This window comes from Anomaloglossus baeobatrachus, chromosome 9 (genome assembly GCF_048569485.1).
Source record: "Anomaloglossus baeobatrachus isolate aAnoBae1 chromosome 9, aAnoBae1.hap1, whole genome shotgun sequence".
NCBI lineage: Eukaryota > Metazoa > Chordata > Amphibia > Anura > Aromobatidae > Anomaloglossus > Anomaloglossus baeobatrachus.
Window position 1 is genome coordinate 205,047,745 of NC_134361.1, and position 144,179 is coordinate 205,191,923.

The 144,179-nt window shown below is 49.4% G+C and overlaps 1 protein-coding gene across 1 annotated transcript; it reads right to left on the bottom strand.

Annotated features, from left to right (window-relative positions):
- Positions 1-25,464: 25,464 nt before the first annotated feature.
- On the bottom strand, positions 25,465-86,289 carry FPGS (folylpolyglutamate synthase). Its single transcript, XM_075322892.1, has 15 exons — positions 86,137-86,289; positions 83,852-83,980; positions 83,621-83,674; positions 75,809-75,873; positions 60,629-60,743; positions 52,334-52,411; positions 52,186-52,247; positions 44,459-44,561; positions 43,763-43,840; positions 43,538-43,685; positions 43,303-43,401; positions 35,547-35,697; positions 34,851-34,926; positions 28,227-28,293; positions 25,465-26,214 (listed from the first exon to the last, which is right to left on the bottom strand). The coding sequence occupies exons 1-15, from the start codon at positions 86,254-86,256 to the stop codon at positions 25,790-25,792; spliced, it is 1,770 nt and encodes a 589-aa protein (XP_075179007.1). The 5' UTR covers positions 86,257-86,289; the 3' UTR covers positions 25,465-25,789.
- Between the last annotated feature and the right edge of the window lie 57,890 nt (positions 86,290-144,179).

Sequence of the window (144,179 nt, forward strand, 5' to 3'; positions counted from 1 at the left end):
GGCACACCTGTTGAGCCGTAGCCTGGTGTCGCAATGCCCAGGACGCACCCACGGCTCTGGTAGAAAGGGCCTTCAGCCCTGATGGAACCGGAAGCCCAGCAGAACGGTAGGCTTCAAGAATTGGTTCTTTGATCCATCGAGCCAGGGTGGCTTTGGAAGCCTGCGACCCTTTGCGCTTACCAGCGACAAGGCCAAAGAGTGCATCGGAGCGGCGCAGGGGCGCCGTGCGGGAAATGTAGATTCTGAGTGCTCTCACCAGATCTAACAAATGTAAATTCTTCTCATACCGATGAACTGCATGAGGACAAAAAGAAGACAAAGAGATATCCTGATTAAGATGAAAAGAGGATACCACCTTCGGGAGAAACTCCTGCACTACCTTGTCCTGGTGGAAGACCAGGAAAGGAGCCTTGGATGACAGCGCTGCTAGCTCAGACACTCTCCGAAGAGATGTGATCGCTACCAGAAAAGCCACTTTCTGTGATAGTCTAGAAAGTGAAACCTCCCTCAGAGGCTCGAAGGGCGGCTTCTGGAGGGCAACTAGTACCCTGTTCAGATCCCATGGATCTAACGGCCGCTTGTACGGGGGTACAATATGACAAACCCCCTGCAGGAACGTGCGCAGCTTAGGAAGTCGTGCTAGACGCTTTTGAAAAAAGACGGATAGCGCCGAGACTTGCCCTTTAAGGGAGCCGAGCGACAAACCTTTTTCTAACCCAGATTGCAGGAAAGAAAGAAAGGTAGGCAATGCAAAAGGCCAGGGAGACACTCCCTGAGCAGAGCACCAGGATAAGAATATCCTCCACGTTCTGTGGTAGATCTTAGCGGACGTGGGCTTCCTAGCCTGTCTCATGGTGGCAACGACCCCTTGGGATAATCCTGAAGACCCTAGGATCCAGGACTCAATGGCCACACAGTCAGGTTCAGGGCCGCAGAATTCCGATGGAAAAACGGCCCTTGGGACAGTAGGTCTGGTCGGTCTGGTAGTGCCGACGGTTGGCCGACCGTGAGATGCCACAGATCCGGATACCACGCCCTCCTTGGCCAGTCTGGGGCGACGAGTATGACGCGGCTGCAGTCGGATCTGATCTTGCGTAGCACTCTGGGCAAGAGTGCCAGAGGTGGAAACACATAAGGGAGCCGGAACTGCGACCAATCTTGCACTAAGGCGTCTGCCGCCAGAGTTCTGTGATCGCGAGACCGTGCTATGAAGGTTGGGACCTTGTTGTTGTGCCTGGGCGCCATTAGGTCGACGTCCGGCCTTCCCCAGCGGCTACAGATTTCCTGAAACACGTCCGGGTGAAGGGACCATTCCCCTGCGTCCATGCCCTGGCGGCTGAGGAAGTCTGCTTCCCAGTTTTCTACGCCGGGGATGTGAACTGCGGATACGGTGGAGGCCGTGGCTTCCACCCACGTCAGAATCCGCCGGACTTCCTGGAAGGCTTGCCGACTGCGTGTCCCTCCTTGGTGATTGATGTATGCCACCGCTGTGGAGTTGTCCGACTGAATTCGGATCTGCTTTCCTTCCAGCCACTGCTGGAAGGCTAGTAGGGCAAGATACACTGCTCTGATTTCCAGAACATGGATCTGAAGGGTGGACTCCTGCTGAGTCCACGTACCCTGAGCCCTGTGGTGGAGAAAAACTGCTCCCCACCCTGACAGACTCGCGTCTGTCGTGACTACCGCCCAAGACGGTGGTAGGAAGGATCTTCCCTGTGATAATGAGGTGGGAAGAAGCCACCATTGCAGAGAGTCCTTCTGTGAAAAGGATACTTTCCTGTTCAGGGATGTTGACTTCCCGTCCCATTGGCGGAGAATGTCCCAATAAGAGGACGCAGATGAAACTGCGCAAACGGAACCGCCTCCATTGCCGCCACCATCTTCCCGAGGAAGTGCATGAGGCGTCTTAAGGAGTGCGACTGACCTTGACGGAGAGTCTGCACCCCAGTCTGTAGTGACCGCTGCTTGTCCAGCGGAAGCTTCACTAGCGCTGAGAGGGTATGAAACTCCATGCCAAGATACGTTAGTGATTGGGTCGGTGACAGGTTTGACTTTGAGAAGTCGATGATCCACCCGAACGTCTGGAGAGTCTCCAGCGCAACATTCAGGCTGAGTTGGCATGCCTCTTGAGAGGGTGCCTTGACAAGTAGATCGTCCAAGTAAGGGATCACAGAGTGTCCCTGTGAGTGCAAGACTGCTACCACTGCCGCCATGACCTTGGTGAACACCCGTGGGGTTGTCGCCAGACCGAATGGCAGAGCTACGAACTGAAGATGGTCGTCTCCCATCACGAAACGTAGAAAACATTGGTGCTCTGTAGCAATCGGCACGTGGAGATAAGCATCTTTGATGTCTATTGATGCTAGGAAATATCCTTGAGACATTGAGGCAATGACGGAGCGGAGGGTTTCATCCGGAACCGCCTGGCCTCCACGTGCTTGTTGAGCAGTTTTAGGTCCAGAACGGAACGGAAAGAGCCATCCTTTTTTGGCACCACAACCAGATTGGAGGAAAACCGTGTCTTGTTCCTGAAGAGGAACAGGGATTACCACTCCTTCTGCCTGCAGAAGAGCATCGGCTCGGTGGGGAGGTGGGGACGTTCTGAAGAATCGAGTCGGAGGACGAGAACAGAACTCTGTCCTGTGCACGTGGGCACAATGTCCCTCACCCACCGGTCTGTGACCTGTGGCAGCTAAATGTCGCCAAAGGCGAGCGAGTCTGCCATCAACCGCGGATGCGGAGAGATGAGAGAGCTGAGAGTCATGAGGAGACCGCCTTGGTAGCGGTTCCTCCGGCTGCCTTCCTTGGGCGTGATTGAGCCCCCGGAAACTGAGCCCCTCTGAGGCTTTTCAGCTCTTTTGGACGAGGACAATTGGGACCTGCCCGAGCTTGGGAAGGACCGAAACCTCGACTGTCCTTCCAGGACAGCATTAATAGGGTAAGTCGCAATGCAGACATTGCGAGGTTACGGACGCCCCTGCGGCACAAATGTACATATGCTCAAGACCAGCTGTGCAAGAACAGCTGAAAAGCTTAGGGTGCCCATACGGCTGTAAATGCCGGAGCAACCGACACGCCGATAGCCTCATAGACAGATTTCAACCAGAGTCCATCTGTCTGGCATCTTTAAGTGAAGTCCCATCTCCACTGCAACTATAGCTCTAGCCGCAAGCCTGGAGATTGGAGAATCCACCTTTTGGACCCTGGGTCCCGCGCTTGACCACGTCAGGGGGAAAAGGATAACGTGTATCCTTAATACGTTTGGAGAAAACGCTTATCTGGTAAGCGTGGTGTTCCTGGACTGCTTCTCTGAAGTCAGCGTGGCCAGAAAAATACTCAATATACGTTTGAGCTACTGAAATGGGACTTCTCCTGCTGTGAAGCTGACTCCTCCGCTGGGGGAGCTGAGGGAGAAAGATCCAACATTCCATTGATGGACGCTATAGGATCATTCCTTATGGCGTCACCATCCGGTGTATCCGGATTGAGAGCGTTGTCAGGATCAAAGTCCTGATGAGCTACGTCTGCCTCATCATACAGAGAGCCTCCTGGGACCCCCCCCCCGGAGCACCGATTTTATTCCCAATGAGGGTGGCCAGGGAGCAATGATCCAGATTGCCCATGGCCTGTCCGGACTGCAAGTCTCTATCCCATTGCAACTCCATCCCTGTCCTTGGACAGGGTTGACAGGTGGTTCCTTTGGCCACGTCTAGTAGAGACCCCGGCTGACCAAGTGCTCCAGGGGAGCATTGCACACAATGGGGTTCAGTGCCGTGGAACAGTATCACATGCAGTAAAAACAGCATCGAAAGCCTGTGTTGCTTATATGCTGCTGCCGACTAGCCATCTAGGACATAGAGCCAAGAATGGCGACCGTACAGTGCAATGTATAGCATACAAGCATAAAGTACAATGAACACTGCAGCACATGCAATACAAGCAGCATAGAAAGCTTGTGCCTTGGCACCCCTGCTTTTCTGCTGCTGTAGACTAGCCATCTAGGGGAATATAGCCCAGAATATCGACCATACAGTGCAATGTATAGCATACAAGCATAAGTACAAATGAACACTGCAGCCCCTGCAATACAAGCAGCATAGAAAAAACCTGTGCCTCAGCACCCCTGCTTTTCTGCTGCTGTAGCCTAGTCATTCTAGGCGAAAATAGCCCAGACTAGCGACCGTACAGTGCAGTGTATAGCATACAAGCATAAATACACATGAACACTTCAGTACATGCAATACAAGCAGCATAGAAAGCCTGTGCCTTAGCACCCCTGCTTTCCTGCTGCTGATGTGTCGCCATCTAAGAGGGCATATAGCCAAAACTAGCGACCTATGCAGTGTAAGCATAAAAATACAAATGGACAACTGCGGTATTTAGTGGGGTCAGCACTTCAGGTGCCGCTTACCGCCCGCCTATAAGCGGGTGTGTGGTCGCCCTAGTCCTGTGCCTGGTTGCCCAGAGTCCGATTCTCAGCTCGGACTGCAGGAATGGCTGCCGGCGTCCTTCTCCAGCTCGTGTGAGTAGGGGCGGGCCGTGGGCGTGCCCCCAAGTCAGAGCGGGAAACCGGCGTCCCACAGTGTCCAGTGAGAGGGCTGGAGCATGTAAATAAGGCTCCAGCCCTCGGCGCTGCTGATTGTACAGCGTCTCTCCCCTACCCTGATTGACAGGGTGGGGGCGGGAACGAAGCGGAGCTAGGCCGCAAAAGCCGGGGACTGGATTTATAAGCGCCGCCGCCGTAAAAGCGCGGTCGGCGCTAAGTCCCCGGCGCACTACAAGTCCCAGCCGCGCCGCCGCTCCCGGAGCGTCCGGCGCGGTAGTTCCCCATACATAAAGTCACTCAGCTAGGCTGCAGTGACTGTAACCCTTTACTGTCCCCGGCGCACTAGCACACCCAGCAAGTCTGGAGTGTGCTGTGCCTGTGTGTACGGGGACACAGAGTACCTGAATGGTGCAGGGCCATGTCCCTGAACGGTACCCAGCTCCGTATCCAGCAGGTTCAATGGGTCTGTGGACGGAGCCCGGCCTCAGGGCTTTGGGGCCGGAAAGATCCCACTTCCTCAGAGCCCCTCAGGGGGATGTGGAAGGAAAACAGCATGTGGGCTCCAGCCGCCGTACCAGCAATAGGTACCTCAACCTTACAAACCACAAGCGGGGTGAGAAGGGAGCATGCTGGGGGCCCTATATGGGCCCTCTTTTCTTCCATCCGATATAGTCAGCAGCTACTGCTGACTAAACAGTGGAGCTATGCGTGGATGTCTGACCTCCTTCGCACAAAGCAGAAAACTGGTGAGCCAGTGATCCCACTGGGGGTGTATAGCCAGAAGGGGAGGGGCCTTACACTTTTTAGTGTAATGCTTTGTGTGGCCTCCGGAGGCAGTAGCTATACACCCAATCGTCTGGGTCTCCCAATGGAGCGACGAAGAAATATAAATTTGCATTTCACAGAGAGAAATAAGTATTTGATCCCTCTGGCAAACAAGACTTAATACTACTTGGTGGTAAAACCCTTGTTGGCAGTCGGACGTTTTTTGTAGTTGATGATGAGGTTTGCGCACATGTCAGGTGGAATTTTGCTCCACTCCTCTTTGCAGATCATTTCTAAATCATTAAGATTTTGAGGCTGTCGTTAGACAACTCGAAGCTTCAGCTCCTCCGTAAATTTTCTATGGGATTAAGGTCTGGAGACTGGCTAGGCCACTCCATGACCTTAAGTGCTTCTTTTTGAGCCACTCCTTTGTTGCTTTGGCTGTATGTTTTGGGTCATGCTGAAAGACCCAACCACGACCCATTTTTAATGTCCTGGCGGAGGGAAGGAGGTTGTCACTTAGGATTTTACGGTACATGGCTCCGTCCCATTGATGCAGTGAATTAGTTCTGTGCTCTTAGCAGAGAAACACCTCGAAAACATGTTTCCCTCTCCATGCTTGACAGTGGGAATGGTATTATTTGGGTCATAGGCAGCATTTCTCTTCCTCCAAACACGACGAGTTGTGTTAATGCCAAAGAGCTCAATTTTTGTCTCATCTGACCACAGCACCTTCTCCCATTCACTCTCAATCATCCATGTGGTCATTGGCAAACGTCAGACGGGCCTGCTGCATGTGGGCCTTCTTCAGTCGGGCCGGCTGCGCTGGGGCCTTCTTCAGTCGGGCCGGCTGAGCGTGGGCCTTCTTCAGTCGGGCCGGCTGAGCGTGGGCCTTCTTGAGACGGGCCGGCTGAGCGTGGGCCTTCTTCAGTCGGGCCGGCTGAGCGTGGGCCTTCTTCAGACGGGCCGGCTGAGCGTGGGCCCTCTTGAGCAGTGGGACTTTGAGGGCACTGCAGGATTTTAAGCCAGTACGGCGTAATGTGTTACCAATTGTTTTCTTGGTGACAGTGGTCCCAGCTGCCCTGAGATCATTAACAAGTTCCCCCCGTAGGTTTACACAGATCTCTCACCTTCCTCATGATCCTGGAGACCTCACGAGGTGAGATTTTCCATGGAGCCCCAGATTGATGTCCATTGACACTCATTTTGTATTTCTTCCATTTTCTTACTATTGCACCAACACTTGTTTCCTTCTCACCCAGCATCTTACTTATGGTTTTGTAACCCATTCCAGCCTTGTGCAGGTCTATGATCTTGTCCCTGACAACCTACCCTTAAAATTATGGACTGTTCATGTCTTTGCCAGTGGGCAAACTTACAAAATCAGCAAGAGATCAAATAATTATTTCTTCCACTGTATAAATATTATAAACTTAAATCTTAAAAAATATATATGTATAATTTAAATTTAAATTATACGTAATATATTCTTTAATTTTTTTTTTTAGGCTATGTGCGCACGTGTGCGTAATTCATGCAGTTACGCTGCGCTTTGTAGCGCAGCGTAACTGCATGCGTCCTGCGTCCCCTGCACAGTCTATGGAGATTGTGCAGTGGCCGTGCGCACGTGGAGTCTTAGAGTGCAGCGCTTCGGCTGCTGCCCGAAGCGCTGCGTTCAAGAAGTGACATGTCACTTCTTCCGTGCGCTTTGCCGGCAGCCCCTGCTCTGTCTATGGCAGGAGCTGCAGGCAGAGCGCATGGAATCGGCTTTTTTTTTTTTCTACGGACATTTTCTGCAGCGATTTGAAGCGCACGTGTGCTGTTCAGATCGCTGCAGAAATTTCTGCAGGGCTAGTACGCAACGTGCGCACATAGCCTTAATATAACTTTAATAAAAAATTATTTTTTTTAATAACAAAAAAATAAAAGTTAGTTATATTTAATTAAAAAACAAACAAACAATAAAATAAAATTATATTATATATTTAAAAAAGAAAACAAAAAAGAGAATTTTGTTTACTTACCGTAAATTCTTTTTCTTATAGTTCCGTCATGGGAGACCCAGACCATGGGTGTATAGCTACTGCCCCCGGAGGACACACAAAGTTACTACACTCAAAAACGTGTAGCTCCTCCCTCCTAGCATATACACCCCCTGCTAGCCAGTCCTAGCCAGTTTAGTGCAAAAGCTGAAGGAGGACATCCACCCACAAGAAGAGAGAGTAAAATCCGGAAGAACCGGAACCTCTGTCTACAACAATAACAGCCGGTGAAGACACACGGAACAAGAAACCTGCCAACAGGCAATAGGGAGGGTGCTGGGTCTCCCATGACGGAACTATAAGAAAAAGAATTTACGGTAAGTAAACAAAATTCTCTTTTTCTTTATCGTTCCTATGGGAGACCCAGACCATGGGACGTTCAAAAGCAGTCCATGGGTGGGAATAAAACAGACAACTGAGAAGCAGGCAAACCTAACTTCACAAATGGGCGACAGACGCCGGAAAGATGCGTCTGCCCAAGCCCGCGTCTGCCAAAGCATGAGCATGCCTTGGGTAGTGCTTCGAAAAAGTATGCAGACTAATTCGAGCTGCAGTCTGACAGACCTACTGAGCCGTAACCTGGTGCCTGAAAGCCCAAAAAGGCGCCGACAGGTCTGATCAAATGTGCTCTGATCCCCGGCGGGGAAGGCACTTGAGTACACTTGTAGGTCTCCGAAATGGCCGACCTAAGCCAACGAACCAGGGTCGGCTTAGATGCCGAGAGACCGCTACGCTGACTAGCAGTCAGCACCAGAGAGAGGTGCACCGCCTAATAACGGCGGTGCGAGACACATAGATCCGGAGCGCCCGCACCAGATCCAGGATATGCAACGCTTCCTCAAGCGATGAACAGGAGCCGGACAAAAGGAAGGCAGGAAAATTGCCCCGGATAAGGTGGAGCAGTAACCACCTTAGGGAAAAAAGTCCGGAGTCGGACGGAGACCACCTTGTCTTGATGCAAAAGACCAAAAAAAGGGGGTGACTCCGAGAGAGTGCAGCCAGAACTCTCTGGCGGGAAAATATAGCCACTAGAAAGACTACTTTCTGTGAAAGATGAAACAAAGAAACCTCCCCAAGAGGCGCAAAGGGGGGTTTCCGGGAACCGGGAGGACCGGATTAAGGTCCCAGGGCTCCATAGGCCGCCGGAAAGGCGGAATGATGTGAGATGCGCCCTTAAAGGAGCGCACCGGAGCCAGCCGGACGATACGCCGCTGGCACATACTGACCGAGCCGAGACCTGTCCCTTAATGAGGGATAGTCCTAGCTGTAGACCGGACTGTGGAAGGGACAGGAGGGTCGGCAAGGCCAAAAAGGTCAAAGGACACTTTGGAGCTCGAGTCATAGCGGAGATGACTTCAGGAAGGATACCAGAAGTCGCCAAGATCCGGGACTCAAGAGCTACGCCGTCAATCTGAGAATCCAGAATTCTGATGGACAAAACGGACTTTTTGAGAAAAGGTCTGGACGGTCCGGAAGATGCCATGGCAACCCAACGGACAGAAGGAGCAGGTCAGAGTACCAAGCCTGCCTGGGTCAGTCTGGAGAATGAGAATGACCCGACGGCCCTCTTTACTGATCTTGCGCAGGACTCTGGACAAGAGGTAGAGGGTAAAATACGTAAAGAGACGAAGCTGGGGTCAAACATGAACCAGTGTGTCTACCGCAAAACCTGAGGATTGTGGACCACGGTTGGACAGCTGAAATAGTCTGCCTCGCAGTTTTCACATCTAGGATGTGGGCTGCGGATACGGTGGACTAGGAGTCCCTTGTCCACTGAAGAATGTTGAGCCGCCAAGATTGCCAGGCGGCTGAGTGTCCCGCCCTGGAAGCTGATGTAGGAAAAACGCTGTCACGTTGTCCGACTGGACTCGAATGTGCCTAGCCGCCAACAGATGGTGAAGGCTTAGAGAGCTAGAAATACAGCTCTGATTTCCAGCACATTGATCCAGAGGGCTGATTCGGACAGAGTCCAAGCGCCCTGCGCTCCACGGTGGAGATATACTGCTCCCAAGGCGGATAGACTAGCATCCTGGTGAGGCTCACCCGGGACGGGGCCAGGAAGGAGCGCTCCTGAGACAGAGTGGTTGAAGCCACCACTGAAAAGTAAAAAATGAAAAATCAAAAAGGGATGCATGTGTGTGTGTGGATCCTCCTGACACAAAGCAAGAAACTGGCTAGGACTGGCTAGCAGGGGGTGTATATGCTAGGAGGGAGGAGCTACACGTTTTTGAGTGTAGTAACTTTGTGTGTCCTCCGGGGGCAGTAGCTATACACCCATGGTCTGGGTCTCCCATAGGAACGATAAAGAAAACAAATTATATAAATTGTACATCCTTTACTCACCCTCTCCAGATCCAGCGCAGAGTCTCCACTGCATGGTTTGCCATTGTCTGTAGATATCATGTCGCCAGTCACTGAGCTCAGCAGTACAGGGCAGTTCGTGCTGTCAGCTCGGCCAGTTTACACTGCAGACAAAAGCAGATACCGGGAGCAGCAGCGGTGGCCGGACCAGGGGAGGGTGAGTAGTACCGCCAGACCAGGTGAGGGTGAGTAGTACATTTTTTTTTTTTTTTTAAAGAAACCTTATGCAACAATCACCAGTAAATGGAACATTCTTGGACGGATCTACAGCATTTAATACTGTCCCTTGCATGTAATTATTGCACAAGTTAAGGTCTATTGGATTAAAGGGGTACGAGTAAACAGATAGAGGCTTACACAACTCAGTCATGAGATAAACCATTTCCTCTCTGAACTGCAGGTGGCAAATTCTTTTCCATGGAACAAATTGCTGATGCCGTTAAACCAATGAAAAACATATTAGAGCCAGAAAGCTCTCCGGCCTTGTAGGTCTGCCTGTTTTCCACAGCCATATACCAACACATATAAGTCACGTGTTTAGATATGCTCACACTATGCCACAGATAATCTATGTGAACATGTAGATTTTAAATTAAGGAACGGAGCCGGTGAGCAGACAAAAAGGTTTCATAAAAGGAGGACAACATTGTGCAAAACGACCCCTACAAAAGGTGGGCTCTGGTCTGCTATATGGAGGAGCGCACGGCTTCTCTGCCTCCTTGTACTCCTGATGATTGACATTTCGGACCAGCAACACGGTTGCACCTCTGACCTGAACTGTGCCCTCTCCGATACTGCTAATAAAGGTTAACTTGTGCAACACAGGAGTACTAAAGCTTCCCAAATCCTGCTAGCTTCAGAGCAGCACTTACAAGCTTCTGCCCTATACCGCCAGCTTCACTGCTGACTTACCCCAGTGTCCTTCTTAGATCAGGACTCCTTTAAAAGGGGAGGAAATTGAGTTTGACCAAGATCTGGAAATGAGTAAACCATCCATTACCTACTACTGAATCCCCTGAGATTACATCACATTGCCATACATGAGACCACTGCAGCCAATCACTGGCATCTGTAGTGATATTGATATATGACACATGACCGCTGAGGTCAGTGATTGGCTGCAGTGGTTACTCGAATGATCGATGCAATCGATAACCTGAAACTTTTACTTACAGAAAAGATGGGTATAAAGTTGTAAAGTGCCCAGGCCAAAAACTAATACTCTAGCAGGATGCAGCTAAACCCCCACTAAGTGGAGGCATCACAGGTGCAGGAGGAGCAAATCACACACACACTTCCAAAAGATGGAGGGGACGATTGCTAGATGATAAAACTGCACACTGGTGGCTTGCATAGAGCGCTGTTCATACATGTAGATGCACAAACACAAGCCCGCAGCCTATTAGGTGACGCCCATACTATTAGATCAGGCGGGCTGCCAAGCCGTACTCAATCTGTGCAACATGCAGGGACAGGAACTCTAATATGCCCCTTTGCTCTTCCTGCACCTGTGATGCTTCCACTTGGTGGGGGTTTAGCTGCATCTTGCTAGAGCAGGGGTCTCAAACACGCGGACCCTCAGGCTGCTTCGTGCGGCCCCCAGACCTGTGCCCCTGTTCACTATCGCGGCAGGTGCAGGGGCCGCAGCCACTGTCTGCGCTTTATGTCAGATGAATGTGTTGCTGGGGCTGCACTCTCGCGCCGGCAATACAATCATCTCACATAAAACACTGACAGTGACACTGCACCAGCCGCGATAGTAACAGGGGCACGGGTCTGGGGGCCGCACGAAGCAGAGATGCGGCAGCGGAGGGGGCGCGGGACAGGTGAGAAGAATGGTGTGTGTGTGTGTGTGTGTGTGTGTTGGACGTTAACCCCTTAGCGACCTATGATGTACTGGGTACGTTATGGCTCCCTGGTACTTAAGGACCCATGACGTACCCAGTACATCATGGCGAAATCGCAGCCCCGGTTGCTGCGATGGCTGCAAATACCTTAGATTCGGGGAGAAGCGGACCTCAGGAGGGGTGTCGTCTCCGCCCCGGACCTACAGAGGCTGTGATTGGCTGAGCGGCGTTCGTCAGCCAATCACAGCAACTAATGTTTCAGCCATTGAAAAATCGCTGAAACATTGAAATCCAGCCAAGATCAGGGCAGCTGTAGCCCTGATCATTGGCTGGAGCTGGGTGACCTGTGTTTCACTCGCCCCCAGCACTGATTGGAGAGACCGGCCTTGTGACTGATCTCTCCAATCACTGTGGATCTGGGGTCGGAGACCGCCCCCTCAGCTTCACTCCGGCATCTGTGGAAGGTGAGTGGAGCTGCTGACCCATTACTACAGGATGGGGACAAAGTGCGCACATTACTATGGGATGGGGATAAGGCTGGGGACATTACTATAGGATTGGGACATTACTATTGGATGGGGACATTATTACTATAGTATGGGGACATTAGGATACGGACTAGGATGGCACATTACTATAGGATAGGGACTAGGATGGGCATATTACTAAAGGATAGGGACTAGGATGGGCACATTACTAAAGGATAGGGACTAGGATGGGCACATTACTAAAGGATAGGGACTAGGATGGGCACATTACTAAAGGATAGGGACTAGGATGGGCACATTACTAAAGGATAGGGACTAGGATGGGCACATGACTATAAGATAGGGATTAGGATGGGCACATGACTATAGGATAGGGACTAGGTTGGGCACATGACTACAGGATAGGGACTAGGATGGGCACATGACTATAGGATAGGGACTAGGTTGGGCACATTACTATAGGATGGGGACAAGGTGGGCACAGTACTGTAGGATAGGGACATTACTACAAGGGGACAAGGATGGGAAACATTACTATAGAATAGGGATAATGCTGGTGACATTACTATAGGGTGGGGACAAGGTTGGCACATTACTAAAGGATGGGCACATTACTATAGAATGGGTACAGTACTATAGGATGGGGACATTGCTACAAGGGGACAAGGATGGGGAACATTACTATAAGATGGGGGACATTACTATAGGATGGGGACAAGGATGAACACATTACTATAACATGGGGACAAGGATGAACACATTACTGCAAAATGGGGACAAGGATGGGGAACATTACGTTAGGATGGGGACAAGGATGAGCACATTACTGTGGGATGGGGACTAGGATGGGGCACATAACTACAAGGGGACAAGGATGAGCACATTACGCTGGGATGGGGCACAATACTACAAGGGGAGAAGGATGGGCACGTTACAACAATATGGGGAACATTACTAAAAGATGTTAGTCTTACAATTAGCACTATATAGAAATTTTGACAGTTACAAGGGATAAAATGTAAAAAAAAAGAAGGGAATTTTGTTACTTACCGTAAATTCCTTTTCTTCAAGCTCCTATTGGGAGACCCAGACGATTGGGTGTATAGCTACTGCCTCCGGAGGCCACACAAAGCATTACACTAAAAAGTGTAAGGCCCCTCCCCTTCTGGCTATACACCCCCCGTGGGATCACGGGCTGCTCAGTTTTAGTGCTAAAGCAAGAAGGAGGAAAGCCAATAACTGGTTTAAACAAATTCACTCCGAAGTAACATCGGAGAACTGAAAACCGTTCAACATGAACAACATGTGTACCCGAAAAAACCAAAAATCCCGAAGGACAACAGGGCGGGTGCTGGGTCTCCCAATAGGAGCTAGAAGAAAAGGAATTTAAGGTAAGTAACAAAATTCCCTTCTTCTTCGGCGCTCCATTGGGAGACCCAGACGATTGGGACGTCCAAAAGCAGTCCCTGGGTGGGTAAAGAAATACCTCATGTTAGAGCTGCAAAGACAGCCCTCCCCTACGGGGAGGCAACTGCCGCCTGCAGGACTCTTCTACCTAGGCTGGCGTCCGCCGAAGCATAGGTATGCACCTGATAATGTTTGGTGAAAGTGTGCAGACTCGACCAGGTAGCTGCCTGGCACACCTGTTGAGCCGTAGCCTGGTGTCGTAATGCCCAGGACGCACCCACGGCTCTGGTTGAGTGGGCCTTTAGCCCTGAAGGAACCGGAAGCCCAGCAGAACGGTAGGCTTCAAGAATAGGTTCTTTGATCCATCGAGCCAGGGTGGCTTTGGAAGCCTGCGACCCTTTGCGCTTACCAGCGACAAGGACAAAGAGTGCATCCGAGCGGCGCAGGGGCGCCGTGCGGGAAATGTAGATTCTGAGTGCTCTCACCAGATCTAACAAATGTAAATCCTTCTCATACCGATGAACTGCATGAGGACAAAAGGAAGGCAAGGAGATATCCTGATTTAGATGAAAAGAGGATACCACCTTAGGGAGAAACTCCTGAATGGGACGCAGCACTACCTTGTCCTGGTGGAAGACCAGGAAAGGAGCCTTGGATGACAGCGCTGCTAGCTCAGACACTCTCCGAAGAGATGTGATCGCTACCAGAAAAGCCACTTTCTGTGATAGTCGAGAAAGTGAAACATCCCTCAGAGGCTCGAAGGGCGGCTTCTGGAGGGCAACTAGTACCCTGTTCAGATCCCATGGATCTAACGGCCGCTTGTACGGGGGTACGATATGACAGACCCCCTGCAGGAACGTGCGCACCTTAGAAAGTCGTGCTAGACGCTTCTGAAAAAAGACGGATAGCGCCGAGACTTGCCCTTTAAGGGAGCCGAGCGACAAACCTTTTTCTAACCCAGATTGCAGGAAAGAAAGAAAAGTAGGCAATGCAAATGGCCAGGGAGACACTCCCTGAGCCGAGCACCAGGATAAGAATATCTTCCACGTTCTGTGGTAGATCTTAGCAGACGTGGGCTTCCTAGCCTGTCTCATGGTGGCAACGACCCCTTGGGATAATCCTGAAGACGCTAGGATCCAGGACTCAATGGCCACACAGTCAGGTTCAGGGCCGCAGAATTCCGATGGAAAAACGGCCCTTGGGACAGTAAGTCTGGTCGGTCTGGTAGTGCCCACGGTTGGCCGACCGTGAGATGCCACAGATCCGGGTACCACGACCTCCTCGGCCAGTCTGGGGCGACGAGTATGACGCGGCTGCAATCGGATCTGATCTTGCGTAGCACTCTGGGCAAGAGTGCCAGAGGTGGAAACACATAAGGGAGCCGGAACTGCGACCAATCTTGCACCAAGGCGTCTACCGCCAGAGCTCTTTGATCGCGAGACCGCGCCATGAAGGTCGGGACCTTGTTGTTGTGCCGAGACGCCATTAAGTCGACGTCCGGCACCCCCCAGCGGCAACAGATTTCCTGAAACACGTCCGGGTGAAGGGACCACTCCCCTGCGTCCATACCCTGGCGACTGAGGAAGTCTGCTTCCCAGTTTTCCACGCCCGGGATGTGAACCGCGGATATGGTGGATGCTCTGTCCTCCACCCACATCAGAATCCGCCGGACTTCCTGGAAGGCTTGCCGACTGCGTGTCCCTCCTTGGTGGTTGATGTATGCCACCGCTGTGGAGTTGTCCGACTGAATTCGGATCTGCTTCCCTTCCAGCCACTGCTGGAAGGCTAGTAGGGCCAGATACACTGCCCTGATTATCAGAACATTGATCTGAAGGGTGGACTCCTGCTGAGTCCGCGTACCCTGAGCCCTGTGGTGGAGAAAAACTGCTCCCCACCCTGACAGACTCGCGTCCGTCGTGACCACTGCCAAGGATGGGGGTAGGAAGGATCTTCCCTGTGATAAAGAGGTGGGAAGAAGCCACCACTGCAAAGAGTCTTTGGTCGTCTGGGAAAGGGAGACTTCCCTGTCCAGGGATGTTGACTTCCCGTCCCATTGGCGGAGAATGTCCCACTGAAGTGGGCGCAGATGAAACTGCGCAAACGGGACTGCCTCCATTGCTGCCACCATCTTCCCTAGGAAGTGCATGAGGCGCCTTAAGGGGTGCGACTGACCTTGAAGGAGAGACTGCACCCCTGTCTGTAGTGACCGCTGCTTGTCCAGCGGAAGCTTCACTATCGCTGAGAGAGTATGAAACTCCATGCCAAGATACGTTAGTGATTGGGTCGGTGACAGATTGGACTTTGAAAAGTTGATGATCCACCCGAAAGTCTGGAGAGTCTCCAGCGCAACATTCAGGCTGAGTTGGCATGCCTCTTGAGAGGGTGCTTTGACAAGCAGATCGTCTAAGTAAGGGATCACCGAGTGTCCCTGAGAGTGCAAGATTGCTACCACTGCTGCCATGACCTTGGTGAAAACCCGTGGGGCTGTCGCAAGACCAAATGGCAGAGCTACGAATTGAAGATGGTCGTCTCCTATCACGAAACGTAGAAAGCGTTGGTGCTCTGTAGCAATCGGCACGTGGAGATAAGCATCTTTGATGTCTATTGATGCAAGGAAATCTCCTTGAGACATTGAGGCAATGACGGAGCGGAGGGATTCCATCCGGAACCGCCTGGCGTTCACATGCTTGTTGAGCAGTTTTAGGTCCAGAACAGGACGGAATGAGCCGTCCTTTTTTGGCACCACAAAGAGATTGGAGTAAAAACCTTGCCCTTGTTCCTGAAGAGGAACAGGGATCACCACTCCTTCTGCTCTTAGAGAGCCCACCGCCTGCAGAAGGGCATCTGCTCGGTCGGGATGTGGGGAAGTTCTGAAGAACCGAGGCGGAGGATGAGAACTGAACTCTATCCTGTACCCGTGAGACAAAATGTCTGTTACCCACCGGTCCTTGACCTGTGGCAGCCAAATGTCGCAAAAGCGGGAGAGCCTGCCACCGACCGAGGATGCGGAGAGAGGAGGCCGAAAGTCAGGAGGCAGCCGGCTTGGAAGCGGTTCCTCCGGTTGCTTTCTTGGGGCGTGAGTGAGCCCGCCAGGCATCTGAGCTCCTTTGCTCCTTCTGAGTCCCTTTGGACGAGGAGAATTGGGGCTTGCCCGAGCCTCGAAAGGACCGAAACCTCGACTGCCACTTCCTCTGTTGAGGTTTGCTTGATCTGGGCTGGGGTAAGGAGGAGTCCTTACCCTTGGACTGTTTAATGATTTCAGCCAATTGCTCACCAAACAGTCTGTCTCCAGATAGTGGCAAGCTGGTTAAACATTTCTTGGAAGCAGAATCTGCTTTCCATTCCTTTAACCACAAGGCACTGCGCAAAACCACAGAGTTGGCGGACGCCATTGAGGTACGGCTCGTAGAGTCCAGTACCGCATTGATAGCGTAGGTCGCAAATGCAGACATTTGCGTAGTTAAGGACGCCACTTGCGGCACTGCTGGACGTATGATAGAGTCCACCTGTGCCAGACCAGCGGAAATAGCTTGGAGCGCCCACACGGCCGCGAATGCTGGAGCAAACGACGCGCCGATAGCTTCATAGACAGATTTCAACCAAAGGTCCATCTGTCTGTCATTGGCATCTTTAAGTGAAGCCCCATCCTCCACTGCAACTATGGATCTAGCCGCAAGCCTGGATATTGGGGGATCCACCTTTGGACACTGGGTCCAGCGTTTGACCACGTCAGGGGGAAAGGGATAACGTGTATCCTTAAGACGTTTGGAGAAACGCTTGTCTGGATAAGCATGATGTTTCTGGACTGATTCTCTGAAGTCAGAGTGGTCCAGAAAAGTACTCAATTTACGCTTGGGATACCGGAAATGGAACTTCTCCTGCTGTGCAGCTGCCTCCTCTGCTGAAGGGGCTGGGGGAGAAATATCCAACAGTCTATTGATGGCCGCTATAAGGTCATTTACCATAGCGTCACCATCAGGGGTATCTAGATTGAGAGCGGTGTCAGGATTAGACTCCTGATCACCCACCTCTGTCTCCTCATACAGAGACTCTTCTCGCTGAGACCCTGACCAGTGTGATGACGTCGAGGGTCTTTCCCAGCGAGCCCGCTTAGGCTGCCTGGGACTGTCATCCGAGTCAGAGTCTTCAGCCTGTGATGCCTGGGACCCCCTGGAAGTACGGATTAGTTCCAACTGAGGGGGACCGGGGAGCATAGACACAGCAGTGTCCATGGTCTGAGTAACTGGCCTGGACTGCAAGGTCTCCAGGATTTTTGTCATAGTCACAGACATCTTATCAGCAAAAATTGCAAATTCTGTCCCCGTCACCGGGGCAGGGTTCACAGGCGTCTCTGCCTGGGCCACTACTACCATAGACTCTGGCTGCCGAAGTGGCACAGGGATTGAACATTGCACACAATGGGGGTCATTGGAACCTGCCGGTAGATTAGCCCCACATGCGGCACAAGCAGTGCATACCGCCTGTGCCTTGGCACCCTTGCGTTTTGCGGATGACATGTTGTTGTCTCCTCAGAGCAATATAGGGTATAAGCCAAGAAGCGACCGTACAGTGCAATATAAATATATATGGTACAGGTAAAAAGTGCACCAAAAAACACTGTGGCACTAGTGGGGCCAGCACTTATGTGCAGCTTACCGCCCGCAGAAACGCGGGTGTGTGGTCGCCAGAGTCCCTTGTCTGGGTCCCCCAGAGCCTGTGTCCGTTCTCCAGCCAGACTGCATGCAGGAATGGCTGCCGGCGTCCTGTGGAGAGGGGCGGGCCCTGGGCGTGTTGAGACCAAGAGCGGGAAACTTGCGTCCCCACTGTGCCCAGTGAGAGGGCTGGAGTATGTAAATAAGACTCCAGCCCTCGGCGCTGACTATTGTACAGCGTCTCTCCCCTTCCCTGACTGACAGGGTGGGGGCGGGAACGAAGCGGAGCTAGGCCGCAAAAGCCGGGGACTAGATTTATGAGCGCTGCCGCCGTAAAAGCGCGGTCAGCGCGAGTCCCCGGCGCACTACAAGTCCCAGCCGCGCCGCCGCTCCCGGAGCGGCCGGCGCGGTAGTTCCCAACACCTAAAATCACTCAGCTAAGCTGCAGTGACTCTAACCCGAGCGCACAGCGCTAATGCCCCCGGCGCACTAGCACACCCAGCAAGTCTGGAGTGTGCGTGGCCGGTCTGTGCGGGGACACAGAGTACCTGAATGTTGCAGGGCCTTGTCCCTGACGGTACTCAGCTCCTCCAGCAGGGTCTCTGGGTCTGTGGATGGAGCCCGGCCTCAGGGTTTGGGGGCCGGTAAGATCCCACTTCCACAGAGCCCCTTAGGGGGATGGGGAAGGAAAGCAGCATGTGGGCTCCAGCCTCCGTACCCGCAATGGGTACCTCAACCTTAACAAACCGCAAGTGGGGTGAGAAGGGAGCATGCTGGGGACCCTATATGGGCCCTCTTTTCTTCCATCCGATAAAGTCAGCAGCTACTGCTGACTAAACAGTGGAGCTATGCGTGGATGTCTGACCTCTTTCGCACAAAGCTTGAAAACTGAGCAGCCCGTGATCCCACGGGGGGTGTATAGCCAGAAGGGGAGGGGCCTTACACTTTTTAGTGTAATGCTTTGTGTGGCCTCCGGAGGCAGTAGCTATACACCCAATCGTCTGGGTCTCCCAATGGAGCGCCGAAGAAAAAAGGTTTATATTTAAACAAAGAATGTGCACGTTTGCTATAATGAACAAGTGAAAATGTTGAAAATCAGTGATCCCAAGGTGTGTAAAAAAAAAAATAAAATATATATTATATATGGTACCAATAAAGAAGGGAATTTTGTTTACTTACCGTAAATTCCTTTTCTTCTAGCTCCAATTGGGAGACCCAGACAATTGGGTGTATAGCTATGCCTCCGGAGGCCACACAAAGTATTACACTAAAAGTGTAAAGCCCCTCCCCTTCAGCCTATACACCCCCCGTACTGCTACGGGCTCATCAGTTTTGGTGCAAAAGCCAGAAGGAGGAAAAAATTATAAACTGGTTTAAAGTAAATTCAATCCGAAGGAATATCGGAGAACTGAAACCATTTAACATGAACAACATGTGTATACAAAAAACAGGGGCGGGTGCTGGGTCTCCTAATTGGAGCTAGAAGAAAAGGAATTTACGGTAAGTAAACAAAATTCCCTTCTTCTTTGTCGCTCCTAATTGGGAGACCCAGACAATTGGGACATCCAAAAGCAGTCCCTGGGTGGGTAAATAATACCTCATAATAGAGCCGTAACGGCTCCGTCCTACAGGTGGGCAACTGCCGCCTGAAGGACTCGCCTACCTAGGCTGGCATCTGCCGAAGCATAGGTATGCATCTGATAGTGTTTCGTGAAAGTGTGCAGGCTCGACCAGGTAGCTGCCTGACACATCTGCTGAGCCGTAGCCTGGTGTCGCAAGGCCCAGGACGCTCCCACGGCCCTGGTAGAATGGGCCTTCAGTCCTGAGGGAACCGGAAGCCCCGAGGAACGGTAAGCTTCGAGAATTGGTTCCTTGATCCACCGAGCCAGGGTTGATTTGGAAGCTTGTGTCCCTTTACGCTGGCCAGCGACAAGGACAAAGAGAGCTTCGGAGCGGCGCAGGGGCGCCGTACGAGAAATGTAGAGTCTGAGTGCTCTCACCAGATCTAACAAGTGCAAATCCTTTTCACATTGGTGAACTGGATGAGGACAAAACGAGGGTAAGGAGATGTCCTGATTGAGATGAAAAGTGGGCAAGGCAAATGGCCAGGGAGAAAACGCCTGAGCAGAGCACCACGACAGGAATTTTTTCCGCGTCCTGTGGTAGATCTTGGCGGACGTTGGTTTCCTAGCCTGTCTGATAGTGGCAATGACCTCTTGAGATAATCCTGAAGACGCTAGGATCCAGGACTCAATGGCCACACAGTCAGGTTGAGGGCCGCAGAATTCAGATGGAAAAACGGCCCTTGAGACAGCAAATCTGGTCGGTCTGGCAGTGCCCACGGTTGGCCGACCGTGAGATGCCACAGATCCGGGTACCACGACCTCCTCGGCCAGTCTGGAGCGACGAGGATGGCGCGGCGGCAGTCGGCCCTTATCTTGCGTAACACTCTGGGCAACAGAGACCTTGTTGTTGTGCCGTGACGCCATTAGGTCGACGTCCGGCATCCCCCAGCGGCAACAGATCTCCTGAAACACGTCCGGGTGAAGGGACCATTCCCCTGCGTCCATGCCCTGGCGACTGAGAAAGTCTGCTTCCCAGTTTTCTACGCCCGGGATGTGAACTGCGGATATGGTGGATGCTGTGGCTTCCACCCACAGCCGAATCCGCCGGACTTCCTGGAAGGCTTGCCGACTGCGTGTCCCACCTTGGTGGTTGATGTAAGCCACCGCTGTGGAGTTGTCCGACTGAATTCGGATCTGCTTGCCTTCCAGCCACTGCTGGAACGCTTTTAGGGCAAGATACACTGCCCTGATCTCCAGAACATTGATCTGAAGTGAGGACTCTTGCTGAGTCCACGAACCCTGAGCCCTGTGGTGGAGAAAAACTGCTCCCCACCCTGACAGGCTCGCGTCCGTCGTGACCACCGCCCAGGATGGGGGTAGGAAGGATTTCCCCTTCGATAATGAGGTGGGAAGAAGCCACCACCGAAGGGAAGCTTTGGTTGCTTGAGAGAGGGAGACGTTCCTGTCTAGGGACGTCGGCCTCCTGTCCCACTTGCGTAGGATGTCCCATTGAAGAGGACGCAGGTGAAACTGCGCGAAAGGGACTGCTTCCATTGCTGCCACCATCTTCCCCAGGAAGTGCATGAGGTGCCTCAAGGGGTGTGACCGACCTTGAAGGAGAGATTGTACCCCTGTGTGTAGTGAACGCTGTTTGTCCAGCGGAAGCTTCACTATCGCTGGAAGAGTATGAAACTCCATGCCAAGATATGTCAGTGATTGGACCGGTGTCAGATTTGACTTTGGAAAATTGATGATCCACCCGAAACTCTGGAGAATCTCCAGAGTAACGTTGAGGCTGTGTTGGCATGCCTCTTGAGAGGGTGCCTTGACCAGCAGATCGTCTAAGTAAGGTATCACTGAGTGACCCTGAGAGTGGAGGACCGCAACTACTGTAGCCATGACCTTGGTGAAAACCCTTGGGGCTGTCGCCAGGCCGAACGGCAGTGCCGCGAACTGAAGGTGTTCGTCTCCTATGGCGAAGCGCAAGAAGCGCTGATGCTCTGGAGCAATTGGTACGTGGAGATAAGCATCCTTGATATCGATCGATGCTAGGAAATCTCCTTGGGACATTGAGGCGATGACGGAGCGGAGGGATTCCATCCGGAACCGCCTGGTCCTTACGTGTTTGTTGAGCAGTTTTAGGTCCAAAACAGGACGGAAGGACCCGTCCTTCTTTGGAACCACAAACAGGTTGGAGTAGAAACCGTGACCCTGTTGCTGAAGAGGAATCGGGACCACCACTCCTTCTGCCTTCAGAATGCCCACCGCCTGCAGAAGAGCCTCGGCTCGCTCGGGAGGCGGAGATGTTCTGAAGAATCGAGTCGGAGGACGAGAGCTGAACTCTATCCTGTAACCGTGAGACAAAATGTCTCTCACCCAACGGTCTTTTACTTGTGGCAGCCAGGTGTCGCAAAAGCGGGAGAGCCTGCCACCGACCGAGGATGCGGTGTGAGGAGGCCGTAAGTCATGAGGAAGCCGCCTTGGTAGCGGCACCTCCGGCGGTCTTTTTAGGGCGTGATTTAGACCGCCATGCGTCGGCGTTCCTCTGATCCTTCTGAGGCCTTTTGGACGAGGAGAATTGTGACCTGCCCGCACCCCGAAAGGACCGAAACCTCGACTGTCCCCTCCTCTGTTGGGGTGTTTTTGGTTTGGCCTGGGGTAAGGATGTTTCCTTTCCCTTGGATTGTTTAATGATTTCATCCAATCTCTCACCAAACAAACGGTCGCCAGAAAATGGCAATCCAGTTAAGCACTTTTTGGAAGCCGAATCTGCCTTCCATTCCCGCAGCCACAAGGCCCTGCGTATTACCACCGAATTGGCGGCTGCAACCGCCGTACGGGTCGCAGAGTCCAGGACAGCATTAATAGCGTAGGACGCAAATGCCGACGTTTGAGAGGTTATGGACGCCACCTGCGGCGCAGACGTACGTGAGTGCGTCAATTTGCGCCTGACCAGCTGAGATAGCTTGGAGTGCCCATACGGCTGCAAATGCTGGAGCAAAAGACGCGCCGATAGCTTCATAGATGGATTTCAACCAGAGCTCCATCTGTCTGTCAGTGGCATCCTTGAGTGAAGCTCCATCTTCCACTGCAACTATGGATCTAGCCGCCAGTCTGGAGATTGGAGGATCCACCTTGGGACACTGAGTCCAGCCCTTGACCACGTCAGGGGGGAAGGGGTAACGTGTATCCTTAAGGCGCTTGGAAAAACGCTTATCTGGATAAGCTCGGTGTTTCTGGACTGCCTCTCTGAAGTCAGAGTGGTCCAGAAACATACTCTTTGTACGCTTGGGAAACCTGAAACGGAATTTCTCCTGCTGAGAAGCTGACTCCTCCACTGGAGGAGCTGAGGGAGAAATATTCAACATTTCATTGATGGACGCAATAAGATCATTCACTATGGCGTCCCCATCAGGAGTATCAAGGTTGAGAGCGGCTTCAGGATCAGAATCCTGATCAGCTACCTCCGCTTCATCATACAGAGAGTTCTCTCACTGAGACCCTGAACATTGTGATGATGTCGAGGGGATATCATAGCGAGCTCGCTTAATCGGTCTGGGGCTGCGGTCCGTGTCAGAGACCTCACCCTGGGATTCATGAGACACCCCGGGAGGACATTGCTGTTCCAACTGAGGGGGACCAGGGGGCAATGATTCCACAGTGCCCATGGCTTGAGATGCCGGCCTGGACTGCAAGGCTTCTAATATCTTAGCCATAGTCTCAGAAAGTCTTTCAGTAAAAACTGCAAACTCTGTCCCCGTCACATGGACAGTGTTAGCTGGTGGTTCTCCCTGGGCCGCCCTTAGCAGAGGCTCCGGCTGAGAAAGTGCCACAGGGGCCGAGCATTGCACACAATGAGGGTCAGTGGAACCTGCCGGCAGTATAGCCGTACATGCTGCACAGGCAGCATAGTATGTTGTCTCCTCTGAGCAATACAGGAGGGTAAATAGCCACAAATCAACAGTGCACCCTACAGTGTAAAGTATAGACTATAATCATATAAACTATAAATACACTTCTGCACTAGTGGGGCCAGCACCACAGGTGCTGCTTACCGCCTGCGCAAAGCGTTTGTGTGGGCACCAGAATTCCTGCCTGGGTCTCTTTGAGCTTGTCTCTCCTCTCCAGCGTTAGCAGAGCTGAGAGGAATGGCTGCCTGTGTCCTGAGGAGAGGAGGGAGCCGTGGGCGTGACCCAGAAAAGTGCGGGAACTGGTGCCCCACTGTGCAGAGTGAGGGGGGTGGAGTATGCAAAGCATGCTCCAGCCCTCAGTGCTGCCGTCCTGTACAGCGTCCCGCCCTTCCCCTGACTGGCAGGGCTGGGGGCGGGAAAAGAATGAGACTAGGCCGCAGAAGCCGGGGACTATAGTTATAAGCGCGGCCGCCGTATAAGCGCGGTCGGCGCGGAAGTCCCCGGCGCACTAACAGTCCCAGCCGCGCCGCAGTGATAACCATGGCAGCGGCGGTCAGCGCGGCAGTCCCCCTACACAAATACACTCAGCGACGCTGAAGTGTATAGTGGCACAAATGCAGCCAGCGCTGCTGTCCCCGGTGCTCTAGCACACCCAGCAATGCTGGAGTGTTGCTGTGCGCGGTCCCCACGGGGACACAGAGTACCTCCAAGTAGCAGGGCCATGTCCCTGAACGATACTCGGCTCCTATCCAGCAGGGTCCTCAGGAGCTGTGGATGGAGCACGGTCTCCTGTGCCTGGAGACCGATGGGATCCCACTTCACCCAGAGCCCTAATTGAGGGATGGGGAAGGAAAGCAGCATGTGGGCTCCAGCCTCCGTACCCGCAATGGATACCTCAACCTTAACAACACCGCCGACAAGAGTGGGGTGAGAAGGGAGCATGCTGGGGGCCCTGTTATGGGCCCTCTTTTCTTCCATCCGACATAGTCAGCAGCTGCTGCTGACTAAGCTGTGGAGCTATGCGTGGATGTCTGACCTCCTTCGCACAAAGCATAAAAACTGATGAGCCCGTAGCAGTACGGGGGGTGTATAGGCTGAAGGGGAGGGGCTTTACACTTTTAGTGTAATACTTTGTGTGGCCTCCGGAGGCATAGCTATACACCCAATTGTCTGGGTCTCCCAATTAGGAGCGACAAAGAAAATGTCACTTTGTCCTGCAAAGAATGTGGCCCCCCAAATTTTTTTTTTTCCTCTGTGCGGCCCATACACCCAGCTGAGTTTGAGACCCCTGTGCTAGAGTATTAGTTTTTGGCCTCGGCACTTTACAACTTCTGCCCATCTTTGCTGTAAGTAAATGCTTAATTTTTGGAGGATATTAATTCCTCTTTATGTTGCTATTTTGTATATATAGTGTAGGGACCTACAAACATGAGGTCCCGTGACGAGGGTTGTAGGCTTCCGTATTGTGGCCATAATACCAACTAAAACCTCATATTTTTTGTACAGGATGCAGCCAGGCCCCCTTCTGTTAGGCCTTGCATATTAGAGTATTCATTTTTGGCCTCGGCAGTTTACAACTTCTGTCCATCTTTGCTGTAAGTAAATGCTTAATTTTTGGAGGATATTTATTCCTCTTTATGTTGCTATTTTGAATAACCTGAAACAAAAAAAAAAAAAAAAAGAAGAAAAGGGGGATTGAATAGGCAATAGTTATATTATTCCGCTAACATTATTTCCAGCTCTTGGAAAGTTTTCACCCTAAAATAAGTGCAACTTCAAAATTCTGTGAAATCTGTGACAATATTTGATGTAACCCATTGCAAGAGCGCCACTTGCTGGAAAAGGGAAGAATGACACAAGACAAACTACAAATAAGCAATGTTAATAAATATATTCTGCAAAAAAAACGTCAATTTTAACCAAATATTTTCCACCTATGTACAGAGAAGGTGACAATATTACTATCGTTTTTAATTACTTGGGACATATGTAAAATAGCAGCCCTTTTGTAAGAGATGGTCCAATGGTAGCTGGTTAATTGAGGCTAATGCTAAGTGCATAATGTTTTTGTTTTTTTGTTTGTTCCAGAAATAACATTTAATATATATATATAAAAAAAAAAATATGGAAATTTCATGTCAGGCAGCATGAGCGTCCACCGTTCAAGTAAACCGTATGTGATACCAGGCTGATACACCGTGTCCGTCATTCAGTAAGGGACTGATCGAGCAGTTTCAGAGCTCCTCCGACCAGATGCAGGCTTCCGGTGATGAGAATCTGAATTTGTGCAGCTTCCTGCAGCAGTACGGAGCCAGAACTGGCGACAGGATGGTGGTGGAGAAGATTAGTGTGCGGGCTAGGAAAATCAGGGTCCCTACCCTGGGTGGCCCACTGGAGCGCATGGGAGATGCAAGGGAACACCAGGGAGTTACAGTTTAAAAAACGCTCTGAAGAAGGGGTGAGGAGCAGGGGCGCACCGCGGGGGCTGTCCTTAATCAGAGTGTCAACCGGCAGGGAGGAGCTCCAGGGGTCGGAACAACTTCTCTCCTCCATGAGAAGGTTCCACTTCTTCTGGTTCTCCAAACATCTGGTGAGGACGTTCTCCAGGGTCACATTGTAATTTTGCTGATCTGAAAATAGAAAAAAAAAGGTATAGAAGATATCATCCCATCATCAACAGATTATACAGATTATCAGATTATACAATGCCTTTCACACATAAGTCCTGCCCAAAATATCAGAAGAGGACAAGACCAGGCATGGAAACGTCAGCAGCACCTCTTACTGCTCGATCCTCTTACCACCTGATGAGGATGGTTCAATTCCACCACCCGACGAGGAAGGTTTGATTCCACTACCCAATCCTCTCAGTGCCCGATGAGGAAGGTTTGATTCTACCACCTGATCCTCTCACCGACCAATGAGGATGGTTTGATTCTACCACCTCATCCTCTCACCGCCCGATGAGGAAGGTTTGATTCCACCACCCGATCCTCTCACCTCCCGATGAGGACGGTTTGATTCCACCAACCAATCCTCTCACCGCCCGATGAGGAAGGTTTGATTCCACCACCTGATCCTCTCACCGCCCGATGAGGAAGGTTTGATTCCACCACCTGATCCTCTCACCTCCCGATGAGGACGGTTTGATTCCACCACCCGATCCTTTATCCCTCCACCCTAGAAGATAGGCCACCAGCAGAGATGTCTGCTGCCCCTCTCCTCATTATAAAAACCATTACGAAGGTGCACACACGCCGCTGTGAAAGCCTGACTACACTCCGCAGCGACGAGATCAGCACGTGCACAGATTTTGGCAGCGGCTCTTCATACATAACACAGGAATGTCCACACTTTCTGCCAAGTGTCTGATTTACTTCCTAATGTTGGATCAGATAATGTTTAGCAGCGCAGGTTACAAAGGGACATGCAGATCGGGGGAAGCACAAGGACCGTCTGGTAAATAATTATGTGCCTGTAAACATGTTGAAGGCACAGAACTATTTAGTGTTTTTTTCAACTCTCCTTTAGTCTTAAAGACACTGGCACATTCTGATTAAGATTCCTGCTCTTTTAATATGGTGGCTTTAGGGAGCTCGTTTGGAGGCAATCAGTCCTCTTTTTGGAGGAATCAATCAGGATGCACAAGTCATTCATTGAACTAGGGTCATGAACCTCTACGAGCAACTCTGGCCAACCATGAGAGATGGACATGATGCTAGAAGAGTCTTTTTGCTTCCCAGCTGATCTGGGGTCTTTACACTCCATAGATGTCATTAGGGCATCATCTCTGACATGAGCAGCTCTCGGGTGTAAGGGGTACTTCTCACATAGCGAGATCGCTACGGAGTCACGTTTTTGTGACGCACCGGTGACCTCATTAGCGATCTCGCTGTGTGTGACACTGAGCAGTGATCTGGCCCCTGCTGTGAGATCGCTGCTCGTTACACACAGTGCTGGTTCATTTTTTGGACGTTGCTCTCCCGCTGTGAAGCACACATCGCTGTGTGTGACAGCGAGAGAGCAATGATCTGAATGTGCAGGGAGCCGGCGTCTGGCAGCCTGCGGTAAGCTGTAACCAAGGTAAACATCGGGTAACCAAGCGAAGCCCTTTGCTTGGTTACCCGATATTTACCTTGCTTACTAGCGTCCGCTGCTCTCACGCTGCCAGTGCCGGCTCCCTGCTCACTGCACAAGTAGCCGGAGTACACATCGGGTAAATAAGCAAAGTGGTTTGCTTATTAACCCGATGTGTACTCTGGCTAGGAGTGCAGGGAGCCAGCGCTAAGCGGTGTGCGCTGGTAACCAAGGTAAATATCGGGTAACCAAGCGCATGGTCACCCGATATTTACCTTAGTTACCAAGCGCAGCATCACTTCCACGTGTCGCTGCTGGCTGGTCACTGGTGAGATCTGCCTGATTGACAGCTCACCAGCGACCATGTAGCAACGCACCAGCGATCCTAACCAGGTCAGATCGCTGGTGGGATCGCTGGAGCGTCGCTAAAGTGTGACGGTACCCTAAAGGATCTGCTAGGCTGGGAGTCCAAATCAAAAACAGATTGGACCTCAATTTTGTAAATCTGGGACAACAGCACCAACGATGTTACTACCATAAGTAAAAATGACCACAAAATCCTTACCTGCGATCCCCACACCGGACACCTCACTGATGTTAGGGCAGAAAACAGCATAGTCAAAATGGCAGGGCTGAAAAAAAGCAAAAAAAAGAAAAATATTAAGCACTGAACAGGTCATGTACCATGGCGTAATTATTCGCTCTTAGGCTTAAAGGGGTTCTCTGGTGACAAAAAAAGTTATCACCCATCCATAAAGTTGGCAATTACTCATCGATTAGTGGGGGGGTGGGAGGGCTGACCAATTGGCAGAAGGTGCACTTTTATCCCAGTAGAAACGAATCGACAGTGCCCATCGTGAGCTTCTATGGGGCTACTGAACGCCGCGGTCAGCTTTTTCCAAATGCCCTATGGAGAATGAATTGAAAGGTGGACGAGCAAGTGCACTGTGGCTCCATGCTAAGGGGATAAGAAGGGAATTTTGTTACTTACCGTAAATTCCTTTTCTTCTAGCTCTTATTGGGAGACCCAGACGATTGGGGTATAGCTACTGCCCTCTGGAGGCCACACAAAGCACTACATTAAAAGTGCAAGGCCCCTCCCCCTCTGGCTATACCCCACCGTGGTATCACGGGTTCTCCAGTTTTAGTGCCAAAGCAAGAAGGAGGAAGCCAATAACTGGTTTAAACAAATTAACTCCGAATAACATCGGAGAACTGAAAAACCGTTCAACATGAACAACATGTGTACCCGCAAACAACAAAAAAACATCCCGAAGGACAACAGGGCGGGTGCTGGGTCTCCCAATAAGAGCTAGAAGAAAAGGAATTTACGGTAAGTAACAAAATTCCCTTCTTCTTCAGCGCTCTATTGGGAGACCCAGACGATTGGGACGTCCAAAAGCTGTCCCTGGGTGGGTAAAGAAATACCTCATGTTAGAGCTGCAAAACAGCCCTCCCCTACGGGGGTGTCACTGCCGCCTGCAGGACTCTTCTACCTAAGCTGGCATCCGCCGAAGCATAGGTATGCACCTGATAATGCTTGGTGAAAGTGTGCAGACTGGACCAGGTAGCTGCCTGGCACACCTGTTGAGCCGAAGCCTGGTGACGTAATGCCCAGGACGCACCCACGGCTCTGGTTGAGTGGGCTTTTAGCCCTGAGGGAACCGGAAGCCCCGCAGAACGGTAGGCCTCTAGAATTGGTTCTTTGATCCATCGAGCCAGGGTGGCTTTAGAAGCCTGCAACCCCTTGCGCGGACCAGCGACAAGGACAAAGAGTGCATCGGCACGGCGTATGGGCGCCGTGCGGGAAATGTAGATTCTGAGTGCTCTCACCAGATCTAGCAAACGTAAGTCCTTTTCATACCGGTGAACCGGATGAGGACAAAAAGAAGGCAAGGAAATATCCTGATTAAGATGAAAAGAGGATACGACCTTAGGGAGAAACTCCGGAATGGGGCGCAGCACAACCTTGTCCTGGTGGAACACCAGGAAGGGAGCCTTGGATGACAGAGCTGCCAGCTCAGACACTCGCCGAAGCGATGTGATCGCAACAAGAAACGCCACTTTCTGCGACAGCCGAGAAAAGGAAACTTCCTTCAGAGGCTCGAAGGGCGGCTTCTGGAGAGCAACTAGTACCCTGTTCAGATCCCATGGATCTAACGGTCGCTTGTACGGGGGCACAATATGACAGACCCCCTGCAGGAACGTGCGCACCTTAGACAGACGTGCTAGACGCTTCTGAAAAAACACGGATAGTGCCGAAACTTGCCCTTTAAGGGAGCTGAGCGACAAGCCCTTTTCTAACCCCGATTGCAGGAAGGAAAGAAACTTGGGTAATGCAAATGGCCAGGGAGACACTCCCTGAGCCGAGCACCAGGATAAGAAAATCTTCCACGTTCTGTGGTAGATCTTAGCAGAATTCGACTTTCTAGCTTGTCTCATTGTGGCAACGACTCCTTGAGATAATCCTGCAGATGCTAGGATCCAGGACTCAATGGCCACACAGTCAGGTTCAGGGCCGCAGAATTCTGATGGAAAAACGGCCCTTGGGACAGTAAGTCTGGTCGGTCTGGCAGTGACCACGGCCGACCGATCGTGAGATGCCACAGATCCGGATACCACGACCTCCTCGGCCAGTTTGGAGCGACGAGTATGATGCGGCTGCACTCGGATCTGATCTTGCGTAGCACTCTGGGCAAGAGCGCCAGAGGCGGAAACACGTAAGGGAGCTGAAACCGCGACCAATCTTGAACCAAGGCGTCTGCCGCCAGAGCTCTTTGATCGCGCGACCTCGCCATGAATGCCGGGACCTTGTTGTTGTGCCGGGACGCCATTAGGTCGACGTCCGGCACTCCCCAGCGGCGACAGATTTCCTGAAACACGTCCGGGTGAAGGGACCATTCCCCTGCGTCCATGCCCTGGCGACTGAGGAAGTCTGCTTCCCAGTTTTCTACGCCTGGGATGTGAACCGCGGATATGGTGGATGCTCTGTCCTCCACCCACATTAGAATGCGCCGGACTTCTTGGAAGGCTTGCCGACTGCGCGTCCCTCCTTGGTGGTTGATGTATGCCACCGCTGTGGAGTTGTCCGATTGGATTCGGATCTGCTTTCCTTCCAGCCACTGCTGGAAGGCTAGTAGGGCAAGATACACTGCTCTGATCTCCAGAACATTGATCTGAAGGGTGGACTCCTGCGGAGTCCACGTCCCCTGAGCCCTGTGGTGGAGAAACACTGCTCCCCACCCTGACAGACTCGCATCTGTCGTGACTACTGCCCAGGATGGGGGCAGGAAAGATCTTCCCTGAGATAATGATGTGGGAAGGAGCCACCATTGTAGAGAGACCTTGGCCGTCTGGGAAAGCGAGACTTTCCTGTCCAGGGACGTTGACTTCCCGTCCCATTGGCGGAGAATGTCCCATTGAAGTGGGCGCAGATGAAACTGCGCAAAGGGAACTGCTTCCATGGCTGCCACCATCTTCCCTAGGAAATGCATGAGGCGCCGCAAGGGATGCAACTGGCCCTGCAGGAGAGATTGCACCCCTGTCTGTAGAGACCGCTGCTTGTTCAGCGGCAGCTTCACTATCGCTGCTAGAGTATGAAACTCCATGCCAAGATACGTTAGTGACTGAGTCGGTGATAGGATCGACTTTGGAAAGTTGATGATCCATCCGAAAGACTGTAGAGTCTCCAGCGTAGCATTCAGGCTGTGCTGACATGCCTCCTGAGAGGGAGCTTTGACCAATAAATCGTCTAGGTAAGGGATCACCGAGTGTCCCTGAGAGTGCAAGACTGCTACCACCGCCGCCATGACCTTGGTGAAGACCCGTGGGGCTGTCGCCAGACCAAATGGAAGAGCTACGAACTGAAAATGGTCGTCTCCTATCACAAAACGTAGAAAACGTTGATGTTCTGTAGCAATTGGCACGTGGAGATAAGCATCTTTGATGTCTATTGAGGCAAGGAAGTCTCCTCTGGACATTGAGGCAATGACAGAGCGGAGGGTTTCCATCCGGAACCTCCTGGCGTGCACATGTTTGTTGAGCCGTTTTAGGTCCAGAACAGGACGGAACGAGCCGTCCTTTTTTGGAACCACAAAGAGGTTGGAGTAAAACCCTTGCCCTTGTTCCTGAGGAGGGACTGGGATCACCACTCCTTCCGCTTTTAGGGAAGCCACCGCCTGCAGCAGAGCATCTGCTCGGTCTGGATGTGGGGGGGTTCTGAAGAACCGAGCTGGAGGACGAGAATTGAACTCGATTCTGTACCCGCGAGACAAAATGTCCGTCACCCACCGGTCTTTGACCTGTGACATCCAAATGCCGGAAAAGCGGGAGAGCCTGCCCCCGACCGGCGATGCGGAGGGAGGGGGCTGGAAGTCATGAGGTAGCCGCTTTGGAAGCGGTACCTCCATTTGCTTTCTTGGGGCGTGTGTGAGTCCGCCACGAATCTGAGTTTCTTTGCGTCCTCTGAGTCCCTTTGGACGAGGTAAATGGTGTCTTGCCCGAACCTCGAAAGGACTGAAACCTCTGCTGCCACTTTTTCTGCTGAGGTTTGGTTGTTCTGGGTTGTGGTAAAGAGGAGTCTTTACCCTTGGACTGCTTAATGATGTCAGCCAATGGCTCGCCAAACAGTCTATCTCTAGACAAAGGCAAACTGGTTAAACATTTTTTGGAACCAGCATCTGCTTTCCAGTCCTTTAACCACAAGGCTCTGCGCAAAACTACCGAATTGGCGGACGCCATTGAGGTGCGACTGGTAGATTCTAGGACCGCATTGATAGCGTAAGACGCAAACGCCGACATCTGCGTGGTAAGGTGCGCCACTTGCGGCACTGCTGGATGCATGATAGCATCCACTTTTGCTAAGCCAGCTGAAATAGCCTGGAGTGCCCATACGGCTGCGAATGCCGGAGCAAACGACGCGCCGATGGCTTCATAGACAGATTTTAACCAAAGGTCCATCTGTCTGTCATTGGCATCTTTAAGTGAAGCGCCATCCTCCACTGCAACTATGGATCTAGCTGCAAGTTTGGAAATCGGGGGGTCTACCTTTGGACACTGTGTCCAGCGCTTGACCACCTCAGGGGGGAAAGGAAAACGCGTATCTTTAGATCGTTTAGAGAAACGCCTGTCTGGGTGAGCGTCGTGCTTCTGGATTGATTCTCTGAAGTCAGAGTGATCTAACAAAGCACTCAATTTACGCTTGGGATAAAGGAAACGAAACTTCTCCTGCTCCGCAGCCGCCTCTTCTGCTGAAGGGGCTGGGGGAGAAATATCCAACAGCCTATTGATGGCTGAGATAAGATCGTTTACCATGGCATCCCCATCAGGGGTATCCAGGTTGAGAGGAGTTCCAGGAGTGGATTCCTGATCACTCTCATCAGACACATCACAGGGAGACTGATTGCGCTGAGACCCTGAGCAGTGTGAAGACGTCGAGGGTCTTTCCCAGCGAGCTCGCTTAGGGTGGCTGGGGCTATCATCTGAGTCATAAACCTCGGCCTGTGAAGCCGGGGACCCCCCTGTGGGCTGGATACATTCCAAGTAAGGGGGACCTGAGGACAGAGGCCTCGCCGTGCCCAAAGACTGAGCCCCATGCATAGATTGCAGGGTTTCAAGGATTTTTGCCATAGACACAGACATATTATCTGCAAACACTGCAAAGTCTGTCCCTGTCACCGGGGCAGAACCTACAAGCGTCTCAGCCTGGGTCGCTACCTCTCCGGACTCCGGCTGGCGAAGCAGCACCGGGTCGGAGCATTGCACACAATGGGGGTCATCGGAGCCTGCTGGTAGATTAGCCCCACATGCAGCACACGCAGTATACACAGCCCTTTTTGCCTTGGCCGCCTTGCGTTTTGAGGATGACATGTTGCTGCTTCCACAGAGCGATCTGGGATATGCAGCCAGAAGCGACCTCACAGTGCAAGAAATACAATCTTTCTATATCTTACACAGTCCATCGATACACCGTGAGGCACTAGAGGGACCAGCACAGAAAAATCGCTTACCGCCCGCTTAAAAAAGCGGGTGTGTGGTCGCCAGATAGCCCCTAGTCCAGGTCTCCCAGAGCCTTGCGTCCTTCCTCCAGCCAGGCATGCATGTAATGGCTGCCGGCATCCCGAGAGAGGAAGGGGGGCGGGCCCTGGGCGTTCCTGGCCAAGAGCGGGAAGCCTGCTTCCCTCTGTGCTTAGTATGAGGGCTGGAGCATGTAAATCAGGCTCCAGCCCTCGTCGCTGCTAGCGAACAGCGTCTCTCCCCTACCCTGATTGACAGGGTGGGGGCGGGAACGAATCGGAGCTGCCGGCGTCCTAGGCCCAAAAAGCCGGGGACTAAATTTATAACCGCCGCCGCCGTAAAAGCGCGGACGGCGGATCCCCGGCGCACCACAAGTCACAGCAGCGCCGCCCGGTCCAGAGGGGGTCGGCGCTGCGTTCCCATACACAAAAAGTCCCCCAGTAATCTGTAGGGACACCAACTCCACGTTGCGGTCCCCGGCGCACTACAACACCCAGCCAGCCCGGAGTGTGTCTGTGCCTGCCGGGGACACAGAGTACCTGTATGATGCAGGGCCTGTCCCTGATCGTACTCCTGCTCCGTCTCCATCAGGTTCTAATGGGTCTGTGGATGGAGCCCGGCGTCAGAGCTGAGAGGCCGGCAGGATCCCACTTCCACAGAGCCCTACCAGGGGATGTGGAAGGAAAACAGCATGTCAGGCTCCAGCCCTGTACCAGCAATAGGTACCTCAACCTTACAACACCATCCAGGGGTGAGAAGGGAGCATGCTGGGAACACTATATGTGTCCTCTTTTCTTCCATCCGAAATAGTCAGCAGCTACTGCTGACTAAAATCTGTGGAGCTATGCATGGAATGTCTGACCTCCTTCGCACACAAAGCTAAAACTGGAGAACCCGTGATACCACGGGGGGGTATAGCCAGAGGGGGAGGGGCCTTGCACTTTTAATGTAGTGCTTTGTGTGGCCTCCAGAGGGCAGTAGCTATACCCCAATCGTCTGGGTCTCCCAATAGAGCGCTGAAGAAAAGTGGCTTATTCTGCCAATCATTGCGGATCCTAGTGGTCAGACACCGGACGATCATCAAGGGATCAATGTGAACGTAGCCCTTGCCCCATTACCAATCATCAGTAGCAGGACTGGTTGTGCGAGTGCATGAATGCATATCCTCACTCACCTGCAGTAGTTTTAACAGGGCGGCAGTATCCCTGTCACCTGTGGCATTAAACACCAGCACCCGCACCACAGCACCTCTGCAAAAAGAGTAAAACCACTGTATGATTCAGAGTGAACGACAGCGTCCTAACATTTTATCAAGTTGCAGAAACCTCTATGTAGCATGAATCCGACTTATACTAATACTAGCTGTAGTACCTGGGTGTTACTCAGGATAGTGTCTGTCTCAGTCTCCCTCCCTGTCTAGTCTCTGCCTCTCTCCCTGCCTGGTCTGCCTCTCTCCCTACCTCTTTCTTTCTCTTTGACTGTCTTTTGACTGTCTGTCTCTCTCTCTTTTTCCGTCTGTCTCTTACCTCTGTCTCTCTCTATCCATCTCCCCACTGACATCTTATTACCTCACACATAAGCTTCTTATACTTACAATTTCTTTTTTCCCATAGCAACCAATCAGAGCTGCTCTTAATAACCTGTAGCTTGCAGCTCCATTGACTTTAATGGAGGCAGGTTTTTGGAGAGTAACTGTAAAGCAGAGGGTTAAATTTTCCCGTCAAAATATAGTCTATGATGTTCCCTGAGTCACATGAGGAGTCTGTGCAAAATTTCGTGATTGTCAATGCGGCGGTGCAGATTCCTTTAGGGACATACACACATATTTACACTCAGCTTTCTATATTAGATTACCAAGAAGCAGACTTACCCTCCAGATTTTTCCTCATTGAGCGCCACCTCCTGGAACCACCGGACACAAGCCTTCACACTGCTGCTGGTATGTGCCCCATCAATGTAATAGGATATGGGCCCACGCTGTAGTACCTGGGTACGACCCAGCCACAATGTGTGCTGTAAACCTACAAAGAAACACGTGCATAAACCATCCATGACTGAATAAAAAGGCATTTCATGTGGATCGGATATGCTGCGGGCCATCTGGTTTGCTGGTGGAAAAATCAGCAGCAAAGTGAATGCAATTGTACCAAATTTCATAACAAAAAAAAAAAAAAAAAAAAAAAAAAAAAAAAAATCGGCAACATTTATTGTTCTGCTGATTTTTAAACCAGTAGCATGTCATATGATGCGGCAGATTTAACCCTTTGGAATGTACAGGGTGAAATCCGAAACAACTAACATATTGCACAAATGCAGATTTTGATGCAGATCCATGACAAAAACCCACCACATTACGGTTTATCTTTAGTAATATATTTGCCAAAGGAAGATTTTGGGTACTCACCGTAAAGAAGGGAATTTTGTTTACTTACCGTAAATTCCTTTTCTTCTAGCTCCAATTGGGAGACCCAGACAATTGGGTGTATAGGCTATGCCTCCGGAGGCCGCACAAAGTATTACACTTAAAAGTGTTAAGCCCCTCCCCTTCTGCCTATACACCCCCCGTGCTCCCACGGGCTCCTCAGTTTTGGTGCAAAAGCAAGAAGGAGGAAAAGAATTAAAAACTGGTTTAAAGTAACTTCAATCCGAAGGAATATCGGAGAACTGAAACCATTCAACATGAACAACATGTGTACACAAAAAAACAGGGGCGGGCGCTGGGTCTCCAAATTGGAGCTAGAAGAAAAGGAATTTACGGTAAGTAAACAAAATTCCCTTCTTCTTTGTCGCTCCATTGGGAGACCCAGACAATTGGGACGTCCAAAAGCAATCCCTGGGTGGGTAAAATAATACCTTGTAAGAGAGCCGTAAAACGGCCTCTTCCTACAGGTGGGCAACCGCCGCCTGAAGGACTCGTCTACCTAGGCTGGCATCCGCCGAAGCATAGGTATGCACCTGATAGTGTTTCGTGAAAGTGTGCAGGCTCGACCAGGTAGCCGCCTGACACACCTGCTGAGCCGTAGCCTGGTGCCTCAAAGCCCAGGACGCGCCCACGGCTCTGGTAGAATGGGCCTTCAGCCCTGAGGGAACCGGAAGCCCAGCCGAACGGTAGGCTTCGAGAATTGGCTCCTTGATCCACCGAGCCAAGGTTGATTTGGAAGCCTGTGACCCTTTACGCTGGCCAGCGACAAGGACAAAGAGTGCATCCGAGCGGCGCAGGGGCGCCGTACGAGAAATGTAGAGTCTGAGTGCTCTCACCAGATCTAACAAGTGCAAATCCTTTTCACATTGGTGAACTGGATGAGGACAAAAAGAAGGTAAGGAGATATCCTGATTGAGATGAAAGGGGGATACCACCTTAGGGAGAAATTCCGGAACCGGACGCAGAACCACCTTGTCCTGGTGAAAAACCAGGAAAGGGGCTTTGCATGACAGCGCTGCTAGCTCAGACACTCTCCGAAGTGAAGTGACTGCTACTAGAAAAACCACTTTCTGCGAAAGGCGTGAGAGAGAAATATCTCTCATTGGCTCGAATGGTGGTTTCTGAAGAACCAGCAGCACCCTGTTCAGATCCCAGGGTTCTAACGGCCGCTTGTAGGGAGGAACGATGTGACAAACCCCCTGCAGGAACGTGCGTACCTGTGGAAGTCTGGCTAGGCGCTTCTGGAAAAACACAGAGAGCGCTGAGACTTGTCCCTTAAGGGAGCCGAGCGACAAACCCTTTTCCAGTCCAGATTGAAGGAAGGACAGAAAAGTGGGCAAGGCAAAAGGCCAGGGAGAAAAACCCTGAGCAGAGCACCACGACAGGAAAATTTTCCACGTCCTGTGGTAGATCTTGGCGGACGTTGGTTTCCTGGCCTGTCTCATAGTGGCAATGACGTCTTGAGATAATCCTGAAGACGCTAGGATCCAGGACTCAATGGCCACACAGTCAGGTTGAGGGCCGCAGAATTCAGATGGAAAAACGGCCCTTGAGATAGCAAGTCTGGTCGGTCTGGTAGTGCCCACGGTTGGCCGACCGTGAGATGCCACAGATCCGGGTACCACGACCGCCTCGGCCAGTCTGGAGCGACGAGGATGACGCGGCGACAGTCGGCCCTGATCTTGCGTAACACTCTGGGCAACAGTGCCAGCTGAGGAAACACATAAGGGAGCTGAAACTGCGACCAATCCTGAACTAAGGCGTCTGCCGCCAGAGCTCTGGGATCTTGAGACCGTGCCATGAACACCGGTACCTTGTTGTTGTGCCGGGACGCCATGAGGTCGACGTCCGGCACCCCCCAGCGGCAACAGATCTCCTGAAACACGTCCGGGTGAAGGGACCATTCCCCTGCGTCCATGCCCTGGCGACTGAGAAAGTCTGCTTCCCAGTTTTCCACGCCTGGAATGTGAACTGCAGAGATGGTGGAGGCCGTGGCTTCCACCCACATCAAAATCCGCCGGACTTCCTGGAAGGCTTGCCGACTGCGTGTGCCGCCTTGGTGATTGATGTATGCCACCGCTGTGGAATTGTCCGACTGAATTCTGATCTGCTTGCCTTCCAGCCACTGCTGGAACGCCTTCAGGGCAAGATACACTGCCCGTATTTCCAGAACATTGATCTGAAGCGAGGACTCTTGCTGGGTCCACGTACCCTGAGCCCTGTGGTGGAGAAAAACCGCTCCCCACCCTGACAGACTCGCGTCCGTCGTGACCACCTCCCAGGATGGGGGTAGGAAGGATTTCCCCTTCGATAATGAAGTGGGAAGAAGCCACCACCGAAGGGAAGCTTTGGTCGCCTGAGAGAGGGAGACGTTCCTGTCGAGGGACGTCGGCTTCCTGTCCCATTTGCGTAGGATGTCCCATTGAAGTGGACGCAGGTGAAACTGCGCGAACGGAACTGCCTCCATTGCTGCCACCATCTTCCCCAGGAAGTGCATGAGGCGCCTCAAGGGGTGTGACTGGCCTTGAAGGAGAGATTGTACCCCTGTCTGTAGTGACCGCTGCTTGATCAGTGGAAGCTTCACTATCGCTGAGAGGGTAGGAAACTCCATGCCAAGATATGTCAGCGATTGGGCCGGTGTCAGATTTGACTTTGGAAAATTGATGATCCACCCGAAACTCTGGAGAGTCTCCAGGGTAGCGTCGAGGCTGTGTTGGCATGCCTCTAGAGAGGGTGCCTTGATCAACAGATCGTCCAAGTACGGGATCACCGAGTGACCCTGAGAGTGGAGGACCGCTACTACAGTAGCCATCACCTTGGTGAAAACCCGTGGGGCTGTTGCCAGGCCGAACGGCAGTGCCACGAACTGCAGGTGTTCGTTTTCTATGGCGAAGCGCAAGAAGCGCTGGTGCTCTGGAGCAATCGGTACGTGGAGATATGCATCCTTGATATCGATCGATGCAAGGAAATCTCCTTGGGACATTGAGGCGATGACGGAGCGGAGGGATTCCATCCGGAACCGCCTGGTCTTTACGTGTTTGTTGAGAAGTTTCAGGTCCAGGACAGGACGGAAAGACCCGTCCTTCTTTGGGACCACAAACAAGTTGGAGTAAAAACCGTGACCCTGTTGCTGAATAGGAACAGGGACCACCACTCCTTCTGCCTTCAGAGTCCCCAGCGCCTGCAGAAGAGCCTCGGCTCGCTCGGGAGGCGGGGATGACCTGAAGAATCGAGTCGGGGGACGAGAGGTGAACTCTATCTTGTAACCGTGAGACAGAATGTCTCTCACCCAACGGTCTTTTACCCGTGGCAGCCAGGTGTCGCAAAAGCGGGAGAGCCTGCCACCGACCGAAGATGCGGAGTGGGGAGGCCGAAAGTCATGAGGAAGCCGCTTTGGTAGCGGCACCTCCGGTGGCCTTTTTAGGACGTGACTTAGACCGCCATGCATCAGAGTTCCTTTGATCTTTCTGAGGCCTTGTGGACGAGGAGAATTGGGACCTGCCCGCGCCCCGAAAGGACCGAAAACTCGACTGCCCCCTCCTCTGTTGGGGTATTTTCGGTTTGGGCTGGGGTAAGGATGTATCCTTTCCCTTGGATTGTTTGATGATTTCATCCAAACGCTCGCCAAACAATCGGTTGGCAGAAATTGGCAAACTGGTTAAGCGCTTTTTGGAAACAGAATCTGCCTTCCATTCCCGTAGCCACAAGGCCCTGCGGAGTACCACCGAATTGGCGGCTGCAACCGCCGTACGGCTCGCAGAGTCCAGAACAGCATTAATAGCGTAAGACGCAAATGCCGAAGTCTGTGTGGTTATGGACGCCACCTGTGGCGCAGACGTGCGTGTGGCTGCGTCGATTTGCGCTTGACCTGCTGAGATAGCTTGCAGCGCCCATACGGCTGCGAATGCTGGGGCAAAAGAAGCGCCGATAGCTTCATAGATGGATTTCAACCAGAGCTCCATCTGCCTGTCAGTGGCATCTTTGAGTGAAGCCCCGTCTTCCACTGCAAGTATGGATCTAGCTGCCAGTCTGGAGATTGGAGGATCCACTTTGGGACACTGAGACCAACTTTTGACCACGTCAGGGGGAAAGGGATAACGTGTATCCTTAAGGCGCTTAGAAAAACGCTTATCTGGACAAGCATGGTGATTCTGGACTGCCTCTCTGAAATCAGAGTGGTCCAGAAACATACTCGGTGTACGCTTGGGAAACCTGAAACGGAATTTCTCCTGCTGTGAAGCCGACTCCTCCGCCGGAGGAGCTGAGGGAGAAATATCCAACATACGATTGATGGACGCAATAAGGTCGTTCACTATGGCGTCCCCGTCCGGAGTATCAAGATTGAGAGCGGCCTCAGGATCAGAATCCTGATCAGCTGTGTCCGCATCATCAACTAGAGATTCCCCCCGCTGAGACCCTGAACAATATGAGGATGTCAAGGGAATTGTCAAGCGAGCTCGCTTAGTCGGTCTGGGGCCGGGGTCTGTGTCAGAACCCTCAGCCTGGGATCCATGAGACACCCCAGGAGGACATTGTTGGTCCAACTGAGGTGGGCCAGGGGACAAAGATTCAACAGAGTCCCTGTGCTGAGATACCGGCCTGGACTGCAAGGCTTCTAGTATCTTAGCCATAGTCTCAGAGAGTTTTGCAAACTCCGTCCCTGTCACCTGAACAGTGTCAGCAGGTGGCTCCCCCTGGGCCCCCCCTTAGCAGAGGCTCTAGCTGAGTAAGTGCCACAGGGGCCGAACAGTGCACACAATGAGGGTCAGTGGAACCTGCCGGTAGCGGGGTCATACATGCGGCGCAGGCAGCATAATAAGCCTGTGTTTTGGCACCCCTGCCTTTCGTGGGCGCCATGCTATTATCTTCCCTGAGTAACACAATAGGGTATATAGCCAGAAACTGTGCACCATACAGTGTAAAATATGTATACCATAAACATATAATGTTACACTACTGCACAATGGGGCTAGCACCACAGGTGCTGCTTACCACCCGCTTAAAGCGGTTGTGAGGCCACCAGAGTCCCTGCCTGAGTCTCCCAGACTTTGTCCCCCTCTGTAGCGTCCAAGGAGCTGACAGGAATGGCTGCCGGCGTCCTGAGGAGAGGTGGGAGCCGTGGGCGTGGCTCAGAAAGTGCGGGAGCTGGTGCCTGCACTGTGCACAGTGAGGGGAGTGGAGTATGCAAAGCATGCTCCAGCCCTCAGTGCTGCTCGTTCTGTGCAGCGTCCCGCCCTTCCCCTGCCTGTCAGGGCTGTGGGCGGGAGGAAAGGAAACTAGGCCGCAAAAAGCCGGGGACTCTAGTAATAAACGCGGCCGCCGTAAAAGCGCGGCCGGCGCGAAAGTCCCCGGCGCACTACAAGTCCCAGCCGCGCCGCAGTGTTTCCCTGGCAGCGGCGGTTAGTGCGGCAGTCCCTATACATAAACACACTCAGCAGCGCTGAGTGTGTAATGGCACATATTAACCCGGTCAGCGCCGCGGTCCCCGGTGCACTAGCACACCCAGCAATGCTGGAGTGTTGCTGTGCGCGGTCCCCAAGGGGACACAGAGTACCTCCAAGTAGCAGGGCCATGTCCCTGAACGATACCCGGCTCCTATCCAGCAGTCTCCCAGGAGTTGTGGATGAAGCACGGTCTCAGTGCCTGGAGACCGATAGGATCCCACTTCACCAGAGCCCTGAGGGGGATGGGGAAGGAAAGCAGCATGTGGGCTCCAGCCTCCGTACCCGCAATGGATACCTCAACCTTAACTACACCGCCGACAAGAGTGGGGTGAGAAGGGAGCATGCTGGGGGCCCTATATGGGCCCACTTTTCTTCCATCCGATATAGTCAGCAGCTGCTGCTGACCAATCTGTGGAGCTGTGCGTGCGTGTCTGACCTCCTTCGCACAAAGCAAAAAACTGAGGAGCCCGTGGGAGCACGGGGGGTGTATAGGCAGAAGGGGAGGGGCTTTACACTTTTAGTGTAATACTTTGTGCGGCCTCCGGAGGCATAGCCTATACACCCAATTGTCTGGGTCTCCCAATGGAGCGACAAAAATCTTTTTCTATGAGCCTTCATTGGGGGACACATGACCATGTGTTGTGTCCCCCAATAAGGCGAGAGAGAAAACAGGTTTACATTTTTTTTCTGTGGGGTAAGATATTAATTGGGCCAAGGCCACATGACATGTCTCATTGCCAGAATGAAGCTCTTGGTTTCCTATGGTGTCACATTGCAATCTACCAAGACCACTATATAGTCACAAATGCTTCGGTCACCGCTTTCAGGTCCCACGTGACTCAATTGCCATAGACTTAAATGCAAGCACAGGCGCTCGGTGCACACTTGGGGTGGCCACACATTGAAGTGCACCTTCCCATCTGCTTGTTTTCCGTTACCCCTCTTCTTCTCTGGCTCTATGAAGCCAGAGTTGTCAATGAAGAAAAGAGCGGAGGATGCAGAGAGATGGGAAACAAGCAGGTGGGAAAGTGCACTTACATTTTTGGCCACACCAAGGGTGCACATAAAAGGGAACCTGTCAGGTGCAATATGCACCCAGAACCACGAGCAGTTCTGCATGCATATTACTTATCCCTGCCCAATCGTTCCTGTATCCAGTAACATAAAGAGATCTTTAGAAAAAGTATTTCTAAAGATCCTTTATAATATGCCAATGAGGCCAGCGACTAGTCACAAGGGCGTTGGTTCCCTTGGCTAGTTGGCCCCCTTAGCATGTAAGCATGCCTCTGTGGGCGTACTAACATGCTAATGAATGCGCAGCATCAGAGGATGGTCGCGCTCACCTCTGCTGCCATTGCACCCGACAGTGGATTTCGGTTCAACGCACATGATCAGAAGTCCCAGACTTCCAGTCATGTGCACTATGAAGCCGGGTGTACGCGTCATGGCTTCGAACTGGTGTAGTGCGCATGACCGGAAGTACAAGGAGGTTCTGATTGTGCGCACTGAGCCGAAAAAAGCAGTGGCAGAAGAGGTGAGAGCGACCATGCCTGTAGCGCTGCGCATTCATTACGCCCACAGGGGCGTGCTTATATGCTAAGAGGGCCGACTAGCCAAGGGAACTAACGCCCTTGTGACTACTGGCTTCTTATATACAGCACGTTAGAATGTTGTAAGTAAGATCCCACTGGTGGTGGCCGCAGCTTATAGGCCAAAAAAGTGGTGACAGGTTCCCTTTAAAAAAAGGTAGCAAATCTTACCTTGTACCATTGGAAGAGAAGGTCGGAAAACCGATGCCAGAGGTAGAGGCCACTTTGCTTTAGGAAGTTGCTGGTTTAGATTTTTGATTTGTCCAAAACCTGTAAAGTGAAAATCAAATACGACAGTATAGTTGTGTAAATATCGATCAGCTATATACGATCACACATTTATTGCCCATAATTAACTAACTGGTAGCATGACAGATGACCTCTAATTACCGCTACAATACTGTACCTTGACAGCCTTGCCGATGGAGCCATGTTTGTGCCAACTGCAGCGCCAGGGAGGCATTGCTTCTTTGATGATCTCCAGCCAAACCAACATGAAGCGAGACGCCATCCTCCTCGTACTCTGCCAAGTCTGGGCACATATACAGGGGGCACTAGAACAAAGCACCCATGAGTTAAAAAACAGAAAAGACAAGGGAGAGAAAGGAGCTAGAGTAAGGTATACACTGACCCCAATTTCCTGGGCTCGGTTTCTGAGCACCTCCAGGGGGCTTGCAGGTTGGGGAACAGTAAATGCTGGAACACCTGGCTGAGAGAGGGAATAAATCAGAAGGATGCAAACTCTGGTACTTTAGGTGTGGAGTAAGGTGGTAATGCCATAACTCATCAATGATTGGTCTGCAGGAGATGAACCCTGAGGACCCCCCCAGTCTCTTAACTGCTATCCATGTAGATAAAGTTATGCCCAAAACTGCAGATAGCCACTACATTTTGAGTGACGGGGGTGACCCCATTGATCACATTTATTGCCAAAAACTGGTAGCATGAGAGATGACTAGTGATGAGCGAATAGTTTGGTATTTGGGTGCTCTCAACGAGCAGTCGGATGGGCACAACTCAGCACCCGAGTATAATGGAAGTCAATGAGGAACTCAAGTATTTTTTCCAGACAGACAATCTTCTCGAAAAATGCTATAGTTTCGAATTGACTTCTATTATTTTCAGTATTTGGATCGCGCCCATCCGAGCGTCCAACAGCTCGTTAAGAGCACCCAAATACTGAACTAGAGATGTTGCCCAATTACCACTGCAATGCCTTAGCATTAGTTTTAGCCATTACAGCCCATATCTGCAATATATACAACCTATTTATGAAAAGTTTCATGTTAGAATAGGAAATGGCGCAAATTAAGTCTATTCTCCAAACCTTGAAGATGCCTCCTTTCTGCCAGGCAATCTTTTCGATGGTATCCCCCAGGATGGCAGTATGGTCGATGCCGAGAGAAGAAATCCCGCAAACAATTGGCTTCCTGCAGGAAGGAGAAATGATAATATTTCAAAAGCAATGAAGGGAATTTTGTTTACTTACCGTAAATTCCTTTTCTTCTAGCTCCAATTGGGAGACCCAGACAATTGGGTGTATAGGCTATGCCTCCGGAGGCCACACAAAGTATTACACTAAAAGTGTAAAGCCCCTCCCCTTCTGACTATACACCCCCCGTGCTCTCACGGGCTCCTCAGTTTTGGTGCAAAAGCAAGGAGGAAAAAATTATAAACTGGTTTAAAGTAAATTCAATCCGAAGGAATATCGGAGAACTGAAACCATTCAACATGAACAACATGTGTACACAAAAAAACAGGGGCGGGCGCTGGGTCTCCCAATTGGAGCTAGAAGAAAAGGAATTTACGGTAAGTAAACAAAATTCCCTTCTTCTTTGTTGCTCCATTGGGAGACCCAGACAATTGGGACGTCCAAAAGCAGTCCCTGGGCGGGTAAATAATACCTCTTAATAGAGCCGTAACGGCTCCGTCCTACAGGTGGACAACCGCCGCCTGAAGGACTCGCCTACCTAGGCTGGCATCTGCCGAAGCATAGGTATGCACCTGATAGTGTTTCGTGAAAGTGTGCAGGCTCGACCAGGTAGCTGCCTGACACACCTGCTGAGCCGTAGCCTGGTGCCGCAAGGCCCAGGACGCTCCCACGGCCCTGGTAGAATGGGCCTTCAGCCCTGAGGGAACCGGAAGCCCCGAGGAACGATAAGCTTCGAGAATTGGTTCCTTGATCCACCGAGCCAGGGTTGATTTGGAAGCTTGTGTCCCTTTACGCTGGCCAGCGACAAGGACAAAGAGTGCATCCGAACGGCGCAGGGGCGCCGTACGAGAAATGTAGAATCTGAGTGCTCTCACCAGATCTAACAAGTGCAAATCCTTTTCACATTGGTGAATTGGATGAGGACAAAAAGAGGGTAAGGAGATATCCTGATTGAGATGAAAGGAGGATACCACCTTAGGGAGAAATTCCGGAACCGGACGCAGAACCACCTTGTCCTGGTGAAACACCAGGAAAGGGGCTTTGCATGACAACGCTGCTAGCTCCGACACTCTCCGTAGTGAAGTGACTGATACTAGGAAAGCCACTTTCTGCGAAAGGCGTGAGAGAGAGATATCCCTCATTGGCTCGAACGGTGGTTTCTGAAGAACCATCAGCACCCTGTTCAGATCCCAGGGTTCTAACGGACGCTTGTAAGGAGGGACGATGTGACAAACCCCCTGCAGGAACGTGCGTACCTGTGGAAGTCTGGCTAGGCGCTTCTGAAAAAACACAGAGAGCGCAGAGACTTGTCCCTTAAGGGAGCCGAGCGACAAACCCTTTTCCAATCCGGATTGAAGGAATGACAGAAAAATGGGCAAGGCAAATGGCCAGGGGGAAAAACCCTGAGCAGAGCACCACGACAGGAATATTTTCCACGTCCTGTTCTGGAGCGACGAGGATGGCGCGGCGGCAGTCGGCCCTGATCTTGCGTAATACTCTGGGCAACAGTGCCAGAGGAGGAAACACATAAGGGAGTTGAAACTGCGACCAATCCTGAACTAAGGCGTCTGCCGCCAGAGCTCTGTGATCGTGAGATCGTGCCATGAATGCCGTGACCTTGTTGTTGTGCCGGGACGCCATTAGGTCGACGTCCGGCATCCCCCAGCGGCAACAGATCTCCTGAAACACGTCCGGGTGAAGGGACCATTCCCCTGCGTCCATGCCCTGGCGACTGAGAAAGTCTGCTTCCCAGTTTTCTACGCCCGGGATGTGAACTGCGGAGATGGTGGAGGCCGTGGCTTCCACCCACATCAAAATCCGCCGGACTTCCTGGAAGGCTTGCCGACTGCGTGTTCCGCCTTGGTGGTTGATGTAAGCCACCGCTGTGGAGTTGTCCGACTGAATTCGGATCTGCTTGCCTTCCAGCCACTGCTGGAACGCTTTTAGGGCAAGATACACTGCCCTGATCTCCAGAACATTGATCTGAAGGGAGGACTCTTGCTGAGTCCACGTACCCTGAGCCCTGTGGTGGAGAAAGACTGCTCCCCACCCTGACAGACTCGCGTCCGTCGTGACCACCGCCCAGGATGGGGGTAGGAAGGATTTCCCCTTCGATAATGAAGTGGGAAGAAGCCACCACCGAAGGGAAGCTTTGGTTGCCTGAGAGAGGGAGACGTTCCTGTCGAGGGACGTCGACTTCCTGTCCCATTTGCGTAGGATGTCCCATTGAAGAGGACGCAGGTGAAACTGCGCGAACGGGACTGCCTCCATTGCTGCTACCATCTTCCCCAGGAAGTGCATGAGGCGCCTCAAGGGGTGTGACTGACCTTGAAGGAGAGATTGCAACCCTGTCTGCAGTGACCGCTGTTTGTTCAGCGGGAGCATCACCATCGCTGAGAGGGTATGAAACTCCATGCCAAGATATGTCAGCGATTGGGACGGTGTCAGATTTGACTTTGGAAAATTGATGATCCACCCGAAACTCTGGAGAGTCTCCAGAGTAGCGTTGAGACTGTGTTGGCATGCCTCTTGAGAGGGTGCCTTGACCAGCAGATCGTCTAAGTAAGGGATCACCGAGTGACCCTGAGAGTGGAGGACCGCAACTACTGTAGCCATGACCTTGGTGAAAACCCGTGGGGCTGTCGCCAGGCCGAACGGCAGTGCCGCGAACTGAAGGTGTTCGTCTCCTATGGCGAAGCGCAGGAAGCGCTGATGCTCTGGAGCAATCGGTACGTGGAGATAAGCATCTTTGATATCGATCGATGCAAGGAAATCTCCCTGGGACATTGAGGCGATGACGGAGCGGGGGGATTCCATCCGGAACCGCCTGGTCTTTACGTGTTTGTTGAGCAGTTTTAGGTCCAGGACAGGACGGAAAGACCCGTCCTTCTTTGGAACCACAAACAGGTTGGAGTAAAAACCGTGACCCTGTTGCTGAAGAGGAACCGGGACCACCACTCCTTCTGCCTTCAGAGTGCCCACCGCCTGCAGAAGAGCATCGGCTCGCTTGGGAGGCGGAGATGTTCTGAAGAATCGAGTCGGAGGACGAGAGCTGAACTCTATCCTGTAACCGTGAGACAGAATGTCTCTCACCCAACGGTCTTTTACCTGTGGCAGCCAGGTGTCGCAAAAGCGGGAGAGCCTGCCACCGACCGAGGATGCGGTGTGAGGAGGTCGTAAGTCATGAGGAAGCCGCCTTGGTAGCGGCACCTCCGGCGGTCTTTTTAGGGCGTGACTTAGACCGCCATGAATCGGAGTTCCTCTGATCCTTCTGAGGCCTTTTGGACGAGGAGAATTGGGACCTGCCCGCACCCCGAAAGGACCGAAACCTCGACTGTCCCCTCCTCTGTTGGGGTATGTTTGGTTTGGCCTGGGGTAAGGATGTTTCCTTTCCCTTGGATTGTTTGATGATTTCATCCAATCTCTCACCAAACAAACGGTCGCCAGAAAATGGCAAACTGGTTAAGCACTTTTTGGAAGCCGAATCTGCCTTCCATTCCCGTAGCCACAAGGCCCTGCGTATTGCCACCGAATTGGCGGATGCTACCGCCGTACGGCTCGCAGAGTCCAGGACAGCATTAATAGCGTAGGACGCAAATGCCGACGTTTGAGAGGTTATGGACGCCACTTGCGGCGCAGACTTACGTGTGAGTGCGTCAATTTGCGCTTGACCCGCTGAGATAGCTTGGAGTGCCCATACGGCTGCGAATGCTGGAGCAAAAGACGCGCCGATAGCTTCATAGATGGATTTCAACCAGAGCTCCATCTGTCTGTCAGTGGCATCCTTGAGTGAAGCCCCATCTTCAACTGCAACTATGGATCTAGCCGCCAGTCTGGAGATTGGAGGATCCACCTTGGGACACTGAGTCCAGCCCTTGACCACGTCAGGGGGGAAGGGATAACGTGTATCCTTAAGGCGCTTGGAAAAACGCTTATCTGGACAAGCTCGGTGTTTCTGGACTGCCTCTCTGAAGTCAGAGTGGTCCAGAAACATACTCGTTGTACGCTTGGGAAACCTGAAACGGAATTTCTCCTGCTGAGAAGCTGACTCCTCTACTGGAGGAGCTGAGGGAGAAATATCCAACATTTGATTGATGGACGCGATAAGATCATTCACTATGGCGTCCCCATCAGGAGTATCAAGGTTGAGAGCGGCCTCAGGATCAGAATCCTGATCAGCTACCTCCGCTTCATCATACAGAGAGTCCTCCCGCTGAGACCCTGAACAATGTGATGATGTCGAGGGAATTTCCCAGCGAGCTCGCTTAAGCGGTCTGGGGCTGCGGTCCGTGTCAGAGACCTCACCCTGGGATCTATGAGACACCCCGGGAGGACATTGTTGTTTCAACTGAGGGGGACCAGGGAGCAATGATTCCGCAGTGCCCATGGTCTGAGATACCGGTCTGGACTGCAAGGCTTCTAGTATCTTAGCCATAGTCTCAGAAAGTCTATCAGTAAAAACTGCAAACTCCGTCCCTGTCACCTGGACAGTGTTAGCAGGTGGTTCCCCCTGGGCCACCCTTAGCAGAGGCTCCGGCTGAGTAAGTGCCACAGGGGCCGAGCATTGCACACAATGAGGGTCAGTGGAACCTGCCGGTAGTATAGCCGTACATGCGGCGCAAGCAGCATAGTAAGCCTGTGCTTTGGCACCCTTGCTTTTTGCGGACGACATGCTGTTGTCTCCTCTGAGCAATCCAGGAGGGTATATAGCCAAAATCAACCGTGCACCATACAGTGTAAAGTATAGCCTATAATCATATAATCTATAAGTACACTTCTGCACTAGTGGGGCCAGCACCTCAGGCGCTGCTTACCGCCCGCTCAAAGCGGTTGTGTGGTCACCAGAATCCCAGCCTGGGTCTCCCAGAGCTTGTCTCCCCTCTCCAGCGTCAGAAGAGCTGACAGGAATGGCTGCCGGCGTCCTGAGGAGAGGAGGGGGCCGTGGGCGTGCCCTATAAAGTGCGGGAAACTGGTGCCCCACTGTGCACAGTGAGGGGGGTGGAGTATGCAAAGCATGTTCCAGCCCTCAGTGCTGACGTCCTGTACAGCGTCCCGCCCTTCCCCTGACTGGCAGGCCTGGGGGCGGGAAAAGAGTGAGACTAGGCCGCAAAAGCCGGGGACTAAAGTTATAAGCGCGGCCGGCGTATAAGCGCGGTCGGCGCGGTAGTCCCCGGCGTACTAACATTCCCAGCCGCGCTGCAATGTGAAATGGCAGCGCGCGGTCAGCGCGGTAGTCCCCAATAAACTAACACACCCAGCCACGCTGCAGTGTGTGATGGCACAAGCGCGGTCAGCGCTGCGGTCCCCGGTGCACTAACACACCCAGCAATGCTGGAGTGTTTCTGTGCGCGGTCCCCACGGGGACACAGAGTACCTCAAAGTAGCAGGGCCTTGTCCCTGACGATACTCGGCTCCTTGTCCAGCAGAGTCCCCAGGAACTGTGGATGGAGCACGGTCTCAGTGCCTGGAGACCGATTAGGATCCCACTTCACCCAGAGCCCTAAAGGGGATGGGGAAGGAAAACAGCATGTGGGCTCCAGCCTCCGTACCCGCAATGGATACCTCAACCTTAACAACACCGCCGACAAGAGTGGGGTGAGAAGGGAGCATGCTGGGGGCCCTGTTATGGGCCCTCTTTTCTTCCATCCGACATAGTCAGCAGCTGCTGCTGACTAAGCTGTGGAGCTATGCGTGGATGTCTGCCTCCTTCGCACAAAGCATGAAAACTGAGGAGCCCGTGAGAGCACGGGGGGTGTATAGGCAGAAGGGGAGGGGCTTTACACTTTTAGTGTAATACTTTGTGTGGCCTCCGGAGGCATAGCCTATACACCCAATTGTCTGGGTCTCCCAATGGAGCGACAAAGAAAATACAACTTTCCAGAGTGTTGTCTAAGGAGACACGGGGGTCAGCGGGCGCTCTCCTGTGGAGACACGGGGGTCAGCGGGCGCTCTCCTGTGGAGACACGGGGGTCAGCGGGCGCTCTCCTGTGGAGACACGGGGGTCAGCGGGCGCTCTCCTGTGGAGACACGGGGGTCAGCGGGCGCTCTCCTGTGGAGACACGGGGGTCAGCGGGCGCTCTCCTGTGGAGACACGGGGGTCAGCGGGCGCTCTCCTGTGGAGACACGGGGGTCAGCGGGCGCTCTCCTGTGGAGACACGGGGGTCAGCGGGCGCTCTCCTGTGGAGACACGGGGGTCAGCGGGCGCTCTCCTGTAGAGACACGGGGGTCAGCGGGCGCTCTCCTGTAGAGACACGGGGGTCAGTGGGTGCTCTCCTGTGGAGACACGGGGGTCAGCGGGTGCTCTCCTGTGGAGACACGGGGGTCAGCGGGTGCTCTCGTCCGCTGATCCGGCCGCCTTTAGAAAGACAGCATGGCCCAGGGCTCATCACAACTGAACGCCCGACCTCCTTAACCGTGGGCGGAACACTACTCAGACAACACAGGGTGCGGGAATCACAATATTAAGACTTTATTGGATCCCCAAACAATTAGCGGCACATAGCACATAACCAGCAAAACCACAGAATGTAACCGGCAACAGTTTCTCCCCATTCCGCTGGCTCACCAGGGGTTAGAATGTCCGTGCCTCAGAGCTTCCAGGGCTACTTACTCCAATCCAGCAGCACCCCGCTTTCGGCGGGCACCCACCGAGAATGGAATAACGCCAGAATTAGGAAGCTGGCTAAGAACCGCAAAGCCTGTAGTCTGGTGACTGGATTGTCCCAAGCTGGATTCCTTCCTTAGGTAGTCCTTGATATCTCAGCCGAATCCTTGCATTCGATGCTAAAGTCCATGTAGTATAATAATCCAGGTTCGGTTATGGCTTGCCAATCGGATCCGCAGATCCTAGATTGGTATCATGTAGCAAGAGTCTACCCTGGCAATGTAGAGACCTCCTTCTTATACCCCTGAGCTCTCCATTCAGACCATTGGGGTCTTCACGATTGGTGGGCTCTTATTGGCTAGATTTCAAGCCGTATACAATGGGAGGATCGCATAATTGATTTGTCTGGGTATCAGACCTTCACTGGGCAAGGCAATTACATGAGTCAACAAGAACTGTAAGGCTATGTGCGCACAGTGCGTTTTTCGCGGTGTTTTTCGGGTGCGTTTTTGGCCTCAAAACTGCAGGACTTTGCTTCCCCAGCAAAGTCTATGAGTTTTCATTTTTGCTGTCCGCACACATCTGTTTTTTTACCTACGTTTTTGAGTTAAAAAAAAAAAAAAAAGGACATGTCAGTTCTTTCCTGCGTTTTTCTGCGTTTTCCGCCCATGCAATGCATTTGAAAAACGCAGCAAAACGCAGCCAAAAATGCACCAAATCGCGGCAAAAACGCATGCGTTTAATGCGTTTTTTCGACGCAGGTGCGTTTTTAGCGGCCAAAAACGCACAAAAACGCAGCGTCAAAAAGACGCAGTGTGCGAACCTAGCCTAACACTACACTCCTAAAAGTCTTGTAGAAACAATGAGGGGCTTATCCCCCGGCTATAAACAAACTATCTTCATGTCTGGCTGAATTTTAAGAAACTTAACCCATGCTAGGCAATGACAGAGTCCATGTCGTCACATTGGTCACTAGGTTTTATACATGTGAGCAGCATGAGGACGGCGAGTTACCCACCTGATGATATTTGTGCAGTCGTAGGCACCACCAATCCCAACTTCTAGCACAGCCAGGTCCACCTGCGTCAGAGAAGGAAATGGTAAGAGGTGGTATCAAGCGAGATACCCAGGAGTAGAAAGACTAAGGGCCTCATCAGACCACAAACCTTCTCCTGCAGAAACACGTGGAAGGCCATTATTGTCAAGAATCGGAAGTAAGCTGGCATAGAGCACATGTCATCGCTCTGAGGGAAAAAAAAAACAAAAAAAAAAAAAAACAGAACAGATGAGAAATATTATACAGAACTGCATGACATTCACTGTACAAGTTATATAATCTTATCGAGAGTCTTGTCGCAAACTCTGACATCTCCATAGATCTAATAATAGAGGAGAGATATATCAGCAGAACAGCCAGCTATGTGAAGGAGTGGCACATACTCTACAACAGAACATGGTAAGAAATTTATAAGGGGATATTTCCATGTTACAATTTTTTTTTTTTAGGATATGACATCACTTGACATTGAGATCTGATCCATGGGACTGCGAAAATGTACAAGCCACAACAATGATTCAGAGCTGCAGTCCTTTCTAAGTTTGTGAAGGTGGTCTGAGCTGTAGTATGTTTGTTTAAACGTAAGAAGAATATCTGTGTATGTAAATAATCAAAATGTAGATGTAGTTGCATAATTGTCTATCTAGGTAGCAATTGCAAAGATCTATAAAAGTTGTATAGTCATGAAGGGGTTACCAAGGATAAGTGAACAGATGTACAAATAATGAAATAATGGAAGTTTTCAAATAATGAGCAAAAGTCTTATCAGTAATGTTTACACAGAAAGAATGTTTTAATGAACAAAAGATATGTTGGGAGAAAAAAAGAGAATTTTGTTTACTTACCGTAAATTCTTTTTCTTATAGTTCCGTATTGGGAGAACCAGACATTGGGTGTATAGCTTCTGCCTCCGGAGGACACACAAAGTACTACACTAAAAAGTGTAGCTCCTCCCTCTGAGCCTATACACCCCCTGGAGAACCAGATCTAGCCAGTTTAGTGCAAAAGCTGAAGGAGAATAGCCACCCACAAGTAAAAACAGAGCAAGAACCGGAACAACCGGAGACTCTGTCCATGACAACAGCCGGTGATAACACGCGGAACAAGAACCTGCCAACAGGCAACAGGGAGGGAGCTGGGTCTCCCAATACGGAACTATAAGAAAAAGAATTTACGGTAAGTAACAAAATTCTCTTTTTCTTTATCGTTCCTATGGGAGACCCAGACATTGGGACGTCTCAGAGCAGTCCATGGGTGGGAATAAACAGAAAAACTGAGAAGTAGGCAAAGCCTAACTTCACAAATGGGCGACAGCCGCCTGAAGGTTGCGTCTGCCCAAGCTCGCATCTGCCGAAGCATGAGCATGCACTTGGTGGTGCTTCGAAAAGGTATGCAGACTGGACCAAGTGGCAGCCTGACAGACTTGCTGAGCCGTAGCCTGGTGCCTGAAAGCCCAAGAGGCACCGACAGCTCTGGTCGAGTGTGCCTTGATCCCCGGCGGGGGAGGCACCTGAGAACACTGGTAGGCATCGGAAATGGTCGATCTAATCCAACGGGCTAAGGTCGGCTTAGAAGCAGAGAGGCCCTTACGCCGACCTGTGGTTAGCACAAAAAGAGAGGTGCACCGCCTAAGAGCAGCGGTGCGAGACACATAGATCCGGAGCGCCCGCACCAGATCCAGAGTATGCAACGCTTTTTCAAAGCGATGAACAGGAGCCGGACAAAAGGAAGGCAGGGTAATGTCCTGGTTAAGGTGGAAAGGAGATACCACCTTAGGAAGAAAGTCCGGAGTCGGACGGAGAACCACCTTGTCTTGATGAAAAACCAAAAAAGGTGACTCCGAAGAGAGCGCAGCCAAATCAGAGACTCTCCTGAGAGAAGTTATGGCCACTAGAAAGACCACTTTCTGTGAAAGACGAAACAAAGAAACCTCCCTAAGAGGCTCAAAGGGGGGTTTCTGCAAAACCGTGAGAACTAAATTGAGGTCCCAGGGATCCAAGGGCCGCCGGTAAGGCGGAATGATGTGAGACGCGCCCTGCATGAAGGTGCGGACCTGAGCCAGCCGGGCGATACGCCGCTGGAACAGCACTGACAGAGCCGAGACTTGTCCCTTGAGAGAATTGAGGGACAGTCCTAGCTGCAGACCGGACTGTAGAAAGGACAGAAGGGTCGGCAAGGAAAAAGGCCAAGGAGCATGGCCGGAAGAGTGACACCAGGACAGGAAAATTTTCCAAGTCCTGTGATAGATTTTGGCCGAGGAAGACTTCCAGGCCCGAGTCATAGTGGAAATGACTTCAGGAGGAATACCAGAAGCCGTCAAGATCCAGGACTCAAGAGCCACACCGTCAATCTGAGAGCCGCAGAATTCTGGCGGAAAAACGGACCTTGTGAGAGAAGGTCTGGACGGTCCGGAAGATGCCACGGCACCTCTACGGACAGATGGAGCAGGTCTGGGTACCAAGCTCGCCTGGGCCAGTCCGGAGCAATGAGGATGACCCGACGGCCCTCCATTCTGATCTTGCGCAGGACTCTGGGCAAGAGAGCTAGAGGGGGAAACACGTAGGACAAACGAAACTGGGACCAGTCTTGAACCAGAGCGTCCGCTGCGAAGGCCTGAGGATCGTGGGAGCGAGCCACGTAAATCGGAACCTTGTTGTTGTGACGGGATGCCATTAGGTCCACGTCCAGAGTGCCCCACTTGCGGCAGATTGACTGAAACACTGCCGGATGCAGGGACCACTCGCTACTGTCCACGGTTTGACGGCTGAGATAATCTGCTTCCCAGTTTTCCACGCCTGGGATGTGGACTGCGGATATGGTGGACTTTGAGTCCTCCGTCCATTGAAGGATACGTTGTACCTCCAACATTGTCAGGGGGCTGCGTGTCCCGCCTTGGTGATTGATGTAGGCAACTGCTGTCGCGTTGTCTGACTGGACTCGGATGTGCTTGCCCGCCAATAGGTGGTGAAAAGCTAGGAGAGCCAGGAGCACGGCTCTGGTTTCCAGCACATTGATCGAGAGGGCTGACTCGGACGGAGTCCAAGTGCCCTGTGCTCGGTGGTGGAGACATACCGCTCCCCAGCCGGATAGACTGGCATCCGTGGTGAGGACCACCCAGGACGGAGCCAGGAAGGAGCGTCCCTGAGACAGAGAGGGGCTGAAGCCACCACTGAAGAGAGCTCCTGGTCTGTGGCGACAGAGCCACTAACCTGTGCAAGGAGGAAGGCCGCTTGTCCCAACAGCGGAGAATGTCCAGCTGCAGAGGACGCAGATGGAACTGGGCAAAGGGAACCGCCTCCATTGACGCCACCATCTGACCCAGCACCTGCATTAGGTGCCTGATGGAATAACGGCGGGGCCTCAGCAGAGAGCGCACCGCCAGTTGGAGGGACTGCTGTTTGACTAAGGGCAGCTTCACAAGTGCCGGCAGAGTCTCGAACTGCATCCCTAGGTACGTGAGCCTCTGGGTCGGAGTCAGAGTGGATTTGGGCAGATTGACCAGCCACCCGAATTGGGCTAGAGTGGCGAGAGTGAGCGAGACACTCCGCTGACAGTCTGCGCTGGATGAAGCCTTGACTAGAAGGTCGTCCAGGTAAGGAATCACTGTCAACCCCTGGAGGTGCAGAACCGCAATCACTGCTGCCATGACCTTGGTGAATACCCGAGGGGCCGTGGCTAACCCGAAGGGGAGAGCCACGAATTGGAAATGTTCCTCTCCGATTGCAAAACGTAGCCAACGCTGGTGTGAAACTGCAATTGGCACATGCAAGTAGGCATCTCTGATGTCGATGGATGCCAGGAAATCCCCTTGGGTCATTGAGGCAATGACTGACCGCAGAGACTCCATGCGAAAATGCCGCACCTGAACATGCTTGTTGAGAAGCTTGAGATCCAGGATGGGCCGGAAGGAACCGTCCTTTTTGGGGACTAGGAAGAGATTTGAGTAGAAACCTCTGAACCGTTCCCGGGCGGGAACCGGTACAATTACTCCGTTGGCCTGCAAGGATGCCACGGCCTGAGAGAAGGCGGCAGCCTTGGAACAGGGGGGAGTTGACAGAAAAAATCTGTTTGGCGGGCTGGAAGAGAATTCTATCCTGTAGCCGTGGGAGATGATATCCCGCACCCACTGATCGGAGACGTGTTGAAACCACGCATCGCCAAAGTGGGAGAGCCTGCCACTGACTAAGGACGTTGCTGGCGCGGACAGATAGTCAAGAGGAGGCTGCCTTAGTGGCAGCAGCTCCTGCGGACTTCTGTGGACGCGCCTTTGTGCGCCAGTTGGATTTTTGGTCCTTGGCTGAGTTAGTGGACGAGGCCGAGGGCTTAGAGGACAACCAGTTGGAGGAACGAAAGGAACGAAACCTCGACTGGTTCCTACCCTGGACAGGTTTCCTGGTTTTGGTTTGTGGCATGGAAGTACTCTTCCCGCCAGTAGCTTCCTTAATAATTTCATCCAGTTGTTCACCGAATAGCCTGGACCCAGCAAAAGGGAGCCCAGCAAGGTACTTCTTTGAAGAAGCATCTGCCTTCCACTCTCGAAGCCACAGGATCCTGCGGATAGCGAGGGAATTAGCCGAAGCCACCGCAGTGCGGTGAGAAGCCTCCAGCATGGCAGACATGGCATAGGATGAAAAAGCGGAAGCTTGGGATGTTAAGGCAACCATTTCGGGCATAGATTCCCTGGCGAGGGAATGCATCTCCTCTAGAGAAGCAGAGATGGCTTTGAGAGCCCACACTGCTGCAAAAGATGGGGAGAACGAGGCCCCTGCCGCCTCATATACATATTTGGCCAGAAGGTCAACCTGGCGGTCAGTGGAATCCTTAAGAGAGGTGCCATCAGCCACCGACACAACGGTCCGGGCTGAGAGTCTACCTTTGGTGAATGAGCCCACTCCTTGACCACCTCAGGTGGAAAGGGAAAACGGTCATCAGAACCACGCTTTGGGAAGCGTTTGTCAGGACAGGCCCTGGGCTTGGACACAGCGGCCTGAAAACTGGAGTGGTTAAAGAACACACTCCTTGTCCTCTTAGGCAAGGTAAACTGGTGCTTTTCTGCCAGAGAGGGTTGCTCCTCTGATACTGGCGGATTGAGGTCCAGTACAGAATAAATAGAAGCAATCAAATCACTAACATCTGAGTCACTTTCGGGCAAATCAATGGGGCACATGGAGGTAGCCTCCGAGTCCCCAGTAAAGGCATCCTCCTCGTCCTGCGAGTCAGCTTCTGAAACAGAGCCGCGGGAAGAGGCAGGAGAGGGAGCCCTACGTCTCCTCTTAGGAGGACGGGGTCTGGGACCAGATGAATAATCCTCTGTGAGCTCCGCTGAAAGAGCCCTAGCAGCAGAGGCACCCTGTGAAGGGGGCTGATGCTTGTTCAGCAAAGTCCGGGACAGCTGTCCCATGGAGTCGGCAAAAGACTGGGAGATTGACCTAGAGAAGGATTCTACCTAAGCCGGGGGTTCAGCCACAGGAGCCGGAGCAGCCGGAGAGCTGTTTTTTGTTTTTTGCTGGTGCTGGCTTTTTGTTTTTTCTTCATTGAATTGGTCGGTGGTTGACCTCCACCTTGCTATGCACCCCAATTTGGGATGTATTCCATCTGTCTAGATTTTGGCGGTTGGTGACTGTTCACATTAAGTCATCAGGCCTTGTCCACAGGCTTTTTACTTCATGCAGCATTTGCTTGGACCTGTCCCGCCCACAGCCATGACTCGTCATGGGTACGGGATTGAAATAGACCAGGTGAGTGCTGCTGAGAGCAGTTCTACCATTCATATGTGAGGCCGTATGGCACATTTTATAAAAATATTTTAGTGTAGGACTGCCTCAAATGAGATTTGCCGTGACGTGGCGAGGCAGCTCAAGAAATTGCAATTTTTTTGCCAAAAATCTTAAAATTTTTATAATAAGTACAGTTTGGAATGTTTAGTGCTGAAGTGCACATTTGGTGCTGGCTTTTTGTTTTTTCTACATGGAGGTAGCCTCCGAGCCCCCAGTAAAGGCATCCTCCTCGTCCTGCGAGTCAGCTTCTGAAACAGAGCCGCGGGACGAGGCAGGAGAGGGAGCCCTACGTCTCCTCTTAGGAGGACGGGGTCTGGGACCAGATGAAGAATCCTCTGTGAGCTCTGCTGAAAGAGCCCTAGCAGCAGAGGCATCCTGTGAAGGGGGCTGATGCATGTTCATCAAAGTCCGGGACAGCTGTCCCATGGAGTCGGCAAAAGACTGGGAGATTGACCTAGAGAAGGATTCTACCTAAGCCGGGGGTTCAGCCACAGGAGCCGAAGCAGCGGGAGAGACCACTGTGGGTGCGATTCCAGGCTGAGGCATCGTCAGGTTAGAGCAGGCATCACAATGTGGATAGGTGCTCGGTTCAGGCAGTAGGAGCTTACATGCAGTGCATACTGAATATAGCTTTGGAGCCTTGCTCCTCGTGTGAGACATGCTGCTGGAGTGAGGGCTCTGCCAGAATGACCCCCAGAGAGTTTATACAGAGGCCCACAACCAGAGGTTGTGGCTTACCAGACCGCTGGAGCGGTGTTGTGTGCCCTCCAGATCCCGAAACCCGGACCCCAAGCACCTCAGCAGGGATGCTGCAGCCAGTGCTGATTGCAGAGAAAACGCTGATAAAATGGCACCGGAGCGAGGAGAGGGGGCGGGACCAACCCTGAGAGCGGGATCTGGAGGGCAAAAGAGACTTACAGGGGAGGAGACATGTACCCAGTGAGGAGTGTCCCTCCCCTGTGCAGAACGGCCGCTGGGCGGAGCCGCACTGTCCCTCTGCATGAATGACATGCGAGGCCAGTGAAACCGAAAGTAGGCCTCCGGCGAAGCCGGGGCCTAAATTTGAGCGGTGCGGCCGGCGCGCAGGCACCATCGGCGCGGTTCTCAGGTGACAGCCAGAGAACCGGCCGGAAATGTCAGAAAACTCACTCAGCACACTCTCCCAACATAATAAAGTACAGGGACCCCCAGAATATAAACGTCTCAGGTACTTAGCTTGCTGAGACGCAGGGTTCCAAGTCCCTGGGGATGAGTGCTCCGTCCAGCAGGATCCTGAAGGGCTGCGGATGGAGACCGGTCTCCTGCAAAGCATGGAGAACCGTGCTGGCTCCCACTTCAAGCCAGAGCCCGAGGGATGGTGAAGGAGCGCGGCATGTAAGGCTCCAGCCTTGGAATCAACCTTAACAGCACCGCCGACACAGTGGGGTGAGAAGGGACATGCCGGGGGTCCAAACTTGGACCCGCTTTTCTTCAAACTCTTTCCAAAAATGAAAAATCAGATGAGAATGCATGTGTGAATGTATGCCTCCTGAACACAAAGCAATGAACTGGCTAGATCTGGTTCTCCAGGGGGTGTATAGGCTCAGAGGGAGTAGCTACCCTTTTTAGTGTAGTACTTTGTGAATCCTCCGGAGGCAGAAGCTATACACCCAATGTCTGGGTCTCCCATAGGAACGATAAAGAAATAAGTTGAATACTCCTTACTCCCTTGTTCTAGCTTCAAGGTTAGAAATGCAGATTGTATAATTGGGTGTCTTAGGATACACGAGTTCAGTTGGTGATGCTGGCTCAAGGAAAACATGTCATGTATTTCATCGTCTGATGCGTTGATATATCGGCACTGGTATACAGCTAATACGGCACAGTCTCTGAATATCCCAAAGGAAGACTCCATTAGCAGTCTTCACCCAAATTCCTCCCTTGACAAGTTAACCACATGGCTCTCTACACGAGTATTATATACACCAACTACATAACAGAGGAGGTTATTGATATACAGAGAAGTATCTCCAGGTAATACACAACCAAGCTTCCATTAATAACCATTATTAAATTTGACCTTCAGTCTTGAGTATATACCAATTTTTCAGATTATAAGACAGTTTTCTTCCAAAGATTTGAGAGTAAAATGAGGGGTGCGCCTTATAAGCCCGAATGTAGCTTACCGGGGGTGGTGGAGAGGGGGGGGGGGGGTCACAGGAGGCAGGAGTGATGCTATGGGTGGTGCGCTATGCTGCGGGCGGTGAGGCTGGGGCAGCCATCCTGAATATCGGTGGTACGATCTTCAAATAATACCGCCCAGACTCAATGCGTGCGCAGATGGCGCTCTCGGCTCCAGATCTTATCTGCGCATGCGCCGCCGCCTCTGGCCCGTGGATCTCTCAGCAGCGGATAAAAATCCGGTATGTTTTAAAAAAAGTATACCAGTTTGTTTATCCTTTAAAGGGGTTGTCTTATGAAAATGAAAGGGGCTGTAGGAAACATGTCTACCTGCTACTGCAAAATCAGCTAGGTATCAAGAGCAGAACTCATCACAGCAATCAATTTTCCATGTACGACAACTTAAAGACACCCCCCATCCCATTCCACAAAAAAAAACACAGTAATCATATACATGAGTGACTGACCTTGGTTTCTTCCAGGCGGTTGTACACTTGCCAGAAGTATTTGCTGAATAGCTCCTTGCTGATCGGCTGCCCATTGATGCGAATCCTCTCCCTCACCTGCACTAAATGTGGAGAGCTGGAAGACAGCAAAAAAGGTAACAGATTACACTTGGTAAAACTTTCTTCGGACCCCTAAGATCATCTCTGTATGTAAATGTACAGTAGTTCAAGGGTAGATATTTTTTAATTATAACATGGAAAGTATAATCCTTATGCCGAACTCTGAGACCTCCATGAGACTGAGAATGATAGGGCTGCAGTGCTGGTGTAGCAGCAGGACAGCCAACTACGTAAAGGAGCAGCACAGACTCTACAGCAGAAAAAAGGAAGATTTTGGGTACTCACCGTAAAATCTTTTTCTCTGAGCCTTTATTGGGGGACACAGGACCATGTGCGGTGTCCCCCAATAAGGCGAGAGAGAAAGTACTATTGTCATATTAGACATTGATGGCATAGTTCTGGGAGATATCATCACTTTATGATTAGGGATGATCGAATATCACAAATATTCGGCAACATTCGGTTTCGAAGAATATTCGACGAATAGGTCGCCGCTATGCGAATATTTGATGCACAATGTAAGTCTATGGGAAGCCCAAATAGTTGTTATTCGGATTTCCCATAGACTTACATTGCGCATCGAATATTCGCAAATAGTCGAATAGCGCCGTCGTCGAATATGGGCGTAGCCGATTATTTGAGGTATTCGATCATCCCTATATATGATCAGTGAGGTTCGATCACTGGCAGTATCTTGAGAACGTACAGGAAATAGTAAAGATTTAGATCTGTGTCCCTCCCTAAATTAGCCACTTAGCTGTGCAAAAACTGCAGCAAAACGAAGGGAATTTTGTTTACTTACCGTAAATTCCTTTTCTTCTAGCTCCAATTGGGAGACCCAGACAATTGGGTGTATAGCTATGCCTCCGGAGGCCACACAAAGTATTACACTAAAAGTGTAAAGCCCCTCCCCTTCTGCCTATACACCCCCCGTGCACACGGGCTCCTCAGTTTTGGTGCAAAAGCAAGAAGGAGGAAAAAGAAGGGAATTTTGTTTACTTACCGTAAATTCCTTTTCTTCTAGCTCCAATTGGGAGACCCAGACAATTGGGTGTATAGCTACTGCCTCCGGAGGCCACACAAAGTATTACACTTAAAAGTGTAAACCCCTCCCCTCTGCTATACACCCTCCCGTGCATCATGGGCTCCTCAGTTTTGGTGCAAAAGCAGGAAGGAGGAAACTTATAAATTGGTCTAAGGTAAATTCAATCCGAAGGATGTTCGGAGAACTGAAACCATGACCAAGAACAGTTCAATCTGAACAACATGTGTACACAAAAGAACAAACAGCCCGAAGGGAACAGGGGCGGGTGCTGGGTCTCCCAATTGGAGCTAGAAGAAAAGGAATTTACGGTAAGTAAACAAAATTCCCTTCTTCTTTGTCGCTCCATTGGGAGACCCAGACAATTGGGACGTCCAAAAGCAGTCCCTGGGTGGGTAAAAGAATACCTCGGTAAAAGAGCCGTAAAACGGCTCCTTCCTACAGGTGGGCAACCGCCGCCTGAAGGACTCGCCTACCTAAGCTGGCATCTGCCGAAGCGTAGGTATGCACTAGATAGTGCTCCGTGAAAACGTGCAGACTCAACCAGGTAGTCGCCTGACACACCTGCTGAGCCGTAGCCTGGTGCAGCAACGCCCAGGGCGCACCCACGGCTCTGGGAGAATGGGCCTTCAGCCTTGAAGGAACCGGAAGCCCAGCAGAACGGTAGGCTTCAAGAATTGGTTCCTTGATCCACCGAGCCAAGTTGACTTGGGAGCTTGCGACCCTTTACTCTGGCCAGCGACAAGGACAAAGAGCGCATCCGAGCGGCGCAGGGGCGCCGTACGAGAAATGTAGAGTCTGAGTGCTCTCACCAGATCTAACAAGTGCAAATCCTTTTCACGTTGGTGAACCGGATGAGAACAAAAGGAAGGTAAGAAGGTATCCTGATTGAGATGAACAGAGGATACCACCTTCGGGAGAAATTCCAGAACCGAGCGCAGAACCAGCTTGTCCTGGTGAAACACCAGGAAGGGGGACTTGCATGACAGCGCTGCTATGTCAGACACTCTGCGGAGTGACGTGACTGCCACTAGGAAGACCACCTTCTGCGAAAGGCGTGAAAGAGAATATCCCTCATTGGCTCGAAGGGTGGTTTCTGAAGAGCCGGTATCACCCTGTTCCGATCCCAGGGTTCTAGCCGACGCTTGTAAGGAGGGACTATGTGGCAAACCCCCTGCAGGAACGTGCGTACCTGAGGGAGTTTGGCTAGACGCTTTTGAAAAAAAACACAGAAAGCGCCGAAACTTGTCCCTTAAGGGAACAGAGAGACAACCCCTTTTCCATTCCGGATTGAAGGAAGGACAGAAAGTGGGCAAGGCGAATGGCCAGAGAGTAAAACTCTGATCAGAGCACCAGGATAAGAAGATCTTCCACGTCCTGTGGTAGATCTTGGCGGACGTTGGTTTCCTGGCCTGTCTCATAGTGGCCATGACCTCTTGAGATAACCCTGAAGACGCTAGGATCCAGGACTCAATGGCTACGCAGTCAGGTTGAGGGCCGCCGAATTCAGATGGAAAAAACGGCCCTTGAGACAGCAAGTCTGGCCGGTCTAGTAGTGTCCACGGTTGGCCTACCGTGAGATGCCACAGATCCGGGTACCACGACCTCCTCGGCCAGTCTGGAGCGACGAGGATGGCGCGGTGGCTGTCGGATCTGATCCTGCGTAACACTCTGGGCAGCGGTGCCAGAGGAGGAATACGTGAGGCAGGGAAACTGCGACCAATCCTGCACTAATGCGTCTGCCGCCAGAGCTCTGTGATCTTGAGAACGTGCCATGAATGCCGGGACCTTGTTGTTGTGCCGGGACGCCAATAGGTCGACGTCCGGCTTCCCCCAGCGGCAACAAATCTCTTGAAACACGTCCGGTCGAAGAGACCATTCCCCTGCGTCCATGCCCTGGCGACTGAGAAAGTCTGCTTCCCAGTTTTTTACGCCCGGGATGTGAACAGCGGAGATGGTGGAGGCTGTGGCTTCCACCCACAGCAGAATCCGTCGGACTTGCTGGAAGGCTTGCCGACTGCTTGTGCCGCCCTGGTGGTTGATGTATGCCACCGCCTTGGCGTTGTCCGACTGAATTCGGATCTGCCTGCCTTCCAGCCATGGCTGGAACGCTTTTAGGGCTAGAACACTGCCCTTCTCTCCAGAACATTGATCTGGAGGGATGACTCTGCTGAGTCCATGTACCCTGAGCCCTGTGGCGGAGGAAGACTCCCTGACAGACTCGCGTCCGCCGTGACCACAGGCCAGGATGTGGGCAGGAAGGATTTTTCCTTTGACAAGAGTGGGAAGAAGCCACCACTGAAGGGAGGCCATGGCTGCCCGAGAAGGAGCAACGTCCTTGTCGAGGGACGTCGATTTGCTGTCCCATTTGCGGAGAAAGTCCCATTAAAGTGGGCGCAGATGAATCAGCGCAAACGGAGCTGCCTCTATTGCTGCCACCAACTTCTCTAGGAAGTGCATGAGGCGCCTCAAAAGGTGTGACTGGGCTCGAAGGAACGATTGCACCCCTGTCTGTAGTGAACGCTGTTTGTCCAGCGGAAGCTTCACTATCGCTGAGAGAGTATGAAACTCCATGCCGAGATATGTCAGTGATTGGGCCGGTGTCAATTTTGACTTTAGGAAAAATTGATGAACCACCCGAATCTCTGGAGAGTCTCTAGAGCCATGTTCAGGCTGTGTTGGCATGCCACCCGAGAGGGGGCCTTGACCAGCAGATTGCCTGAGAGAGTAGGACCGCTACCACAGTTGTCATGACCTTGGTGAAGGCCCGTAGGGCTGTCACCAGGCCGAAAGTTAGTGCCACGAACTGAAGGTGTTCGTTCCTTATGTCGAAGCGCAGGAAGCGCTGATATTCTGATACAATCGGCACGTGGAGATAAGCATCCCTGATGTCGATTGATGCTAGGAAGCCTCCTTGGGCCATCAAAGGCGATGGCAAGCGGAGAGATTCCATCCGGAACCGTTAGGTTCTCTGTCCGTTGAGCAGTGTGAAGTCCAGAACGGGGCGGAGTGATCCGTCCTATCTGGTACCACGAACAAGCTGGAGTAAAAAGCCGCGACTACGTTCTTGAAGGGGAACGAGGATCGCAACTCCTCCTGCCTTCGGAGTGTTCACCGCCTGGAAACGTGCATCGGCTCGCTCGGGGGACGGAGATGCTGTGAAGCAACGAGTCGGAGGACGAGAACTGAGCTCTATCCTGTGACCGTAAGACAGAATGTCTCCTACATCGGTCTTGGACATGTGGGGACACTCCCCTGACCTGGACCGCCATGCAGAAAAGGTTCTCTGTGCCCGGCGGAGGATGAAAATACCCTCGCCTGAGACGTCAAAGACGCTAATTGCGGAGCACAGGATGACCGCATTGATCTGAGACAGAGCAGCTGAGATAGCCTGGAGTGCCCACCCCTGCAAAGGCCGGGGCAACGGACGCGCCTATGGCTTCATAGATGGATCCCATTAGGAGTTCTATCTGTCTGTCCGTGGCATTCTTGAGCGTGGACCCGCCAGCCACTGCTACTACTGATCTAGCCGCCAGTCCAGAGACTGGAGGGCACCTTATGACACTGAGCCGAAACCTTAACAACGTCAGAGAGGAAGGGACAACGTGTGTTATAAGGCGTTCAGTAAAACGCTTGTCCGGGAAGGTGTGCTTCTGGACAGTATCTGTGCATTAGCCGGACTGGGACTGCGGTTCGTGCTGGAGTTTACCACGTAATAACTAGAGGCCACCCCAGGAACACGCTTCGTCGCAGACCGATAGAGGCCTGGGGCGATCCCGCAGTGCCCGGGCCTGTGTAAGGGGCCGGTCTGGACTGCAAACTCCTAGTCTCTTAGCCGACCATTTGTCCATAGCCTGAGACATGGATAGTGAAAATGACCCAGAGAGTTTCTCAGCAAAGCTGTAACTCTGTCCCTGCCGCCTGGACAGGGAACGCCGGCGAAGTTTTCATCATGCAAACTCTGTCGCTGTCATCTGTGCAGTGCCCGTAATATAGCCGCACAAGAGGTTAAAATAAGCCAGTGCCTTGGCACCCTTACTCTTTAAGAGCAGACAACAGCCTGTCGTCCGCAGAGTAATCAGTGAGGGTATACAGCCAAAAACAAATAATGCTGCCGAACAGTGAAATCATATACCATATAAATAAACATACATACATATACATATATACATTACACTGCGGCACCAAGGGGGGGACAACACCCTAGGAAGACCACCTTTGAAAAACTGGTGCCCCCCAGTGCTCAGTGAGGGGGAAGGAGGATACCAACGTATGCTCCAGCCCTCCCTACGTTATGATGCAGGGCTCTGTCTGCGGGAATCCGGTGGTCTATAGTGATCAGTGAGGGGGGGGCGGAGGACAGCGAGGTGTGCTTCAGCCCTCACTGTCGGCAACATACCGACCATCCCGCCCTTCTCCCTGACTGGCAGGCTCAGGGGCGGGAGTTTAACACACTAGGCCGCAAAAGCCGGGGACTAAAGTAAAAACCGCGGCCGGCAAACAGGCACGGTCGGCGCAGTAGTCCCGGACAAAAAATGCACACCGCAGTCGCAGCTGCGTCTGAGGCCAAGGTGCTTCATGCACCGTGCCAACGGGGACACAGAGTACCTGTAGCTGCAGGGCCTGTCCCTGACGATACTCCGTCTCCTGTCCGGCAGGGGCTGCGGATGTGGCTTGTAGCCACCAGATTCTCTGCCCCGGGTCTCCCTCAGCTGCAGCCAGAAGTTGCTGAAAAACATGGCTGACTGCGTTCTCTGAGGAGGAGGGAGGCGTGGGCGTAGTCACAAAAAAGTGCGGGAATCTGGTGCCCCAGCGTGGGTAGTGAGGGGGGCGGAGGACAGCTCAATGTACTACAGCCCTCACTGTCGGCGTCATACCGACCGTCCCGCCCTTTTCCCTGACTGGCAGGTCTGGGGGCGGGAGAATCCCATACTAGGCCGCAAAGGCCGGGGACTAAAGTTGAAATCGCGGCCGGCCGGCAGTGCACGGTCGGCGCGGTAGTCCCGGACCCACACGCACGCCGCAGTCGCTGCAGCGTCTGGGCCCAAGGTGCTTTATGCGCCATCCCAACGGGGACACAGAGCACCTGGAATATGCGGTACTAGGCCGTAGAAGCCGGGGACTAGAGTTATAAGCGCGGCCGGCAACAAGCGCGGTCAGCGCGGTAGTCCCGGCGCACTAACACGCCCAGCAGTGCTGCAGCGTGTATGACACAAGCGCTCCATGCGCCGTCCCCAAGGGGACACAGAGTACCTCACAGTAGCAGGGCCATGTCCCTGACGATACCCAGCTCCTGTCCAGCAGATTCCCAGGGGCTGCGGAGGGAGCACGGTCCCAGTGTCTGGAGACCGATTATGGATCCCACTTCACCCAGAGCCCTGCAGGGATGGGGAAGGAAAACAGCATGTTGGCTCCTGCCTATGTACCCGCAATGGGTACCTCAACCTTAACAACACCGCCGACCAGAGTGGGGTGAGAAGGGAGCATGCTGGGGGCCCTATATGGGCCCACTTTTCTTCCATCCGAAATAGTCAGCAGCTGCTGCTGACTAAGTTGTGGAGCTATGCGTGGATGTGTGCCTCCTTCGCACAAAGCATAAAAACTGAGGAGCCCGTGATGCACGGGAGGGTGTAAAGCAGAAGGGGAGGGGCTTTACACTTTTAAGTGTAATACTTTGTGTGGCCTCCGGAGGCAGTAGCTATACACCCAATTGTCTGGGTCTCCCAATGGAGCAACAAAGAAATTATAATTGGTTTAAAGTAAATTCAATCCGAAGGAATATCGGAGAACTGAAACCATTCAACATGAACAACATGTGTACACAAAAAACAGGGGCGGGTGCTGGGTCTCCCAATTGGAGCTAGAAGAAAAGGAATTTACGGTAAGTAAACAAAATTCCCTTTTTCTTTGTCGCTCCATTGGGAGACCCAGACAATTGGGACGTCCAAAAGCAGTCCCTGGGTGGGTAAATAATACCTCATAATAGAGCCGCAACCGGCTCCGTCCTACAGGTGGGCAACCGCCGCCTGAAGGACTCGCCTACCTAGGCTGGCATCTGCCGAAGCATAGGTATGCACCTGATAGTGTTTCGTGAAAGTGTGCAGGCTCGACCAGGTAGCCGCCTGACACACCTGCTGAGCCGTAGCCTGGTGCCGCAAAGCCCAGGACGCTCCCACGGCCCTGGTAGAATGGGCCTTCAGCCCTGAGGGAACCGGAAGCCCGGAGGAACGATAAGCCTCGAGAATTGGTTCCTTGATCCACCGAGCCAGGGTTGATTTGGAAGCTTGTGTCCCTTTACGCTGGCCAGCGACAAGGACAAAGAGTGCATCCGAGCGGCGCAGGGGCGCCGTACGAGAAATGTAGAATCTGAGTGCTCTCACCAGATCTAACAAGTGCAAATCCTTTTCACATTGGTGAACTGGATGAGGACAAAAAGAGGGTAAGGAGATATCCTGATTGAGATGAAAGGGGGATACCACCTTAGGGAGAAATTCCGGAACCGGACGCAGAACCACCTTGTCCTGGTGAAACACCAGGAAGGGGGCTTTGCATGACAGCGCTGCTAGCTCAGACACTCTCCGAAGTGATGTGACTGCCACTAGGAAGACCACCTTCTGTGAAAGGCGCGAGAGAGAAATATCCCTCATTGGCTCGAACGGTGGTTTCTGAAGAGCCATCAGCACCCTGTTCAGATCCCAGGGTTCTAACGGACGCCTGTAAGGAGGTACGATGTGACAAACCCCCTGCAGGAACGTGCGTACCTGTGGAAGTCTGGCTAGGCGCTTCTGAAAAAAGACAGAGAGCGCTGAGACTTGTCCCTTAAGGGAGCCTAGTGACAAACCCTTTTCTAATCCGGATTGAAGAAAGGACAGAAAAGTGGGCAAGGTAAACGGCCAGGGAGAAACGCCCTGAGCAGAGCACCACGACAGGAAAATTTTCCACGTCCTGTGGTAGATCTTGGCGGACGTTGGTTTCCTAGCCTGTCTCATGGTGGCAATGACCTCTTGAGATAATCCTGAAGATGCTAGGATCCAGGACTCAATTGCCACACAGTCAGGTTCAGGGCCGCAGAATTCAGATGGAAAAACGGCCCTTGAGAGAGCAAGTCTGGTCGGTCTGGGAGTGCCCACGGTTGGCCGACCGTGAGATGCCACAGATCCGGGTACCACGACCTCCTCGGCCAGTCTGGAGCGACGAGGATGGCGCGACGGCAGTCGGCCCTGATCTTGCGTAACACTCTGGACAACAGTGCCAGAGGAGGAAACACATAAGGGAGTTGAAACTGCGACCAATCCTGAACTAAGGCGTCTGCCGCCAGAGCTCTGTGATCTTGAGACCGTGCCATGAACGTCGGGACCTTGTTGTTGTGCCGGGACGCCATTAGGTCGACGTCCGGCATGCCCCAGCGGCAACAGATCTCCTGAAACACGTCCGGGTGAAGGGACCATTCCCCTGCGTCCATGCCCTGGCGACTGAGAAAATCTGCTTCCCAGTTTTCTACGCCCGGGATGTGAACTGCGGATATGGTGGAGGCTGTGGCTTCCACCCATAGCAGAATCCGCCGGACCTCCTGGAAGGCTTGCCGACTGCGTGTTCCGCCTTGGTGGTTGATGTATGCCACCGCTGTGGAGTTGTCCGACTGAATTCGGATCTGTTTGCCTTCCAGCCACGGCTGGAACGCCTTTAGGGCAAGATACACTGCCCTTATCTCCAGAACATTGATCTGAAGGGAGGACTCTGTCTGAGTCCAAGTCCCCTGAGCCCTGTGGTGGAGAAAGACCGCTCCCCACCCTGACAGGCTCGCGTCCGTCGTGACCACAGCCCAGGATGGGGGCAGGAAGGATTTCCCCTTTGACAGAGAAGTGGGAAGAAGCCACCACTGAAGGGAAGCTTTGGCTGCCCGAGAAAGGGAGACGTTCCTGTCGAGGGACGTCGACTTCCTGTCCCATTTGCGGAGAATGTCCCATTGAAGTGGGCGCAGATGAAACTGCGCAAAAGGAACTGCCTCCATTGCTGCCACCATCTTCCCTAGGAAGTGCATGAGGCGCCTCAGGGGGTGTGACTGACCATGAAGGAGAGATTGCACCCCTGTCTGTAGTGAACGCTGTTTGGTCAGCGGAAGCTTCACTATCGCTGAGAGAGTATGAAACTCCATGCCAAGATATGTTAGTGATTGGGCCGGTGTCAGATTTGACTTTGGAAAATTGATGATCCACCCGAAACTCTGGAGAGTTTCCAGAGCAATGTTCAGGCTGTGTTGGCATGCCCCTTGAGAGGGTGCCTTGACAAGTAGATCGTCTAAGTAAGGGATCACCGAGTGTCCCTGAGAGTGTAGGATTGCCACCACTGTTGCCATGACCTTGGTGAAGACCCGTGGGGCTGTTGCCAGGCCAAAAGGTAGTGCCACGAACTGAAGGTGTTCGTCCCCTATGGCGAAGCGCAGGAAGCGCTGATGCTCTGGCGCAATCGGTACGTGGAGATAAGCATCTTTGATGTCTATTGATGCCAGGAAATCTCCTTGGGACATGGAGGCGATGACGGAGCGAAGCGATTCCATCCGGAACCGCCTGGTTTTCACATGCTTGTTGAGCAGCTTTAGGTTCAGAACGGGACGGAAGGATCCGTCCTTTTTTGGCACCACGAACAAGTTGGAGTAAAAACCGTGACCCCGTTGCTGACGAGGAACCGGGATCACCACTCCTTCCGCCTTCAGGGTGCCCACCGCCTGCATAAGAGCCTCGGCTCTGTCGGGGGGTGGAGATGTTCTGAAGAAACGAGTCGGAGGACGAGAGTTGAACTCTATCCTGTAACCGTGAGATAGAATGTCTCTCACCCATCGGTCTTTTACTTGTGGCAGCCAGGTGTCGCAAAAGCGGGAGAGCCTGCCACCGACCGAGGATGCGGTTTGAAGAGGCCGAAAGTCATGAGGAGGCCGCTTTGGGAGCGGTGCCTCCGGCGGTCTTTTTAGGACGTGACTTAGACCGCCATGCATCTGAGTTCCTCTGATCTTTCTGAGGCCTTTTGGACGAGGAAAATTGAGATCTGCCCGCGGTCCGAAAGGACCGAAACCTCGATTGTACCTTCCGTGGTTGAGGTCTGTTTGGTTTGGACTGGGGTAAGAATGAATCCTTTCCCTTGGATTGTTTAATGATTTCATCCAATCGCTCACCAAACAAGCGGTCGCCAGCCAATGGCAAACCGGTTAAGAACTTTTTGGAAGCAGAGTCTGCCTTCCATTCACGTAGCCACATGGCCCTGCGGAGTACCACCGAGTTGGCGGATGCCACCGCCGTACGGCTCGCAGAGTCAAGGATAGCATTAATGGCGTAGGACGCAAACGCCGACGCCTGATTGGTTAAGGACACCACTTGTGGGGCAGATGTACGTGTTACCGCATGAATCTGCGCCTGACAAGCTGAGATAGCTTGGAGTGCCCATACGGCTGCGAATGCTGGAGCAAAAGACGCGCCGATAGCTTCATAGATGGATTTCAACCATAGTTCCATCTGTCTGTCAGTGGCATCTTTGAGTGAAGCCCCGTCTTCCACTGCAACTATGGATCTAGCCGCCAGTCTGGAGATTGGAGGATCCACCTTAGGACACTGAGTCCAGCCCTTGACAACCTCGGGGGGGAAGGGATAACGTGTGTCCTTAAGGCGCTTGGAAAAACGCTTGTCTGGACAGTCTCGGTTTTTCTGGATTGCCTCTCTGAAGTCAGAGTGATCCAGAAACATATTTAATGTACGCTTTGGAAACCTGAAACGGAATTTCTCCTGAGAAGCAGACTCCTCAATTGGAGGAGCTGGGGGAGAAATATCCAACACCTGATTGATGGTCGCTATAAGGTCATTCACTACTGCGTCACCTTCAGGTGTATCTAGGTTGAGAGCGGCTTCAGTATCAGAATCCTGATCTGATACCTCCGCTTCATCCTCCAGAGAGTCCCCCTGCTGGGACCCTGAACAGTGTGATGAAGTGGAGGGAATTTCCCAGCGACCCCGCTTGGGCGGCCTGGGACTGCGGTCCGTGTCAGAGACCTCACCCTGGGACCTGTGGGTTACCCCCGGGGCACATTGCTGTTCCAATTGAGGGGGACCAGGGGTCAAGGATTGGACAGTGCCCGGGGCCTGAATCACCGGTCTGGACTATGTAAGGCTTCCAGTATTTTAGCAGACCATTTATCCATAGTCTCAGACAGTTTGTCAGCAAAGGCTGCAAACTCCGTCCCTGTCACCTGGACAGTGGTAGCAGGTGGATCCACCTGGGCCACCTGTAGCAGAGGCTCCGGCTGAGTAAGCGCCACCGGGGCAGAGCATTGCACACAATGAGGGTCAGTGGACCCTGCCGGTAGTACAGCTGTACATGAGGTACAGGTTGCAAAATACGCCTGTGCTGTGGCACCCTTGCTTTTTGCAGATGACATGTCTCCTCTGAGAACAACCAGGAGGGTATATAGCCAAAAATCAACAGAGCGACCGTACAGTGCAATGTATAGCCTAAAAGCCTATATATATATATATATATATATATATATATATATATATATATATATATATATATATATATATATATATATATATATATATATATATATATATATATATATATATATATATATATACACACTTCGGTACTCAGTGGGGCCAGCACCACAGGTGCTGCTTACCGACCGCTCAGAGCGGTTGTGTGGTCGCCAGATTCCCTGCCTGGGTCTCCCTGTGTTGCCTCTCCTCTCCAGCGTCTGAATCGCTGACAGGAATGGCTGCCGGCGTTCTGTGAGGAGGAGGAGACCGTGGGCGTGCCCAAGAAAAGTGCGGGAATCCAGCGCCCCACTGTACTGAGTGAGGAGGGAGGAGGATACTAACGTATGCTCCAGCCCTCCGCTGACGATCCGTGCAGCGTCCCGCCCCTCCCCTGACTGGCAGGCCTGTGGGCGGGAAAGAACGACACTAGGCCGCAGAAGCCGGGGACTAAAGTTATAAGCGCGGCCGCGCGTAGTCCCCCGGCGCACTAACACCTCCAGCAGTGCTGGAAAGTGTTTGGCACTAACGCTCCATGTCCGGCGCACTAACACACCCAGCAGAGCTGGAAAGTGTCTGGCCCAAACGCTCCTGTATGGGACCAGCGCTCCATGCGCGGTCCCCACGGAGACACAGAGTACCTCATAGTAGCAGGGCTTTGTCCCTGACGATATCCAGCTCCTATCCTGCAGATTCCCAGGGGCTGCGGAGGGAGCACGGTCCCAGTGCCTGGAGACCGATCCGGATCCCACTTCACCCAGAGCCCATTAAGGGATGGGGAAGGAAAACAGCATGTGGCTCCTGCCTGTGTACCCGCAATGGGCACCTCAACCTTAACAACACCGCCGACAAAGTGGGGTGAGAAGGGAGCATGCTGGGGGCCCTATTATGGGCCCTCTTTTCTTCCATCCGACCTAGTCAGCAGCTGCTGCTGACCAAGCTGTGGAGCTATGCGTGGATGTCTGACCTCCTTCGCACAAAGCATAAAAACTGAGGAGCCCGTTTGCACGGGGGGTGTATAGGCAGAAAGGGAGGGGCTTTACACTTTTAGTGTAATACTTTGTGTGGCCTCCGGAGGCATAGCTATACACCCAATTGTCTGGGTCTCCCAATGGAGCGACAAAGAAATTAGGTTTTGCTGCGGATTTCTGCATAGCCATAGGCATGGAAATACAAGGGATACAGCAATACACCAGCACTGTACCCTTTGAAGTCCTTAGACCCCCCCCCCCCCCAAATAGCTCAAAAGGTTGCTCATTTCTGCAACCAACAGCACTCAAAGCCTGCAAGAGATTACGCACAGAGCCAAAGACTTAACACAGGAGTTGAGTGCTGAAGTGAGCTCTTGGGCCCAGTCTTATGCGATCGGTTGAGATCCCAGGCCCTCAAAGATCTGCAGCACATTAAAGGAGAAATAAACTCCAGTCAAAACGGATCCCGCTTTATATCTTGCGCTACACCTGATTAAGCGTGAGGCATGACACAGCAGATCATGTTCTGCCCTAAGGGCCCGGATTAGGTATTAAGTTTTGTTAAGCGTTTCAATTTAAAGGCGTGGTTCACTACTTCATTTTCCAAGCCACATAGATATAACGTTGAGAAACAAGGCTTCTCTCAAATACCTTGTGTTGCCAATAGTTCCTCTTAGCAGCGCTATTGTGGTCCGCTCATCCACTTCTCGTGACCCCCTGGGCTCCGTGACCTCTGATGTCCGATGATGTCAGGTCAACTTCCAGTTGACCTGACATCACCGTGGCCGGCCCCAGGCTTCCATGAGTGACTGGGCTGTGGGCGGCGTTTCACCACTCGTCACAGCGCAGTATCTCCTTGCTCTTTCCTTCACTGCAGAGCACCGCAAGCAGGAGCGACGCTGGACTGCGACGAGCGGTGTCACTGCACCCACAGTCCAGTTATTCACGGAATACTGGGGCCGGCCATGGTGATGTCAGGTCAACTGGAAGTTGATGTGACATCACTGGAAATCAGAGGTCACGGAGCCCGGGGGTCACGAGAACGGGATGAGCGGACCGCAATAGCGCCACTCACAGGCACTATTGGCAACACAAGGTATTGGAGAGAAGCCTTGTTGCTCAACATTATATCGATGTGGCTTGGAAAAATATGACAACGAAGGAGAAGCTCTGCGTCACTGAATAGATAGGTGCTCTGAGGTAAAAACATACAAAAGGAAGGATAACCCCGGCACACTACCACTCCCATAAAAAGGCAATAATCCAGTAATTAGTATGCAAATATTTTTTTATTGATCAGGTTTGTTCAATATTTATCACGTGCATGTGCTTGGCCCAAAAACAATTGACGTTTCGGCCAGGGGCCTTCGTCAGCATGGACTTTTATCATGTAATTATGTCAAAGTGAGAACATTCGGCTCTTGAGCCGCATTAAAACCCTGTGGAGAGTCTCTCAAATGACTTACACTGTAATTAAATGGGTACTATCAGATGATAATGTACACTGCAGCAGGAGCAATGTTGCAGGTACTAGGACTTCATGCAGTAGAAAAAAAACGGAGAGGGGGAGGGGTTCCAAGACCTACGTGTCAAACGTCTTCAATGAGACAGCATATATAAAGTCAAATTATTATATGGCATAACTGCTGGACTCTGCTGTTGAAGGATCAAGATTCTTTGGGAAAGCAGAAAAGACTGGACTGTGTCAGCTATAATCTCACCAGCATATGTGGGACAGTTGTGGATAATGCTATCTTCACAGGTCCAGGGAAGGAGTGAGGCCGGTATACCCGGTAGGAGAATATGATCTTTCCTAACCACCGCTGGACAAGTGTGCCATGTGAAGGGTCCTGCACAGTGTAGGACCCTTCACATGGCACACTTGTCCAGCGGTGGTTAGGAAAGATCATATTCTCCTACCGGGTATACCGGCCTCACTCCTTCCCTGGACCTGTTTAAGATAGCATTATCCACAACTGTCCCACATATGCTGGTGAGATTACAGCTGACACAGTCCAGTCTTTTCTGCTTTCCCAAAGAATCTTGATCCTTCAACAGCAGAGTCCAGCAGTTATGCCATATAATAATTTGACTTTATATATGCTGTCTCATTGAAGACGTTTGACACGTAGGTCTTGGAACCCCTCCCCCTCTCCGTTTTTTTTCTACTGCATGAAGTCCTAGTACCTGCAACATTGCTCCTGCTGCAGTGTACATTATCATCTGATAGTACCCATTTAATTACAGTGTAAGTCATTTGAGAGACTCTCCACAAGGTTTTAATGCGGCTCAAGAGCCGAATGTTCTCACTTTGACATATAATTACGTGATAAAAGTCCATGCTGACGAAGGCCCCTGGCCGAAACGTCAATTGTTTTTGGACCAAGCACATGCACGTGATAAATATTGGACAAACCTTATCAATAAAAAAAAATATTTGCATACCAATTACTGGATTATTGCCTTTTTATGGGAGCGGTAGTGTGCCGAGGTTATCCTTCCTTTTGGAAAAATATGACCACCCCTTTAAGAATTAAAACAACCATACCTGTAGAATCCAGTCTTCAGGCCGCAGTTTCTAAGAATTTGCTCAGCAAAGGCACAAGTGGATCCCTGCAAAGAAGGGAATTTTGTTTACTTACCGTAAATTCCTTTTCTTCTAGCTCCAATTGGGAGACCCAGACAATTGGGTGTATAGCTTCTGCCTCCGAAGGCCACACAAAGTATTACACTTAAAAGTGTAAAGCCCCTCCCCTTCTGCCTATACACCCCCCGTGTATCACGGGTTCCTCAGTTTTAGTGCAAAAGCAAGAAGGAGGAAAGCAAATAAATTGGTTTAAAGTAACTTCAATCCGAAGAAATTTCGGAGAACTGAAACCATTCAACATGAACAACATGTGTACACGAAAAAACAACAGCCCGAAGGGAACAGGGCGGGTGCTGGGTCTCCCAATTGGAGCTAGAAGAAAAGGAATTTACGGTAAGTAAACAAAATTCCCTTCTTCTTTGTCGCTCCATTGGGAGACCCAGACAATTGGGACGTCCAAAAGCTGTCCCTGGGTGGGTAAAAGAATACCTCGTAATAGAGCCGTAAAACAGCCCGTTCCTACAGGTGGGCAACCGCCGCCTGAAGGACTCGTCTACCTAGGCTGGCATCCGCCGAAGCATAGGTATGCACCTGATAGTGTTTGGTGAAAGTGTGCAGGATCGACCAGGTAGCCGCCTGGCACACCTGCTGAGCCGTAGCCTGGTGCGTAAAGCCCAGGACGCACCCACGGCTCTGGTAGAATGGGCCTTTAGCCCTGAGGGAACCGGAAGTCCAGAAGAACGGTAGGCTTCGAGTATTGGTTCCTTGATCCACCGAGCCAGGGTGGATTTGGAAGCCTGTGACCCCTTACGCTGACCAGCGACAAGGACAAAGAGTGCCTCCGAGCGGCGCAGGGGCGCCGTACGAGAAATGTAGATTCTGAGCGCTCTCACCAGATCTAACAAATGCAAATCCCTTTCACATTGATGAACTGGATGAGGACAAAAAGAAGGTAAGGAGATATCCTGATTGAGATGAAAGGTGGATACCACCTTAGGAAGGAATTCCGGAACCGGGCGCAGCACCACCTTGTCCTGGTGAAACACCAGGAAAGGAGCCTTGCATGACAACGCTGCTAGCTCAGACACTCTCCGAAGTGATGTGACTGCTACTAGGAAGACCACCTTCTGCGAAAGGCGAGAAAGAGAAATATCCTTCAAAGGCTCAAAAGGTGCCTTCTGAAGGGCCATCAGAACCCTGTTCAGATCCCAGGGTTCTAACGGCCGCCTGTAAGGAGGGACAATGTGACAAACCCCCTGCAGGAACGTGCGTACCTGAGAAAGCCTGGCAAGACGCTTCTGAAAGAACACAGAGAGCGCTGAGACTTGTCCCTTAAGGGAGCCGAGCGACAAACCTTTTTCCAATCCTGATTGAAGAAAGGAAAGAAAAGTGGGCAATGCAAATGGCCAGGGAGAAAATCCCTGATCAGAGCACCAAGATAGGAATATCTTCCACGTCCTGTGGTAGATCTTGGCAGACGTTGGTTTCCTAGCTTGTCTCATAGTGGCAATGACGTCTTGAGATAACCCTGAGGACGCTAGGATCCAGGACTCAATGGCCACACAGTCAGGTTGAGGGCCGCAGAATTCAGATGGAAAAACGGCCCTTGAGACAGCAAGTCTGGACGGTCTGGTAGTGCCCACGGTTGGCCCACCGTGAGATGCCACAGATCCGGGTACCACGACCTCCTCGGCCAGTCTGGAGCGACGAGAATGGCGCGGCGGCAGTCTGACCTGATCTTGCGTAACACTCTGGGCAACAGTGCCAGAGGTGGAAACACATAAGGGAGTTGAAACTGCGACCAATCCTGAACTAAGGCGTCTGCCGCCAGAGCTCTGTGATCGTGAGATCGTGCCATGAATGCCGTGACCTTGTTGTTGTGCCGGGACGCCATTAGGTCGACGTCCGGCATCCCCCAGCGGCAACAGATCTCCTGAAACACGTCCGGGTGAAGGGACCATTCCCCTGCGTCCATGCCCTGGCGACTGAGAAAGTCTGCTTCCCAGTTTTCTACGCCCGGGATGTGAACTGCGGATATGGTGGAGGCCGTGGCTTCCACCCACATAAGAATCCGCCGGACTTCCTGGAAGGCTTGCCGACTGCGTGATCCGCCTTGGTGGTTGATGTAAGCCACCGCTGTGGAGTTGTCCGACTGAATTCGGATCTGCTTGCCTTCCAGCCACTGCTGGAACGCTTTTAGGGCAAGATACACTGCCCTGATCTCCAGAACATTGATCTGAAGGGAGGACTCCTGCTGAGTCCACGTACCCTGAGCCCTGTGGTGGAGAAAGACTGCTCCCCACCCTGACAGACTCGCGTCCGTCGTGACCACCTCCCAGGATGGGGGTAGGAAGGATTTCCCCTTCGATAATGAAGTGGGAAGAAGCCACCACCGAAGGGAAGCTTTGGCTGCCTGAGAGAGGGAGACGTTCCTGTCGAGGGACGTCGATTTCCTGTCCCATTTGCGTAGGATGTCCCATTGAAGAGGACGCAGGTGAAACTGCGCGAAAGGGACTGCCTCCATTGCTGCCACCATCTTCCCTAGGAAGTGCATGAGGCGCCTCAAGGGGTGTGACTGACCTTGAAGGAGAGATTGCAACCCTGTCTGCAGTGACCGCTGTTTGTTCAGCGGGAGCATTACCATCGCTGAGAGGGTATGAAACTCCATGCCAAGATATGTCAGCGATTGGGCCGGTGTCAGATTTGACTTTGGAAAATTGATGATCCACCCGAAACTCTGGAGAGTCTCCAGAGTAGCGTTGAGGCTGTGTTGGCATGCCTCGAGAGGGTGCCTTGACCAGCAGATCGTCTAAGTAAGGGATCACTGAGTGACCCTGAGAGTGGAGGACCGCAACTACTGTAGCCATGACCTTGGTGAAAACCCGTGGGGCTGTCGCCAGGCCGAACGGCAGTGCCGCGAACTGAAGGTGTTCGTCTCCTATGGCGAAGCGCAGGAAGCGCTGATGCTCTGGAGCAATCGGTACGTGGAGATAAGCATCTTTGATATCGATCGATGCAAGGAAATCTCCTTGGGACATTGAGGCGATGACGGAGCGGAGGGATTCCATCCGGAACCGCCTGGTCTTTACGTGTTTGTTGAGCAGTTTTAGGTCCAGGACAGGACGGAAAGACCCGTCCTTCTTTGGAACCACAAACAGGTTGGAGTAAAAACCGTGACCCTGTTGCTGAAGAGGAACCGGGACCACCACTCCTTCTGCCTTCAGAGTGCCCACCGCCTGCAGAAGAGCATCGGCTCGCTCGGGAGGCGGAGATGTTCTGAAGAACCGAGTCGGAGGACGAGAGCTGAACTCTATCTTGTAACCGTGAGACAGAATGTCTCTCACCCAACGGTCTTTTACCTGTGGCAGCCAGGTGTCGCAAAAGCGGGAGAGCCTGCCACCGACCGAGGATGCCGTGTGAGGAGGCCGAAAGTCATGAGGAAGCCGCCTTGGTAGCGGCACCTCCGGCGGTCTTTTTAGGGCGTGACTTAGACCGCCATGAATCGGAGTTCCTCTGATCCTTCTGAGGCCTTTTGGACGAGGAGAATTGGGACCTGCCCGCGCCCCGAAAGGACCGAAACCTCGACTGTCCCCTCCTCTGTTGGGGTATGTTTGGTTTGGCCTGGGGTAAGGATGTATCCTTTCCCTTGGATTGTTTGATGATTTCATCCAATCGCTCACCAAACAAACGGTCGCCAGAAAATGGCAAACTGGTTAAGCACTTTTTGGAAGCCGAATCTGCCTTCCATTCCCGTAGCCACAAGGCCCTGCGTATTGCCACCGAATTGTCGGATGCAACCGCCGTACGGCTCGCAGAGTCCAGAACAGCATTAATAGCGTAGGACGCAAATGCCGACGTCTGAGAGGTTATGGACGCCACTTGCGGCGCAGACGTACGTGTGATTGCGTCAATTTGCGCTTGACCCGCTGAGATAGCTTGGAGTGCCCATACGGCTGCGAATGCTGGAGCAAAAGACGCGCCGATAGCTTCATAGATGGATTTCAACCAGAGCTCCATCTGTCTGTCAGTGGCATCCTTGAGTGAAGCCCCATCTTCCACTGCAACTATGGATCTAGCCGCCAGTCTGGAGATTGGAGGATCCACCTTGGGACACTGAGTCCAGCCCTTGACCACGTCAGGGGGGAAGGGATAACGTGTATCCTTAAGGCGCTTGGAAAAACGCTTATCTGGACAAGCTCGGTGTTTCTGGACTGCCTCTCTGAAGTCAGAGTGGTCCAGAAACATACTCGTTGTACGCTTGGGAAACCTGAAACGGAATTTCTCCTGCTGAGAAGCTGACTCCTCCACTGGAGGAGCTGAGGGAGAAATATCCAACATTTGATTGATGGACGCGATAAGATCATTCACTATGGCGTCCCCGTCAGGAGTATCAAGGTTGAGAGCGGCCTCAGGATCAGAATCCTGATCAGCTACCTCCGCTTCATCATACAGAGAGTCCTCCCGCTGAGACTCTGAATAATGTGATGATGTCGAGGGAATTTCCCAGCGAGCCCGCTTAGGCGGTCTGGGGCTGCGGTCCGTGTCAGAGACCTCACCCTGGGATCTATGAGACACCCCGGGAGGACATTGTTGCTCCAACTGAGGGGGACCAGGGTGCAATGATTCCACAGTGCCCATGGTCTGAGATACCGGTCTGGACTGCAAGGCTTCTAGTATCTTAGCCATAGTCTCAGAAAGTCTATCAGTAAAAACTGCAAACTCCGTCCCCGTCACCTGGACAGTGTTAGCAGGTGGTTCCCCCTGGGCCACCCTTAGCAGAGGCTCCGGCTGAGTAAGTGCCACAGGGGCCGAGCATTGCACACAATGAGGGTCAGTGGAACCTGCCGGTAGTATAGCCGTACATGCGGCGCAGGCAGCATAGTAAGCCTGTGCTTTGGCACCCTTGGTTTTTGCGGACGACATGCTGTTGTCTCCTCTGAGCAATCCAGGAGGGTATATTGCCAAAAATCAACCGTGCACCATACAGTGTAAAGTATAGCCTATAAGCATATAATCTATATGTACACTTCTGCACTAGTGGGGCCAGCACCTCAGGTGCTGCTTACCGCCCGCTCAAAGCGGTTGTGTGATCACCAGAATCCCAGCCTGGGTCTCCCAGAGCTTGTCTCCCCTCTCCAGCGTCAGAAGAGCTGACAGGAATGGCTGCCGGCGTCCTGAGGAGAGGAGGGGGCCGTGGGCGTGCCCTAGAAAGTGCGGGAATCTGGTGCCCCACTGTGCACAGTGAGGGGGGTGGAGTATGCAAAGCATGTTCCAGCCCTCAGCGCTGACGTCCTGTACAGCGTCTCGCCCTTCCCCTGACTGGCAGGCCTGGGGGCGGGAAAAGAGTGAGACTAGGCCGCAAAAGCCGGGGACTAAAGTTATAAGCGCGGCCGGCGTATAAGCGCGGTCGGCGCGGTAGTCCCCGGCGTACTAACACTCCCAGGCGCGCTGCAGTGTGAAATGGCAGCGCGCGGTCAGCGCGGTAGTCCCCAGTAAACTAACACACCCAGCCACGCTGCAGTGTGTGATGGCACAAGCGCGGTCAGCGCTGCGGTCCCCGGCGCACTAACACACCCAGCAAAGCTGGAGTGTTTCTGTGCGCGGTCCCCACGGGGACACAGAGTACCTCAAAGTAGCAGGGCCTTGTCCCTGACGATACTCGGCTCCTTGTCCAGCAGAGTCCCCAGGGGCTGTGGATGGAGCACGGTCTCAGTGCCTGGAGACCGATTATGATCCCACTTCACCCAGAGCCCTAAAGGGATGGGGAAGGAAAACAGCATGTGGCTCCTGCCTGTGTACCCGCAATGGATACCTCAACCTTAACAACACCGCCGACAAGAGTGGGGTGAGAAGGGAGCATGCTGGGGGCCCTGTTATGGGCCCTCTTTTCTTCCATCCGACATAGTCAGCAGCTGCTGCTGACTAAGCTGTGGAGCTATGCGTGGATGTCAGCCTCCTTCGCACAAAGCATGAAAACTGAGGAACCCGTGATACACGGGGGGTGTATAGGCAGAAGGGGAGGGGCTTTACACTTTTAAGTGTAATACTTTGTGTGGCCTCCGGAGGCAGAAGCTATACACCCAATTGTCTGGGTCTCCCAATGGAGCGACAAAGAAAAAAAAAAAAAAAAACAAAATTATGTAAAAGCTTACAACATCTCCCTATGTATAGCGGAAACAATCCCCCCAAAAGTGTAGAACTATATTATCTAATGTCTAAAGTTCTGTCACTTCCATAAATGTTCTCTGCCTATAACTGAGCTTTTACATCAGAAGTAGGGCGTGCACCATCCAGATATATACTTTATTTGCTTGAGCATCATTATCGAGACCTCCAATGCCTAGTTGTGCGGCTGTCATGGTTTATCCAATGACAAACCTTCATCACTTGGACCCAGGATAGGCGATTACTGTACTCAGACCATGTATGATGTATGTTCATGTATGTATTCTGCTACCTCCATCAGTCCAGTAAACATTGAATAGAGCAATGGGGTGGGTGTATGACCACTAGAGTTGGTGTAAATCGATTCGCAAGTCCCAGTCCATTAGCCACGACGCAACGATGATATCCCATCAGGCCGGCTCAGGAGCAGAGGATGCCATCCCGTATGATGGGGCTATCCCACTTTCGGTGGGCGATGGACTGGCACGTGTGAATCGATTTCTGCCGATTCTTATGACTACTGCTCCATTTAAATGCCTTCAATATGGTGGACTTAAGACTATCATTCTGTTGATCGCGGTAGTCCAAACATTCGGACCACCTACGTTCATAAAATGCATTACCTATCCTGCAGAGATAACTACTTTAAAAGGGAACCGGTCACCAGTTTTTTCACTATGAAACCAAAAGTGTCACCTTCTGCCGCTCCTGGGCTGCGTTCTATGAAGGTGCACCTTGTGCCCTGACTCCCCTTCCAGACCCCAAAAATAACTTTATAAAACCTGACTGTTCGGTATGCTAATAACCTGTGGGGCTCAGATGGGCGTGCTCATTTCGTCTCCTGTCCCTCCTTGTGGCCTTCTTCGCCATCCTCCTTTTATGATTGACGTGATGACGCCGCCGTCATCATGGACGCTGCTCGGCCAAATCTCGCGCCTGTGCAGTAATTCCCCCGGCTTGCACAGGCGCAGTTCGCCCTCGCGCCAGCCGTTGTGGTGTTTGCGCATTTGCGAGATTATGGTCGGCAATGTGCATGACGTCCTCTGCATCATCCTCGTACCCGACCATAATATTGCGCATGCGCAAACACAACAACGGCTCACCGCGAGGGAGAACTGCGCCTGCGCGAGCCAGGGGAATTACTGCACAGATGCGAGATTTGGCCGAGCAGCGTCCATGATGACGGTGGCGTCATCACGTCAATCACAAAAGGAGGATGGCGAAGAAGGCCACAAGGAGGGACAGGAGACGAAAATGAGCACGCCCATCTGAGCCCCACAGGTTATTAGCATACCTAACGGTCATGTTTTATAAAGTCATATTCGGGGTCTGCAAGGGGAGTCAGGGTACAAGGTGCCCATTCATAGAGTGCAGCCCAGGAGCTGCAGGTGGTGACACTTTTGGTCTCATAGTGAAAAAACTGGTGACAGGTTCCCTTTAACCCCAATTTTTCCATTTTCTTAGCACTTTTTTCATCCTCTTTTTCCAAGGGCAATAACAGTTTTTTGTCCACATAGCCGAATTAGGACTTCTTGCTGCCTTGTATGAAGAACGTTGTGATCCTATAACTTTCCCCCCTTGATTCAAGAGCCTTTTTCCATCACTCACCTTCCCCTTGGTTCCAGTAACATGAATTATGTTCAGCCGATCCAAATCCTCAACCTGTAAAACAGTGAGACCAATAAGAAAAAAAAGGAACCAGATTACCCAGATAGTTTATATCTATGGGGGCAGAAAGTTCTGTAAAGAGCTGTGTACACAAAACGGTGGGAGACTGAGATCTGCGAGGCCGGAAGAAGCCGACATGTGAGCCGTCCCAGCACTTGTGGTGTCACTTACCCGCAGCCCGCTCCTCTCCAGGAACCCCTTCATGGCCACCATCTGCTCCTGCGGATCATTGCGCTGTCTCTTCACCTGATCCAGGTAGCTGGCATTTGTCTGCAGCGTGTTGAGCGTGCGTATGGCATCCTAAAAGCAAAAACAACCCACAAAATTAAATTTACAGAAAGACAGTTACTATTGTACCCAAAAAACAATCCGACAATGTGTCCCTGACAATCCCCAGGACGGATCATTAGTAAATAACTTACTTGTTAGTTTCCTTTAATCACATGTTGCGAGGGAGCCAATCACATTTGCTCCCCTCCTATTTATGCTGGCTGGTCCTGTCTTCTAATGCCAACTATAGCTTCTCTATACTGGTCTGGTGAGGTGTTGTGATCCAGACTTTCTGACGGTTATACTTTATCGTTGTGAGCATTTTTGTGCTAACCCTTGTGGTCCTTCTGTTGCTGCCTTCCTGCTCTTGCTTTTCCACTTAGTCTCTCACCGTTTGTTCCTGTGAGTTTTAGTTTTCCCTGTCTGTCTTTATCTGTGTTACCATCCTACTCCTGCCCCTTCCTTTCCTTCTGGTCAGGAGGACAGTAGGGCATGGGACTCCAGCATTTCCACCATCAGAGGTAATCCGGAAGTTAGGAATAGCCTAGGGTCCCCTAGTGTGAAGGACAATATAGGAGCCCCCTGTCCCTCATATCCTACAGTCACCAGCTTGGTAGCCATATGGGCATTGCACTGCAACAACGACATTGCAACAGGCCAGCTAATCAACAGAAGAACCACGGATGGTGTCACGTAAGGGATCCAATCCGGCAACCATATATTATGGGCGTGGCCGATGGGATTGGGTTGTGCAAATTCATTTATACAGCATTATAAAAAAAATATTTGCTTTTATGGAAAGTTTTCATAAGCAGAAAACAAGAACAGACCTTACATAGCGGCACGTCAGTGCAAGTAAAACCTCGTTCAGATATCTGCAGATCATAGTCCAAGTACGAAGTGTGATGTCTTCACAGGCCGGGGGTCTCCTAACCTGAACTTGACATCCTTGTAGGCATTTATGAGGAAGCCAGGAGACTTGCGGATAGTCTGTGCTAAGACCACGATACACGGACGTCTGAATGAGGCCTAAACAATACCGTAAAACTTAGTTGGGTCCATTGGGATCTATCAAGTCTACCGCTATTATGAGGACATAAATAAGGGCAGCACGCCGCATTATTCTTGTCAAGTGATGGAAACCTCAACGGAGGCTCTTAAAGGCAATGTGACCAGAGCCTGAGCGTCATCAGCCTTCACGGGAACTTGTTTCATTGCCGCCACAATTGTGGATAGCGTGAATACTTCACTTAAAGGAATTGTCCCTTCAACATTGGGAAGTGAGCGGGGGAGGTGTCGTCACATCTACAGATACTTGCTGGGTTGCATTTGTGTCCGGTAGATTGTGTGCACCCGTCTTATTCTAATGAACGGGATAGACGCTCCATACCTACTGAACTATAGGCATCGGAAGACGTGAGAACACCTGCCCAGCTCACTTCTCAAGGTTGAGGTGAGCGGAAAAAGGGGTAAACCCTCTACACTGGGCGCTCGCGGGGCAGACCCTTCACGCGGGGCAGACCCTTCACGCCGCGGAGCCTGCGGGCAGACCCTTCACGCCGGGGCAGACCCTTCACGCCGGGGCAGACCCTTCACGCCGGGGCAGACCCTTCACGCCGGGGCAGACCCTTCACGCCGGGGAGCCTGCGGGCAGACCCTTCACGCCGGGGAGCCTGCGGGCAGACCCTTCACGCGGGGCAGACCCTTCACGCTGGGGAGCCTGCAGGCACAACCCTTTACATGTAATAAAATAGTGTAAAGGTTTTAAAAAAAAAAAACAAAAAAAACTTTTTAAAAACTTAGGATTTCAGAAAAAGATGGCAAAAAAAAAAAGGGACAAAGTGCAAATTATATTTTCATGTGTTTAGGAAATAAACTGGTCATTTCCAAACTTGGGGGCGGAATGGGCAAGAGGGGGGGGGGGGGGCACAGATTACCTGGGGGTCCTCTCTTAGTCGTCCCTCCCCCCCCCCCATAGATCCCTATGACAGGTGGAGCTGTCAGCCATTGCCCTCTGGAGCTGGCAGGCTTCCCTGACACATTGCAACAAACTGCAGAAATCCACACACAGCTAGGTAACATGCGGCTGGCAATGCATGCTGGGACTTGTAGTCCTCGTGTGTATCAGGCGCCCATGTGCTGCCCATATGAATGAGCGAGTCACGTGTGTCCGGCTGATGTAATACCTGATACTCCATCCTGACAGCCGGGGCAGTCTGAGCGCTGAGACTTCGGATCTGTGATCTGGTACCGGGATATGGCAGCAGCCTGAGCACCGAATGTAGTACCCGGTACCGTGGAGCCATGCTGCGGGCACCAGACACGCCCCCTGACCCCGCGGTAACCCGGAGTACGGCAGCAGAACGCCGCCATGTTGCGTGTGGCACAGAAAAATTATTTACAGCGTGACGTCACCGTGCCCCGCCCCCTCACCTGATTTCATATTTTGGCGCCATTTCCTAATTATCATATTGTGACAGAACGGTTACCGCCATGTTATGTGGTGATTGAGAGCACAAAACACTGCAATAACCTGTATACATTATTAACAAGTAAAATATTAACAAGTAAAATAAAAGCCTGTGATGGTGAAGGGCTGAGATTTTACCTCAGAATACACCCCATAAACACCTCATATCAGAGCTGGAGATTTTTTTCCTCACCCTCCATGAGCCATGAGATTTTACCTCAGAATGCACCCCATAAACACATCAATATAAAAGCTTTTTTTTTCCTAACCCTTCTCATGAGATTTTACCTCAGGATATACCCCCATAAACACCTCAATATAAGACCTGGGGGGTGGGGGGGTGGGTTGTTTCCCTCAACCTTCCTCCATGAGATGCTACCTCAGAATATATCCCATAAACACCTCAATATAAGAGCTGGGGGGGTTTCCTCACTCTTCCTCCATGAGCCATGAGGTTTTACCTCAGGATATATCCCAAAAACACCTCAACATAAGAGCTGGGGGGTTTTCCTCACTCTTCCTCCATGAGCCATTAGATTTTACCTCAGAATATACCCCAAAACCACCTCAATATAAGAGCTGGGGGGTTTTCCTCACCCTTCCTCCATGAGCCGTGAGATGTTACCTCAGAATATATCTCATAAACGCCTCAATATAAGAGCTGGGGTGTCTTCCTCACTTTTCCTCCATGAGCCATGAGATTTTACCTCAGTATATACCCCATAAACACCTCAATATAGGACCTGGGGTTTTTTGTTCCTCACCCTTCCTCCATGAGCCATAACTGGGTTTTTTTCAATTCCTCCGTCGACATTGTGTGTATTTTCCGTCGACATAAACATATCTAGGGCATGTATTTTTGCATGACGAGTTGTCGTTTTGACCGGCACCGTTCATTTTACCTCATGAGTCATACGTTCGGTCTTTTGGGAAGCATTTCATCGAAAAACCCTCCCAAGTGGTTAAAAGTAGAGAGCGGACCGTGTGGTGTTTTCCACCTACGACGCTGCCGCAGATTTTTTTCAATGGGAAGGCTACAAAAACACCCCAAAAATATTTTTTTTAGCGTTTTGGATGCTTTTTTTTTTGCCTTTTATTCATTGCTTAATGAATAAAAAATAGCCCACAAAAAAAGTTTAAAATATGCTAAAATAAAGCATTAATAAAATGTTTACCCCTCAAAACAAAATTATAAAATGCCTAGAAAATGGTTTCCACAAGGAAAACGCACAGTCTGAAAACAAAAATGCAGTGTCAACATATCAACATTAAAAAAAAAGTATTTTTTTTTTTTGTCTTCTTTTAGTGTTTTGGAAGCTTTTTTTGCTTAATTATTAATAAAAAAAAATATAGAAAATGGCTCAGAAAAAAAGTTTTAATATGCTAAAATAAAGCATTAATAATTTGTCTACCCACCCTCACCGAGAGAAAAATTATAAAAACTGACAACCAGAAAAAATAAATGCAGTGTCAACGTAAAAAAAACGCCTTTTTTCGTATTTTCTTTAGTGTTTTCTTGTTTTTGGTTTGTGACAAATTATTTTAATTGGCTTTTTGAAGCCTTTTTTTATGTATTAATTATATATTTCATTTCATGTTTGACAATATGGGTTGTTTTTTTTGTCTTTTTCAGATATTTGCATCTGATTCAACACTTGCGGCTTGTTAAAAAGTCTCAACAAATTTTTCCCTCCCCCCGAGTAATTTATTTTTGCCCCAACTTTTTGCTACATAGTTTGGTGGAACCAGCGACATTTTGCTTTAAAAATAATAATTTTTTGCTACACAGTTTGGTGGAGCCTGCACATTTTGCTCTGAAAAGGACTAAAAATACTAATTATTTCTTATTTTGAGCAAAATCTCTAAAAAATAATACATTTTTGCTAAATAGTTTGGCGGAACCTGCAACATTTTGCTATAAAAAGGACCAAAAAATAATTATTATTTTTTATTTTGAGCAAAATCTTTAAAAATAATTAATGTTTGCTAAATAGTTTAGTGTAACCTATGACATTTTACCCTTAAAGGACCAAAAAATAATCATTTTTCTTATTTTTATCAAAATCTCTAAAAAATAATAGATTTTTGCTACATAGTTTAGCAGAACCTGCACATTTTGCTCTAAAAAGGTCTGAAAACAATAATTATTTCTTATATTGATCAAAATTTATCCACAATTTTGAAGGATTTGGTAAAAAAAAAAAAAAGGTCAAGGAATACCAAAAGGCTAAAAAAAAGAAAAATGTCTTTAAAAAAAATGAAAATATTTAACAGGGGGTCTTAGTGGGAAAAATCCACATAATTAGAACGCTTCAAAAACTTTGTGTTTTTTTTATGTTTCATGCATTTTTTTTGTGCTTTGATTCAGGAATCAAATTCTGAGCATATTTCTTTTTTGAGTTAAAATGCCGGAAGAATTGACTATTGCTTCTTTTTTTTTAATTTGGTTAAAAACCATCACCATGTGCGTTTTACCATTGAAATGAATAGGAAGCTTATTCGAAAAAGTATTTGAAGTGTATTTTCATGAGGATTTTGGCGTAGAATCCAAAATCCGTGGACGTACCCCAAAAATCCCGACAAAGAATTGACACACTGTGGATATTCCGCCCAGAAATATCCTGCAAAGTGTAGATGAGATTTGTTGAAATCTCATCTATTTAGCTGTAACTGTATGAAGCTGTGGATTTTCTGCAAAGTGTGAACAAATCCTGTTTTCTGAAAGTAGTCACTACATCCTATATTTGCAGTCAGACAGCAATAAAGGGCAAGACGAAAGCTGCAATCACTGACATTTCTATCCTTCCATTAGTGAATACTGTGCTAAGGCAGATGCTTCCCTGGTCTACCCCTTGTCCAGATGTTGACCAGTATCCAGCCTGAGATTTCCAATTATAGTGTCACGGGTGAGGCACAGTTGACAGACAGTCCTGTGGTGTCCGGCTGTAGAAGGTCACAGTGTTTGTCACCTTTTGTGCCTCCCCTATTTCCTCATAGACTGTAAGCTTACAAGCAGGGGCCTCACTCCTCCTGGTATCTTAATTTTGTTATTTTGTATTGTCTCATATTGTCTGTACATGTCCCCTCTGAATTGTAAAGCGCTGCGGAATATGTTGGCGCTATAGAAATACAACTTATTATTATTTGTCTATACCAACTGCTCCCTGACCTTCTATTCTTCCTGCTGTGGTGTAAATGGTATCCTATGTATCTTCTCTGCTTGGAATAAGTACCTTTCCTTTTAGGACCCTGCAGATATCCTCACCTTTCCGCTGTAAATCATCATCACTTACCCTTGTGTTATTAAATACCCATATTTCCCCTTGGTGTTTGCTGGTGATAGAGTTATATTCCTATATAGGCCTTGGATGCAAGCAGTCGGCTTGTATTCATCTGAAGAAACGTTATACGTTGCTGTATTTTTCCCTAAATCATCCTGGAGATAATTTTTTCATTCATGTGCCCCTGTTTGTGCTCCCTGTGTTTTCCTTAGAGCTTAGTGGGGTTGACTAAAGCCCCTGTCACATTTAGTGACTTACCAGCAATCCCAAAAACGATGCGACCTGATAAGGATCGCCGGGAGGTTGCTGGTGAGATGTCACACAGTCAGACCTTACCAACGACTCAGTAACGATACAGGTCGCAGTAGTGACCTGTATAACGATCTCTGCTGTCATTGGGACCCTGTCACACAGCGTCAAACACAGCGATGCGTCCTGCCCAGCAGGACATAGCCTTTGAAGAAAATGGTCCGGACCATTCAGCAACGACCGGCGACCTCACAGCAGGGGCCTGATCGCTGGTAGGTGTCACACATAACAAGATCGCTGCGTCACGAAACCAGTGATCTCATTAGCGATCTAGTTAGCAATCTCGTTGTGTGTGACGGGGCCTTAAGCTCTCATCCCATCCGTTCCCTACTTATCGCCCAGTTCAGGGTCAACCAGGGTCAGATATCCTGCTCGGCGCATAGGTACGAAACCTATCTAGGGTGGTCAGGGGAGCCAGGGGTCAGCGGAAGGTTTGGTCAGGGGGTCACCTTCTCTTCCTTCCCAAGGCACAGGGTTTCCCTTCCCTGTCACCGTACACGTGATACTTCCCCATACCTAGCATGACATATAGGCACTAAATATATAATTCTCCATCTCCGATTTGGGGAATGGTGTTTGAAAATTTCACTTTGACTTTAGGCTTCCACATCCCTGATCCTAACTACGGTATATTGTGTGCATAATGCCGTCTTTACTGCTTCATCACGGAGTATATACAGTATACTGATGGGTTTCTAAACCCTCCTCACACTAATTTTACTGGTAAGATCTTGTGGGAAAACAATGTATTTGCACAACCCTCCATTTTCTGTCAAGGGCGCAACGTGTACAAGCAAACACAAATCTGGTAGAAGTTAATCTTTCACTCTTGCCTTGAGTACGGAACGGAAAGATTTGAAGTTTTTATATTTATTTGTAATGGAGGGTTACTGCTCTTCTTCATAAACGGGTACCATGGAATAAAGCTGGTAAACACAAACTATTTTGTGATTTAAAGAAGTGGTTCACCCTTATGTATTATTTGCTAGATCGATATTATGTTGAGAAGCAATGTTTCTCTTAAATACCTTATGTTGGCAATAGTGCCTGTGAGCGGCGCTATGGCGGTCCGCTCTGCTCCATCGCTTGACCCCCGGGCTCCGTGACTCTCGGGGATCCGGTGATGTCACGTCAAGTTCCTGATCACATGACATCACTGCGGCCAGCCCCAGTCTTCCTGAGTCACTGGGCTGTGGGCGGAGTTTCACCGCTCGTCACAGCCCAGCATGTCTCCTGCTTTCAGCGCTTTGCTGTGAGGGAGGAGGGAGCAGGTAGCCGATGGGCTGTCATGCTGGGCTGTGCTGAGCAGGGAAACACCGCCAACAGCCAATCACTCATGGAGACTGCGGCCGGCCGCGGTGATGTCACATGATCAGGAAGTTGATGTGACATCACCGGATCCCAGAGATCACGGAGCATGGGGGTCAGGCGATGGGGAACAGCGGTCCGCAATAGCGCCTCTCATAATAATAAATATGGGTGATCCACCCCTTTAATGTTTATTACAATTTTCAGCCGTTCTTGCAATTTTAATAGTGATGAGTGAGCACTACCATGATTGGGTGCTCCGTACTCGTAACTAGTGATGAGTGAGTACTACCATGCTACCATGGTAGTGCCCGCTCATCACTACGGTAGTTACGAGTACAGAGCACCCAAGCATGGTAGTGCCCTCTCATCACTAGTTACAGTACTGAGCACCCGAGCATGGTAGTGCCCGCTCATCAGTAGTTACCAGTACTGAGCACCCGAGCAAGGTAGTGCCCGCTCATCACTAATTACAAGTACAGAGCACCTGAGCATGGTAGTGCCCGCTCATCACTAGTTACAAGTACTGAGCACCCGAGCATGGTAGTGCCCGCTCATCACTAGTTACGAGTACTGAGCACCTGAGCATGGTAGTGCCCACTCATCACTAGTTACCAGTACTGAGCACCCAAGTATGGTAGTGTCCACTCATCACTAGTTACGAGTACAGAGCACCCGAGCATGGTAGTGCCCGCTCATCACTAGTTACCAGTACTGAGCACCCGAGTATAGTAGTGTCCACTCATCACTAGTTACAAGTACTGAGCACCCGAGCATGGTAGTGCCCGCTCATCACTAGTTACAAGTACAGAGCACCCGAGCATGGTAGTGCACGCTCATCACTAGTTACAAGTACAGAGCACCCGAGCATGGTAGTGTCCGCTCATCACTAGTTACGAGTACCGGGCACCCGAGCATGATAGTGCCCACTCATCACTAGTTACGAGTACCGGGCACCCGAGCATGGTAGTGTCCGCTCATCACTAGTTACGAGTACAGAGCACCCGAGCATGGTAGTGCCCGCTCATCACTAGTTACAAGTACAGAGCACCCGAGCATGGTAGTGTCCGCTCATCACTAGATATTAAGTCTTCTATTTAGTTTAAAGCGTTTTACCTCGGAGACCGACCACCACTACTAGACAGAAGAATATGTATCACATTTATAAGCTCTTTTATACTGAGCTTGTAAGCACAGTTTTGAAGCTGGCCAGGATCACTGTAGTGCGCTGTTACCTCCTGATCCTGTTCAGTACTGTGCTTGCAAGTTAGACAACAATGGTGGTCGGTCTCCTAGGCAACGTGCTGTAAACAAAAGTGTTAATATATCAAAAATAACTGCAAATTTTAATAAACAGCAAATTGCAAAAATGCTTATATTTACAATGTCTAATTATGGAGAGGGGAATAACCCTTTAAAGGGATTATCCTGGACATTTTTTTTCTTCTAAGAAACTAAGCACTTATCTGTGCACTGATCTCTCTCAGGTCAGAGAGGTCACAGACAGAAGTACTCCCAGTGGCGATTCTCTCACTTCCTGTGACATCACGTGTATATATATATATATATATATATATATATATATATTCATTTATATAGCGCTGTTAATTCCACAGCGCTTTACATACAATGACATAGCTCCTTGTCTTCTGATCTTCACTATGTACAGGGGTGTCACTGCCTATGTCACGTTGATTAACAGCTGGCTCCAGACTGCCTAACACTGATTAGGCGCAATTTACATTGCAAGAGCAGTGTAGTGAGAAATGTCATCACAAGTTGCGTTTTTTGCTTCTTTTTTTATGCAAATTAAAAGCTGCTTTTTACAGTACCAGGAAAAGCCATGAGATTTCAAACATCTCTTGCATACAATTGCTTTTATTTCTACCGGAAAAACTGGAAAAAAACTGGGAAAACTGCTGCATTGTCAATTCTGCATGTCAATTCTTTTAGCATTTTTGCAGCATTTTCTTCACCATAGAAAGTAATATAAAAAAACACAACCATCCTTTTTTTCCTGCCTTTTTATTAAACATGTACTGTAAACAAATGACACATCTAATCCGCACAAACAAAAAAAAAACCACAACAAAAACGCAGCAAAACCTGCTTTTTGTAAGACCTTCTTTACTGCAAAATGAGCAGGTTTTGCCTGCAGAAAAAAAGCAACATGTAAATGTGGCACCCTTGAGGCTCTGGTCACCACAGGGAACTGCACCTCAATTAAGGTGCGGTATCTATCTCAGGTAAGGAGGGGGTTGATCACCAGTGTTCCACATTCACACACTACATACAGATTAGGAGCCTTCACACAGGGTGGGTTGACTCAGGGTAGACAGGGGGGGTGGCCGTAACGATCATGGGACTTCCCGGTCGCTGAACCCAGCCACCTGGGGGGCGGGTTCCAGTTGGGGTAGAAATAGGCACAGCACACATCAAGAGCAGACCTATCAGGACCATAGTTCTGGCAAGACATCTTTGGAAAACTTGGACTTTACTGGGCCCGGAGCTTGGAGCTGGAACTCAGCCAAGGTACCTAACTGGTGAGGGGGACACCCTAGAAATAGGACTCTCTCTCTCTCTGTCCTTCACTCCTCAAACACCGGTGGTGGCCCCTTACCGCATCTGGGATCGACCTGAGCCCATCACGGCAGTGACCAGTGTGACCAGGATGGCAGCTGAAGTTGTGAGTAAACTACACCCTTAAGCCGCAGAGACTGTGTTGGCTCGTCCTTACCGGCGCCGCCGCCCAGGGCTTAGGTGCCTACGGCCTTACCTTCCCTCTTCAACCACCCGGGGTCCGCTCCTCCTGTGGGGAGCGACACCATCCCGGCTGCTTTAACACCTGCCCTGGCGAGGAATTCTGCAGTGGCGGCTACTACTGGTCACATACCACAGGTGGCGCCACAACAAACTCTCCCAAATACCCCGCATCCCCCACCATTTACTGTACGGAACCGGGCAAGGCCACCCCGTGACTTCACCTGACCCGACCTGAAACGGCCCGGCGACGAGTAGGTTATCCGCCTGCCCTACATAAATATAGCCTAACACCCAGTGTAGGTGCTGGGCATATGAATAATTTGAAGAATTCTTTGCTCTGCTCATTCTTCAACTCATGCAATGTAAGTCACAATTTATGTTTTTTTTTCACTTTTTTTAAATTTATTTTTACTTTTTTCGTACTTTTTACTTTATTAATTCCCTTAGGGGAGTTGGACTATGCTAATATTGCAGTATGGAGTCAAAAGCGCAGTCTGTTTTGAAGCTTAGCACACATACAGCAGGCAACCAGATGTCAATGTAACCCATTAGTGCCGGGCAATGGAATCACAGGGGGGCCAATGGGAGTCAGGGCTGGTGTTTCGGCAATAACCTCATTCAAATGGTACTGTCAGAGATTGAGATAAGTTCCAGCTTTTAGAGACAGACTAGCTATTTAATATAGCCTCTATCACCCTCACGAGAAGGGAACTCCGCTCCTGAGCCCCCTCCACATCTAGTCACCGGAGCGCAGGATGTACAGTTACCTCCATATGTGCGAAGAGGTTAAGGTCAAATTCAGACATCTGTAAAGCACGGTCCTCGTATGGATCGTGATTTAAGAAGTGGCCATGTGTTTCATGGAAATCTAAATTGAGGCTTTGTCGGAAGAAAATCAAATTATATTTAGAATGCTGACATTTTATTTGTGCGGATAGGAAACCAGAGTTACGCTAGGTATGGGACGTAAAGGACTGATGTAGAAGATGTGATGTTTCGAGACGTTGATGATTCCATATAGAGAGGGGGATAGTAGTGCATGTTGCTACGTCTCTTGAGCGCACACCGCACCATACACACCCTCTCTACATGGAAACAGCAACTATTTGAAAAAGACCCACGATGGGTCGAAGGCCACACGTCTTCGACATCAGTCGCTTATGTCCTCATACCCAGCATCACACTATTTTAGTCTCTGTACAAATACAATTTCAGCAGTCTAAAAAGTTTTTAGATCTTCTCCTGAGTAAAGTTTATTTTTGACTAGCTGTAGTACCCGGCGTTGCCCGGGATAGTAACTGTCTCTCTGTCTCTCTCACAGTCTCTGTCTGTGTGTTGCTGTCTGTCTGTTTCTATCTCTCTGTCTGTATTTGCATCAGTCTAATTGTCTCAATCTCTGTATCTGTCTGACTCTCTCTCTCTCTCTCTCTGTCTCTTTGTCTGTCTGTCTTTGTCCGGCTGTCTTTTTGCCCGGCTGTCTCTTTGCCCGGCTGTCTGTTTCTAGGTCTGTCTCTCTCCCGGTCTGTCTCTCTCCCGGTCTGTCTCTCTCCCGGGCTGTCTCTCTCCCGGGCTGTCTCTCTCCCGGGCTGTCTCTTTGCCCGTCTGTCTCTTTGCCCGTCTGTCTCTTTGCCCGTCTGTCTCTTTGCCCGGGCTGTCTCTTTGCCCGGGCTGTCTCTTTGCCCGGGCTGTCTCTTTGCTCGTCTGTCTCTTTGCCCGTCTGTCTGTCTCTTTCCCGGGCTGTCTCTTTCCCGGGCTGTCTCTTTCCCGGGCTGTCTCTTTCCAGGGCTGTCTCTTTCCAGGGCTGTCTCTTTCTAGGGCTGTCTCTTTCTAGGGCTGTCTCTTTGCTTGTCTGTCTCTTTGCTTGTCTGTCTCTTTGCTCATCTGTCTCTTTGCTCGTCTGTCTCTTTGCCCGTCTGTCTGTCTCTTTTCCGGGCTGTCTCTTTTCCAGGGCTGTCTCTTTCCAGGGCTGTCTCTTTCCAGGGCTGTCTCTTTCTAGGGCTGTCTCTTTCTAGGGCTGTCTCTTTCTAGGGCTGTCTCTTTGCTCATCTGTCTCTTTGCTCGTCTGTCTCTTTCCAGGGCTGTCTCTTTCCAGGTCTGTCTCTTTCCAGGTCTGTCTCTCTGCCTGGCTGTCTCTCTGCCCGTCTGTCTGTCTCTTTGCCCGTCTGTCTGTCTCTTTGCCCATCTGTCTGTCTCTTTCCAGGGATGTCTCTTTCCAGGGCTGTCTCTTTCCCGGGCTGTCTCTTTTCCGGGCTGTCTCTTTCTGGGGCTGTCTCTTTCTAGGGCTGTCTCTTTCTAGGGCTGTCTCTTTGCTTGTCTGTCTCTTTGCTTGTCTGTCTCTTTGCTCGTCTGTCTCTTTGCCCGTCTGTCTCTTTGCCCGTCTGTCTGTCTCTTTTCCGGGCTGTCTCTTTTCCGGGCTGTCTCTTTCCAGGGCTGTCTCTTTCTAGGGCTGTCTCTTTCTAGGGCTGTCTCTTTCTAGGGCTGTCTCTTTGCTTGTCTGTCTCTTTGCTCATCTGTCTCTTTGCTCGTCTGTCTCTTTCCAGGGCTGTCTCTTTCCAGGTCTGTCTCTTTCCAGGTCTGTCTCTCTGCCTGGCTGTCTCTCTGCCTGGCTGTCTCTCTGCCCGGCTGTCTCTCTGCCCGGCTGTCTTTTTGCCTGGCTGTCTCTTTCCAGGTCTGTCTCTTTCCAGGTCTGTCTCTTTGGGCGTCTGTCTCTTTGGGCGTCTGTCTCTTTGGGCGTCTGTCTCTTTGGGCGTCTGTCTCTTTGGGTGTCTGTCTCTGTCTCTCTCTATCCGTCTCACTACCGACATCTTATTACCTCACACATAAGCTTTGTATACTAACAGTTTATTTTGTTCCTATAGCAACCACTGACAGTTGCTATTTATAGCCTGGAGCTCCCAGCTTCATTCAGATTAATGGAGGCAGGATTTTTGTAGAGTAACTGGAAAGGACGGGGTTAAATTTTCTCGCCCAAACATAGTCTATAACGTTCCCTGAGTCACATGGGGTGTCTGTGCAAATTTTCGTGATTGTACATGCGACAGTGCGGCTTTCTTTATCGGACACACACACACACACACACACACACACACACACACACGCACAGCTTTATATATTAGATTACTTGGGATACCACCCAATTCAACCAGCACCTCCCCATTACAATGGGGCACACCAAATCTCCCTATAATAAACTGAGGCTTAAGGCCGCTTTACACGCTGCGATATCGTGACCGATATCGCTAGCGTGCGTACCCGCCCCCATCGTTTGTGCGTCACGGGAAAATCGCTGCCCGTGGTGCACAAAATTGCGCAGACCCGTCACACATACTTACCTGCCTAGCGACGTCGCTGTGACAGGCGAACCGCCTCCTTTCTAAGGGGGGCGGTTCGTTCTGTGTCATAGCGACGTCACTAAGCGGCCGCCCAATAGAAGCGGAGGGGCGGAGATGAGCGGGACGTAACATCAAGATCGCTCATAGGTGTCACACGCAACGACATCGCTAACGCGGCCGGATGTGCGTCACAAATTCCGTGACCCCAACGACATAGCTTAAGCGATGTCGTAGTGTGTAAAGCGGCCTTAAGACTATTGTCTCGCTATAGACAGGATGTTGTGAAAGGCATATTTTCAGCTCCATTACCTATGTGCCGCCCCTGCAGCAGTCGAACTTCTCGGATCTGGGGTTGGTGTGGCTTGAGGGTCTCCGAACCCGGGCTCCTGTGGCCACTCAAATGTAAAAGGGGGGTATTTACAGGGGATAAGAGTTTGTGATGCCACCCATGGTTCGCGGTAAGGGGTGTACCACCGCTGCCGATGGGAGTACCCAGGGGAGATGGAGTGGGGCAGCCAGATGACGTTCCCTCCACGGGTAGGGGTGGCCCCGGGACTCTGGATGATGGTGGTGTGGGGAGCGTGGTGAAGTCTATGCGGGCATGCCGGACACAGGGGAGGGCAGCGTACTCACTCAGGCTGCGACCATTAAGCAGACTCTGACAGAGAAGTAAACCATCACTGCCTCTCAAGGTGAGCATGTCTGGGATCCGTCCCCTTTGGTGTTGCTGATTAGTCCGGACCTTCCTCCATGCACTGTATTTTAGAAGTTCTGAGTGACCCCTTGGCCTGAAGCTCCCCATTGTTAAGCAGGGAAGCTGTGCTCTCGATGACTGACACTTGGGATTTCAGTGGGCCGCATTACCTGGAAAGCCCTATCCCCCTCGTTGTGTTGATGCCTTCGATCTCTGAGCTCTTGGGGAAAGTTCATGAAGATACTATCCTCCACAGGTTAATTATCAGGTTGCGTGAAGCTTCTCCCTGATCTAGGGGCTAGGGTCCAGTACCCCGCCGTGCTCGGTGCCGGTTTGGTTACTAGGTACTCCGGTGCCGACCGTTCTCCAAAACCAAAAGCCTGGCACCTTTCTCCAATACCCTGCGACCGGGTCTCAGAGTCCTCCGGTCCCAGACCACTGTCTGCGACCTAGCCAAGTTCACACAGGGAGATACAACTCCCAGCTCCTCACTCTTTGGGAGCTACTACTGTTCTGACTATGTCCCTCTCACCAGTCTGCCTGACCCCTAGGTGGGCGGCCCTATTCCAGCTTAGCAACCCACTGGTGTGCCTGACAGGGTGTGGTGTGAGGTGTGACTAGGATTTGGATACTGATGGAAGCAACATCAAAGGTTGGGATCCCAGAACCATGGGGGGTTGAGTCCTGCACCAGAAGAGAAAGGAGTGCAGTACCCTGTGACGCCCTGAATAGGCCAGGGGCGTCACACCTACGCCATGTTTCTTCAGTCTTTGCAAGGCAGAAATTGTGCTAAAATATGATGCAAAGACTTAATAAATATTATAAAATAATGAATAAATGCAGAGTGCACTAGCTCTAACTTATTAATTCCTTCCCGACCTGGCGATTTTCTGTTTTTACTAGGGATGGACAAATGTATTCGCCACTATTCGGTATACGACGGATAACAGGCTATTCGCACCATTTGGCATCCGACGAATAAAACAACATCCGCTCCGATACTTTCAGTTTCATTTCTGACTTCCTGGCACCTGTTTTCCAGCCAATTGCCTCCAGGTCCGGTGTAATCCACACGAGGGAGAGAGAGAGAGATTTCCAATCTTCTACAGGCCGTGCCCGTACTGTTTCTGTCTTTTCCCCAGTCACCACAACTCGCCGCTAGGTCCAACGTGAAATTATTCGGGTTTCCCATAGACTTACATTGCGCGTCGAATAGCGGCGTTCTATTCAGCAAATATTCGTGAAGCCGAATATTTGAGGTATTCGATCATCCCTAATAACAACCATCAGAAGTTCTGGATAACAACACCTCACCAGACCAGTATAGAGAAGCTATAGTTGGCATAAAAAGACAGGACCAGCCAGCCCCTATTCGTCGAATATTCGCCAAGTCGGATATTTTGGTATTCGGTCATCCCTAGTTTTTACGCATACATTGTCTCCTCCAATTATTCCAAGAGCCATAACTTTTTTTTATTTTTCTGTCGACACAGCCGGGTGAGGACTTGTTTAGGGTTCAGTTGTACTTTTGTAAACAGCCCACAGGGTAAGTAAAGATAGTGATTTGTGCCGCCCCGGTAACGACCAGGGTGCTCGGATCCGTAGTGGTCGTGGATCGAGGGCTCCGGACCCGGGCTCGGCGGACACTCAATACTGTAAAAGGGGGGTTATTTACAGGGGAAGAGTTTGTGACGCCACCTGCGGGTTGCGGTAAAGGGAGTACCGCTGCCCCTGGAGAGAGGACCGAGGCGGATAATGAGGAGCAGAAAGGTATCAGTCCCTCCACAGGTAGGGAAGGCCCCGGGCTCAGGGTGTTGGTAGATTCAGTAGGACAGGGTGCAGGGATCAGAGTACTCACTGCGTGTAGTCATAGATCGGACTTTTACAAAAGTATTATTACCAAATATGTGTAGTTTTTTAAACTTTTTTATTTCTTAATTTTGAACTTTGAAAAAAGGTTTTTAACTTTTATTGTCTTTGCTAGTCCCCTTAGAGGATGTGACTATGTGATCATGTGACAGAATGCCGGGGCCACAAGGGGATCTACTGCGATCCTCGCATGACACTCAGCTCACGCTGGCAGCACAGCAGGAGCAGAGTGTCATGCGAGTGTCACTGCGACTGAGGTCCGATCATGCAATCGGACCTCAGCTGCGGGGGGGAGGGCCAGCTCTGCGGAGGGGCGGGCCAGCACGGAGAAGGGGCGGGAGAGATTTCTCTCCCTCTCTCCTCCGTAGTCGGCTATTGCCATTCTCGCTCTGCACTCACGGTACACCGGTGTACTGCGAGTGCAGTGCGATTTTTCTCTCGCCCCATACACTTGAACGGGTGCGAGAGAAAGCTTGAGAGCATTACAGTCGCAACATGCTGCGATTGTTTTCTCGGTCCGATTAGGGCTGAGAAAATAATCCCTCATGGGTGCTGGGACATACAGTTAGATCCAGAAATATTTGGACAGTGACACAAGTTTTGTTATTTTAGCTGTTTACAAAAACATGTTCAGAAATACAATTATATATATAATATGGGCTGAAAGTGCACACTCCCAGCTGCAATATGAGAGTTTTCACATCCAAATCGGAGAAAGGGTTTAGGAATCATAGCTCTGTAATGCATAGCCTCCTCTTTTTAAAGGGACCAAAAGTAATTGGACAAGGCACTCTAAGGGCTGCAATTAACTCTGAAGGCGTCTCCCTCGTTAACCTGTAATCAATGAAGTAGTTAAAAGGTCTGGGGTTGATTACAGGTGTGTGGTTTTGCATTTGGAAGCTGTTGCTATGACCAGACAACATGCGGTCTAAGGAACTCTCAATTGAGGTGAAGCAGAACATCATGAGGCTGAAAAAAAAGAAAAAATCCATCAGAGAGATAGCAGACATGCTTGGAGTAGCAAAATCAACAGTCGGGTACATTCTGAGAAAAAAGGAATTGACTGGTGAGCTTGGGAACTCAAAAAGGCCTGGGCGTCCACGGATGACAACAGTGGTGGATGATCGCCGCATACTTTCTTTGGTGAAGAAGAACCCGTTCACAACATCAACTGAAGTCCAGAACACTCTCAGTGAAGTAGGTGTATCTGTCTCTAAGTCAACAGTAAAGAGAAGACTCCATGAAAGTAAATACAAAGGGTTCACATCTAGATGCAAACCATTCATCAATTCCAAAAATAGACAGGCCAGAGTTAAATTTGCTGAAAAACACCTCATGAAGCCAGCTCAGTTCTGGAAAAGTATTCTATGGACAGATGAGACAAAGATCAACCTGTACCAGAATGATGGGAAGAAAAAAGTTTGGAGAAGAAAGGGAACGGCACATGATCCAAGGCACACCACATCCTCTGTAAAACATGGTGGAGGCAACGTGATGGCATGGGCATGCATGGCTTTCAATGGCACTGGGTCACTTGTGTTTATTGATGACATAACAGCAGACAAGAGTAGCCGGATGAATTCTGAAGTGTACCGGGATATACTTTCAGCGCAGATTCAGCCAAATGCCGCAAAGTTGATCGGACGGCGCTTCATAGTACAGATGGACAATGACCCCAAGTATAAAGCCAAAGCTACCCAGAAGTTCATGAGTGCAAAAAAGTGGAACATTCTGCAATGGCCAAGTCAATCACCAGATCTTAACCCAATTGAGCATGCATTTCACTTGCTCAAATCCAGACTTAAGACGGAAAGACCCACAAACAAGCAAGACCTGAAGGCTGCGGCTGTAAAGGCCTGGCAAAGCATTAAGAAGGAGGAAACCCAGCGTTTGGTGATGTCCATGGGTTCCAGACTTAAGGCAGTGATTGCCTCCAAAGGATTCGCAACAAAATATTGAAAATAAAAATATTTTGTTTGGGTTTGGTTTATTTGTCCAATTACTTTTGACCTCCTAAAATGTGGAGTGTTTGTAAAGAAATGTGTACAATTCCTACAATTTCTATCAGATATTTTTGTTCAAACCTTCAAATTAAACGTTACAATCTGCACTTGAATTCTGTTGTAGAGGTTTCATTTCAAATCCAATGTGGTGGCATGCAGAGCCCAACTCGCCAAAATTGTGTCACTGGCCAAAGATTTCTGGACCTAACTGTATGCTAATATTGGTCTGAGTGGAATGCCATGTTTTATCGCATCACACTCGCTTCGATTTTCACGCCGTGTGTCTTAGGCCTATTGTTATGTATAGCAAACGTCATGAACTCCTATGTTCACGGTTTCCTATGTTCATAGGAGTACAGTCATGAGAGGCACGAGGGTCTTCAGGAGACCCTTGGCTGTCAAGCTCAAAGTCAAGATTGCATCACAGGAGCGCCGATGAGTGGTGTGAACAGTGTTCTCCCATGTCGGCATGCTGTAAACTGCGGCACTGAACAGTTAACAGTTGCCGCCTCCTTTCCACCCGCAACTATTAGAGGCAGATGATGGCTAATTATCACAGCCATCATCTGCCAAGAAACATGCGGGCTCTGCTTGCGAGCACGCATCAAAGTCAAGGAGCTGGCATATGACAAACCAGTACGTCACAAGTCGGTAACGGGTTAATGTGTTTTACTCTAGAAAAACAGCATGATAACTAGTGATGAGCAAATATTAGATATTTGGGTTTGGATAATTCCTATCGAGTACCTAGTACTATTCCGGTATTCGTCACGAATAATTAATCTAATGCAAGTCAGTGGGGAACCCGAGCATTTGTTTTGGAAGATTTGCCAGAAATATGCTTTGGGATCCCCATTGACTTGCATTAGGTTCGTGACGAATACCAGAATACTAGGTATTCAGTACAAATATTCCAAATATTTAGTATTCACTCATCACTAAGGGTAAAGTATACATGTCACATGGGTGTATGAAAAATGTTAAGATTTTCATCCAGAAAACTTTAACTATTTTGATCCTTATTGCCATCCGTGTGTCCGTATGTTACGACTATGTGACAAGAGGGCGGCACGGTGGCTCAGTGGTTAGCACTGCAGTCTTGTGGTGGCTTAGTGGTTAGCACGGCAGTCTTGTGGTGGCTCAGTGGTTAGCATGGCAGTCTTGTGGTGGCTCAGTGGTTAGCACGGCAGTCTTGTGTTGGCTCAGTGGTTAGCACTAAAGTCTTGTGGCTCAGTGGTTAGCACTGCCGTCTTGTGGTGGCTCAGTGGTTAGCACGGCAGTCTTGTGGTGGCTCAGTGGTTAGCACTGCCGTCTTGTGGTGGCTCAGTGGTTAGCACGGCAGTCTTGTGGTGGCTTAGTGGTTAGCACGGCAGTCTTGTGGTGGCTCAGTGGTTAGCACGGCAGTCTTGTGGTGGCTCAGTGGTTAGCACGGCAGTCTTGTGGTGGCTCAGTGGTTAGCACTGCAGTCTTGCAGCGCTGGGGTCCTGGGTTCAAATCCCACCAAGGACACCATCTGCAAGGAGTTTGTATGTTCTCCCCGTGTTTGCGTCGGTTTCCTCCGGTTTCCTCCCACACAAGACATACAGATAGGGACTCTAGATTGTGAGCCCCAATGGGGACAGTGTTGCCAAAGTATGTAAAGTGCTGTGGAATTAATAGCACTATATAAATTAATAAAATTATTATTATCTGTATATTTACAGAAACATTTTAAAATGTGATCAAATACAGTCTCCTCTGTTTTAATAATTGCAACATACCCATTCGAATCAGATGTAACACGGATGTAACATATTGAATCCGATATTTTTTTTTTGTGTGCACCCATAGCCTGGAAGAGGGGAGTTTCATTTGATATACAGAAGACATATCTACTTTCCCCCCCCAAAACGTAATCTGAAAAGCCGTAATTTAGTACATTGGTCAGTGCGTTGTCCAATTGTCATGCTACTTGGATGGCACAAGTCACTGTCACTCATCTGAACATCAGAAAGGGGACATGTCCAACCCCCTCCCATTTATGACACCCCCTGCAGAGGCTGCGGGATATCAGGACCTTTGTCACAGGACGTAGCTCACATTATTTCTCTGCACATGTTGCCCACAGAAACTACTGGGAAAAGTCAGTGGCACAATCCCTACAATCCCTACAATAGTGGAAGAAAATGTAAGTAATCAGGAGGAAATATTTCTTTATGCACCATGTTGTTGTTTTTTTATCTCAATATTTTACTGTAAATGTAGCCCTTTTATTATGATTGAAATGTTTCAAACTCTTCACCGGTACAAATGTAACAAATATGTATTCATACGGTAAATGTTGCTTTAGCTTTACAATCACAAATGCAATTTTTGTTACATTAGATTTCAAGGGAATTGGAAATATAAAGGCCATGTGCGCACCAGAAACTGACTTTTTCTTAAGAAAAAAAAGGACCCTCTGAAAGAATCCCGCACCTGCGGTTAAAAAACGCACAAAAAAACGCAACGAAATCCGCGTTTTTTTTCCGCAGGTTGGTCCCTGTGGGTTTTTACCATTATCTACGGCAGACACTGTAGGTACCTGTGAAAAGAAGTGAAATGCACATTAATTCCGCAGCGGAAAATCCGCGGGTATAAAAAAAACGCAGTGTGTGCACAGCATTTTTTATACACATAGGTTTTGCTGGGGAATGACTGCACAAATATTAGAAACATTTTCTGCAGCAAATCTGCAGCGTGCGCACATGGCCTTAAGCTGCTTTTTATTAGCATGGACTTGCATAAAACCAAGGCGAATCTGCAGCTAAAAAACGCAGCAAAAACTTATCAAAAAAGCCCTGTGTGAACATACCCTTAGGCTATGTTAACACAGGGCTTATTTGGTGCGTTTTTGTTCCTGACGAAAACCTGATCTTGTGGCAGGAAATCTCCTTTGAGTCATTGGCTTTTTTGGTGCGTTTTTTAGTGGCGTTTTTGCTGCAGATTTGCTGCTTTTTTTTCTACAAAATGGGTTGTATCAAAGAAAAAAAAACCAGCAAATCTGCAGCAAAGAATTGACATGCTCATTCTTTAAAAACCTGACCAAAAACGCAGGTATTTGACAAAACAGTCAGGAAAATAATCTGCAGGTGATTGTGTATGTGCATGAGATTTCAGAAATCTCATAGACTTTGCTGGTACTGTATAAAGCTGCTTTTTATTAGTATGGCTTTGCATAAAACCAAGGCAAATCTGCAGCTACAAAAAGCAGCAAAAACTTAGTAAAAAAAAGCCCTGTGTGAACATAGCCTTACATAAATCTAATCCAGTGAATTATCTAGAAATCTTATGCCCACCATGCTTCTTTTTGCTCCGCATATACTGACCCTCAGTGCGTGTTTCAAATCCACAACATGTCAATTTCTCCTGTGAGTTCTCAGTTTTATGTGGGCAATTCATTTTCCCAAGGGTCCACATAAGTGACCATGAGTGTTGTGAATGCTGATCCAATAGGCTGAATGAAATTAATTCTGCTTAATATTAATATGAACATAGTATTAATATAAAACAATATCAACCCCTCCAACAAGCCTTTCCATCAACGTTGATGGTTGCTCACTCTCCCCCAGTCTCACAAGCTCGTTGTGTTGGAGTAACCCTCGACTCTGCTCTATCCTTGAAGCCGCACATCCAAGCCCTCTTCACCTCATCCAGACTACAACTCAAAAATATGTCCCGGACCCGTGCTTTCCTTAACCAAGAATCAGCAAAGACATTAGTGCATGCCCTCATCATCTCCCGCATTGACTACTGCAACCTCCTGCTCTCTGGCCTCCCTTCCAACACTCTTGAACTCCTCCAATCTATCCTGAACTCTGCGGCCCGCTTAATCCACCTGTCGCCTCGCTATTCCCTGACCTCGCTACTCTGCCAATCCCTTCACTGGCTTCCCATCGCCCAACGACTCCAGTTCAAAACATTAACCACGACCTACAAAGTCCTCCATACATCTGTGATCTAGTCTCCCGATACTTACCTGCACGCAACCTCAGATCCTCACAAGATCTCCTTCTCTACTCCTCTCTTATCTGCTCTTCCCACAATCGCATACAAGATTTCTCCCGCGCCTCCCCCATACTCTGGAACGCTCTACCCCAGCATATCAGACTCTCCCCTACCGTGGAAACCTTCAAAAGGAACCTTAAATAAGTCTGCTGACTCGTTGCCGCTGCTGACAAAGGTTACAATAGGACTTATTGGAACGTCTTCTTATCAGTAACAGACAATCAGCGCCTGATCATTTACTTCTTTTTATAAAGTTGTAAAACAAATGATGGATTCCACGATCTTCTCCTGTTTTCCTTTTTGTACTTAATACCATTTTTTATTCTAGTATCAAAGAATATACTTCTAGAAAATACTGATTACATCTTATCTCCAATGTCAGGCTGTGCTTTACATAAAAGGATCCTCCTATATATAATCAACAAAGAGCAAAGAGATGTAAAGAGTTGCACCCAGCCTGTCCTGTGTGCAGCAGATAACAGAGCAGGCCGGAGCCTACGTGCCCACTGCTCAATTGGCTGGTTTTAAAGAGGACATTGTCAGCATGATTGTGGTCTTTTAACTAAAGACATGGCTACAATGGTGCTTAGAAGCTGATTAAAATGATATATATATATTTTTTGTTAAGAAATTTGTTTTGTTGTCGTTATACAATTAGCCATGACATTTTTATGCTAATGAGGAGGAAGAACAGCTCTGAAGTATAATACAGGAGCTAACGCGGGATAAGTAATGTAATGTATGTACACAGTGACTGCACCAGAAGAATAGTGAGTGCAGCTCTGGAGTATAATACAGGAGCTAACGCGGGATAAGTAATGTAATGTATGTACACAGTGACTGCACCAGAAGAATAGTGAGTGCAGCTCTGGAGTATAATACAGGAGCTAACGCGGGATAAGTAATGTAATGTATGTACACAGTGACTGCACCAGCAGAATAGTGAGTGCAGCTCTGGAGTATAATACAGGGTGTAACTCAGGTTTAGTAATGTAATGTATGTACACAGTGACTGCACCAGCAGAATAGTGAGTGCAGCTCTGGAGTATAATACAGGAGGTAACTCAGGATCAGTAATGTAATGTATGTACACAGTGACTGCACCAGCAAAATAGTGAGTGCAGCTCTGGAGTATAATACAGGAGGTAACTCAGGATCAGTAATGTAATGTATTTACACAGTGACTGCACCAGCAGAATAGTGAGTGCAGCTCTGGTATATAATACAGGAGGTAACTCAGGATCAGTAATGTAATGTATGTACACAGTGACTGCACCAGCAGAATAGTGAGTGCAGCTCTGGAGTATAATACAGGCGGTAACTGAGGATCAGTAATGTAATGTATGTACACAGTGACTGCACCAGCAGAATAGTAAGTGCAGCTCTGGAGTATAATACAGGATGTAACTCAGGATCAGTAATGTAATGTATGTAGACAGTGACTGCACCAGCAAAATAGTGAGTGCAGCTCTGGAGTATAATACAGGATATAACTCAGGATCAGTACAGGATCAGTAATGTAATGTATGTACAGAGTGACTACACCAGCAGAATAGTGAGTGCAGCTCTGGAGTATAATACAGGAGGTAACTCAGGGGATCAGTAATGTAATATATGTACACAGTGACTGCACCAGCAGAATAGGGAGTGCAGCTCTGGAGTATAATACAGGAGGTAACTCAGGATCAGTAATGTAATATATGTACACAGTGACTGCAGCAGCAGAATAGTAAGTGCAGCTCTGGAGTATATTACAGGGTGTAACTCAGGAACAGTAATGTCATGTATGTACACCGTGACTGCACCAGCAAAATAGTGAGTGCAGCTCTGGAGTATAATACAGGAGGTAACTCAGGATCAGTAATGTATGTACAGAGTAGTGATTGCACCAGCAGAATAGTGAGTGCAGCTCTGGAGTACAATACGGCTTTTTTTACTGTATTTTCACACAGTGTTCTCATCAATTTAGGCTACAACCATAAAACCAAATATCTCCGTGGCATCTCTCCCTTTTTGGAGAAACTCGCCTCCTCTGTCCATAGATGTTCCAGGCTGCAGCTATCATGTGTGATACTTGTGTGATGGAATATAACAGCATTGCCCGGGGCGGTACATGTGCAGGTCAATCTCTCATCTCAGTGGTGACATTTGGAGGTATCGGTAGACGCGACGTTAAGAGGAATTGAGTGAAGCCGGAATAACCTTTTATCTTTACATCCCTTCCTTTAGATGTCCCAGGAAAGTTTTACAGATGAAAACGAGCCCTGTTATATATCGGATTCTGAATTCGGTAACTATCTTATAGGAATAATATTTATGTCTCCTACAGAATAGGCCTGGATTATAATCTTATGCCCAATTATGTTTCCACTAGTTGCATTTTTGGAAGATTACGAGTCGTATGCTGCGGCGGAAGAGATCAATCTTGTCAATGGTGAGAGTGCAATCTGACTTTAATACCTCCAATTGTAAATTTTAAGGAAAACCATCAGCCTGTACCATTCCTATTACAAACCTATGATGTGAGTGGGGTCCTGTACTAGATTGCTTCTTGAATATTCTTTTGTGATGCCGTGGCCTATCGGGTCGTCACCGGGTATTGTGCAATCTGCCCTTCTGTGCAATATCCACCTCCTCCTTGGTTACGGGTCCCTGACAATGGTGTTGCCAAAACCAGCCAATCAAAATCCTAGGAACACTCTGCACCACACCCACCAGACACACCAGTGGACGGCCTGAGTGGAATAGGGTCGCCCACTTGGGGGGTTGGTTAAGGGGAGGTCAGGAGTAGGCCAGTGTAGTGTTGGAAGTGAAGGAGAAAGGAGGTCAGGAGCCGGGCTCCTTGGAGTTACTAGGTAGCAGACGTTGGTCTGGGCCTAGTAGGAGCTGGACCTTTGGTCGCAGGGGATCGTGACAAGGGGCACGGGGCACGGCATTGTTGTGGAGGACATCCTGCGGCCTTGTATCATCACCGGGCTGGGACCAGGGCACGACTGGGTACGTGGACCCTAGGTCAGGGAGTAGCTTCAGGCAACCTGACAATTTACCCAACGAAAACGGAGCCTTCAAGATCCGCTCTCCACCCGCTCCAAAATCGGGGTACTAGCGCAACGAGGGGGATAGGACTTTCCACTAAAACGGTCCAGAAAATCCCAAGCGTGAACCCTGAGAGCAAGCGCCCACAGTTAGCCACACTGGGGAGCAGGACCCGACTAGTTTCAGGCTACAGGGGCCAACTAGAAAGAGAACAAGGTGCCAAGGGAAAGGTCACAGATCAACAGGCAACACCAGCAGAAACGGGACCCAAACGTGTTCCCCTCAGCGGCAGCGGTGTCCAGAACTTTGGTTTACTGAGTTGTCTGTGTCAGCGTTATTGGACTGAGTGAGTACGCAAGTGATCCTTACCTCCCCAACGGCACACCCCTGTCACCATCACCGAGTCCCGGGGCATCCCCCTACCCGTGGAGGGGTTAAACACCTGGCTGCCCACTACATCGCCGCCACCAGGTACTCCCCAGCTGCAGTGGTGGTACGCCACCTTACCACACACCACGGGTGGCGTTACGAACTGTAAATATACTGTCGCTGTAGATACCCCCCCCTTAATTGGAGTGGTCGCACCACCCCGGGTTTGGACGCCCCTTCAGCCACCGCGGATCCGAGCAGCCTGGCTGCTGACGCGGGGGCGGCACACTTTCATTTTACCTGCTGCTACCACTAGAGGGCGTCTACTTCAGACAGATTTTTGCAGCTCCCAGCTGTTCTCATGCTGTTTCCTGGGGCACTGGTGAACACAGACAGAAAAGGGCCACGGGTGCAAGAACAAAATATGGGCTCTCTGCAGCCCAAAAGCTTATTAAAATGCACAGTTCCACCTGCTTTGGACATGGAAACGGGCCCCCTAACCTCTTGGGCTCCTGTTCAGCTGCACAGGCGGCACCAATGATATGTCCGCCCCTGTATTTGTAAAGATAGACAGTTCGGGCCAGCGGCTTGGTCTCACTCCTGCTTCAAATTGTGCATTCCCCTATGCTGAAATCGCCTATTCAGCAATGGAAGAGCCCAGGGATGCTGAAGCAAAAGCCATCTTCAGAGCAGCACTTGTACGTTTTGCTCTCCATTAGTAAGACACTGACCACTTCCGACACACTCCAGAGGCGGCAGGTAACCAAGGCAACAGGCAGTACACTAAAAAATTAAAAACCTCTCCTGAAAATATCTTTAATAAATAGCAAAGTTACTTGTTTTTACAAACACTTTGCAATTTTATCCGTTGAACAAGACGATACAACCCTTTTAAAGAGACACTGTCACCTCCCTAAAGCTATTAACCTGCAGATGGTGGTGAAATTTCCTACTAGAAGCTGCAGGCAAATAGGCAGTGAGTGAATATGCCAGGTTTACTCAATGCTTGTTCAAGTAAACAGTTTTTTAAACAAGCACGCCAACTATTTTTTTTTGCCCATATCATATTTTAAAGTTATCTTCTATAAATGGTTGTAAACTACATACATATATACTTAAATACTATATCACTTTAGTGATACTTTACACGCTATGATATCGGTATCGATATCGCTAGTGAGCGTACCCGCCCCCGTCGGTGGTGCGACACGGGCAAATCGCTGCCCGTGGCACACAACATCGCTAACACCCGTCACACAGACTTACCTTCCCTGCGACGTCGCTCTGGCTGGCGATCCGCCTCCTTTCTAAGGGGGAGGTTCGTGCGGCGTCACAGCGATGTCACACGGCAGCCGTCCAATAGCAGAGGAGGGGCGGAGATGAGCGGCCGGAACATGCCGCCCACCTCCTTCCTTCCTCATTGCCGGTGGAGGCAGGTAAGGAGATGTTCCTCGCTCCTGCGGTGTCACACACAGCGATGTGTGCTGCCGCAGGAACGACGAACAACATCGTACCTGCAGCAGCAACGATATTAAGGAAATGAACGACGTGTCAACGAGCAACAATTTTTCACGTTTTTACGCTCAATGATCGTCGCTCATTGGTGTCACACGCTGCGATGTCGCTAAACAGCGCCGGATGTGCGTCACTAACGACGTGACCCCAACGATATATCGTTAGCGATGTCGCAGCATGTAAAGCATCCTTTAGATTAGTGGCTACAACTGTTCTGACACAGTAAAAGGTTTTAGATTTTGCATGTAGCAGAGCACTGAGAGCTGCCCTGCCCACACCAGGCTTTCAGTGTACCTTTCCATAGACAGAAGCTGCTAATCACAGAATGGGGCGGAGCCGGACTAGAACTCATGTGCTGCTGAGACCCACTAATGACAAAGATAACAGGCTTCAGCTAACATTGCAGGTAAACAAAAATACTGTGAGATAACAGATGCAGAGCTAAAGTCTCTGTTTTAACACTCGCAGCGTGTTGTCTTCAGGTTACATTGCAGAAATCTGCAGATAGAGTCCCTTTAAGTCGTTGCCAGACACCTCTACCAGCAGCTTTCTCCAACGGAATATAAAGGCTGTTGTGTTGTAATTGTGCATGACCCATCCTTCTCTTTAACAACTTAGGGTAAGTTCGCACAGTGCGTTTTTCGCGGTGTTTTTGCGCGTTTTTTGTGTGCGTTTTTGGCCTCAAAACTGCATGACTTTGCTTCCCCAGCAAAGTCTATGAGTTTTCATTTTTGATGTCCGCACACAACTTTTTTTTAAGCTGCGTTTTTGAGCTGTAAAAAAAAAAAAAAATGGACGTGTCAATTCTTTCCTGCGTTTTCCCCCCATACAATGCATTGGAAAAATGCAGAAAAACACAGAGATCAAAACCACAGCAAAACGCACCAAATCGCGGTAAAAACGCACAAAAACGCAGCGTCAAAAAAACACAGCATGTGCACATAGCCTTAATCTGTTGGGGAAACATCCAGATCCCCCACTAATTGGCTGTTCCAGCTAAAAATAGGTTGATTTTAATGTATAGGGACTTTTTTGTCACTAGTGCTTGTAGGAACTGTTTGATTGCATTTCTCTGACACCACAATGCATTTTTCTTTTTGACAGGGAAAACAAGACCATCTAATAAAATTTCCACTCCTGTTGAAATGGACACCTTGAAAAGTGTCAGGTATCCTCCAGCTCAAGAACAAAGGAAGACATCAGAAAAGCAGGACATAACACCCTGTGCGGGTCTGCAACCACGCAAGCGTCCCATAAGTAGCAGTGCAGAGTGTGAAGTAGACGTGGTTACAAGTTCTGGACAGGACCGAAGGCTTCAGGTTACAACAGCCAGCAACGGGGGTAAATTAAAGAGATATTTGCCTTTTACCGACACACTAACACCAAAAAAAACTAAGAAGGAGCGGAACGTAAATGTATCAAATCTACAATATGGCACAAAAATATCAACAAGTACTAAACACTCCGAAAATGGCGAGCAGAAGCTTAAAAGTGTCAGAAACGAGAATGTATCAAGCAAAGCACAACATGCCAACATTATACTGGGTAATGATATGCAACTAGGGAAGACACGGGATCCGCCACCACGTGGCAACACTGACAGAATGATCGATGATACCGAAATATTGCAGCGTATCTCTCATAGACAGCGAGACTTCCCCAAATTCAACAGTGTCATGCACATTGACTACTTCAGATTTGTGAACGTAGACAAAATTCCCTCATTTCGGGAGGCCATAAATTCGGTGCATTCTGCCGTCCAGACTCTACTAGATGGGATTAAGGAGAATATCAAGTCTGGCGACTTTGTACAGCTGAGACTTAAAGGTGGAAACTCCTTAGACCTCGTCTTTTCATCAAAGGATTCCACTAAGGATTTGAAGGCGGAGGTATTTTTTAATTCAGCTGCCAAAACCCTCCAAAGCGCTGAAGAGAGTTTACACGGCGTTACCCTAACACTTACAGCCACCATAATGAAAAACAAAAGAGGGGGGGTGCAACGGCAACTGAAATCCATCGCGTACAGCCAGATAATTAAACAAAAGAAACGATGGCTGTACGACTTTAACAATTACAATTCCAATCTGTGCTTGGCCGCCAGTGTATCCGCCCTTCTAGCCGATTCTGACCTCGGCGATGCCATTATAATGGCTCGTGCCACACAACTGCACAAAGACTTGTCCATGCCGGACGACCAGCTCGTAAGTTTCAATGAAATTGCCAAGTTTGAGAAACATCTGGGCATCAACATCAAAGTTCTCTACCACAATCAGGACAAATGGCAATACTTCCATACGAAATCACGCCGAACGGGCAAAAACGTCTACATTTTACACCACGAGGATCACTATTATGGCATCAAGAATGTGAAAGCTTTTATAGGGGAGTCTTATTTTTGTGATCAGTGCAGTTCGGTGTTTCACCACAAGAGAACTCACTCTTGTAAGTACTTTTGTAATGCTTGCCAAAAAAACGACTGCATGGAAAGTGCCGACGACCAACTGAGATGCCCCAAATGTCGCCTATTCTGCCGTTCCAGTGAATGTTTCGAAGAGCACCAACGACTAGCCGGTGAAAATAAAATGTTCTGTAAAGCCAAGACTCTTTGTGATTCTTGCAAGCACTATGTAGGATCTGAAAGTGACCATGAGTGTAGGGGCCCGGTATGTAACGTGTGCGGAGTAAGTCTTGATAGATATGTCATTCATGAATGTTATATGCCGCCTTACACAGCACCAAAAAAGATGGATAAATATGTTTTCTATGACTATCGATGCCAACTGGAGAAAGACGCAGATGTACCAAACATCATCTGCTGCTCTACACTGGATGGAGACGTCACTTGGGAATTCGAGGGCAAAGCATGTCTACAGGAATTTGTCCAATTATTTACCAATGGTAGATTCAACGGTTTCACCTTTATTGCCCACGATGGTGACAGATACAATACCCACTTTATTGTTCAGGCGTTGATTAAAGAGAAACTACAAGTAAAACTGATCACCCAAGGTCCAAGACTATTGTGTGTGAGTCTACCAGATTTAAACATGAGGTTCGTAGACTTTTTCAATTTCCTACCTGTGAAATTCGGTAATATACCTACAACTATGGGTTTTCCAAGGTCAACCGGATACTTTCCTCACTCTTTTAATACCGAAGCCAACCAGAAGTATGTGGGCCCTTTGCCGCCTATGGAGTATTATGACGTTGACTTAATGACTCCCGGTGATCGAGAAGTATTCACGGCGTGGTACGAGAAACACAAAAATTCCACATTCAACCTAAAGTCAGAGCTCAGTTCGCATTGTAGTCAAGCTGTGGACATTTTGAGGAAGGCTTGTGAGCGATACCGAGACTTAGTGATAGAAACGAGTAACCGAAGAGAGGAAAATGTCGAAGTGGGCGAATGCGTTGACCCCTTTCAGCTCATTTCATTGCCCTCTGTCTGTATGGCAATGTATAAATTCAACTTCCTTCCCAAAGAAACCATTGCGGTTCTACCTGGTGATAATTACCATAAGGCTCAAAAACGCGCGTCGACACCGGCCATCCAGTGGCTCATGTATGTCGCGCATACAGAAAACATCACCATACAGCATGCTTTAAGTGGTGGTGAAAAGAGAGTGGGCAAATATTCCCTGGATGGGTACGCTCGTGTTAACGGCAACAAAATAGCCTTTGAATATCTTCCGTGTACCAGCAATGGCTGTCAGCTTTGCTGCCAAAAAATCGATTACCATGATGCCCCCAAATCAAACTATAGTCAGACATATCAGACCTTATTGGTTAAAAAACAGTATCTACTGAGCTGTGGATTCACAGTCCGTGCAATATGTGAAAACATATGGAATGAGATGCTGGACAATAAGAAACTTCAACATTTCCTTCGGAAGAAGCAGTTACCAACCCCTCTGGACCCCTGGGATGCCCTTTATGGTGGAAGAACCAACACAAGTAAACGGTATCACAAAGCAACCCAAGGAGAGATGATACATCACTACCACTTCACAAGTCTTTACGGATTTGTCAACCAGACCAAGACGTACCCTGTGGGCCACCCAGAAGTCATTTTTGAAAAATTTGGTCCCATGAGCCAGTACTTTGGAATAGCTAAAGTTAAGATCTACCCACCGCGACATTTGCTTTTTCCAGTCCTACCTATGAAGATTAATAAAAAACTAGTCTTCACCTTATGTTACACATGTGCCGCAAAGCCTCCGACACGGCCGTGCTCCCACAACGAAGAAGAACGCTCGCTAACGGGTACATGGTGCACAGTAGAGCTTCAGGTGGCGGTAGAGAAAGGTTATAGGATAGGTCGTATCTATGAGATTTGGAATTTTACCAAGACCGCGGATGAACTCTTTGCACCTTACGTTAAATTACACCGTAGGAATCACCAGGAGGCTTTGGGCTACTCAAGTTGGTGCACAGACGATGACAAGAAGAGGCAACACATGGACACCTTCCTTGAGAAAGAAGGAATACAATTACGGGCTGATAATATAAAGGCGGATGAAGCAAAACGGCAAATATCGAACCTGTTCATAAACTCCCTGTGGGTCAAGTTTGGTCAGAGATCTGATTTACCAAAAACAAGCGTCTTGACTGACCCCGATGAGCTTTTTCGTTATGTTTTCCAACCGTCCTTTGAGGTTTCTGAGCTATTGTTCTTAGATCAGAAGACGGCCGCCATCAATTGGAAATTCACCAAAGAACACAACAAGCCCAACAAGAATGCCAATGTGTTTATTGTCAGTTTTACCATGGCTTATGCCAGACTAGAGCTGTACCGGCTTCTGGACAGACTACAAGAGAGATGTCTCTATCATGATGCCGACTCGGTCATTTTCGTAAGCAAAGATGGGGAGTGGAAACCAACGTTAGGTGATGGCTTTGGGGAATTCAGTAGCAAAGTGCCAGAGGGCACAAATATCACAGAGTTTGTGACTATCGAGCCCGATACCTATGGCTACAGACTGAGCACGGGTAAAGCCATCTTAAAAATTAAAGGGATAACTCTGGATTTAGAGCTTACACAGGACTTTAATTTTGATGATCCAGAGCCATAAATTAATAATGTTGGCAATGACAATTCTGCAGTGTGTCCACCCATATCCTGTCCACTGCCATTATTTTGAGAACGGCGGCAGCTATAGGCATAGAAGTGGTGTCTAGGTATAGTAAAGCAGCCATGTGCTACGCAATGAAACCACCTATAGCGCCACCTGGTGGAAAACAACAGAGTTAGCATTTTTATCTCAAAAACGGAACGAGATAGAGAAAAAAAGTGAATTACAAAGTTGTAGGGCATCATCAATTCAATACGAATCGACACCTTGCATACAGAAATGCTATGATTAGAACGTGTAAAACTCACAAGGCTGAGGACGTGAAGCGATACCTCATGGTGGAGGGGTCGCATACACCTGCTTTTTGCTGTGACCTCACAGAAAGAAGTCCAATGGGGTCAGGTAAGGTGAGCGTGGAGGCCACTCCACACAGCCACCATACCCAATGACTTGTAGGAAGGTCTCCACGAGGTATCGCTTCTCGTCCGCAGCCTTGTGAGTTTTACACGTTCTAATCACAGCATTTCTGTATGCAAGGTGTCGATTCGTATTGAATTGATGATGCCCTACAACTTTGCAATTCACTTTTTTTTCTGTATCTTGTTCCGTTTTCAAGACAAAAATACTAACTCCATTGTTTTCCACCAGGTGGCACTATAGGTGGTTTCATTGCGTAGCACATGGATACTTTACTATACCTAGACACCACTTCTATACCTATACAGTTAGGTCCAGAAATATTTGGACAGTGACACAATTTTGGCGAGTTGGGCTCTGCATGCCACCACATTGGATTTGAAATGAAACCTCTACAACAGAATTCAAGTGCAGATTGTAACGTTTAATTTGAAGGTTTGAACAAAAATATCTGATAGAAATTGTAGGAATTGTCACATTTCTTTACAAACACTCCACATTTTAGGAGGTCAAAAGTAATTGGACAAATAAACCAAACCCAAACCAAATATTTTTATTTTCAATATTTTGTTGCGAATCCTTTGGAGGCAATCACTGCCTTAAGTCTGGAACCCATGGACATCACCAAACGCTGGGTTTCCTCCTTCTTAATGCTTTGCCAGGCCTTTACAGCCGCAGCCTTCAGGTCTTGCTTGTTTGTGGGTCTTTCCGTCTTAAGTCTGGATTTGAGCAAGTGAAATGCATGCTCAATTGGGTTAAGATCTGGTGATTGACTTGGCCATTGCAGAATGTTCCACTTTTTTGCACTCATGAACTGCTGGGTAGCTTTGGCTGTATGCTTGGGGTCATTGTCCATCTGTACTATGAAGCGCCGTCCGATCAACTTTGCGGCATTTGGCTGAATCTGGGCTGAAAGTATATCCCGGTACACTTCAGAATTCATCCGGCTACTCTTGTCTGCTGTTATGTCATCAATAAACACAAGTGACCCAGTGCCATTGAAAGCCATGCATGCCCATGCCATCACGTTGCCTCCACCATGTTTTACAGAGGATGTGGTGTGCCTTGGATCATGTGCCGTTCCCTTTCTTCTCCAAACTTTTTTCTTCCCATCATTCTGGTACAGGTTGATCTTTGTCTCATCTGTCCATAGAATACTTTTCCAGAACTGAGCTAGCTTCATGAGGTGTTTTTCAGCAAATTTAACTCTGGCCTGTCTATTTTTGGAATTGATGAATGGTTTGCATCTAGATGTGAACCCTTTGTATTTACTTTCATGGAGTCTTCTCTTTAATGTTGACTTAGAGACAGATACACCTACTTCACTGAGAGTGTTCTGGACTTCAGTTGATGTTGTGAACGGGTTCTTCTTCACCAAAGAAAGTATGCGGCCATCATCCACCACTGTTGTCATCCGTGGACGCCCAGGCCTTTTTGAGTTCCCAAGCTCACCAGTCAATTCCTTTTTTCTCAGAATGTACCCGACTGTTGATTTTGCTACTCCAAGCATGTCTGCTATCTCTCTGATGGATTTTTTCTTTTTTTTCAGCCTCAGGATGTTCTGCTTCACCTCAATTGAGAGTTCCTTAGACCGCATGTTGTCTGGTCACAGCAACAGCTTCCAAATGCAAAACCACACACCTGTAATCAACCCCAGACCTTTTAACTACTTCATTGATTACAGGTTAACGAGGGAGACGCCTTCAGAGTTAATTGCAGCCCCTTAGAGTCCCTTGTCCAATTACTTTTGGTCCCTTGAAAAAGAGGAGGCTATGCATTACAGAGCTATGATTCCTAAACCCTTTCTCCGATTTGGATGTGAAAACTCTCATATTGCAGCTGGGAGTGTGCACTTTCAGCCCATATTATATATATAATTGTATTTCTGAACATGTTTTTGTAAACAGCTAAAAAAACAAAACTTGTGTCACTGTCCAAATATTTCTGGACCTAACTGTAGCTGCCATTGTTCTCAAGTTAATGGCGGTGGACAGGATATGGGTGGGCACACTGTATACAGATGTTTTTTAGTCATAACCGATTCTGGGAAAGAAGAGTGACAACCGATATGGCCGACAAAGCATTTCGACTAGGTTTCCTGATGGAAAAGCTAAGCAGGATCAGTAGTATGAGAGTTACATATTGGTTGATCCATCACTTTCACAGAACAATCATTAATCCAGCAGTTTTGAGTGAACCAACCAAGATGGCCCTGATGGTCAGCAGTGCGGGCTTCAAATAATGGTGCCCAGAGTCGGCTCAAGATCTTATCTGCACATGCGCCGCCTCCCAGCAGCGGACTTAAGTAAAATGGCGCCTGGAGGTGGCTCATGCGTTGATGAGATTTCGGCTTGTCCTTGAGCTGATAGCTCAATCTGCACACGTGCGCCATTTCTTTGAAGTCCGAACTGCTGACAGTTTCTGGATTTTGCCTTCCTCAGCATCGCCCTACTCCACCACCGCCCCTGCTTCCTGTGACCCCTCTTCACCAGCGCTGCCACCCCCAGTAAGACCCCACCGGATCAGAAGACAGACCCCATTTTTTTTTACCTTTTTTTTCCTCTAAATTTGGGGTGCGTCTTATAAACCAAAAAATACGGTACTTAAAGGGAAATCTGTGACCAGGTTTTTGCTACCTCATCTGATATAGAGACAGAGACCCTGATTCCAGCGATGTATCACTTACTGTGCTGCTTGCTGCAGTTTTGATCAAATCAAAGTTTTATCTGCTGTAGATCTACTAGTTCTCTGAATGCTTAACTCTGTATAACCCCACCTACACCAGTGATTGGCACTTTCTGAGTATGCTGTGCATAGACAGAAAGCTGCCAATCAGTGGTGAGGGCAGCTTTGTTCAGAGCTCAGGAATATGAAGGACTACATGGCAGCAGGATTAGCAGTCCTCTAATGATAATCTCCTGATGAGAAAACAATTTTTTTTTTATCAATACTACAGCAAGCAGCCCAGTATGGTACACCGCTCTGTCGCATATTACTAGTCAAAAACCTGCTGACAGATTCATTTTCACTTTTACAGTTAATACAGGTTTTAATGTGATTTGGTCCTGATGAAGGAGGTTTAATCTCCGAAACGCGTTGACTTAATAAATCACTATCCAGGATTTCCACGAGTGATTTCTTCACAGCAGAACAGTCGAACCCCATTTCTTCTCATGTTTGAACAGATAATGCGTTGACAGAGAAAGGGGCTGGCTTAGGTATTGAAATTGTAGGACATACAACAATCATAACTGCTCTGCAATCTTCTCTATATATCTCTATTCCATGTTGCATATATTTTGGTTCTGTTATATTATACTGATTTTGACATATCTAATTGACTTTTTTCTTCGTTTCTATCTCCTGCATCCTCTGGATTCAAAGTATTTGCAACATTTCTCAATACTTTAAACTAGAAATTATTGGAAAATGTAAAGTCATCGCTCCTGATTCCAGTCACCGCCACGTCGGTCCAAATGTTTAGTGATACAACCCTTGCGCTTAAAAAGTTACAGTCGTTTTAATTTTTATTTCATAAATTAATTGTACACATAGAAATAAGTAACTTTGTAATATATGTTAGAGAAATCCGCTTCTTTCCCCTTCTGGTTTTCACGCTATGCTTTCTCCGGTGCTTCTGAGTTGCACAGACAGGCTCGGGCGCCGACCTGCTGTGTGCTCATTAGTGATCAGACTTGCAGGAGTTAATTTCTGCTAGCCTGCTGGTTACCCCTTGGATCACATGTTCTGGGAGACCTATCACACTTTTTAAGATGGTGGAGCCTGTATTCCCATGCCGACTATAGCTTTTGCTAAACCGGTCCGTGTGCTGTTGTGTTCCTGTTGCTGGTGATTTATTGCGTGCTGTAAAAATCCTCTCATCCTCTGGTTATTTCCTCCCTCCTATGATTAAGGACTCTGTTTTTAATGTAAGGTCCGAAACGCGTCAAGTCTTTCATGCTTTTTTGTTTTGCGTTATGGAGCCTGTTTATTTTTCTATTTTTTAAAGAAATTATTTAATAACAAATTTTTGTATTTTATCGTTTGGAATTGGTGCTGGATCCACCCTCCCTCTTCTTCTTCTGCTATTTCCTCCCTGCCCTTTAGTTCCTCCTTATCTCGTATTGTCTTATATCTCCTTGTGTGCTAGGTGTGTGATAGAGTTTTTTGTTTCCCCGTTTATCTATATCTGTGGTTCAACAACTCCTGTTCGAGACCTCCCCTGGGGTGGGAGAGTGGGGGTATAAGGAGCAGAGCAAGGAAGGCGGTCCAGACATCATCACCAATAGAGGTATCTCTGGCATTAGGGACAGCCTGAGGCCCAGTCTACGAGCCACGGTCCCCTGTTATCCCCTCACACCATGTGGGAGATAGGAGATGACAGTTGGTGCTTTTAAAATGATATGGAGAGGGGAGGAGCTAGATTCAAACACAGGCATTCCGCTGCAATTCCAAAATGTTAGCGTTCTCCATAGAATGTTACGAGCTCCAACTGTCACCTGCTATCTCAATAATGGGAAAATCTGGCTTTACTAAATACAGATTTTACCTGTGAATTGAGAATTAGGAGAATGACTAATTAGCCCAGTAGGATAGTAATAATAATATTAATAATCAGTATAATAATAATAGACTTCTCTGAAATGATATATTACAAAGTTTGTTATTTGCACTTGTACTATCAATTTCTGGAGGTTTTAATTCCGGTCTTATTAGTTGTCACCCTCAAATGAAATGTCATTAAAGGCCATCTAAATGGAATCTGTCTGCAGATTTTTGCTATGTAATCTGATAGTAGCATGATGTAGGCGCAGAGAGCCTCGTTCCAGTGGTGTCATTTAGCAGTTATAATACAATCCCTGTTTTCTCTGCTGCAGATCTACAAATGCTGAGCTGTGCATAATCCTGCCCACACCACTGATTGACAGAAAGCTGCTAATCAGTGGTGGTTATGCAGTGCAGGAGGACCAGGAGGCATGGGACACCTAGTCCTGATGTGATCTCCAGCTGATAAAACACTGATTTTATTGAAACAGCCTAGTTAAGTGAGCCATCACTGGAATCAGGGTATCTTCCTGTATATCATACTGCTCTCAGATTACATAGCAAAACCATGCTGACAGATTTCCTTTAACATCTTGACTGATAGAGCGGAAACTAACCGAAATATGCAAATATTCAGAACTCCTGTAACACCCAATGATTATAAGTGACAATTTGCCAACACTCCTTACCCTGAAGTGCTGCACAAAAAACAACTCCCTAAAAATACCTTGAGGATACATTGTATACTGTAGGTAATTGAAACCATTCTTATATCAGTCTGGTTGTAGCAGGGTATCTGAAATATACAGTATATCATTGTAAGGACTCCATACACCAGGAACATCATAGCATGGTGCTCGGATCGAAAGCTAACACATCAATAACCCTTTATCAGTATGGATGTTCCACTTTACTAAAATCCTTAAAGGGGTGTTTCTATAATCAATATTACCTACCTCGTAATAAAAGTGGAGGTCTAAAGTCCCCCATAAACAAATGAGAACTGTTGGCTTGACAAATGGCCCTCAGCTATCTCTTACGAAGCCCCAATACATGTGAACACTTGGGCTAAGTACTCCAGACTCCTCTGACTTCCGGAGGACATAAGGATAGACTAGACGTGCCGCATCCTTCTGTTTCATCATCACTTATCAGGTGATAATTGGGAGGCCCCTACACATTAGTGTCACCATGTGACTGCAGGATAGCGAGGAACAGGGGGCCCTATACTGTCCCTCACGCTAGACTATCCCTGACCTTCGGATTACCCCTGAAGGTGGGACGCCGGAGTCCCGTGCCTTACTATTCTCCTGACCAGATCTAATCTGTTAACCGTCCCAGCAAAGGAAGGGGCAGTAGTGTAATGGAAACATAGATTAAGACAGACAGGGGAAAACCAAAACTCAGACACACTGCAAATTCATAGGAATAAACAGAGACAAAAGAGAAAAGCAAGAGCACAAAGGCAGCAACAAATAGTCAGTGTTGTTTAACGGCTGCGGTCGACAAATCTTAACCCAGCATTAGTCTACAAGATTTGAACAAGAAATGCATAGACTTTCTGAATCCTCTTACTGCCATTCTCAACAATCCACCTGCAGCCATCAGTTTTCATTATGACAAGTGACATCTTCTTCAGGTTTCCAAAGTCAACAAGCGGTTAAAATAAGTGACATATCAATTTTTCAGGCAATGGGAAGACTCAAATAACACACGCACATCTTACTTGGAAAAACACTGATGGTTGGATGGGGTTAACAGTGGCTCAGTGGTTAGCACTGCAGTCTTGTGGTGACTCAGTGGTTAGCACTTCAGTCTTGTGGTGGCTCAGTGGTTAGCACTGCAGTCTTGTGGTGGCTCAGTGGTTAGCACTGCAGTCTTGCAGCGCTAGGGTCCTGGGTTCAAATCCCACCAAGGACGCCATGTGCAAGAAGTTTGTATGTTCTCCCCGTGTTTGCCTGGGTTTCCTCCGGTTTCCTCCCACACTCTAAAGACATACAGATAGGGACTCTAGATTGTGAGCCCCAATGGGGACAGTGCTTCCAATGTATGTAAAGCGCTGTGGAATTAATAGCACTATATAAATGAATAAATATTATTATTATTATATATCTAATATATCAAGCTGAGTGTATGTGTGTATGTCCGCTAAAGGAATCCGTACTGTCGCATTTACAAGCACGAAATTTTGCACAGATGCCTTATGTGACCCAGGGAACGTCATAGACTATTTTTGGACTGGAAAATTTAACCCCGCGCTCTACAAAAATCCGGCCTCCAGTAAAGTCAATGGAGCTGCGAGCTACTAGGCTATTAATAGCAGCTGTAATTGGTTGCTATAGGAACAAAATAAATTGTTAGTATAAGAAGCTTATGTGCGAGGTAATAAGATGTCGGCAGGGAGATGGATAGGGAGAGAAAGAGACAGAGAGACAGACAGTCAAAGAGACAGAAACAGACAGACAGGGAAAGACACAGGCAGACAGGGAAAGAGACAGACAGAGAGACAGACACAGTCAGACAGGGAAAGACACAGGCAGACAGGGAAAGAGACAGACAGGGAAAGACACAGGCAAACAGGGAAAGAGACAGACAGAGACAGACACAGTCAGACAGGGAAAGACACAGGCAGACAGGGAAAGACACAGGCAGACAGGGAAAGACACAGGCAGACAGGGAAAGACACAGACAGGGAAAGACACAGGCAGACAGGGAAAGAGACAGACAGGGAAAGACACAGGCAGACAGGGAAAGAGACAGACAGGGAAAGACACAGGCAGACAGGGAAAGAGACAGACAGAGAGACAGACATAGTCAGACAGGGAAAGACACAGGCAGACAGGGAAAGAGACAGACAGAGAGACAGACACAAGCAGACAGGGAAAGAGACAGACAGAGAGACAGACACAGTCAGACAGGGAACGACACAGGCAGACAGGGAAAGAGACAGACAGGGAAAGACACAGGCAGACAGGGAAAAGACATAGACAAGGAAAGAGACAGGGAAAGAGACAGACAGGAAAGAGACAGAGACAACTAACTAGACAGGGAAAGAAACAGAAACAAGTAAAGAGACAGACAAGCAAAGAGACAGACCTGGAACAGAGACAGACCTGGAACAGAGACAGACGGGGAACAAGACAGAGAGATAGAGAGAGACAGAGAGATAGAGAGAGACAGAAAGAGAAACTGAGACAGACAGAGACACACAGAAACTCGAAGAGAGACAGAGACAGTTACTATCCTGGGCAACGCCGGGTACTACAGCTAGTATATTATATAAATGACAAGAAAACACCAGTAAAAAAAAAAAGTCACAAAATGTAGGCAGAATGATAAAAAAAAATTGCTGGTGGTTGAAAATGTAAAAAAAAAAACATTCAGGAGATTAACAAAATAATGTTAACAAAAAAGTCGCTTCAGAAAAAAAAACAAAACCTAAAGTGTTCTCCTCTTTAAAATCAGTAAGCATATTCACGTGGCTTGAATGAATGATTTCCTACACGTTGCATTAAAATTAGAGGTCTCATTTTTTGGGGGAGGAAGATCTGTGTCTGCAACAAAAAAGAAAAGCAAAAAAACAGATGTCTGATTTAGATACAATTTTTGAACCAAAATCGCTCAAAGTGAATGGATCAATGTCTTGCTGGTCTACTAGGCATTGCTCCCACCTGGCCAGAATCCTACTCCACATTGATGAGGGGCAATACCCCGAAACAGCGGTCTGTGGATGGATACCTGGCCTTGGTATTTCCCTTGTCATATCTATAAACTCGTCAAAGAGTTGGATATTGACTAAAAGGGCCACTTAATATGGTGGTTATAGTGGTCTCCTTAAAAAGAGCCACTCCTTGGGTAGGCCCTTCCCGGAGGGATATCTGGCTAGTTTCTGTGTCGAGACTCCTAACACAGGCTCCACGGACTTTTTTTAATTTACAAGGTGTAAGTGAAAGTGTTACGTGCTTAGTTAATGGTAAATTTGATGGTGTTTGCCGATGATTCCTGCAGATTCAATGCTGTTTTTATTGCTCAAGTGAAACAGATCAAGGGACGCCACAGACTGTGATAATAGTAAACTATCTCACTGATCCACCTGGAGCAATGGAATTTGCCTGTCACGATGTGACTGCAGGTGTCACGCCAGATACAAGAGGACTCACGGGGATCGGCGCAATATAGAAGGAACACCAGGGTACAAATACAACCCAAGCCCTGGCGCTAGGGAGAGGGGAGCGGGATCACCTACTAACACTCACCTGAGGCTGATCCTTAAGGTCCAGTCACACTAAGCAACTTACCAGCGATCCCAACAATGATAGGGATCGCTGGTAAGTTGCTAGGAGGTTGCTGGTGAGAGGTCACACTGCGACGCTCCAGCGATCCCACCAGCAACCTGACCTGGCAGGGATCGCTGGAGCGTCGCTACACGAGTTGCTGGTGAGCTCACCATCAACCAGTGACCAGCCCCCAGCGCCGCGTGGAAGATGCTGCGCTTGGTAACTAAGGTAAATATCGGGTAACCAACCCAATATTTACCTTGGTTACCAGCGCACGGAGCTACACGTGCAGGGAGCAGCGCACACTGAGCGCTGGCTCCCTGCTCTCCTAGTTACAGCATACATCGGGTTAATTAACCCAATGTGTCCTGCAGCTAAATGTGCACAGAGCAGGAGCCGGCACTGACAGTGAGAGCGGCGGAGGCTGGTAACAAAGGTAAATATCGGGTAACCAAGGACAGGGCTTCTTGGTTACCCAATGTTTACATTGGTTACCAGCCTCCGCAGAAGCCGGCTCCTGATGTCTAGACATTTAGTTGTTGCTGTCTCGCTGTCACACACAGCGATCTGTGCTTCACAGCGGGACAGCAACAACTAAAAAATGGCCCAGGACATTCAGCAACAACCAACGACCTCACAGCAGGGGCCAGGTTGTTGCTGGATGTCACACACAGCAACATCGCTAGCAACGTCACAAAAGTTGTTCGTTAGCAGCGATGTTGCTAGCGATGTTGCTTAGTGTGACGGGGCCTTTACACTCACTTATGTCCCTAGACATGTCCTTCCCCCATGCACTGTCATGTGCTTAAAGGGAACCTGTCACCACTTTTTCGGCCTATAAGCTGCGGCCACCACCACCGGGCTCTTATATACAACATTCTAACATACTGTATATAAGAGCCCAGGCCGCTGTGTAAAACAAAAAAAAAAAAAACACTTGATAATACTCACCTAACGGTCGCTCTGCAGTGGATTCTAGTCAGATGGCTGTCTCTGTTCTCCGGTGCTGGCGGCACCTCTTTCGGCCATCTTCGTCCTCCTTCTAAAGCCTGTGTGCATGACGCGTCTACGTCATACACACTCGCCGATCCCGCCAGACGCACTACAATGCTTTGATCTGCCCTGCTCAGGGCAGATCAAAGTGCGCCTACGCAGGACCTCAATGCCGGCACATGTGCATGACGTAGGACGCGTCATGCACGCCGGCTGCAGAAGAAGGAAGAGCAAGATGGCCGAAGGAGGAGACGGGGCCACCCATCCGACTGTTGTGCACTGGAGCAACCTTCTAGGTGAGTATTATAAAGTGTTTTTTACGTTCTACAGCGCAACCTGCCCTCTTATATACAGCATGTTAGAATGCTGTATATAAGAGCCCAGTGATGGTGGCCGCAGCTTATAGGCCCCAAAACTGGTGACAGGTTCCCTTTAAGCTGGCACATGACTAGTGAAGGCCAGCAAGACGTTAGTCTCACCACTGCAATAAGACAACACGAGGAAAGTAAGACAAAAAAGGTGGGAAAATACACAACAAATAACACTCCACAGCTTCTCCAGTAGGAACTTCTCAGCTGCAACAGAAGCGACACATCAGCTTCTCAAGACACTGGCTCCTTCAAAGTGGACAGCATAGGTATGAGCTATAGCCGGCATAAGAAGGAGTGAAGTGCAGATACTTATAGCAGAAGGGAATGGCTGCAGCTGAGATCACAACTACCTGTTAGATCACTGCAGGATAGAAATTAACTTTAACCCTTTTAGTACCGGATATAATTAAATAAATTCCAACTCAGTATAAACGACGAGCAGGCATTAAAGCAGATCGGCGATCAACAATACGATGTGACCTTCTGATGCCAGATCCCCACGAGATCACATCAGTCCATGACACTCATGACACAGCCACGATCTACCATCCCATCGTTAACCTGGACTAATGGGGAACTGCTAAAATATGACTTGACCAATGAAGCTTTCATCCTTTTCTCATTTACGCAAGTACCACTGCATCCAGACCGTAACACAAGAACACAAAGTACAGTATATTACAAAGTGTCATGTGCAAATCAAAAGGAATACAATTAAAAGAAACCTAAGGTCCTCTTCAGCCCCTTAGGAGTAGGTTAGTTCCTTTAAGAACTTGTACCCTTAAAGGCGTCCTCAATATCTGTCAGCTGAACAATTATTTGTAGCACCTTCCCCCCCACACACCCATGCTCACCTTGCCGAGCGTGCACGTGTTTTCATCAGGTAGCTTATCTTAATTCAGAACAATGGATCAGGCATGTTGTGATTCAGTCGGGCTGATCCTTCTTTTCTTTGATAGTCAATAGACCCTCATACACAAAACACTTGGCCAGTTCCTCCGACTTTGCTCTTTTTAGTATATATATATATTGTGAGACTCATGTGGGATTAGTGGATGAGGGCAGGTATATCTCACCCCGGTATCGGTCCTATGTGACTTAGCCTGGCCAGGATCACCTGGCTACTAATGGATTAATGGGAGGTGAAGGACGGAGGTAAAAGGAATCTGGGAAGTTGGGGGAGGGTCTCCATCTGGGAACACAGTAAGCCTGTCTGTGTAGGAGACACTTGTGAGGAGCAGTGCCTGATGTTTGTATGGTTTAGCTGGAAGGGAGAAGCCCTCCAGTTGGTAGTTAGGATAACACTGTGTATAGTTAGTGCCGGACAGGCAAGGATTTATTTTGTTGGTGGTTTTTTTTGTTTATGCTTCACTGCAATAAACCTGACCAAGCGTCAGTTACACCTTGAATTCGGCTGTCTGCCTGAGGTGAATACGTGCCCTTTGAACCCAGCAAAGGCGATCCCGGAGCGTGTTATCACATTGTGGTGGAGAACGCGGGCAGCACGTTACAGCGCATCATAATGGATGACGTGGTGAAAGCGCTGGTACAATCCGCAGCTGTGCAGCAGGAGGCTAATCGCTTGATGTCGGCACAGTTGAAGGAACTGGTGGAATCGACGGTTAAAGACCGCCAACTTTTGCAGCAGGTGGCGCAGCGTCTGGCGACCGTACCGGAGAGTAATGCGGAGGCTGACCAGAGGGTGATTCATGTGAGTCGGTGCTGGCAGAAATTAACCACAGAGGACGATGTGGAAGCTTACCTGACCACGTTTGAACGGACGGCGGAGCGGGAAAAGTGGCCAAAGGAGCGATGGGCCGACTTGCTTGCACCGTTTCTGGCAGGTGAGGCCCAAAAAGCCTACTTTGATCTTGAGCCTGAAGCAGCGCATGACTTTGATAAACTAAAAGCCGAGATCCTTGCCCGGCTGGGAGTGACGACGGCCGTGCGAGCACAGAGAGTTCATCAATGGACTTATCAGCCCGATAAACCACCGCGGTCACAGATGTTTGACCTCATTCACTTGACCAAGAAATGGCTACAGCCCGAGGTTTTGACGGCGCCAGAGATGGTACAAAGAATCGTTCTGGATAAATACCTAAGAGCTCTACCGCCATCTCTGAAGAGGTGGGTAAGCCATGGAAACCCCACGACAGCGGATCAGCTAGTGGATCTAGTGGAGCGTTATTCCTTGGCAGAAGGACTTATGGACGATGCTACACATCCTCGCTCTTCCCCTTCTCGACGAGGATCTGGTAAGACTGTTCCAGGGTCATGGGGAGGAGGAAAATATCCTAAGGCAGTGGAGGAGGAAAACAGGACTGCTGGCCCTGTGAGGGCTAAGGTGCCAAACTATGGTCTCAGCAAGGGGCCCGTGAGGTGTTTCCGCTGCCAGGAGTTGGGCCACATTGCTGCAAACTGTCCAGTAACTGCAGAACCGATGCAGTGTGATGTCACGGACTTTGAAAAACGCAGGGCTATGGTTGCACGGGTAGTGTGTGTTGCTGCATGTCAAGGCGATATGAAAAAACACCTGTGTGAAGTGTCCATTGATGGCAATACTGTTGTTGCGCTGTTGGACTCGGGGAGTGTGGTGACTCTGGTAAAGGCCAGTCTGGTAACAGTCCCGATGGGACCGTCAGATAAATTTTCTGTGACATGTGTGCATGGAGACACCTGCTCGTACCTCACAACGGTCTCCTGCATTACTACGCCCTATGGGTCTGTGCATCATAAGGTGGGACTAGTACCAGCACTATTGCATGATATCATTTTGGGCAGGGATTTTCCCCACTTCTGGCAGTTGTGGGAGAACCAATTAGTACCCCAGGGTAGCCGCACGGATGATCCTTCTCCCACACCTTGTGTGGGCCCGGAGCCACTAGAGGATGCCCCACAAGAGGGTTCAGAGGAGGAATCCGCTGAAAACAACCCCCAGTTCCCCTTTTCAGTTCTGGCGGGTGATTCCGATGAACCCGGGGCAGAGGCGGACACGGGTGGCTGTCCCCCTTCCTCTTGGCTGAATTTGGAAGTCCAGAAAGATGACTTCCAAAGTGAGCAAATGAGAGATCCTACCCTTACTCAGGCTATAAAAAATGTTAAAATGATAAACGGGGTGCAGGTGGATGCAGGTACTAGGCTGGCTTACCCCTACATGGCCCTGGAGAATGACTTTCTCTATCAGATAGAGAAGAAGGGGGATGACACAGTACAACGATTGGTTGTGCCGAGAGCCTACAGGCAGAGAGTGCTGGACCTGGCACACGGACACATGATGGGGGGACACCTGGGGGTCCAGAAAACTACCGAAAGGATATTACACTGTTTTGTTTGGCCCGGCATGCATCACGATATTCGCACCTATTGCGAGTCTTGTCCCGACTGCCAAATGTCTGCGCCTAGGCCCCGTTTCTGTAGCCCCTTAGTACCTCTGCCTATCATCGAGATCCCATTTGAGAGAATTGGGATGGATTTAGTTGGACCCCTCCCCAAGTCTGCACGAGGACACCAGCACATCCTTGTCATCTTGGATTATGCCACTCGTTACCCCGAGGCCATCCCTTTGCGTAACACGGCCACCAAGACCATTGCCAAGGAGCTGGTCCATGTGTTTAGTCGGGTTGGTGTCCCAAAACAAATACTCACAGACCAAGGAACCCCCTTTATGTCTAAAGTAATGAAAGAACTCTGCAGGCTGTTACAAATAGCACAGTTACGCACCTCCGTGTATCACCCTCAAACGGACGGACTGGTCGAACGGTTTAACAAAACTTTGAAACAGATGCTCCGTAAGGCGATAGACAAGGACGGGAAGAACTGGGACTACTTACTCCCGTATTTGCTTTTTGCCATCCGGGAGGTGCCCCAGTCTTCCACCGGGTTCTCTCCTTTCGAGCTTCTGTACGCCCGACGTCCCCGTGGACTGTTAGATGTCGCTAAAGAAACCTGGGAGGGACAGGTCACCCCGTTCAAAAGCGTAATAGACCATGTAACCCAAATGCAGGACCGTATTGCGGCGGTGATGCCCATCGTTAAAGAGCATATGATACAGGCTCAAGGAGCACAGAAAAGGATTTATGATAGGGGGGCCAAGATCCGTACTTTTGCACCCGGAGATAGGGTGTTGATCCTGGTCCCCACGGCAGAAAGCAAATTTCTGGCAAAGTGGCAAGGCCCCTTTGAAATTAAGGAACGGGTGGGTGAGGTAAACTACAAAGTGTACCAGGCTGGTAAAAGGAAGCCTGAACAGATTTATCACGTGAATCTGATAAAACCCTGGAAGGACCGTCCAGCTCTGTCAGCAGGTCTGGCCCTTCCGGTCTGCAAGCAGACCATACCGGATGTCGGGACGGCGGAGACTCTGTCGGAGCGGCAAAAGACCGACGTCAAGCAGTTTGTAATCAACAATCACGAGTTTTTCTCGGAAAAGCCCGGGCAGACCACTCTCATTAAACATGACATCATAACAGAGCCTGGGGTAACAGTTCAGGTAAAGCCCTACCGAATACCGGAGGCTCGGCGGGAAGCTGTCTCCCGAGAAGTGAAGACCATGTTAGAGTTAGGTGTAATCGAGGAATCGCATAGCGCCTGGTCGAGTCCGATTGTGTTAATACCGAAACCAGACGGCTCCATTAGATTCTGCAATGACTTCAGGAGATTAAATGCGGTCTCCAAATTTGATGCATACCCTATGCCACGGGTCGACGAATTAATAGATCGGCTTGGAAAAGCCCGGTATATCACGACCCTAGACTTAACGAAGGGCTATTGGCAGATCCCGCTAACAGAGGCCGCTAAAGAGAAAACCGCGTTTTCTACACCGGAAGGTTTATACCAGTATGTGTATATGCCGTTTGGACTACACGGGGCACCGGCAACCTTTCAAAGGTTGATGGACCGAGTCCTGAGGCCCCATAGGCACTATGCTTCTGCGTATTTGGATGACATAGTCATATACAGCCTGGACTGGGAGACGCACCTCCAGAAACTAGAGGCTGTGATTGAGGACCTGCGGGAGGCGGGTCTAACAGCAAACCCCAAGAAATGTCATATCGGGCTGGAAGAAGCCCGGTATTTGGGATACGTAATTGGGAGGGGAATTGTTAAACCCCAGATTGACAAGATACAAGCCATTCAGAAATGGCCGCAACCAGTCAACAAGAAGCAGGTGAGAGCGTTTTTGGGAATAGCCGGCTACTACCGACGGTTCATTCCCAATTTTGCGGCTACCGCTGTTCCCCTGACGGACCTTACCAAAAGGAAAGACTCTGTCATGATCAAATGGACCACGGCAGCCGAAGAAGCCTTCCATAACTTAAAACTAGCTCTTTGCTCTCAACCTGTGCTAATGACTCCTGACTTCCGCAGCGAGTTCGTGGTCCAAACGGACGCTTCTGATGCCGGTATCGGGGCTGTATTGTCACAACTGAAGGACGGAGAGGAACATCCGGTCCTTTATCTTAGTCGGAAACTTAATAAGCATGAACGCAACTATGCCATAGTGGAAAAAGAATGCTTAGCCATTAAGTGGGCTCTAGAGTCCCTTAAATATTACTTGATTGGAAGGAAGTTCCGGCTGATCACTGACCATGCCCCTCTCAAGTGGATGCACTTGAATAGGGAACGGAATGGCCGAGTGACCCGGTGGTTCCTTGCACTTCAGGCCTACCGTTTTACAGTGGAGCACCGCCCGGGGGTGCGGATGGGGAATGCTGATGCCCTGTCTCGTGTGCACTGTTTTGTGGGTGCCGTTGCTCAGCCGAGGTGGTCTGAGCAGAGGGGGGGGATATGTGAGACTCATGTGGGATTAGTGGATGAGGGCAGGTATATCTCACCCCGGTATCGGTCCTATGTGACTTAGCCTGGCCAGGATCACCTGGCTACTAATGGATTAATGGGAGGTGAAGGACGGAGGTAAAAGGAATCTGGGAAGTTGGGGGAGGGTCTCCATCTGGGAACACAGTAAGCCTGTCTGTGTAGGAGACACTTGTGAGGAGCAGTGCCTGATGTTTGTATGGTTTAGCTGGAAGGGAGAAGCCCTCCAGTTGGTAGTTAGGATAACACTGTGTATAGTTAGTGCCGGACAGGCAAGGATTTATTTTGTTGGTGGTTTTTTTTGTTTATGCTTCACTGCAATAAACCTGACCAAGCGTCAGTTACACCTTGAATTCGGCTGTCTGCCTGAGGTGAATACGTGCCCTTTGAACCCAGCAAAGGCGATCCCGGAGCGTGTTATCACAATATATATATATATATAGATATATAGCTATATATATATATATATATATATATACACATATATATATATACATATATATATACATATATAGTGTGTGTGTGTGTGTGTGTGTGTCTGTGTGAACCTTATTGTGTTTATGGCAAATTATAGGAGGATCACTTGATTTTTGGGGTTGCATTGCAAAGTTTAAAAGTTTCTACCCTGGAGAAATTAACCCCAACCCTTTGAAGACTAACCCTACACACGCACACACGCACACGCGCACACACACACACCAAACCTTTGGAGACTAACCCTACACACACACACACACACGCACACACACGCACACACACACACGATACATTGCCACAAGGGGCATTTATTTTAGTACCTGGTGCCGACGCTTGATCATTGTAAGCTGTTCCATACAAGACGTAAACATGTCACTGCATACTACGGGCCAAAGGTTATAGTACCTGGCAGCGCGTCAGAGCACTCTCATGTACTGTACACTGCGAGAAGTTCACGGCAAATCCCCGTCCAATCCCCGGGAGTAGTTTTCAGAGGTGTGTATACAGGCAGGAGGAGCGTGCGGATCAGTGCCAGAGGGTGCTCTCCCAGGAAAAGCGTGATTCCTGATTATTACCAGCATGCTGGTCATCAGAGCGTGATGGTTACTAATAAATGCTTGGATGTCAGCTGACGAGATGTTCAGCAAAGATTCATGCTGCCCTGGTTTCGGATCCAGTCCAGTCCAACATGGCACCTGGACCTAGGCAATCTTCACTTTTGTAGCTCGCATTCTCGGCCACTTGCCCTTTCTTGGCATCGCTTATCCTTTCTCGACACCACTTGCCCTTTCTTGGCGTCGTTTGCCCATTCTCGGTGCCACTTGCCCTTTCTCAGCGCAGCTTTTCCTTTCTTGGCGCCCCTTGCCCTTTCTTGGCGCCGCTTGCCCTTTCTCAACGCCGCTTTCCCTTTTTGGCACCACTTTCCTTTTCTTGGTGCCACTTGCTCTTTCTTGGCGCGGCTTGCCCTTTCTCTGCGCCGCTTGCCCTTTCTCTGAGCTGCTTACCCTTTCTCTGCGCCGCTTGCCCTTTCTCTGCGCCGCTTGCCCTTTCTCTGCGCCACTTACTCTTTCTCGGTGCCACTTGCCCTTTCTCAGAGCCTCTTACCCTTGTTTTGTGCCACTCGCTCTTTCTTGGCGCCGCTTACCCTTTCTCAGCGTCGCTTACCCTTTCTTGCCGCAACTTACCCTTTCTCGCTGCAACTTGCCCTTTCTCGCCGCAACTTGCCCTTTATTGGCTCCATAATGTCAAAACATCACGTGAAGCCTAGTTACTGAACCTCACACAGCATTATAGCGTACTTCATGCCACAAAATCACACCATCACCGGATCTAATGAGTACAAGAGGCACTAAAAAGTAAAGACTGCCCTGGTGTGGAAGGTACAGAGGACTGGACTCTGGACCAGGGAAGTGCAAATGTATTCCATCAACTATGATAAATATACAGTTAGGTCCAGAAATCTTTGGACAGTGACACAATTTTCGCGAGTTGGGCTCTGCATGCCACCACATTGGATTTGAAATGAAACCTCTACAACAGAATTCAAGTGCAGATTGTAACGTTTAATTTGAAGGTTTGAACAAAAATATCTGATAGAAATTGTAGGAATTGTCACATTTCTTTACAAACACTCCACATTTTAGGAGGTCAAAAGAAATTGGACAAATAAACCAAACCCAAACAAAATATTTTTATTTTCAATATTTTGTTGCGAATCCTTTGGAGGCAATCACTGCCTTAAGTCTGGAACCCATGGACATCACCAAACGCTGGGTTTCCTCCTTCTTAATGCTTTGCCAGGCCTTTACAGCCGCAGCCTTCAGGTCTTGCTTGTTTGTGGGTCTTTCCGTCTTAAGTCTGGATTTAAGCAAGTGAAATGCATGCTCAATTGGGTTAAGATCTGGTGATTGACTTGGCCATTGCAGAATGTTCCACTTTTTTGCACTCATGAACTCCTGGGTAGCTTTGGCTGTATGCTTGGGGTCATTGTCCATCTGTACTATGAAGCGCCGTCCGATCAACTTTGCGGCCTTTGGCTGAATCTGGGCTGAAAGTATATCCCGGTACACTTCAGAATTCATCCGGCTACTCTTGTCTGCTGTTATGTCATCAATAAACACAAGTGACCCAGTGCCATTGAAAGCCATGCATGCCCATGCCATCACGTTGCCTCCACCATGTTTTACAGAGGATGTGGTGTGCCTTGGATCATGTGCCGTTCCCTTTCTTCTCCAAACTTTTTTCTTCCCATCATTCTGGTACAGGTTGATCTTGGTCTCATCTGTCCATAGAATACTTTTCCAGAACTGAGCTGGCTTCATGAGGTGTTTTTCAGCAAATTTAACTCTGGCCTGTCTATATTTGGAATTGATGAATGGTTTGCATCTAGATGTGAACCCTTTGTATTTACTTTCATGGAGTCTTCTCTTTACTGTTGACTTAGAGACAGATACACCTACTTCACTGAGAGTGTTCTGGACTTCAGTTGATGTTGTGAACGGGTTCTTCTTCACCAAAGAAAGTATGCGGCGATCATCCACCACTGTTGTCATCTGTGGACGCCCAGGCCTTTTTGAGTTCCCAAGCTCACCAGTCAATTCCTTTTTTCTCAGAATGTACTCGACTGTTGATTTTGCTACTCCAAGCATGTCTGCTATCTCTCTGATGGATTTTTTCTTTTTTTTCAGCCTCAGGATGTTCTGCTTCACCTCAATTGAGAGTTCCTTAGACCGCATGTTGTCTGGTCACAGCAACAGCTTCCAAATGCAAAACCACACACCTGTAATCAACCCCAGACCTTTTAACTACTTCATTGATTACAGGTTAATGAGGGAGACGCCTTCAGAGTTAATTGCAGCCCTTAGAGTCCCTTGTCCAATTACTTTTGGTCCCTTGAAAAAGAGGAGGCTATGCATTACAGAGCTATGATTCCTAAACCCTTTCTCCGATTTGGATGTGAAAACTCTCATATTGCAGCTGGGAGTGTGCACTTTCAGCCCATATCATATATATAATTGTATTTCTGAACGTGTTTTTGTTAACAGCTAAAATAACAAAACTTGTGTCACTGTCCAAATATTTCTGGCCCTGACTGTATTGCGCCCGATTCATAATTGCATTTCTACCTGTTTTTTGGCATGAATACCTCTCAATTAGTGACTTTTTGTTTTCTGACAAATTCAAACCACTTGCGCCTTTTTCAACTTGTCGTTTAGTTTGTTTTCTGACTTTTACATCCATGTGGCTTTTTTAGATGTTCAAGTCAGATTCACCAAATGGGACCTTTTTTAAAAAAGGTCCCAACATTTGACAAAACCCTGCCCCAGTCCTCCCTTCCCTGTTATTTTGGGGCATTTTTCCCCCCTGCATTTTGCAAAAAGTGCAACTCTCCCTTGCAAAAAGTCCCAAAAACAGTTAGACAGAAAAATGAAAATTGCTGGCTTTGCGTAAAATTCATGAATTTGCCATTTTTATGAATTTTGTGCAAAAAAAGTCAGCAAAAACCACAAGTCAAAAAAAGAAAAATGACTTAAAAAAATACACAAATGAGGAATCGGGCCCTTGGTATATAGATTTCCTTTGCAGAAACTGAATCCTCAGACTGACTTCACCTTAGGTGACCCCACACTGATGTTTCAGAGCCTCACAAGTTATGAATCTTATTCCTTCCTGTACAGATCGGCAGCCTTTGACATTCTGATTTTCGTAGTTGTGAAACTACAACTCCCAGCATTCCTTAAAGGGAGCTGTCATCTGATTCATGCTGCCCAATCTCGTCCGATAAGGATCAGAGCCCTGCGGTACGATTGGAGCCAGGTATATTTTTCGGTGAAATTTTCTGCCGTTTCAGACAATATATGATTAGAAAAATTTACCAGGGACCATGGGGAGAGACAAGACCATTCTGGCGCGACCCCTGGGTAGCTTATCCCTGTGACACTCTTGTTGATTCACAGTTTTTTTCAATGTGTGTCCCTAGTGCCTAGTGAGAGACATGTCAATTTGTGATGAGCGAGCGCTACCATGTTCAGTACTCATGCTCGGACGGGCTAGACTCAAAATGAGTAGGATGCTCAGACGGGCTAGACTCAAGATGAGTAGGATGCTTGGACAAGCTCTACTCAAAACGAGTAGGACGCTCGGACGAGCTCAACTCAAAACGAGTAGAACGCTCGGACAAGCTCAACTCAAAACAAGTAGGACGCTCGGAAGAGCTCTACTCAAAACGAGTAGGATGATCGGACAAGCTTGACTCAAAACAAGTAGGACTCTCGGACGGGCTCAACTCAAAACGAGTAGGACGCTCAGATGGGCTCAACTCAAAACGAGCAGAATGCTTGGATGGACTCGACTCAAAACGAGGATGCTCGGACGGGCTCAGCTCAAAACGAGCAGAACACTCGGACAGGCTCGACTCAAAACGAGTAGGACGCTCAGACGGGCTTGACTCAAAACGAGGATGCTTGGACGAGCTTGACTCAAAATGAGTAGGATGCTTAGAGGGGTCGACTGAAAACGAGCAGAACACTCACACGGGCTTGACTCAAAACGAGCAGAACGCTTAGACGGGCTCGACTCAAAATAAGCAAGATGCTCTGACGGGCTTGACTCAAAATGAGGACGCTCGGAGGGGCTTGACTCAAAATGAGTAGAACACGCGGACGGGCTTGACTCAAAACGAGCAGAACGCTCGAACGGGCTCGACTCAAAACGAGTAGGATGCTCAGACGGGCTCAACTCAAAATGAGGACGCTTGGACGGGCTCGACTCAAAAGAAGTAGGACGCTCAGATGGGCTTGACTCAAAATGAGTAGGATGCTCGGATGGACTCATTTTGAGTACCAAGTATAATGGACGTGAATGGGAAACTCAATAATTTTTCCAGATCTTTCAGAAAAATGCTCGCGTTTCCCATTGACTTCCATTATGCTCAGCAATTGAGTCGAGAACGTCCGCGTCCGACTTCTCGTTCCGAGCACGGAAGTGCTCGCTCATCACTACTGTCAATCACGTGGAGTGGCGCTGGACTAGTCTCGTCTTTTCCTTCTCACACCGGCGTCTCAGAGGAAAATACCTCTTATTGCACTCTCTTATTCGTGCCGCCGGCGTTTTGGACAGCATAAATCAGCTGACAGTGTATGTCTGAGATTTGTAGTCTCGGAAGAGCCGGAGTGCCGCAGGTTGCTGATCCCAGGTTTACAAGCAGTAGTGATCCACAGATATCAGCAAATATGGATCCAAGAAATCTGTCAGCAGAGTATGGGCTGCTGACGACAGGAGAACATCGTAGGAAATAACAGGGTTAATTATCTAATCGTACCTGAAAGCGCGACTCCATCATTGAAGACGGCACCGCGGGGAACGTGACAATAAGCAGAAACCCTCCGCTGTGTATTGTCTGTTTATTGCCGTGTATGACGGTCACATTATGTGAAGTAAGGCAAAGGTCTGTGACATGAACATATAAAAGGAAGAAAAAAAAAATTGGAACATTTCCAGAAAATATCAGTGTTTACGGCACAGACCTGCCGGTCAGGATTCAGCGAGCGCCGTCCTGGAGGGCGCCACACACCCGAATACTGCACTGGATGTTCTCATGGCAGGTATTTGTGTAGGGGACACTTGCTTCATTGGAAAGAGTGTAAAGAACGCTTTTGGTTTTGGAAACTTTGCATAGGAAGACCCCCATACACACACAGCAGACCACCCATGGGGCGAGCAAAGTAATACCGGCCATACATTCAACCTGATAGCCGTCTCTCCAGGAACGCTCCGATGTTCTCAGAGAGCAGATCCTCTGGTAGTGACTTATCCCCCGGAGAAAGGATCGAGTATCAGAAATCTGTTGGGGGGAATCCCCAAAACAAGACAGATCCCACTGAAATTGGCCGACTTATCCAATATACAGTCGGTACGGAAAGTATTCACACCCCTTTAAATTTTTCACTCTATTTCATTGCAGCCATTTGGTAAATTCAAAAAAAGTTCATTTTTTTCTCATTAATGTACACTCCGCACCCCATCCCCCCATCTTGTAAGAAAAAAACTGAAATGTAAAAATTTTAAAAAATTTATTAATATCACATAGTCATAAGTATTCAGCCCCTTTGCTCAGTATTGAGTAGAAGCCCCCTCCCTTCTGAGCTAGTACAGCCATGAGTCTTCTTGGGATCCTGGATTTGGGGATCCTCTCCAGTTCCGTCAGGTTGGATGGTGAACGTTGGTGGATGCCATTTTCAGGTCTCTCCACAGATGCTCAATTGGGTTTAGGTCAGGGCTCTGGCTGGGCCGGTCAAGAATGGTCACAGAGTTGTTCTGAAGCCACTCCTTTGTTATTTTAGCTGTGTGCTTTGGGTCTTTGTCTTGTTGGAAGGTGAACCTTCCGCCAAGTCTGAGATGCAGAGCATCTGGAAGAGGTTTTCATCAGTATATCTCTGTACTGGAAGCTCTGAGGCAAGGACATTCTAATCCCTGGTGAGCCAGCGGAAGGGTGAGACTCTGTTGCCTGTTACATTTGTGTTTTGCTGGTTATGTGTTATGTACCGTTAATTCTTCGGGGATCCAATAAAGTCTTAATATTGTGATTCCCTCACCCTGTGTTGTCTGAGTAGTGTTCCGCCCACGGTTAAGGAGGTTGTGCGTTCAGTTGGGATGAGCCCTGAGCCACGCTGTCTTTCTAAAGGCGGATGGTTCAGTGGACAAGAGCACCCACTGAGCCCCGTGTCTCCACAATCACCACATATCGGCCATACGATGGGGGCGGGGACTATCGAGCTCGACATCGCTAGCATCGGCTAGCGATGTCGCAGCGTGTAAAGCGGCCTTTAGACCCAAACCCTGTCTCTAAAGTCCTATAGCAGAGAGACAACCGTGACACAGAGATAGACTAACAGGGGAAACCAAAATGCTATCTCACAGCTCGCTCACACAGAGGTATAAGACAATAAGGGTAAGGAGGAAAATAAGAGCAGGGAGGAAACATGACAGGAGGTTTCTCCACAACACCAAGCAACTCAATCACCAGCAGGACTGGGACACAACAGCACACAGACCAACACAGCATAAAAGACTATAGTCGCCGTAGGAAGACAGATTCCACCATCTTAAAATGTCCGGGACTAACTGTAATAGGTTTCTAACAAAATGTGATCCCAAAGGTAACCAGCAGACTAGCAGAGTTAAACTCCTGCTAATCTGACCATTAATGCGTACACAGCTGGTTGAGGCCCGAGCCTGTCTGTGTAATTCAAAAACACCAGAGAAACCATAGTGCGGAGTGTCAGAACCTGTAGTGTGAACAGCGTCTGATGCCGCCATGACACTAGGTGAGCTTTGATCAAAACTCCATATGACCCTTATCATGTGTGTGTGTATGTATGTATGTATGTATATACAGTATATATATATATATATATATATATATATATATATATATATATATATATACATACATACATACGTTGAGGTCTTGAGGTAATGGATAGTTTTTTATACATAGATACATTATTATATGGGCACATGACACCTATGTAGAATCTGTGTCTGTCATGAAGGGTGACCCTGGTGGTCAACAAAGATTACAAAGCTGATGGCTATTTCTATTTTTTATTTTTTTTGGGGGGAGGTCATTTTGGCTCATAGGAAAAGCCCTTTATTACAGATGTGTGATAATTAGGGGTCCTGTTGGGGGTCTTGCACTGGGGTCCACGAGCTTTGTCACCACACTGCTTACATACAGGACGCTGTGACGCTCCATAACTCTATCTGCAGAGGTTGGGGGCTTCACATTACTATTATAGTAATCTGCTTCTACTGTGCCAAAGAATAAACTAATATCTCCCCTCAACTGCCTGAGATTCACATGACACAAACCTCAGCTGCTGCAGAACATCATAATACACACCGCAGGTCTTGTCAGTCTCAGTTGAAGAGGTTCTGCAGCAGTTGAATTGTCTATTGTTTAGCAATAGTGTAGCATCCACAAGTAATATTATAAAGAAATAGTTGTAGTACCCGGCGTTCCCCAGAATAGTAACTGTTTCTCTCCCAGTCTCTGTCTGTCTCTTTCCCTGTCTGTCTCTTTCCCTTTCTGTCACTTTCCCCGTCTGTCTCTTTACCTGCCTGTCTCTTTCTCTGTCTGTCTCTTTCCCTATCTGTCTATTTCCCTGTATGTCTGTCTCTTTGTCTGTCTCTGTCTGTCTCTTTCCCTGCCTGTCTCTTTACCTGTCTGTCTCTTTCCCTGTCTGTCTCTTTCCCTTTCTGTCTCTTTCCCCGTCTGTCTCTTTCCCTGTCTGTCTCTTTCCCTGTCTGTCTCTTTCCCCATCTGTCTCTTTCCCCTTCTGTCTCTTTCCCCGTCTGTCTCTTTCCCCGTCTGTCTATTTCCCTGTATGTCTGTCTCTTTGGCTGTCTCTGTCTGTCTCTTTCCCTGTCTGTCTCTTTACCTGCCTGTCTCTTTACCTGTCTGTCTCTTTCCCTTTCTGTCTCTTTCCTCGTCTGTCTCTTTCCCCGTCTGTCTCTTTCCCAGTCTGTCTCTTTCCCAGTCTGTCTCTTTCCCCGTCTGTCTCTTTCCCCGTCTGTCTCTTTCCCCGTCTGTCTCTTTCCCCATCTGTCTCTTTCCCCATCTGTCTCTTTCCCTGTCTGTCTCTTTCCCTGTCTGTCTATTTCCCTGTATGTCTGTCTCTTTGGCTGTCTCTGTCTGTCTCTTTCCCTGTCTGTCTCTTTACCTGCCTGTCTCTTTCCCTGTCTGTCTGTCTGTGTCTTTCTCTGACTGTCTCTTTCTCTAGCTGCATTGTGACACGCCAACATTCTTCTGAAGTTCTGGCTGCATTGTAGCTCCCAGCTCCATTGACTTTAATGGAGGCAAGATTTTTGGCAAATAACTGTAAAGCGCGTGGTTAAAATTTCCTCTAAAAACAGTCTATGATGTTCCCTGAGTCAAATGGAGGGTCTGTGCAAAATTTTGTGATTGTACATGCGACGGTGCAGATTCCTTTAGCAGACATACACACATACATATACACACATACACTCAGCTTTATATAATAGATATTCCCCATAGACATCTAATGTTTAATAATAAACAATTTATACAATACATAATATATATTATCTACCAAGCAAAAGAGTTACTATTTACAAACAATGAGAAAACCTGTTTATATAAATCTTTTCCAACGCACAGATTTCTATACATTTATATTATAAGAAAACAGACAGGATATTATTATTCCACATTCTCTGCCCCATTCATCGGTTGCAGCAAACATGGCGGCCGGCTGCTGTGATGTCACAATGCTCGGGGTTCTCCATGATGATGTCATAATGGAATGGAATGCCGGCGGGTATAGAAGCCCCCGCACAGGGACATCACTGCCATTTCTTGAGTTGATGCTTTTGCTGACACTTCCCTTTGGTTCTGGAAGAGTGATCTAGTTTGTGCTCCACATCTAGTGTTTACTTCCTATTACTTGTTATTGATCTTTGATCAGGGCACAATAATACCGGTGCCCGGAGAGCTCAGTTCTCCAAATTGTATCAGCTCCAGGTACCTAAGACATGAGTGCCCGGGAGCTGCGTCAGCTGATCGCTGACAATGAAGCATGGCTGCGCCGACCACAAAATCAAGGTAAGTGAAATATTGGGGGACGATAGACAATATTCACACCCTATAGGGCAGGGGGCTCAAACTCGGCTGGGTATAAGGGCCACACATAGAGGAAAAAATTGGGGAGGGTCGCACTCTTTTCAGGACAAAGTGACATTTTTATTGGTACCATATTTTTTTTCTATACAGCTTTGTAACTCCATTTTTGAACATTTTTTTGGGGTTTTAAAAAAAAAAATAAAAATATATATACACACACACACACACACATTTTTGCTGCTGGTGAAAAAAAAATCTTGCTTTATTTTGTTTATATATTTAATCTCCTTTTTGTAAGTAATACAGTTTTACAATTGGCACCATATAGTAATTTTGGCCAACATTTTGTAGTAGTGTTCCAGTCCTGGTCCACATCTTTTAGTAATGTCACCATCCTGCTCCACATTCTGTAGTAATGTGCCCATCTTTGTCCCCTTGTAGTAATGTGCCCATCCTTGTTCCCTTGTAGTAATGTGCCCATCCTTGTCCCCTTGTAGTAATGTGCCCATCCTTGTTCCCTTGTAGTAATGTGCCCATCCTTGTCCCCTTGTAGTAATGTGCCCATCCTTGTCCCCTTGTAGTAATGTGCCCATCTTTGTCCCCTTGTAGTAATGTTCCCATCCATGTTCCTGTCCTGTAGTAATGTTCCCATCCTATAGTCAGGGGCGTACATAGAAATCATTGGGCCCCATAATAAAATTTCTAATTGGGCTTCCCCCACCCAAAAAAAAATAATAATAATATTCGGCTGGGTCTCAGAAGAGCATATCCCACAACTTTGCAGCCCTTACCAATTAATTTTCCTCTTATTGAAGATTCCCCTTTCATTGCAGCCATAAAATATTATGGCAACAAAAGTGCCCCACAGACACTGTATGATACACCCACAGTAAATTCTTCCACAGTACCCTCCACACGCACACTATGATGACCCTACTGTACCCTCTTCAACTACTCTGGCAATGAATGGTGATCCCCGACACAGTAAGATCCCCAACTGTGACCCCCCCACACAGCCCTCCATGCAGTATAATGGCCCTTACTATCCTCCAAATAGTATAATGGCCCCCACACAGCCCTCCACACAGTATAACGAACCCCACATAAACCTTCATACTGTATAATTGCTTTCACACAGCATAATGGCCCTCATATAACTCTAGATAAAGTATAAAGGCTCCCTCATAGCTCTCCAAATATTATAATGGCCCCGCAAAGCCTACCATATACTATAATGGGCCTCACATAGTCCTCCATATAGTATAATGGGTCTAACATAGTCCTCCATATAGTATAATGGGCCCCCTATAGTCCTCCATATAGTATAATGGGCCTCACATAGCCCTCCATATAGCATAATGGGCGCCATATAGTCCTCCATATAATATAATGGGCCTCACATAGTCCTCCATATAGTATAATGGGTCTCACATAGTCCTCCATATAGTATAATGGGCCTCACATAGTCCTCCATATAGTATAATGGGACTCACATAGTCCTCCATATAGTATAATGGGCCTCACATAGTCCTCCATATAGTATAATGGGCGCCATATAGTCCTCCATATAGTATAATGGGCCTCACATAATCCTCCATATAGTATAATGGGCCTCACATAGTCCTCCATATAGTATAATGACCTC

Excerpts from the sequence above, each read along its gene's own strand:
- FPGS (XM_075322892.1), bottom strand. The coding sequence starts at position 86,256 with ATGGCTCCACGGTACCGGGTACTACATTCGGTGCTCAGGCTGCTGCCA. Across the intron at positions 52,248-52,333 it reads ACGTGTTTCTGCAGGAGAAG|GTGGACCTGGCTGTGCTAGA; the intron begins GTTTGTGGTCTG and ends TCTCTGACGCAG. Across the intron at positions 35,698-43,302 it reads TTCTCTTCCAATGGTACAAG|GTTTACAGCACACATTGTGG; the intron begins GTAAGATTTGCT and ends GTTTCTTTGTAG.